The sequence below is a fragment of the Callorhinchus milii genome, unplaced genomic scaffold, assembly GCF_018977255.1.
Source record: "Callorhinchus milii isolate IMCB2004 unplaced genomic scaffold, IMCB_Cmil_1.0 Scaffold10, whole genome shotgun sequence".
Taxonomy (NCBI): Eukaryota; Metazoa; Chordata; class Chondrichthyes; order Chimaeriformes; family Callorhinchidae; genus Callorhinchus; species Callorhinchus milii.
In genome coordinates, this window is record NW_024704751.1 from 8164784 (window position 1) to 8289888 (window position 125105).

At 46.4% G+C, this 125105-nt stretch overlaps 6 protein-coding genes, 2 long non-coding RNA genes and 1 other non-coding gene across 16 annotated transcripts in view; 3 read left to right on the forward strand and 6 right to left on the reverse strand.

The window, feature by feature from the left end:
- ppm1da (protein phosphatase, Mg2+/Mn2+ dependent, 1Da) overlaps positions 1-10097 on the reverse strand; it is a 13042-nt gene extending 2945 nt beyond the window's left edge. The window contains exons 1-4 of the mRNA XM_007896545.2: positions 9529-10097; positions 1802-2024; positions 1390-1514; positions 286-476 (exon numbers count right to left, since the gene is read on the reverse strand). Coding sequence (XP_007894736.2) covers positions 286-476; positions 1390-1514; positions 1802-2024; positions 9529-9904 — 915 coding nt within the window. The 5' untranslated portion in view covers positions 9905-10097. The remainder of the gene's footprint in view (positions 1-285; positions 477-1389; positions 1515-1801; positions 2025-9528) is intronic.
- On the forward strand, positions 2952-3069 carry LOC121849820. The gene has a single exon (XR_006085379.1). It is a non-coding gene; the product is annotated as a U5 spliceosomal RNA (small nuclear RNA).
- Positions 10098-11848: 1751 nt separating the features above from the next.
- Positions 11849-16053, reverse strand: LOC103180599 (pinopsin-like). Its single transcript, XM_007896544.2, has 5 exons — positions 15516-16053; positions 14412-14594; positions 13747-13892; positions 12986-13225; positions 11849-12312 (listed from the first exon to the last, which is right to left on the reverse strand). Exons 1-5 carry the CDS (start codon positions 15859-15861, stop codon positions 12166-12168), a joined length of 1062 nt encoding a protein of 353 aa, XP_007894735.2. The 5' UTR covers positions 15862-16053; the 3' UTR covers positions 11849-12165.
- A 3890-nt stretch (positions 16054-19943) lies between these two features.
- On the reverse strand, positions 19944-22015 carry LOC103180598. Its single transcript, XR_006085328.1, has 2 exons — positions 21635-22015; positions 19944-20574 (listed from the first exon to the last, which is right to left on the reverse strand). It is a non-coding gene; the product is annotated as an uncharacterized LOC103180598 (long non-coding RNA).
- A 3946-nt stretch (positions 22016-25961) lies between these two features.
- On the reverse strand, positions 25962-52392 carry flot2a (flotillin 2a). Of its 3 annotated transcripts, none has more exons than XM_007896539.2 (10): positions 52313-52392; positions 40341-40431; positions 34018-34141; positions 32232-32350; positions 30236-30349; positions 29883-30002; positions 29281-29495; positions 27691-27874; positions 27017-27166; positions 25962-26555 (listed from the first exon to the last, which is right to left on the reverse strand). In XM_007896539.2, exons 2-10 carry the CDS (start codon positions 40413-40415, stop codon positions 26517-26519), a joined length of 1140 nt encoding a protein of 379 aa, XP_007894730.2. In that variant the 5' UTR covers positions 40416-40431; positions 52313-52392; the 3' UTR covers positions 25962-26516. The 3 variants fall into 3 exon arrangements, with proteins under 3 accessions (XP_007894730.2, XP_042194341.1, XP_042194340.1); XM_042338407.1 differs by lacking the exon at positions 40341-40431 and adding an exon at positions 41190-41280; XM_042338406.1 differs by lacking the exon at positions 52313-52392 and adding an exon at positions 39086-39198 and having other exon boundaries at positions 40341-40384.
- Positions 52393-64358: 11966 nt separating this feature from the next.
- Positions 64359-66514, forward strand: LOC103180596. The gene is made up of 2 exons (XR_488122.2): positions 64359-65536; positions 66024-66514. It is a non-coding gene; the product is annotated as an uncharacterized LOC103180596 (long non-coding RNA).
- A 2136-nt stretch (positions 66515-68650) lies between these two features.
- eral1 (Era-like 12S mitochondrial rRNA chaperone 1) lies at positions 68651-80615 on the reverse strand. 3 transcript variants are annotated; one of them, XM_007896540.2, is made up of 12 exons: positions 80484-80615; positions 75127-75200; positions 73932-74081; positions 73173-73300; positions 72551-72628; positions 72388-72434; positions 72228-72289; positions 71611-71723; positions 71036-71410; positions 70526-70675; positions 69926-70006; positions 68651-69492 (listed from the first exon to the last, which is right to left on the reverse strand). In XM_007896540.2, the coding sequence occupies exons 1-12, from the start codon at positions 80549-80551 to the stop codon at positions 69370-69372; spliced, it is 1449 nt and encodes a 482-aa protein (XP_007894731.2). In that variant the 5' UTR covers positions 80552-80615; the 3' UTR covers positions 68651-69369. The 3 variants fall into 3 exon arrangements, with proteins under 3 accessions (XP_007894731.2, XP_007894732.1, XP_007894734.1); XM_007896541.2 differs by having other exon boundaries at positions 80443-80615; XM_007896543.2 differs by lacking the exons at positions 75127-75200; positions 80484-80615 and adding an exon at positions 74676-74854.
- Positions 80616-81921: 1306 nt separating this feature from the next.
- fam222ba (family with sequence similarity 222 member Ba) lies at positions 81922-104720 on the forward strand. Of its 2 annotated transcripts, none has more exons than XM_042338410.1 (3): positions 81922-81952; positions 98797-98919; positions 103239-104720. In XM_042338410.1, exons 2-3 carry the CDS (start codon positions 98838-98840, stop codon positions 104582-104584), a joined length of 1428 nt encoding a protein of 475 aa, XP_042194344.1. In that variant the 5' UTR covers positions 81922-81952; positions 98797-98837; the 3' UTR covers positions 104585-104720. The 2 variants fall into 2 exon arrangements, with proteins under 2 accessions (XP_042194344.1, XP_042194343.1); XM_042338409.1 differs by lacking the exon at positions 81922-81952 and adding an exon at positions 82218-82396.
- Positions 104721-109229: 4509 nt separating this feature from the next.
- Positions 109230-120834, reverse strand: LOC103180594 (transient receptor potential cation channel subfamily V member 3). Of its 3 annotated transcripts, none has more exons than XM_007896537.2 (16): positions 120486-120834; positions 119412-119501; positions 119063-119190; positions 118750-118902; positions 118406-118546; positions 117941-118221; positions 117217-117393; positions 116338-116496; positions 115723-115818; positions 114769-114842; positions 113744-113909; positions 113110-113176; positions 112504-112775; positions 111625-111737; positions 111310-111395; positions 109230-110962 (listed from the first exon to the last, which is right to left on the reverse strand). In XM_007896537.2, the coding sequence occupies exons 1-16, from the start codon at positions 120515-120517 to the stop codon at positions 110817-110819; spliced, it is 2181 nt and encodes a 726-aa protein (XP_007894728.2). In that variant the 5' UTR covers positions 120518-120834; the 3' UTR covers positions 109230-110816. The 3 variants fall into 3 exon arrangements, with proteins under 3 accessions (XP_007894728.2, XP_042194342.1, XP_007894729.2); XM_042338408.1 differs by lacking the exon at positions 120486-120834 and adding an exon at positions 119935-119963; XM_007896538.2 differs by lacking the exons at positions 109230-110962; positions 114769-114842 and having other exon boundaries at positions 111327-111395.
- Positions 120835-125105: the final 4271 nt, after the last annotated feature.

Genomic DNA, 125105 nt, shown 5'->3' on the forward strand with positions numbered 1-125105 from the left:
AACACACGGGGGAAGGGATGAGAGGGCACAGGGAGAGAGAGAGGGAGCAGGGCATAGAGTAACAGCTTTATTGGAACAAACACGCAATGGGTTGAATGTCCTGTCGTGTGCTGATTTCTATGTTTCTAATGGATCAACAAGGAGGACAAGGCATTGGGGGTTTCGTGCAGGAGTGAGCACCATAGGTGGTGGGGTTGGGGGGGAGGGGGCTCAATGAGCCAAGTGAACCAGCCTTGCTGCCATTCCGCCCTCCCTCCCTCCCTCCCTCCCTCCTCAAAGCCTCACCATTAACCGTTTCCTGTCCTCGCTATCCCGGCACATGGTAACTGCGTCCTGAGCCGGGATCATGTTCCACAGGCCGTCGCTGCCTAGGATGATGTACTTCTGGTGACGGTAGTTGATGGTGTGGACGCTGGTGTCAGGGACCGGCGAGACCACAAACTCTCCGCTGTAGAAGTCGTAACTCCACAGGTCACCTGCGGAAAAGGACCAATGTGGCTTCACTGCAGCAACGGCAGAGCTCAGCAGCATGAACGCTGTGTGGCAGTCAGTCTGTGTGGCTGTTTGGAGAGTACTGTGTAACCCCAGTACTCTCCAGACAATCCATCCCAACCTGACTCAGCAGTAGGACTTGGACTGGCATACAGTCAACGGGAGAGAGCGCACATTCCATTCAAACACTCAGAAATTTCCACGTGTAGATTGGCATCAGTGGCGTACACAAATCCCAGTCTGGTTCTTAAGCACGGAGATGGATTTCCGCATTGGTCAATGTGAGAGCCACTTTGAAGTTTAGACACTCCTAAATGCAATGATTTATTATTATTAATAATAATAACGTCAACATCTTCAGGATGAGATGAAATAAAAGGCACAAAGCTCAAGTGGAGAATAAATCAGTCAATGAGGTTTATCTGGACCGAAATAACAATGATCTGAAAGCACCCTTCCTCCTGCCACCCACAAGAGGGGGATATAATGAAGGACAGTGAACAGGCAGTAAATGGCCAGCAGATGTCGGTAACTAACCAGTCTCTGACTCCCACACTGCCCAGCCCGTGGTGTAACACGTGACTAGCCCGAGAAATCCAGCCCTTCGGCTCTACATTATTCAATCCAGAGCAAAAATAAATCTGCAGCCGACGTCCGTGCAGATCGAGACACCACCAAACCAGCACCGCCCTATTTTCTTCCTGGTATTGTAAGCAGGATGTTTCCCTTACGGGGAGGGAGAGTGCATGTACTCAATTCCAGACACTGGGATATTTTTTGTGTAGGTGATATTCGCGTGTGAGTGCAAGCACGGTGATGCGTCAGACACCTACCTGACTGACCAAAACAAACCACACATCTTCAACAACACCCTCCCCCTCCCCATGTCTTACTTACCCAGAGCTCTGGCCACTGCCAGGAAAGGGATCTGGTCGATGACGGTGCTTCTGCGGACCGGGCCGTTGTGGGTGAGTCGCGGTCTCTTCCACACCACACGGTTCACTCCCGACTTGTTAATGACACTGGAGGGAAGCCAAGAAGCCGACAATCAAATACGAGGAAAAGGTCGGCCCCCACAGCCCCTCCCTGGGCAGTCGCACACCAACCCTCTTACCCACCCCGCGTCCCGGTTAAACTCACCAACAGACTGAGGAGAGTTTGTCTTCAAAGTGCCCGAGCAGCACAATGTGAATAAGTTCACACAAATCTCTCAATAGGGCTGGATGGAATAGTCTACAGAACAGGCATTGGATCTGGGGTTACAGAAGCCCCAGAGATCTTCATAACTCGGCCAGCATCGTTCACTCACCTCCCCCCGAGCCCCTCGATCCGTTCCTTTTCCTTCGGCAGCTCGGGCTTGTGATCCTGGGTCACCTCCACGGCCTGGACGCCAGCGGGGTCGTCCTGCACACCGATCACCACGCCAGAGTCCCCCACGTGGGCCACGTACATCTTGTCCCGGCAGATGATGACCACGCTGGCGGTAGTGCCCGACGTGCTGGGCAGCCCCGTCAGTGTCTTCGGCCACTCGGCTGCAAGAGGACAACACAGAAACCCGGTCACACCAACAGACAACAGCACTGACCCAGCGCTGCACATGTTTAACAAACGAATCCTTTACAGAGAGTGCAAAGGGGGTTGGTGGGGCGGTGGGGACAAGGAGATGGGTCTTGAAAGCAGAGGGTAGAATTCAGGGAGTCTCAAGAGAATGGGCGTTCCACCAAAACATCATTTCCTAATTGCTGTGCAACCGCAGGGATATCTGCGGTCAGCCATTTTTTAGAGACAGGATTAATAATAATCCTTGCATTTGATACAGCGCCTTATCACATCTTCGAGACGCCTCAAAGCCCTTCACAGAACACACTGTGAAGTGTACTGACTGTATTGTGTGGGCGGAACACGCCAGCCAATTGCGTTCAGCAGTGTCCCACAAACAGTCGCGGATTGAGTGGATTTTTTTGGGGGGAAAAAAATGCTTCGAAGGGATTATTGCCCTCGGAAAAGCCATCCGCCAATCGTCTAGTAATCGGGTTCCTACTTATTGCTCGATAAGCTGCGGCGTGTGGAGTATTCCTTACACAATATTTGCCAATATATCTTAACATTTTAGCAAAGTGAGCTCCAATCTTTGCACATCTTACAGCTGCTCTATATGACGCCCCTTGTGCCTCTCCTCGGTGTCCATTATTTACATACGCCTTCAACGTGCCTCCCCCCACCCCACAATATCTTGCAGGTTTGAATATTTAAGCAGTCCACTCTTACGTTTGCTAACGTTCCTTCTAAGGCGCTCAACGAGTGCCGTGCGGGCGACTGCGTGTCGTCGGTCGGGAATACGAGTTGCGTTTTGTGTTTTAACGGGGGGGCGGTGAAACGGTCGGGCGAGACCCGCCTCGCCGCAACAAAGAGAGGAGCTTGGAAGGCATGGCGAGGGTAACCCGCAAGCGCAGTCGGCAATGCTCCGGCTTCTCTTCAGATCGTAAAAAGCTTTCGCCTTTTTACTAAAGATTTCCGCGGAGAGGAGCGGTCAGGAGCTTTCGCCTCAATTTTTTTAGGCTCTGCTTCGGTGGAGCTCCCTTTCCAATGAAAAATAGAACGTAATGCACTTCCTTTGGTCAACCCCCCCCACCCCTGATCCCAATCCCGTACCCTTGATCCCATACACCCCTCACCCCCACCCCCAGCTTGGGTCCATTATCCCTCGCTGTCCAACAGAGGTACAGAAACCGAATCCACGTTTAACGCTGAAGCGATAATGTGATTGTAGTAAGAGGCAGAACTCACACAGGGTCAGCGCCATCCATGTTTGCTTCGTGGCAAGGCACACGGGGAGCATTTTTTTTTTACGGATCCAATTTCCTGGATCGTATAGCCCACCCCCCCACCCACCCCACGCCATCTCTCTCTCACACACACACGCACGCGCGCGCGCGCGCTCACAAACACGATACGGCAAACATGGATAAGCGTTCACATATTTTTATTTAAAAATATAGATATCTCGCTGAGGAGCGCTTGCATTTCAGATAAAGCGAGCAGGAAGCAGCGTGCACACTTTGGGGTGGGCTCAGCTGTGAAGCTCTATCAATAAGTCTCAGTTGGTGCTGGTGCCATTTGATTACGACTTGGCGAGCTCAGCACGCACACACACCTCCCACTGCATGCCTCAACACGATACACAGAGCAGGTGGAGCAAGCAGGCAAACCGCCAGCCCTGGAGCAGGTCGTTCGTTGTTCAGACTTCCCCCCTTGTACTCTATGTCACCAGAGACTATAATACCCAACTATAATACCTGGGACATTGTGAATGGCTGGTGTTAGAATCTTTCACACGCATGTCCTGCAGGTTTTATTTGTTCCCTTTTTTTAAAACCAATATCAATTGCACGGTTACACCTTTAACCATCATGTTAATGAAACCACAGTATACAGAGTACATGACTAGAGTGCTCTATCAACTGCAAGGATTGTTGATTTATTAATCATTTATATTATTATTATCAGGCATCTTTTGAACTAAGCGTCACTATAACAATCAACATTAGCTGCACCTTTCAGTGAGACTCCCTCCCAGTCGTCTGCCATTCCACAGCTGAACCTGAGACTGATCAGCAAGCAGATAGGTGTCATTAGTTGAAAGCCGGTATTAAGAGGAAGTAAACCGCCAAACACAGGTGGGGGGGTAGATAAAAGAGTTTGATGTTCAGCCATTTGTACAACTCTAAAGGGTGTTCTGCAAAATGTTCGGCAAGTTTCCTTACTCCACCGCCTCTGTTTACCTAGCAGTAAGTTGGAACCCGGTTGTTAGTCGATTGGCGGATCGCTTTTGCGAGGATAATAATCCCTCGAAAAACAATAAAAATGATAATAATTTGGTCACTCAATCCAAGACTGTTTGTGGGACGCTCCTGTGCGCAATTGGCTCCTGCGTTTCATCCACAAGATATATCAAATGCGAGGATTATTATATTATAAACTCTACACGGCTGTTTGTGAAGCACGGACTCTGCACTCGGTTGTTTATGAAACAATCGCACAGCACTGCCAGAGCCGGGTGGACTTCCCCAGAATAGTTAGCATCAGCAATCAACAATCATGCTGCCTACAACACTGAAAAGTCCCAGAGTCTCCGAGGGATTACTCTCAAGTGCAGCAACTGTCCTTTTGTAGGCAAACACAGCAGCCAAGCTACACAAAGCAATCCCACAAACAGCCATGACCAATTTAGAGAACCATAGAAATTTACGGCAGAGAAGGCAGCCATTCTGGCCCTTCGTGCCTTTGCTGTTCCCTCAAGAGCAATGCTTTCATTCCCACTTACCTGCCCTTTCCCCATACTCGTGTGTGTGATGTGCATGGATGTGGGTCTCTCCCTCTGGATATGTGTGAGTGTCTCTGCATTTTTGTTAAAGAAAGCATTAATAAATTGTTTTTTGTGCAACAATCTATGATGTGCTACTTTTACATGTTTTGTTTTTATCAATAAAGTGAAAAAAATGTAGGTTAGCAGTAAAATGCGCCTCTCAATAGCACTAATCAACTCCCTGCAATTTTCCACAAAATGTGCCAAAATTTCCCCACAACTTCTGGCAAACATTTCTGCAATTGTCTATTGGCCCTGTTTATATCCCCTCTTGGCCTGTCAAATCTTGTTTTTTGCTTCCCTTCCATATTATCTATATGCCCAATTTTCTTTTGTATTAGATCTTTGCATTAATCGCATGCCTCGCTTTTAAGTATTACTTCCATTTTAATTTCCTTACTCACCCAAAGAATCCTTTATTAATTGTGGGCATAGGGCCTATTTTGTGTGCCAGCCTAACTCAGAGGTAGCACTATCACTTGAGGAAGAAAGTTGTGGGTTAATTTGTAGGTTCAAGCTCACACTTGGACTTTGAATCACAGTCTGAGCTGACAGTTCAGTGCAGCACTGAGGGGGGGGGGGGGGCGGTGTTGCATTGTCAGAAGTGCTGTATTTCAGATGAGATGTCTTGACAACATAAGGCGCTATATCAAATGCAAAGAATCTATTTTATTATTTTTTAATCTCATACCGTTATGGTCACAGTTTCCTAACTGCTCCCCCCACCCCAACCACACACACACTCTCTTGTGACTCACTTGCCTCCCTTTATTTCCTAGAAGATTAAGAACCGCTTTCTTCCAAGCTGGACTGGAAACATAGTGCGAAGGGCTCAGCTCGGCTGACACCAGTATTTGCAATAATGTCAAGAATTCTGCATGTCCGCGCTGCTCTGTTACACGTAGGCTACCCTCCAGCTTATATGTCACATTCTCCATGAGACTGTGTTTAAGGCAATGTATTAAGCGATGTTAGTATTGAGACCAAGATAACACCATTCTGAAATGACAAGCTGGATGGAGCTCTGGCTTCATGCAAAATATTTTTCTTTTGTCTCTTTCAGCTCATGAACCAGACAAAAAAAGAATTACGAGTTGAATAAGGGCTCTGGAGCACAATGGAAGTTGTTTGTGAACGCTCTTGGACAGATGTCAATTGCTAGGCAGCAAAACCAGCAAGGAAGGAAGGTTTATTGCAGTGATAAAAATTCATGGTGCACACAGGATACACAGCCACCAGATCAAGGAGCAGAAGATTTCATTTTGTCTGTGGTGAAGCTATAGACAGTCCACTGCTGCTCACAGTTTACCCCGATCCAAAGTAAAGTCCCTGGGGGAAGGGATTCTTCCCACTCAGTTATTATACCTGCAAGCCAAAGCCCAAATGTATATGGTGTCCCTAGCCATATAAGCAGTGTTCTCAATGACAAGCTGTGCAGTTTTAGCTGCACACCAACACACTCTCTGGGTTCCCTTGCACCAAATATTCTCCAGAATTATTAAGCATGGTGCGTCTTTCCAGGGAGAGTCATTGCGTTTCAAACACAGAAAAATCTCCAGGTTAGGTGGCGTACATATGTGGAACTCTGGTTTGGATACTCTTTAAGCACGGTGATGATTTCCACGTCAGACATGTAAAAGCACCCTGAGACGCTACTCAGATGAAGGGCGCTATATCAATACAAGTTATTGTGTGTATTTGGTAGGCAAATATGGCAGCCAATTTGCACACATCAATGTCCCACAAACAGACATGACGTAAATGACAGATTCTACCCAGAGGATTGTTGGCTTGAACAACTGGAAAATCTCCCTACTCTTTTCAAATCTATGTTATGGTATTTTATCATCTACCTGAACGGACAAATGGAACAGTCCGGATTAACATCACATTCGAATAACTGCACTCTTTTGAGCTCTGCCTCCCGTACCTCACTGGTTATCAGCCAATACTGTGAGCTCTAGTCCCTGTGAACTCAAGCCTGTGTCTTGATCCCACAGACTCTGTAAAGCACTTCGACATGTTTCAGCATGATAACCCATATCAAATTTAAGGATTATTATTTATTACCCCAGCACCTTCTGTGTGTTCATCAGGTGGACATTAATATTGCTGTGATATCAATCTTTACACAATGATATTTGCACATACGGTAGGCTCGTTCATTCCAGAGCACTCTGACTTCATGTCAGATCGCTAGTTTGCAGAGACAGGTAGAGACTCCCCTTCAGGTGGGGTGTCGCCGGTTGCCAAGTCCTAAGTTACCAGTTACCTCTGGAAACAAACCAAATTGGTCATTCACCAACCACAAGGCTGCTTGTAGCATCTTGCTGCCTGCAAACTGGCCGCCACATACATCGGCCTACAAATAGTCATTTCATTTGAAGAAATTACTTGCAGAAGTGCCAAGACGTTTTTGACAGAATGGATCAGCATTCGTTTTTTGCGGAGTAACATTACAAAGCAGCTCTGGGCTACCGCTAATCAGCTCTGCTCCGCTGAGATCTTCCGTATTGTTTGTTTATTTTGACTGCAGATCCGACACCACACATTGATCTGCCCCATGAGGAGTCCTGAATGATGTAGCTCTGCAGTTGACGGTAACTGCTGAGGCTGCTGTTCCAGGCGACTTATGAAAGAAGGACCGTGAAATCCCATTCCGCGCGTGATATCCGAGATTTACAGCCTCTCTGCAATCATCGCACTGTGAGTTGGGAGCAATAGCTTGTGTTTTATTCTAATCACGTCATTGTAACAGCCTACGGTTCCGAACAGCAGATAAAATGGGAATAGACGATCGTTTTCTTGCTGTCCCAACAAAGATAAGAGAGGAACAAAGGTGCTCTATAGAAAAGGCAACACCGAGTGAACGCTGCCATCAACTGTTCTGTTCCAGTTCATTGTGTTGCTCAACATGTTGCAACTCAGAAGCTGAGCAGGATCCTGTCCAGAATTGAGTGAGTGCGTGTGTGCAAAACAAGCTCGAGATAAGGCTGCCCATTCACCCGTTCAGCCGGAGAGAAAAAAAACAGGCGGATCGAGAGGATTTTTGAAGCCACGCTCTCGCACCAGTGATAGACCAGCGCCCGTTAAAATCTAACATTCCGTCCACAAAACACGTACACCTCGCAGTGTGCCCCGCGAAGCGCCGCGAGACGGGCGCCTTGGAAGACGCGCCAGGGCGCTGTATCGAATGCCAGGCTTATTATTGTTAGCGACGTGGTGGGGTGTTCTGTGCAGCACTAAACTGTACTAAAACATAGCGACAATGGTGGAGGGTGATGCGGAGGGAGCGAGGAAAGGCCATGAATGTTTCCTCCCTTCTCAAGGGATGTACAATAAACATCGCCAGCCCGGCTACCGTACGGTAAAAGCCTGAAGCGAAGGAAGGGCCCGTCCTCTCGTACGAAAATCTCTTTTATCCCCTCTGAGCACATTGTTCGCGGCTGCAGGTCAGTCCCTGGCAACCCGTCGCCAAGCAGCGGCCCTCGCAACAGCGGGGGTCTCCCTCCCGCAATCACGTCACCGGTGTCCGCCTGTCCCACCCCCTCCTTCGCTCTCGTTAGCCAGAACGCTGACGAGGATGCTGATAGACTGCGAGCTGTCAGTCAGGCGGTCTCCCCCCCCCACCACCCCCCACCCCACGGTGCAACTCGGAACACGTACACGCGCAGCTCGAAAATCCTCCAACAGCCCCGACAGCAGACACTACACATCGCACAGCCCCGTATCCCCCCCCCCCCTGACAGCCGCCACACCACACACACACACACACCCTAAACCACAGTCAATCCTGTGTGTGTGGGGCTGTGTGTGTGGGGGGGGGGGGGAGGGGGGCTGTGTGTGTGCGCGTGTGTGTGTGTGTGTGTCTGTCTGTGTGTCTATCTGTCTGTCTCTGTGTGTGTGTGTGTGTGTGTGTCTGTCTGTCTGTGTGTGTGTGTGTCTGTCTCTGTGTGTGTGTATCTGTCTGTGTGTGTGTGTGTGTCTGTGTGTGTCTGTCTCTGTGTGTGTGTTTGTCTATCTGTCTGTGTTTATCTGTCTGTCTGTCTGTCTGTGTGTGTGTGTCTGTCTCTGTGTGTATCTGTGGGTGTGTGTGTCTGTGTGTGTGTATCTGTGGGTGTGTCTGTCTGTGTGTGTCTCTCTGTGTGTGTCTGTGTGTGTGTTCACATCGGTTTATAGCTGATTTGGGAGCCGCCGCTTTCCCGCCTTCACAATAACCGTCACTGCATTTAAAATAGGCGGCTCTGACCAGGGCCCCGGGACTGGGCCAACCGGGGGCGCGGGGACATCATTACAATATACCCTGGGCTGGGGGGGAGGGGGAGGAAGGTAAAGGTGGGGGGGGGGGGGTGAGGAAGGTGAGGGGGGGGTGAGGATGAAGAAGGTGAGGAGGGTTTGAGGATGAGGAAGATGAGGGGGGGGGTTGAGGATGAGGAAGGTGAGGTGAGGGGGGGGGTTAAGGATGAGGAAGGTGAGGGGGGTTGAGGATGAGGAAGGTGAGGTGAGGGGGGGGTTAGGATGAGGAAGGTGAGGGGGGGTTAAGGATGAGGAAGATGAGGTGAGGGGGGGGGTTGAGGATGAGGAAGGTGAGGTGAGGGGGGGGTTGAGGATGAGGAAGGTGAGGGGGGGGTTGAGGATGAGGAAGGTGAGGTGAGGGGGGGGTTACTCACGAAGCTCTTTCCACATGGCGTAGTGACAGGCGATGAAGCCTTTGCGGATGGCGCCGCTGAATTCCTGCGGGTCCTCGGACAGGAAGCCGCGCTGCTTCTTGATGCATTTCCACAGGTTGTCGCGGGCGAACACGGCCGCCTCCCGGCCCCCGTGGCCGTCAAACACGGCGAAGAAGGCCACCCCGGCCCGAGGCTCGGGCGGCCCGCGCTCCCAGGCCCCGCCGGTGCCGGTGGCGGCGGCGGCGGCGGCGGCTTCTCCTTCGCCCTCGGCCTCGGGCTCCAGCACCACTTGGGTCACGTCCTCCATGTACTTCCTGCCGCCCTGGTCCGAGTGGACGCTGACCCGCAGCGAGAACAGACTGCGCTCCGGCTCCATGGCTGCAACCCAACCCCGCGGCTCGGGGGGAGGGCCTACCGACCGCCGGCCTCCCGCTCGCTCACCACCCGGCGACTGGACTGGACCGCACCGCACCGCTCCCTTCCCTTCCCGCCCTCTTCCCGCCGTTTTCCCGCCGCCGCAGTCGGGGAGAGGAGCCGCCGCCGCCGCCGCCCCGGGTCTTGTTTACCCTTCAGTTGTTTGGGCAATGCCCCGGAACGTAGCCGTGCGTCACCGCGTCGCGTCACGTTACAACGCGCACAGCCGCGGCACGTCGGCCCCGCACGTGATCACGCCACACAACAGCAACAACAACCACCACCACCAACAACAACAACAACACCAACAACAACCACCACCAACAGCAACAGCAACCACCACCACCAACCACCAACAACAACAACAACAACAACCACCAACAACAACCACCACAACAACCACCACCACCAACAACAGCAACAACAACACCACCAACAACCACCACCACCAACAACAACCACCAACAGCAACAACAACACCAACAGCAACAACAACCACCACCAACACCACCACCACAACAACAACCACCAACAACAACCACCACAACAACCACCAACAACAACAACCACCAACAGCAACAACAACCACCACCACCAACAACAACTACCAACAACAACAACAACCACCACCACCAACAACCACCACCAACAACAACCACCACCAACAACAACCACCAACAGCAACAACAACTACCACCACCAACAGCAACAACAACTACCAACAGCAACAACAACAACCACCACCAACAACAACAACAAACACCAACAGCAACAACCACCACAACCACCTGCCTTCAGATTTGGCCATGCAATTAATATTCATATGAAATTTACCAAAACAAGTAATAATAATAATAATATGGTTACTACTCACTCACCAATCCACCACCTGTTTTGTGGGGCACCACCGTGTGCAATGGGCTGCCCGCAAAACACACAGTCACTACGCTTTACTGTCTATTCTGTGAAGCGCTTTGAGACGTCTCTATCTCTACCGCTCTCTCTCTCTCTCTCTCGAAAACGTGATAAGGCGCTATATCAAATACAAGGATTATTATTGTGATGATCTGTTCAAATGAGCGTTAACAATCAGACAGGATTCGTCTCCAGGACACGATCCAGTGCGTCCTGTTTGACAACGCACATGTGAACGTTCAGTGGGTTGGACTTGGCTGTGATTACCCTGCAGTTGGATAGTCAGCCAACACTACCTGTCCTCCCAGCCTTGCATTGCCTGGAACCAAATCCCCTGAATGAGACGCCTCTTTCAAGATAGGAGAGGAGAAAATGGGAGTCTTAACTCATGATTTCCAAGAGGCAATAAAAATGCAAATGGATTAGAGAAATCAAACACCCGTTCTCGTTGACAGCATTTTATTGCTTCAGCATTGAATACAGAGACTGAGCAATGTACAGAAAGCAAAGCTCACAAAGGCCTAGCGAGTCAGTCACAGATTACTGCAACAAAAACAGAGATCGCTGGGAACACTCAGCAGGTCAGGCAGCCTCTATGGAGAAAGCAAAATGGGTCAACGTTTCGGATCCATAACCCTCCGTTAGAACTGGGGGGTGTTGGGAGGGAGAGGTCTTAAGGACTAACGGAGAGGGGAAGTGGGGCAAGGAAGATAAAGAAGAAAATGGGGTGGAGGACAGGGGTTGGAAGATTACTGCAGTTCTGGCGAGAGATTCTCACAACACCAAAGTTCAAATCGAGCAAAAGCTGGGTTTGTTATCTGATAAAGATTAATAAACATTTGTTGGTGCAGTTCAGAGAAAATACACGCAAGAGTAGAGCAAAACCACAGGGATCAGAGTACAGTCGGGGAGGAGATGTGAAGTTTACGAGAGAAAATCATCACTGAGCCATCTGTTGCAGCGAGTGGTTATAAAAAAGGGATCTGGTGAGATTTAGGAAGAGATGGCCAGAACTGGTTGGCTGGTGAAGGAGGCATCAAAGAGAGACAGCAACAACAAATTGAAAGGAGGAGAGGGTGGGGGTGGTGAGATCGAACTAACACCCACCAGAGCACTATACAATGGAATGGACTCTTCCAGCAAATCACTACTGACAGGCTGGAGATAACGTTCCTAAATTTAGATTGTTCTAGATTGTTGCTCGGGGAGACTCAATGGCTTCAATGATTCAGAGCCAGATGCACAGAGTCTAGTCTGTCTGGGTTATGACCTTTGTCCAACAGTGTGTTGGAAGCGCGGCAGGCTAAGCTAAGCGGGCACAACCTTGTTATTGCCCCCTTCGGAGACTGTGGTGGCTTCAGTCCGGCTGCCGCTCGCGCTGCTGGACGTGGTGTCTTCATCGCCTGTAAACGGATTGCGCCCACAGCACATCAGGCTCAGGAGACAGTGCCGGAACTGGATGGGCAAACAAAAAACTGAGGTCACTTAAAGCGCAATCCTTTTTGTTTGTTATTGACCTAAGACAACCTATGCACCTCAGTCTTGAAAATGTTAATGGATCCAGCCATCCACAGCCCTTTGAGGGAGGGAAAGAGTTCCAGATTTCCACTACCTCTTTGGGCGAACAACTGCCTCCTAATTTCACGGAGCAGAGAGAGAGAGCAAGATCTCCGTCCTCAAGAGTGAGAGGCAGTTGCAGGGGAAGCAATGGACCAGCAGGTGGAGACTCACCAAGGGGCTGCTCGGCAGCCTTGTTACAAACACTTCACATCAGCACAGCGCCCCCCCCCAGTGGCACTGAACAACACTGTGGCTGGTTGAGACCAGCCTGTCTATCCATCCACTTCAACATTGTTGGTCTAAAACTCAACAGCAACACACAAATGCAAGGATTATTATTATTATTATTATTATTAACCCTGTCAGTCCAATCCCCATGTGTACTTTTGGATGGGAGCTGGAGGATGTGTTTGTGTATGGGGGAGAGGGAATATAGCTGGAATGGGCATTGGGGAGAGAGGGGATGGAGTGATGTACAAGTACAACATAGGAAACATTAACCAGGTATAAGTCATGTGGTCACTGGCGTGGGGGAAGGGAGAAGCCACGGTGAAGGACTGACCATTACCTGTTTGTTCATGAAGATGTAGATGACAGGGTTGTAGACAGTGGCTGTCTTTGAGAAGTAGGAGGGCATGGAGGCCAGAGTGGGATGGATGACAATGTCCTTGTTAATAGCCACCACCATGGCGAAGGAAGTGTAGGGCAGCCAGCAGACCAGGAACGCCCCCACCATCATCACCACCATGCGGGTCACCTCTCGCTCCGCTCGCTGCGTCGTTTCCGACTCTTTCTGTTGCTTAGCGACCTGCAGAGCAACAGAAACGAAACTCACACCTTGTGCTGAGCTCTGATGGGTCAGACGAGGGATGTGATATGGTGTATCTATAATGATCATGATCCTTTCATTTGATACTCTCTATCTTGCAGGCGAATACGGCAGCCAATTGGCACAGAGCAAAGTCCCCACAAACAACCATGGAGTGAATGACTTAACTGGGGGAAGGGGGAGAACCTGTCTTGACTGCTCGCTCTCCTTTGTACCCTGAGGTATGGACATTGGGTGATTGGATTGAGCAGTGATGCTTCCACGGTGGAGGTGAGACACCAATCATTTTGTCTAGTCTCTAGGCTCAAACCTGAAGAACGGCCATTGAGATGAGGTGCTGGAGGATGGCTGCCATGTCTGGAACCATAACCCAACTAGGAACCATATCACAACAAGGAACTAGACCCCAACACTATACCCAGCAAGGTGTCAATGTCTGTGGAGAGGAGGGGGTGACTAAGGATGGGGTGACATTGGGAACGAAGAGTCCTGTTACTCACAGCTCGCAGGACCACCAGCAGACTGGCATAGGAGAAGATGATTAAGCTGAGGGGCAATGTGAAGCAGGTGATGAAGAGAGCGACCACGTAGCTGCTGTTGTTGGCTCCCCCTGTGTACCAGTTGGGGCCACATGATGTTCTCAACCCTAACAAGAAAGGAGATTTGATTGTCAGTGAATTGATGGATTCTTGGGGAGCAGAATCAAATAATAAAATAATAATAATAATACTTCCGTTTGATACACTTCTTCGAGACATCTCAAAGGTCTTCACAGAATACACTGTAAAGTGAATTGCCTTTTTTTTTCTGGGAGAAGCTCGGCAGTCAATTAGCACAGCAGTGTCCCACAAAGAGTCGTGGATTCAGTGACCAAATTATTATTAATAATTTTTTTGAAGGGATGATTACCCCCGGAAACATGATCCGCCAATCGACTAACAACCGGGTTCCTACTTACGTCTAGGTAAACAGAGGCGTGTGGAGCAAGGAAACTTGCCTAACGTTTCACCCTGTGCGGGAATCAAACCAAGGTCCTCTTGCTTGCGAGGCGAGTGCTCTAACCACTAAGCTGTAGGACTCCACAGTGCTGTATTTTGTGAGCGAACCCTGCAGCCAATTTGCACACAGCAGCGTCAGACACACACAAAAGCAGGCTCGGACTCACCCTCGGGCACATAGCTGCACCAACCAAAGAGGGGCGGCAAGGTCCAGAACAGGGACCACAGCCAGGTGAAGAGGCAGCCCCACACGGCGTGCTTCTGCTGGAAGCGGAAATCACCCATTGGTTTGCAGATCACAATGTATCGCTCGAACGCCAGAATGGCCAGCGACCACAAGCCCACGATACCTGTCGGCAAAGAGAGCACAACGTAAGAGCCAGCGCCTGACTGCAACCCTCACAACAGAATTTCAGCTGGATTTCCAGGGGACATCTATCTGTGCGGGTGCCCGCAAGCAATGGCAATGGACAGTATCCTTCTTCAATCCATCACCATACTTAAGAGTAACTAAACCAAACTGAGAATTCCATGCATCCGACCTACACATGGAAATTCCAGAAATGTGATTCTTGGAATGGAACGCGCTCTCTCTCTCTCTCTCTCTCTCTGAAGGGACACATCCTGCTTATTTAATCAGGAAAGTAAAACGGCATAGCTTGGCATTGAGAGCAATGTCTGGCGAGCTTTCCCACCGCTTGTTCAGCTAGGAACCTACTCTACCCAATAGGGCTTTGGTTTGCAAGTTTAACGGAAGCTGAGTGGAAGGATTCCTTGGCCCCAGTAACTGGTCTGCTCTTCCAAGTCCTGCCAATGAGCCGGGCTGGGCTGTGCTGTAATCAGCAGCGCTCTAGAATACTGCAGATCTCCTTGGAACCAGACTAGAGACTGCCCCAGAGGGTGGGCTCGATTCCAACATTCTGTTGACAGTTCAGCTCCAAGGAGACCCTCCTTACTTCCCCCCCAAGGAGGATTATCACACATCCCTCTGTACTCTCTGCTCCATGATCCCATCATCCTCACCTCCTCTGCCCACCAACCGTAACCCCACTCTCTGTAACTTTCTTTACCTCACACCCATCTCTCTCTCTCTCTCTTCCAAAACCTTCCTTAAACCTACTCTCGTCACCACCCTGAACACCTCGTTGCCAGCCTTCTGGGGATGCACTCTCTGTGTAAAGCATTTTGAGATGTTGTCCTCGGAGCACACGGGTGTTCTGAGATGCTACTCTGCATGAGGGGCCGCTATATAAATGCAAGTTTTGTTGTACCTGTCAAGGAGACCATGAAGCCTTCGAACTGGCAGACGGTTTCTCCGAGCACGAAGTAGCCATTGATGTTGTTGGAGAAGCTGACGGTGCTGCCGAAGAAGGTGACCAGCAGATCAGCAATGGCCAGGTTGACCAGGATGTAGTTGAGCGGAGATCTGAGCTTCTTGTATTTGATGGACACCACGATGACCAGCCCATTAACAAAGGAGGCCAGAATCACCACGGTGCCCATCAGAGTGGCCACCGCCATGTAGGTGCTTTTGGGGGCAAAGTAAGGCCATTGGGGACCGTCAAAAGCACCGACGGTCCCGTTCTCAATCCCCACTGACGTGGTGGGAAGATCCATTGCCTTCACGGACTGTTGGGTTAATGCTCTCAGCGGAGATCGAGCAGCCTGGTCATTGTCGGCAGCATGTGGGCAGCAGCATGTGGTAAAGTCCCATTATAAAGGACCGAGGCTTTACACCTCCATCGATAGATCCTTTTTACCTGAGCCCTAATCTTTCATTACACCCACTCCAGCTAATCAAATATTTCAGAGGGATTTAGTCTAAAAGGCTTTCACTGATCAGGCCTCCAGCTCTTTCCAATAATTAGGTTTTGAGCATTAGCTCAAAGATAATACAATAATAATAATAATACTTGCATTTGATACAGCGCCTTATCACGTCTTCTCAGACGTCTCAAAGCGCTTCACAAAATATGCTGTAAAGTGAATTGACTGTATATTTTGTGGGCAATACATCCGAAAATCCAAAGAAGGAAAATTCCCCAAGTTTCCAGACTCTCAAATGCTCGGATTAATATAGTCCTCACTTCCTGTGTTTCTGGTTGCCCTATAGTACCTCTCCCAGGGAGTATTAGCCCTGTGTGCCAAAGATAGGTAGGTTTTTAAGCACTCCGGGACACTACCCCATGCGAAGGGCGCTATATAAGTGCAAATTGTTGTTGAAGTTGTTATTTTAACCAGGCGTGGGGAGGGGCTGCTGTTGTTTCCTGATCTCCACACACGTATACCTTCAGTACTGGCCACCAAACAGGGCTTGGGTGGGAATCCAGGCACTTTCACATAGAAGCCAAGATTTTCTCCAGATGAGGGCAGCTATCTCTGCCCAGACCAGGAATTGTGAGGGATGAAAGAAAGAGACCAATCCCCATGTCAGGACAGCTGCTGTGTTCATGCTCTTACAGGTGCCGAGGTAATGAGATTGAAGGGGCAGCGGTTAGACTCAAGACAGAGACTGATCGGCTCAGGTCGCTCAGGGAGCTGACTGTAAGTAGGTTAAGCTCCCACACTGGCTCCTTGGCCAGGCTATCAGCAACAGAATGTCACCAGAGGGCCCCGGAGGAAGAGTGTTCGAGTTTCGGGGACACTTTACATACTGTACTGTGAAGGGTAGTGACTGTTTTTTTTGTGGCGAACACAGTAACCTGTTTTGGGCACAGCAATGTCCCACAAACAACCATGCCACTCTCTAAAACCATGTTGGCCGTTATTCATGAGATTATTTTTCTACAAATTTCCATTCATGAGGTCAGGCTAATAAATGTGTATGGTTCTCTCATCTTTCGTGAACACATACACATACACACGCACACATACACAGCCTAACCCACATACAGAGCCTCTCTCACGCTCTGTTGTACACAGTGAGTGCCATCCTCTGACTCACTGAGGTGAACAGCTCCACTAAAACTTATATTGCTTAGTGTGCTAATAAAACACCCGCTGTAAGCCAGTGGCAGAGATCCTCACAGACTTTGACTTGCTTCAAAATCGTCAGCTTCCACATTAGAACAACAAATCTTTCTGGCGACTGTGAATTCTGATTGATTTGTGGCTCAAACGTCTTATAGTAGTTATTACACAGAAGGGGTACTATAGGGTATATATATAATATATAAATATATATATTACAATAATTTATATATATATATATAACAGGAAGACAAAGGAGAAATGGCTGTCAGTGAAATAAGGCAGTGTTGTGTAATTGCTAAATGGAAGCTTTTCTTATTTGCTGAAAGCTCCTTTGTTCCTTTAATCCACACCTCGCGGTTTAAAGGTTAATTAAGTTTATTACTGCACTAAGCTCCGTGAGCCAAAGCCCCCCATCTTCGCCCAGCTTCACTGGCTCCCCATTCCCCCAGAGAATCGAGTTTAAAATCCTTGTCCTCACCTTTAAAGCTGGTGTCAGTCACTCCTGTTACTCAGCTCGTGTGAACGGTCTCATTGGTTTCTAAGTGTAACTGAACTAGACTGGACCTGGGAACTACATCGCATCAGTCAGAGAGAATAAACCTTCTTGTCTAGCTCTGCTTGTTTAACCCAAAGCCTGGAGAAAACGAGACAGTAAGAAGGTGAGACTAAATAAAGCCCTTCAATTCTGAGCAAGAAAGGGAAAATTGAGCCCAGTGAAGAGAAGGGGAAATTCTTCCCTGTACAGGTCATGATGTCAGCATATAAAGCTCCAGCATATAAAGCAACGAAGGGAAATGCCATCCTCTGACAGAGACAATGGTACAGATATAGAGGAGCAGAAGAGCCCCATGTTAAAAACAGAAAGGCAAGCTTTCCCAGTAAGTTACAAGTTACAGGGTAAGATGATGCCTCATTAATTGCAGCGCTTCCAACCCCACAAATGCTGCTTGAACAGCGGTTAAGAGATTGTTAAGCGATATACCCAATCCCACCCATAAACATGAAAGGTCAGTCGACACAATAAGCTTTTTGACATTTGTTATTGAGTATTGTATGGCATAATCTTAAGTCACTTCTGCCATCTCAATGCCACGAATCATTGCTTGACTCGCCTTGAGCGCATATGTAAGGCTGTTGATGATTGGACACTAAATCAGAGGGAGCTCCAAAAACCTTGATTTTGATAGATCTATTTATCTTACGTGATGCATTTGATTTTTGTTCAGACTGATCTTCGAGATGCAGGCTTGCCAGCCAAGCTCGGAGCAAATATACTGCTCATTGATTGGGAGGAAATATATCACCACTTGTCCAGTTTGGGGTGCTGGAGGGACCATTTAATAGAAATGGAGCTGTCGATATTTGGCGTTGAGAACATATCCCTGAGGCGATACAGAGCAGGATTCACAACTGTCGACAAGACTGCAGGAACCCGAGAGGAAGTCACAAATTTCCCTACCTCAACAAGGAATCTTTTCACTCATCAAATTCAGGGATATCATTCCTGGGGAATGAGTCCCTTTCCCATCTCAGCTGTCTCGTGTTAGTGTCAACGGGTCAGGTACAGGGTAGGTCACGTGAAACTCCCTCCGCTCTATCCAAACATTTGCACTTTAACCTCAGAAAATCATCCTCACTGACAAGTGGGACTCAACACCAAGTGCCAAATTATTACAGGTCTATGAACGAGGGTAAAAATGACCCAACGATTAACCTCAAAGCAAGATAGAAAGAGAAGACTTTCATCCCATCAATCCCTGACATCCTATCTCGCTGCAGGATATCGGGGATTGGTTCCTATGCATAGTGGGATCTTCCGATTAAGATGCATTAATGTCTTAATTATTCCAATGCATGATTTTGCAAACTCTTTCTTCCCCCCCACCTCCCACATTACATATTGGAATATGATAAACTGTCACTCATCAATAATAAACTTTAATAATAGACCTTAAATGAGCAGATCACGATGGTTGAGCTGGAAGAGCAGGAATAACGCACCAGTGGATTTCAAAGATCAACATGTGCAAAGTACATTGACTGTTGATCTGTATCTATAATGGCAAACTACCACTATTTGCATTCTCTATACTTGGCAGCAGGGGAAATAATCCCACAAATGCTTTACCTGGCATGTTAATATTTGCACACAGTTTCAGCTGAACATAAATGATCCAAGCAAAGAATTCCATAGGTATAACTCTCTTTGGTTCTCATTAGCTCCCATTGCTAACCATGCAGGTGTTAACTGTTCTGTGTAGGAGTGGTTGGTCTGCATTGAGATGATGGATAGACAGTGCCTTAAGACTGTGCTGAAGCTGATGGGAGGATGGATTAGGCAAGCAGCACTCAGCCTCTTGTTCCGTTTCCGTTGGCCTCAGCGCTAAGTGGTTGACCTGGAATTGGTTGACCTGCAACCAATAGTAATAACAAACCTCACATTTGATACAGCGCCTTATCACATCTTCGAGACGTCTCAAAGCGCTTCACAGAATATACTGTAAAGTGAATTGACTGTGTGTTTTGTGGGCGAATCGTCTCAATGTTCAGGGCAGCTATTCGCAGTATTGTGAATATACTCAACTCATGATTCCCGAGTTTCCATCGTGCAGGAAATGGGGCTTCTCAGCAAGCAGAAACGTCTTCCCCAGGTAACATGGGCACACACTGCGGTCGTTCAGGAAACCTTCCCGTGCGTGGCGAGGAAAAAAATAAACCACGATCGGTTTGAGGAGGTGGTTTATTCATTTTATTTTAAGTGTAACACTCCAATTCAATGATTTGAGGATCAACACATGATTGGATTTCACATGACATGGGTCCCATAACAAAAGCAACATTCACATGCAGAGTAAATGAGTTAATGAGGCATTACACAGGCAGGAAAGGGCTTCTTGGGATCGGTTTTATACAAGGGGCTGGGGAACGAGATGAGTATGAGAGCCTCTGGTCTACATTCATAAAAAAGGTCAGTAAAACCTTTGTCCACATTTCCATGCACAAATGCCAAAAATACTCAAGACTTCACAAATGCGCTTGTAAATGAGTTGTGAATATAGGACAACATTCCTCAGGTTTTTTTTTAAGTTGAACGATGACCTTTCAAATACAGCCTCATTGGAAACTCAGCAAATGGCCCATAGGTGTCAACTCTCCGGTTCACGATTTCTCACCATTTCCTTTGTCTCCCCACCCAAACTGAGTTCTCAATTCCAGATGAGATGTTTGCAGGTGACGGGTGGAGGAAAAACCAGCTCACAGCTAAGCGCTCCGAGACAATGCCTGGCATGAAGGGCGCTATATAAATGCAAGTTGTTGCTGTTGTTAAAGAGCTGCAGGTGTCTCGGAGGAAGCAGCCTATGGACCGTCTCGTTCAGGAAACGGATGTGGGAAAGCGAGAGGGAGAACACAATGAATGGATCAGTATTTCATGCCCTGTTGTTATCTGCACCATTGGTTGTTTCGTGGGGTGTTTAGGCAGTTTTGCTCTCTCTGGTCTGACGTGAGCGGGTGATCAAATGGGAGTGGGAGGAGGGTCCCACCACAAGGCCCTATGAGCGTTCTCCGAGCAGGGTTCAAGTCAGGAACCAAGCAGAACAGGACAAGTTTCTGTGCTCATCTCTACTCAGTGTGCTGAGGGTGTGACAGGCCACTTCAAGGGGAAGGCGGAAACAAGGGAACTGCAACTCGGGTCAGCCGATGGGTGAAGCCATCTTCAGGTTGAAGAGTTCCCAGAGTCAACAGTAAATGCACTGTTCACAGAAACTGTTGCTATGAGGGTTTGCCAGTTGTTTGCATCTCATGACTTCCGCTCACTCAGGGTAGTGAATTGTTCAGGTTAGCCACCAATTAACTAACAAGAGTGGGAGCTCGGAAAATAACGGGCGAAGCAAGGGTAACAGCTTCTGTACATTTATCTTCTCCGAAATAATTATCACCTCTCTGGAGAAATTATAATTGAGGAACTCATTTAATGTGCCGGCACTTTGATGTCTCAGCAATTTCGCTTACACTGCCAGCTCGGGTAAACGTTGCTGCTTTAAAAGCACTTCTTTAAAGAGGTAGCATGGAGTCAAGAGTGATGGGACGCACGTTTTTTCCAACAGTTCTGCCATGTTTTAACCTGAGCTGGGCTCTATGGGGAGCCTGTGACTCGGGTCAATGGACCAGCCTCTTTGGGATCTTCCTTGAAGCAGCACTAATTGCGGTCTGTGTGCAGACCCGCCACCTGACCCTTATGAACGAAGAGCGGTGCTTGGCGTGTAAGCATACAGGGGCAGCGCGAGTTAGAGGATCAGGATAATCAGGATTGTACAGCACTTGATTGTACATGAGCAGACAGTAAAGTAAGTAACCTGCTATCCCAGACTTTACTCAACACAATCGTCACAGTGTTAGAAGCCGAACAACACCTCACCTGGAAACGAGATGAACATCCACTGTTTAGGATAAACGTCCGATACAATCAGATGGTTTTCAGTTTTTCAAAATAGTGTAAACGTTCTGCGAGCAACTAAACACAGACTTGACTCCTCTCTGGCTCTGGCTTAAAATGCAAGTTATTCCGATGGGACTGTACTTTAAAAGAAGATTTCTAATAAAAAGAAAAGAAGATTTGAAGATAAGGACTACAGTATTGGCCTTCACATAGGTTGCAGGCTGACAGTCTGAGTCAGTTAGCAAATGCATTGCGCTAGTTCCTAGCCACACACTTCAGTGTGTGTGTGTGCTGCCCCCTATATTCACACCAATGTAAAGATAAGCATGTTCAGGGTAGTTTGGGGGTGGGGAGTGTGTGTGGGGTGTGTGGGGTTGGGGGGGGGGGGGGTTGGGTGCACAGAAAGAGAATTAGGTTTCAAAACAAAATGTTCTGTGAGGAGCCTAGTGTTCAGATTCCAAGACCCAGGATTTTTCAAAGATAAATATTTACAGCAGAAGGTTAAAGTCACAATTTGTTACCAAACAAGTCACGTAAAATTAAGATTGTTCAGGGATGTCCACAGAGTTAAAACAATGGCAGGGTTGGATGCAGAGGAAGCGAGAACGGGGCGGGGGAGAAGTGACCATAGGCGGCGTCAAAGAGAGAGGTTCTCAGACTCAATGCAGTCTTAAGTCTTAGGATTAATTTAATTAGCTTTATTGATACACACACCAGCTTTACATTGACTGGATATCTTCAGTGAGTGGTCAATAATCACTCTCAAATCCTCCACTTTAGCTGAACACCCATTTTTCCATTGCGCACACATTTAGAGGTCCTTCTCTGATCCCCGGAATAACCCAGCAATCATTCTCAATCTTTAGCCCATCCAGGCTGTTGGATCACTGGCAGGCAGACCCTCTTAAACACTGTCAGCACATTGACCTATAGTTTTATTCAAAACAAAGTAAAACATGGACGCTTTTACTTGGAAAAGATAAGCGTTCCAGCTATACCCCTTCTGACCGACTGCAGCGAGTGAGCAGAGGACTGAGGTATCCCAGGTCCTCGATGAGGTTCTGATAACAAGCTCTGAAAAGGTGACTCAAAAAAAGTGAGAGCATCGACAGGTTTTGGTTATACAGCACGAGGGAAGGGGAGAATTCACCAGGGCGCTCACACCTGGCAGTTGCTGTAAAGGAGAGGCCGTCACACTCTCTGCCAGCTCTGTCAGCGTCAATTATTTTTTATTAAGAGACAAACACTGTAGCTGGAGGGAAAATTCGCGTGTGGGCAGTATATCCCCAGACACGTCAGTTCCCAGATGCTTCAAGCAGAAAGCGGAGCTGGGGCCTGAGAGTGCAGGTGCACCCCCCCCACCCCTTTAGAACGCTTCACGTCCCAACCAGTCACCTAGATACAATTATAATAATAATAATCCTTGCATTTGATACAGCGTCTTATGACGTCTTCGAGACGCCTCAAAGCGCTTCACAGAATATACTGTAAAGTGAATTTACTGTGTATTTTGTGGGCGGAACAAAATTCTACTTTAAAGGCAGGTTATACATGTGATTATAACTAATTTCCTGTATAATGATGTTACTGACGACACAAGTAACGTTACATAAGTTATTAAAAGATACAAGATCCATCTTTTTCTGCTACACCTATCTGTCACATAATTTCACACAAATTGGAATTCGACTCACCAACCAACCAGCCCTTTTCTATATATTTCAGCTCAATAATCTTTTTTTGGGTGGGGGGCAAGTCAGGCAGCCAAGGAAACCAGGTAAAACAAACAAAAATAGTGTCCAAAACACCTAACGTGTTAATCGTGTTGAATTCCATAGCCCCGTCCGAGGCCAACTTGCTTTCGTCTTGGGAGTTTTCCCAAATGGTTCAGTTTTTAATCAGAGCAGTGCCAAGATGCCAACTGTCCATACATTTGAGTCACGGCGACTGCTTTTGTGTCTATGGGTAGCAAAGATGCGTTTAGATGGACACTCACTGCACCTTTTTCTGACCTGCCGCACACAAGACAAATGCTCTCAACAGCAAATCGCATCAATTATCACTGGGACGCTGTATTCTACTATTCCCCTGTTCACAACCAGAGGCTGGTATAAAAAATACAGTTTCAGAGGCGTAGCTACACATAAACGTCAAAGAGGCTCAGTACTACAGCTCGGCCCTCTTCACTCCCATCAATACGCTCAGAAACAGAGTGACAGAATATAATGAAAATATATTCACATCGATAATCTTTACGCATCAGCTTGACAGCCAACCCGCGGACTGGCAGTGCTGTTAGTTACTTCAATAGAGTGAAAGCCAGACAAAGCCAATCCTACTCTCAACATAATGTACAGAGACAGAGAGAGAGAGAGAGAGAGCATGGAACACAATGACTGGGAAACGGTGAAGTTAGCTAATGAGAGGAGCGCGTCCTGACCAGCTTTCTTCACAGAACCTTAGAAATGACCCGCTTCGAGCTAATGTGGTTTCCATGCGGATGAGATGTGAATTAAGGCTTTAGCATTCGGAACACTTTTACAAAACTGGAATATCAAGAGTGGTAAACTGATGCCCTGGGATTCAGACCACGAGTGTTGGTGTAAAGTCAGGAGGACCAATGTTCGATTACCCAACACGTAATGGCATACAAAACAATTTAAAATCAGGTTACAGAATTTGCATATTAAGAGAATCGGTAACAAGGAAGCCACAAAGTGCATTTGCTCACCAACGTACTCGCTCACAATGGCTTTGTGGGGAGGAGGTACATTGAACAGCACGTTCTTATCCAGTTAAAACCTTCACTCATCGAAACTGCACCCCTATGTTGAGGTGTTGAGTATGGAATTTGTTGCGTGTGCGTGAGGAGACTTGGCACATCTCATTCGCACCTCAATCAGTTCCACATTCAGCTCCTGAAATCAAGGCAAACTGTTTATCTCAGTTCACTGGACCATAGTTTCGCTCCTCATGACTTGATAACTCACTCGGTGAATATGTCAGTTTATAGGAAGCTTCTAATGTCAAGGAATGATTCACTTAATGTCATTTTTCAAATTGTCTCATTTAAATCAAATCGCCTTTCGGGGGGGGTGGGGGTCGATCCCCAGCACATGGACAGGGAGCAACTTTTCACAGCCAGAAAACTAATACAATGAATCCCCCAAAACCGACCCTTCAACTGATTCAGACTCTGGGGATATGGGGATAGAGGGTAAAAGCGTGGCATCTTCAGCAGTGCAATATCCATCAGGGAAGAAACAGAAAGACATGTTCTGTGCCCTGGTGTTGCAATAGCTCTTGACACCAAGGGAGAGAAAGGAATGCAGAGGGCAACTGATTCACACCAATTTGGGTGTATGTTTTGGGCCGGAGCAGCAAAGTACGATTAAAGACTATCAAAGGTTATTTTCATTGCAGATTGGATTGTTGGGTGCCAATTCATGCTCGTGAGAATTATCATGTCATCGGGAACTGAAACTATGATTCACAGCAATGGAACTATTGGAGATATCTATCTACTTTGTGAAGCTGCAATCCTGCTGTCAATTCACGTGTGGGAAAGACTAATTGGTCACACTTGCACTCACAAAACAACAACAGGTCCTGGGTAGAGAGGACATTTTTCAAGAGACAGGGAATTAGATGCTGTGGCAGCCACGGGTTTAGCAGCATGTCTAACACTGGCACAATATTTAATTAAAAGATTTGATTGTACGTCATTCTTTTTCGGATGCCGTCACCGTTTTTTTAAAAGACAACCAAACAAAGTTTGTGGATTTTAGTTTGAAAGTAGATTCTACAATTTAAGAAACATTATAAAGGGACCCATCTCTCTTAAACTGCAAATGAAAACAAAATGAGTATAGCATAATCCTAATTATTAGCACACCCTGATAGAGAAAAGGGCTCTCTTAATCATCCCAGCAGAAGGTTGGAAAATATCCTCTATACACGCAAACCTACGGCAATCACCACAGATCGCTCCTCTCCCAACACAGGACAATACTAAGCTTGCAGTAGAGTCTGCAGAGTTAAGTGAGTGAATCCCACGGAACCATCTCACATCATCATTCTATTCTAAACAGACCATCTCCCTGGCTGTTACCTATGGCTTTTGCGTATTTTTTTAAATAACAGAAAAAAGTATTTACTCAAGACAATCATCCTCCACTAGGACATCATCGAGGCCCAACCTTCGTGTGTCCACGTTGCAAGGCTCCAGGTTAAGACAACTGAATCACCTCAACTGGGGAGAGGTTGTGGGGTGGGGGGGGGGCGGGGGGGGGGGGAGATTCTGTAGCAATTTGATTTGGGGTAAACTCCAAAAACAGAAGAGGGGGGAAATGGCACTTCTCATTCTTAACAGTGTTGTTGGTTCAGACCAACCCTACACACAATAAGAGCACATGTGATAGCGGTCACTACAGGAATAACCTTCCATAATTTGCCCACAGTGCCATCGTTTCCAGGGAGCCCCCAAACCTCACAGCAACGTGAACACTGGAACCCGTCGCAACTTAAGCGAAGGAATGACTGTCGACAGCGGGAGGACAGAAAAAGGCCGTTCGTCACTAACCGCTTGGAATTTGTGTTTCTTTTTAAACAAAAATAAAAATAAAAACAAAAAAAAACAAAAAGAATGCTCGTGACGTGCTGAATTCTGATCCAGATTAAATTAAGGCACCAGAGGTTTTTTTTTTCAAAAAAAATTCCAAAAATTAAAAAATTAAAATTAAAAATCCCACACAAGTTGTTTGTAGAAAAAGTTCCTTATACAAGTGTTCCGAGGCTGATGTCTGTGTAATAGTGCTTTCTATGGTGTAACATCCTGAAGTTGTTGTAGCTTTTGTGGCAATCAGGCCTGGGCGTTGGCTAGTTTTTGGATCAGAGGAATCTGAAAAAGAAAATCAAAGTGAATAGGGATCATTAATACATTTATTTGTTGATTCGTTAAGGGCAAGGCAGAATTCTTTTCACGGCCTCTGAATTATTTTCTATCCCTCCGCCTTGCCCCTTCCTTCCCCATCTGAAGACCTTCCTCTTCGACCATAGCGTACGGTCACCTGCCCCCTCCCCTCCGGCTCAGAGTTGTGCTCTGTCCGCCACTGTCGAGCGCTCTGGGAAGCTACCCTGCGCGAGGGGCGCTGTGTAAGTGCGAGTTGTTGTTGACTTCATGTGACAGGCCGCTCTGCTCTGGCTCTGGCTCTTGTTCCTTCCCCAAGGCAGGCAGCCAAGTATCGGCTTCATCGACAGAGGCTAAACGGGGAACGGGAAACATTGCGGGAGCTGGTGGGTTTAACCGGATGTTGGGAGTTATTGTAACTACCCCGACATGACGCGTAGAATAAAACTGACCTTTGACAGATCGACTCCGGTGAGAGCGTGGACGGAGGCAGGCATCTCCGCTAGCAAGCGAGTGACCTCCGACGTGATGCGGTTGCTGTCTCCGCCCAGGATAACGATCTCGTCCGTCTTTGCCAGCGGAGCGGCGATCTCAGCGGCAATCTGAGAGGACAACACTGGTCACTTCACAGAAACTTCTTCACACGCAGCACCCTGTCTGTGCTGCTCTACGTAACAGCTATCAATCACATTCCTCCCACTCGCCCACCTTCACCCCACGCACGCACACCCTTTGAATATTTGTAATTTAATTTTCATATCAACATCTTCTTAGTGAGTCAGTGCTTCAACAGAACACATTACGCTTCTTATTAATTGGTGGTGGAGTCAATTCAACCGAAAAAATGCTTGCAGTTTTGTTGCCATCATGAGATCGGCTTCTGCTGGAAAACAATATCTGGGGAGACAGTATATAGTTTGGGGACACATGTCAAGCGACTGCCGGGATGGTAGCAGGCGAACTAGATGGACCTCGGTCTTCCTTCACCAGAAGGTTCTTACATGTTCTTATCTCGAGCAATCGGCCCAGAGCGATGGGACGGGTCATATTTGGGTGCCCTGTTGGCATCATTCTCAGTGTGAATGCCATGATGGGCGTAAGCCCTTCCCACACCTCTTCGGGTTACCTTTGGAAGAGCGTCCAACACGAGGGCCGTCTTGGCCGCGCTGCCATACTGTTCGTACGCTGCCGCCTTCAGTCTCATTTTCTCCGCCTCAGCCTTGCCGATAGCTTCGATGGAAGAGGCTTCGGCCGCACCGATCTTGCGGATCTTTTCAGCCTCAGCCTGGGCGATCAGCACCTGCTTGACTCTGCAAGCACAGCAACGGCAACATCAGCTTCAGAGAGAGCCAGAGAGGAACAGGACCGGGTGATACCCAAACCCAGGGCTATCAGTTGTAAACAAACCCGTCCAAAATACAGGTTAAAATAGTAAAAATTAATTGTAACAATAATAATAATCCTTGCATTTGATCTTGTCCACATAATACAGTCAATTCACTTTACAGTATATTCTGTGAAGCGCTTTGAGATGTACTGAAGATGTGATAAGGCGCTGTATCAAATGGAAGGATTATTATTATTACTACTATTAGTGCCTTATCACTTTTCAGGTATATGGGTGTACGCCTAATCATTTTTTTTACATGAGAGTCAAAGAGCTTTAATAACCGGGTCAGAGAATCCTCGGTACTAGCGACTGGACCTTCCTCACTGCACCCTGACATCAATTATCACAGTGCGGTCAAGTCAAAGCCACCCAATTTAAATATTTATTCATCCTTTAAATATCTCCTTACACCCAGGCCTCTGTGATTGGTACTGTTGACGGCTAGGTGGCACTAGGCAGACACTCCAGTGACTTTTCCCCCACCCACTCTCACCCGCTACATGCGGGTCCGGCTGAGTTCTGGAACTCACTCAGTGACTCCCAGTAACATAGGAAGGAACAGGAGGTAATTCAGCCCATCAAGCCAGTTCCAGTTCATTAGATCTTTGAACCCCAACTTGCAACCTTTTTTTTTTGCCATATCCCTTAAATCACCACCTCAGGAAAGCTTTCCTCATAAAAATGATAATCCTTGCATTTTTTTTGCATTTCCATATTTGAGAGAGTGGGCACCTTATCACATCAAGATAACTGAAAGCGCTTCACAGGATATACTGTAAAGTGCAGTAACTGCGTATTTTGTGGTGGTGGTGGGGGGGGGGGGGAGCAGCATCCAGTTGGGCACAGCGGTGTCTCACAAACAGCCATGGAGCGCGTGATTAATCTTTATTTGGGGGAATTGTTGGCCATGACAGTGGGAGAGACAAACTCCCTTCTCTTTTCGAACAGCACCATGGGATCTTTAATGTCCGTCTGAACAGGCAGTCGGGACCTCGGTTTAACATCTCATCCAAAGGACGAATATCACATTGTTTTGTTGTCATTGTATGACAAGTATCGGAGATAGCAGCTGAGGGGAGATTTGATTAATAATAATAATAATCCTTGCATTTGATTTAGCACCTTATCATGTGGTTTAGACGTCTCAAAGCGCTTCACAGCATATACTGTAAAGTGGAGTGACTGTACACTTTGTACACGAAACACAGCATCCAATAACGCATAGAGACATCCCACAAAGTTGTGGGTTCATTGACCAAATTGTTATTATTATTACTGATAATATGATTTTGGGGGGGATCAGGGACATTAGGAAGCCATACAAACTTTTGTCCTTCTGCAATTTGTTGCATCCTGAAGGCTTCAGCCTCTGCTGGCCTCCTCACTGTTGCTATCAGCTCCTTGTCAGTACGAATGATCTCCTTGGCCTCAATGTCAATCTGCTTCTTACGCTGAACCACCTCGATCTCCACCTCCTCCTGACGGATTTTCTGCTGCTCCTTGGCTCCCTGTAGCTCGTAAGCCAACTGAGACTCGGCTTTCTACTCACAGCCAGGAGGAATCAGAAAAAAGCCAAAATTACAGCCTGTCAACACTGGGAAGCATAGACTGGAGAAAGACTACTTGGTCCATATTCCAACAGTTATACAAACAAATCATCGGCACAGTCACCACCCGCTATCCCCACTCTATCTCATACCTAATGCCGCATAAAACCTTTGTCACCTCCTTCCTTGATTTCTCAAATACTAAATATTAAATAAAGGCACTATTCAAACTTAAATCGTATTGTATTTAGGACCATTCAGTGCCTTTGAACATTCTCCCAAAAGGCGCTATCCAAATGCAATTTTGTATTGTATTCATAACTCATGAAGAGAGGTTGCTGCCCGGTTTATTGCGGGTGCCAGTGAGAACAGAACACCTACCTTGGTGTTTACTTCTTGGGTGAAGGAAGCTTTTTGCATCTCAAACGCTCTCTTTGAGTCAGCCATCATGGTGTCAGCCCTGTATTTAATATCCATGGCTTCCTTCTTACATTCAGATTCCTGTAAGAGCGGGGATGGGGGGGGGGCGGGAAGAGAAAAAGAATCAGAGTTTAACTTAAATAGGGTATTAAATATATTATGGCCTAGACGTATTCTCCAAAGCAATCATACTCCCGTATCTGGTCCGCTGCTGAACCTCACTCCAATCTCAGTCAGGGCAATGTGAAAGTCTCAAATCGTACTCCCAGAGAGACGCGCTCTGGAGTGATTCAGTCTAAAAAAAGAACGGTTACCCGAATTCCTGCATCCCTCTCGGCCTCTGCCACGCCGATCTCCGCATCTCTCTGCACCACTGCCGTCTGAGACTTGCCCAGCGAGCTCAGGTACTCCACCTTATCGTAAACATCCTACAACACAAAGGGCAACCGTGAGAGAAGGAACACACCAAACCACTGCTCGACGCCATTATTAACCCAGAGAGAAACCTTTAACCAGAACTGGCGTAAATGGTTCCGATGCTGGAGGTGAGTTGGAAAACCCGTAGTAAAACTAAAGTAAACCAGCGAACGTTCAAGCCACAAACATAATCTTCCCAATTCCCCTGACATTGTACTTCATAGGCACATTAGTTAATTGGGCAGAGAAATGGCAAATGAAATTTAATGCGGACAGATGTGACGCTATACATTTTGGGAGGAAGAATAAGGAGAACAATATGTTTTGATTATTTTTCCCCGTGAGAACATGAGGGGAAACGAGATATGAAGCTCAAAAACAGAGTTGAAGGATCCCTATACGGAAATATAAAAAGGCCCTTTAACAGTGCACTCTTCTCAGATTCTAGCGATGGGGATCAGGCTACAGAGACCTGCGAGATAACATGACGCTGACACCTAGTGACCCTGTTTTCGTTTTAAAAAAGATGTTGAAAGAGTATTGTTCTGGGCAGAGTGCCATGAATACACACCACACTCCGTGACTTGAAGTGGGATGAACTTTCAGGAAGAAATCCTGGGATGTGTTCCAATGTTTTTTTTAAATATATCGGAAAAGTTGCAATTAATTCTAACCAAAAAAAATCTCCGCTTCAGGTTGTGTTTTGTTTCCGTCAGTCACGAGGTGGGACACACCCCGCTTACCTAACTAATACCAGATAGTAATACGACACTGTGCGCAATTGGCTGCTGCGTTTCGCTCACAAAATACACAGTCAATTCACGTTACAGTATATTCTGAAGGGCTTTGAGACGCCTCGAAGATGTGATAAGGCGCTGTATGAAATGCAAGGATTATTATTGAGGTAAATCTACATCTCCTTACTTGTGCACTGAACTACCCCCGGCTGCTGTGCAGGGCAAGGCACATAGTTTGTGATAGATCATCCACCCAGAAACGTAGCTTAAACCACAATTTCAAGGAGTGATCCGCGGCAGAAACTACAAGCTGCGGTTTAAAAACTCAACAAAAGCACCTCCCTCATTCAGCTAAGTTTATCTTTCTCCTTCAGAGCAGCTGGGACCCTCTTCCTCGACCGCCACCTGCGGTCACCGTCCTACCCTACTCTCCCACCCCTCCCGATCCCAACACCCCCCATCTCGGGGCCAAATCCCTGACTGTCCAGCACCTTGGGACATCCTCCCGACGTGAAAGGCGCTGTGCAAATGCAATTTGTTGTTGTGTTGATGCCTAAATGCAGAGCATTTCCTGGTCAAGAGAGAGGAAACAGCAACTCTGCTATCAGATTTACACCAACCTGATTGTATGGAAGCGTGGGAATGTAATCCAGCCTCTCACTAATTGACATTTCCTGCTTGCAGCACTTCCTATTGCTTTCTCCCCGCCAAACTGTACATCACAAAGGCATTTGCAGTGCAGACATACACCACCAAGACATCTCCTCGGTCGGATCCACCATACTGTACCGCGGGGAGGAAGTGACCCAGATTCTTTGCTACGTGGTTAGTGTGAAGCATGAGATTTACGCCGACCCTGGTGACCAAGGAAACTGTTGCTGACGGGAACCGAAGCTGGGCTGACGTAATTATCCATTCTTTAGAAAAGAGCTAAGACCCGCGGATAACAGCTACTTGAAGATTATTCCTCTCTCAGGAACACTTGACTGTTGAAAATTAGAAGATCAGCCATGATTAAATGGCGGGGCAGGCTTGAAGGCCGAATGGCCTGCTCCTGCATGTTATGTTATGATTCACGTGGCACCCCTCGTGCAGAGCAGCGTCCCCGCGCGCTTGACAGTAGCAGAGCACGACGCCGTCACATACGTGGGTTTACCTTGATGGTGAAGCTGAGGATCTCGATGCCCATTCGGCCCACGTCGGGGGATGCCACCTCACGTACCAGCTGAGCAAACTGATCCCGGTCCTGATAAATGGCTTCAACGGTCAGTGTTCCTGAGAGAGGAATGAAAGCTGATGTCAATACAGACCAACCTCGGGCATCGAGTCTGAAAGTTATACGGCATCTATCCACCTCAGTGCCGGGAATTTGAATGGATCCAGCATCCACAGCCTTTTGGGAGGAAGTGGGAGAGAGTTTCAGATTTTCACTACCCTTTGGTTTTAACTTTACCTGCAAACTAAACTGCTTCCTTCTATTAGTACAAGTTCCCAGGCAGGTTGGTACTGTTCCAGTTTCAGCGGCGAGAGAAAGCCAATGCCGTGGTTACTGTGGAAGAAGGCGCATCTGTTGAGCAGTGAAATGTTATGGGATGGGGGGGGGGGGAGGTGCGGAGGATTTGATACTCCCTGCAGAGCATCTAAGCACATTGGCAGTTTCAGTGCTTCCTTCCTTTTCGTTCCACTTCGGACATTGCTTTTGGGGTTATGAATTTTTTTTAAAATTTATATTTATGTCGCCCACAGCATATAGTCAATTTACTTTGCAGTATATTCTGTGAAGCTCTTCGAGATGTCTCGACGACATGATATATCAGGCGCTATATCAATTGCAAGGATTATTCTTATTCTTATGAAGGGTTAATTGCCTTCATCGCCTTGTCGAAATTCTCTTTTCACAGGATGATCTGTGCCTCGCACTGACCCTGTGTTTTATTTGAGACAGCGAGAAGGGTGGTATAGTGATGAAATCACCTTTGTAAGTCGCAAACTTTAAGCACACACAGTGTGAGTGCACAGGGAAAGGCCTGTGTACGAGATAAGGGAGCTTCACGTCTAAACTTTTCTGTAGTGTGTGTCCAACCAGACAGCTACAATCTTCTACAACATAACCCAGCCAGTGACCGAAATCTTTCAGAACACGTGACCGCTGGCATTCCACCTACATCCGTTAGCTTAACTGACTTCAATTTGATAAACGAAGAGAATTAGAAGTTACACAGCCTACTCCAGCTGTGGCCAGCTGGGGCTTTCCTGTAACAGTGTTTTGCAACGCGGTGAACATACACAAGACTGGAAGCAGAAAATAAAATCAGCAGGGACAAGAAAAGAACACACAATTATCAAGGAAAAAAAAACCAAATGATTTTTTTCCCCCTCTATTTAGCTATGGACTACAGAGGACAAAGCAGAGGATTAGCTTGTGAAGAGACCAGAGTTCCACCACAACTCATTCAGTGAACTTGCTATCAGTGTATCTGTCAGTGTAACATGGAAAGTTGGGCAAAGGTACTCTGAGCACCATCACATTGCGTCCGGGGCACAAAGCAACATCAACACTCAGTGCTCCTCCTAAGAGGAGGGATCAAAGCCTTGTGCCGATCTGCAGTGATGCGCTGAGTTACTGATTGTCTGCCGTGTTGGAAAGTACTGAGTCCACTCAAAAGGTTTCCCCACAGAGGCAGGAGTGGGCGGTAAACAAAGCAGGAAACTCTCAACGGCACTGAATTGAAGCAAGTCACTGCTCCCAAACAACAACAACAACTTGCATGCGGTGTAGCGCCCCTCACGCAGGCGAGCCTCCCAGAGCGCTTGATGTGGTGCAAGGCACAAGAGGATTGACGATGGGATTGGAGGGGAGCAGAACATGGGTGTTAGAAAGGCACTCCAAGGCCTCGATGAGTATCGGGAGAGGACCGTGAAGAAGAGAAGACCACCTTTACCTAAGATAGCTCGGAGATGCCCTTCCAGGGTCTGCAGCACCACACTTTTGGTTTCCATGACACTTTTCCCCAGGAACTGTTCACACGCCACTGCGAGCAGCTCTTTGTCAGTCATCACTTTCACCTGCGCACGTTAAGCACAACTTGAGTCGACAGCAAAACAAAGGAATTAACAGCTCGACACCTTTATTACGAACAGGCGATATCAAGCCGCCTGGATTTAAAATAAGCAGCTAGACATTCACGGCGCTTCATTAATAGGAGTGGGTAAGAAAGCTTACTAAGCTGAGGCTAGCTATGCATTTGTGAGCTGAAGAGAAGCAGATATTAATCGCTGTACTACACATGGAAGCAGGTGATCGCAGTGAATAAAGCAAAGCACTTTTTGTTACAAGAACATAGCAGAAGCAACAAAACAGTATGTCATTCTGCAACCCCTTAACCTGGCTTAATTTTAGACTCAAAGGATCCAAACTCAATTTTTTTTTTTTTTTTTGCATCTCATCGCAATGGTGGAGACTCGCAGGTTTCCGCAGGTTAAGTTGTTGTAAGATAGAGGCAAAACAGAACACAACCTTGAACTCTTTAAAAATAATAATTGATGACAGTAGATTTGAAATTGGCAATCCGCTTGTCTGAAGAGGTCTCCTGAGATGAGGGATTCCCTCTTTGCATGCATTTATATCAAAACACCAACGCTTACACGAAAAATAGGTCAAATGGCCAAATACGGCACATGGCTTTCACCCTCGTGGTCAAGCTGATATGAATGCATTCCCCCAAACTGGGCAGTTGTGTGGACACTTAAACTAGTGAGTGAAAAACTCAGCCAGAAGGTTACTTTGCTGCTGATGGGAGTATGCAGAACATTCACTGCTGCTGATGGGTGCACAATAGCGGTGAGAGAGGATCAGAAGGCAACAGCAACTGATTAGGAGGTTTTCACTTTCTCAGTAGAGTGCATCAATAACCAATACTGGCAGAGAACGGTGGACAGGCATTACCGACAGATTTCGATTGAAACGTTAGAAAAGTTTAACCTTCCTGTCCTCATTGTTCCCTCAACTCCTCGGGCACAGTTAAAGCTCCTCACTAGCTGCCACTAATTGTTTCCTTCACCGAGTTTAATATGGGGGAGGATATGGGTTGCAGAGTTCTGCATAGTCTGGAGGGTGGGAGCTGGAAAAGTTGAGTCTGGAGGTGACAGAGACGAGGCTAAGGTTTGGGCTGGGGTTTGAGAGAGCTGGTGGTAGAGGCGACCGATATTGTACATATCTAGGTCAGTCCACCGACGTGTAAGTTTGCGTACAATTTACTTATGGCAGGAAGTAATTCCATTCAAATTGTAAAGACACTGCTCTTAGGTCAACATTAACCTCTTCCTGTTGGAAACAGAAACAGGCCATTACGGATTCAAACCGATTGTTTAAGAGATGTTTGTACGGGTGGAGAGGAGGGGAGGGGTAGAAAGAATTCTAGACGACACGCAGCACCAACCTGAGTTGATGGCAGTGGATTAAGTTAATTCTGACGCTTTAACACACCTCTGCATTGGAGACGCTGCTTTAATTCAGTCCCTTTATAATTAAATGGGAAGGTTGGAAAAGTCGAAGCTCTCCCGCAATCGATGCCAGTTAAATCAGCCAGAGATCTCTGTCCAGCACTTACCAAGATTTCAGCCTTTTCCTGTTCTACTCGTGTTCAAAAATATATACATTTATGCGGCATTTGAGTGGAGTGCGGCAACAGCGGTTGCGAAGAATGGGTATGGATTGGAAGCTCTCACAGGAGACCCTTTACCGAATCTCTCCATAGACAAGAGAATCTCTGGTTGCCATACTAACTCCTGAAATAGTTGTGCCTTGGGGGGTGGGGAAGGAGAAAACGGCGCAATGTGGGCTGTGAAAGTTTACTTTCTTCTTTGAAGCCTTCCACCTAGTTCTTAAGATAATGGACACTGGTTTGCTCCCATTGTACCACCATAAAATCTGAGACCCATCCTTTTAACTGCTGTTTGACAACAAGTGAGTCAAGAGTTCAACAATCTTTAGAAGCCAATATATTTTGGATGAATAAACCTGGGGTGGTGCCAGTCAAAAGTCACAACAAAATGTTGCTTATTCATTAACTTTTCAAACACAGTGAAATTACTGCAATGCAATTCAGGTACAGGTTAGAGAGGACAAACACCTTTGGTAACAATAACAGCTATATTCTTAATTTAAAGGGTGACATCCAGTGTAGGGAGAGGTATAAGAATTTTAGTCAATTCACTTTACAGTATTTTGTGTGAAGCGCTTTGAGACTTCTCAACGATGTGATAAGGCGCTATAAGGCAAGGATTGATATTATTATACCCTTTCCAATTTAATTCATTTAACTGACTGTTCATGGAACGTTGCTGGTGATCAGATTATATAGGCTGTGTTTGCCTATAACATTCACTTTAATTTCTAATCAGGTTTAAACTGTAAAGCTTTTTGAGGCTTTATTATACAAAAAATGTATATTATTATAAAGCTTCCACCTGGTTTAAAAGTCTCGTGTAAATTTTATGAAATGCATTCTACAAATCAAATTACATTATATCTACTGAAAAGCGCTTTATCCACTGGTGTCATTACTTCCTCAAAGAGTGCACCATCTTTGTAAATGATGCACATCCCAATCTTAATTGAAGCCTTGAATAAAAGGTGAAATCCTGACATTCCACGGATCATCCCATTAATTAGACACTAAATCTTAAACCCTTAGCTAATATTAGGCCATTAATGGTTTTAACATGAAATTGAAAATGTGAGAGAATTTTGCCTCCTCTTTTCCAAATGACTGACCAGCAGCTGTAATCTTTGAGATGGTTTTTGATTGCTCCAGATTAAATAATATACATTTGGTAACATTTATTGATTTGTTTTTTTTAAAAAAAAGTTACTCCGGGATCATTAAATGCCGACGAGTCAATTTTGCACAGGTCATGGGGTGTATTTCACTTCAAGTGAAGTATACAATTTGTCATACACACAAACTTTCATCAACGTAGTCCAATGAATAAAAAAATAAAAACATTAATGGCCTAATATTAGCTAAGGGTTTAAAATTTAGTGTCTAATTAATGGGATGATCTGTAGAATGTCAGGAATTTACCTTTTATTCATTTTTATTCATTGATAATATTTATTATAATACTGATAATAATCCCTCAAAAAAAGAACAATAATAAATTGGTCATTTCAATCCACGACTGTTTGTAGGACGCTGCTGTGCGCAATTGGCTGCTTCATTTCATCCACAAATATACAGTCAATTCACTTTACAGTCTATTCTGTGAAGCACTTTGAGACGTCGAGAAGACGTGAAAAGTGCTGTATCAAATGCAAGGATTATTATGCTTATTATTATCATTAATGAGATGAACTCTTTTCAGCGATTGTGTTTCAAGCAAACGTGTAACACAGCTCTTGCATGCGTCAGCTTCAATCTCATTACAAATCAAATGGGTTCAGATTTAAAGTCCCACTCAGGACTAAAGCCTTCTTTATGACCCAACTGTGCAGCGCCTTGGGACGTCCTCCTGACGTGAAAGGCGCTTTATAAATGGAATCTTGTTGTTGTTGTTGTTCTTAACACTCCCCACAATCAAAATTTGGAGTACCTTTTCCATACCCTCCCCCCCACTTAAGATTTTGGACATCCAGAGAAAATAAAACAGAATCACTGGGTTTTTAATGGTCATAAATGGGGACAAGAAAGCTGGCCTGCTTTACTGTGAAGCTTTTCAACATGCGGCATGAGAATGTGTATCTGAGGCTTCATTGTGCCATGAGTGCAGTTAGCAAGATAGTAAATTCAGCGTGGAGGATGGGGAAGAGGTCACAGCACAACTTTAATAGCAGTCACTGCAAATTCTTCAAAGCCAACATTTCAGTACAGACTCCTGACGGCCACAAACTTTACCAAAAACTGAGGTGGAGCGAGGAAACACAAATAGACGCTTTGACCATTATAAACCTTTTAAGAGTAAAGTATGTGTAACCAAGAACTCAATTGGAAAGCTGATACAGCATGGCACAGTGTGTTTGGACACAAGCTTGATCATCCACTCGGTCGAGTTTTTGATCTCAGTCAGGTTTCAAAGAGCAGAGCTCAAGAGTGTCCCTGCTTGTAAGGGGTAAGGGGGAAACCAAAGTCATCTCTGGGCTGCTCTCATGTGTCTCTTGGTGTCCATCACACATCTGCACAACCAGCAGGTTATGTCTGCCTTCTTGCAGGTATTATGGTCCGGGAGACCAGACGGGAGAAAAATTATTGAATAAATACCTTCTTATTAAAAAGATGCAATTATAATAGCAAAGTTAAGATCGGTCCAATACAATAAAGAATGCATATTAAGGATGTCACGATGGGAGTTTTAAATTTTACAGTAGAACCCTGTTCAGAGTTACTTACACGGACGGACGGACGGATGGGGGGGGGGAGAGGGGGAGGAGAAAGGAAATTAAATCTATTGCCCAAATTCATTTAGCAAGCTTAAACACTGTTACAGCATGGAAACAGACCTTTCCGTCCAACTAGTCCATGCTGGAAAGATTCTCACCACGGACACATGCGGAAACCCATCGGCATGCTTAAGTGTATCCAAACCAAACAGAGTTCCATGCATACTGCCTAAACATGGAAATTTCTGTATATTAGTACGGAAAGTACTTTCTCCCTCAAGGGATGATTCCTGCTTACCCAATTCTGGAGAGTAATAAACACAGATTGGCAAGAACTTGGGGACCTCAGAGTGTACTTTGGGGTAACTGCTGGAGTTTAACCATCTAATGCAGGGCACTGTCTGTTGGAGCTTTGGCTTGCAGGGTTAACAGGAGCTGAGGGGGAGGATTCCCTGCCTCAGAGATTGGTCTCAGTGCTGCTGATGAGCCAGTGCTGGCTGGTCTGTCATCAGCAGTGTCCTGGAGTACTGCAGACCTGCCTGGCTCAGGAACCTGACTAAAAGACAGCCACATAGTAAATATCTGAGCATAATTTTCCATCATTCTCTCTATCTAAAACCCAAATTCATTACCGGTTCTTTCATTGTTACATCTCAGACTGCTCCCTTCCTCCCTCCCTCAAATGTTGCTCTGCCAGGAATTTCAGATTATGTAGGTTTGCCTCAAGGCGCTGGCTGTGGTGTTCCTACGGTAAAAAAAACACAATCTAGGTTCACGCACGCACAATCTAGGTTCTCTCACGCATATTTATAATCAACTAGCTCCAGATCTAGTGAATTTACGGAGATAAAAAAAAATCATGATGGAACAGGGTTCTATTGCGTTACAATGGTCAAAATGCCATGATAGGACCTGGCCAGCAAATATATACTGTCCTCAAGTCTGAAAGCTGGTTGGATTTGCTGGGGTTTGTCTGGTGAATCATGACCTTATGCTTTACGTTCAATGTGGAAAGAGGGAGTCAAGGCACAGTTTAGATTGAGGTATTGCGTTACGCTGATATCATGACATCCCCAGTGCAGGTACATGGAAATACTTAATACAAGACAACTGTAAATTTAAATGTTGTAGCATATTCAGACCCGATGCACACATGCAGCTGCATCCTGAAGAGATTAGTATCAGTGGTGGGTCGAATGCATCCCAGACTTCGCACATTAATCTCCAGAAAATGGATTAACAGTGTTATTTAACAGATCAGTGCATGAATAGCCAGCAATGACCGTCTTGGGATGCTTGCGATTGTCCACCCTGGGGTTAAATATCCAGTGCCATTTAAACAGCTTTGTGGCGGAGATGAGAAGAAATGGCAGAATTATTCAATTGTTGCTGAAAGTTCATGAGGGTCCAAAGCAAACTCACCACTAACATTCAGGGGTGGAAAATCCCACTACTTTTTTTTTTTTGTTTGATATAAAAGGAAGTATCTGTTTGAATTCTACAGAAACCTGTGGATGAGATTGTAGTTTCAAGTGCCTGTCTGCTGCCAGTCGGGAGAGCTTGCAGCTCAAGATCCTTCAGTGGGAGAGACAGGCTACAATGATATTGAGTGGCCTTCTAACACGAATGACTGAAGACCTGAGGGCTTTGTGACCAAATCAGGTCCTGCCCTTTTTCCGACACATTTTCCACCCTTGAACATTGGTCAAGAACCATAAAAATCACACAAGTCTCTTAAAAGTAACCTCCTACTGTTTTGTTAACTTTAGCTCGATCTAGGAACAAGCAAAAGCGTTAGTAAGTTTTTAATGCCTTTTGACAGACTCAGGCTGCAAAGAGTTTTCTTTTCTTTTAAAATCAGATTTCTGGTTTGGTGGGGTTATTTACCTGAGCGACCCCTGTGACAGTTAGAGCTACCCCCTCTGCGGTCTCTACATCCTCACACTTGGGCTGAAGCGTCATAATCTCAAGGGATATCCTGTGAAAAATGTAAAACACTCGCAAATTCCAGGTCAGATGACAGGCCTCGAGCCCCACTTTCGAGTTCAATCAATTCGTTCCCTTCGCCTCTCAACCTTTTGGCCCTCACTGCACCCCCAGTCAGAGGTACTGTACAGCGCTCCAAAAAAAAGCACAGCCGACCTCGCAATGAGTATTACTTTTAGAATAAAAAGGAATCGTTGCTGGATGGTCTATCCAGCTGTCTTCAAATAGTTCGAGCTCTTGCGATGAAGTTGCTACAAGAACCAGTTAAAGACATTAAATACAGCATTTCTCTGGATCTTTTCACAATCAAGTTAGGTTCATATCACCAGATAGGGAACATCTGGAGGAACCACTGCAATTTTTTAAAGTTACATATTGCTATCGTATTAATGAGTATGTTTCTTTTGTATTTTTTTTTTAAATTTGATCACACTTGGGTTTGGGACCGTCCGTTTATCTGAATTCTTGACCCCCGGCAATTTGGGACTATTCATTAATGACATTATTGCAGCAGGTTCCTTTGATTTAAAGTTAATCAATCTCCTCTTTCTCTCCCTCTCTTAATTTAATTTTGTTCCGGCTCTGCTTCCTTTCTGTACAATACCCACAAGGGCTACAGGTTGTGCCATTGGGCAGTGAGGTTGGGAAGGTTGTGTTGCAGTGGAGGTCAACTTTCAGATGCTGCTTGGGAGGGGTACTGGGAAAGAAAGAAAGACAAAAAGACACAGAACAAGGTTAAGAGCCAGTTACCTGTGCAACCCCTGTCACATACACGGGGACACCCTCAATGGTTTCTATATCCTCACACTGACAGACGACGGTCATGATCTCCAGAGGTAGTCTATGCAGCAGGAGGAGTGGGGAAGGAGGTGGGACAGTACATATTCAGAGCAATTATCAGAACACAGCACGAGATATTCAATTCCCAGACATTAAGGCAATTAAGCAAATCAAATATTTTTCTGTAGGAAGGCCTGGCTGCTTCGAGGCGTCTTAACCCTTTGAGAACTGCAATTGTATTTTCGTTTTGCACCGCAACACGAGTGTGTTTTTCCTGTACTGGAAAAGGAAGAATTGTTCCACTTTTCTAAGCCTATATATATATATATTATATATATATAACACACACACACACAGTTTGTGAAAACTTCTACATGCAATTCTCTAATTCCAGTACAGTGTGATGAGAGATGAGGGGGGAGGAAACTGTGGTTAATACATTCCTTGTTACCATCTCGATGCCTGAGCAGAAATCTCCTGAAATTTTTGCCCTCATTATAAAAAACACACACCGGAAACAGGAAAGTTGCTCAGCACTCAAAGGGTTAACCGTCTGCCAGGCACTGACTTAGTTTGGATTGTGTCACTGACGGGAACATGACACGACTGGCTCCAGTTTCTGATGTATCTGTAGTGTCCCGATTGCACACTGGAGGAAGGGGGCTGGTTGCTTGGGATTTGAAACCGACGGGCCAATTACAGTGCCGCAGAACACACTGGCACAGTGACAGCATTCAACGTGAAGTAATGTGAAGCCTTCGCAGCTTTTAGACAAATCAACTGTGAAAAATACACTTTGTTTGCGGGCATCGCAAAAACATTCCGCTCCCACTGGAGATCTCTCGCCGCAAATCCTCTGTAATCTGGCTCCACAATCAGCTTCCACAAAACTGTGCTGCGTTCGAGCCAACGCCTGGATCTCAGCTTGGCTCGCAGGCAGACAAATAACTCTTGTTGTACAGATTAGCGAATGAGTGGCAGTTTACAGTAACCCTTTTGACTCAAGAACATACCCCCAAAAACCCTCAAAGTAATCCATAAACAAACAGAGGGTACTTTTGCATCCACTGTTTCAGCTTTTTTTGCTTTCTGCAGAACTATAAGGTGCTTTTGAAAAAGCATTTCATTGTTCAGGGTGAATTTGGTCATTATTAATTGGGGGAGAGGGGGGGGAGAAGAGAAGAGGAGAGGAAGGCAGGGGAGGAGAGGGTGGGGGGGGGGGGGTTCTGCCTCGCTGGTCAAGATCAGGAATTTCACCTCCTAAGAAAATGCAGGCCACAGCCATTTAAACTGTGGGCAGCACATTAGCGCATCAGTGCACCAACCACTGCACTTCTCATTTTCTTTATTGCATTACCGGGGGAGGAAGTGCTTCTAATGTGCCAATTGTACATTACGAGATTGCAGGGAGCGGTAGTGGGTCTTTGCTGGCAACGTAAAGCGAATTTGTCAGTCACGAGTGCTCCTGCCTCCTTCCTGGAATCAGATCTCCCGGGGGCTTGCCAGCAGTTGGAATGCACTTGCGGAAAGATTTCACAGTGATTTTGCTCTTGCACAAACCCTCAGCCTGAGAATTAATTAGCTGGTATGAGAAACCAGCGACCAATTGAAGCATTGAGCCTACAAAGACTGGTTTTGCAAGGTATTGCAGCAGTTTGTTGATCCCCTGCAGCTACAGATCAAACATCTTGATTTCCCCACCTCCAGTGCAGTAACACTCATTCCCTGAGCCCAGGCAAGGGAATGGAACAAACAAGACTCGTGTGAAAAATCCATTGCTTTTACAAACATTTCATGACAAAAAGAACTGTACGGGGACTGGAGCTCCTAATAGTTTCCAATGGCAACAGAAACTGGTACTGCAAAGATCCGTACGCTTGATCCTCTTCCCTTACAGCGGACTACTGCGGGTAAAATGACTCACATTCATTACTCAAAACATGCAGGCTTTGCACGGTGAGAAATAATGCTCTTGGCAATGGGTTGAGCAGAAGGAGTTGCAACAAAATCTAAGCACAGGAGCCTAACTTGTCTTCATCTTCGTGTTAACAGACATTGTGAAAGTGGTTGCAATGAATTGTTGAATCATACATTGAGGCAATGACATCGTAGAAGATGTTTCCGGTCAGCACTGTCAATGAGAGGGAAGAAATCCAATTTGCGTGGAAACCGTGAAACTTTCAAGTTGAGTGCATGGATTTACAGGCCACCATGGGTTTGGCAACTGGGGCTCTTGTTGGTGGAAACCCAGCAGTTAAGAACTGGAGAGGTGAGTTTGCAATCAGTCCACAGTGCTTTCATCACCTCCAGGCTCGACTATGCCCTGCTTGTTGGCCGTCCCAACTCCTCCCTCCACAGACTGTAGATAATCCAGAACTCTGCAGCCCGTGTCCTCTCCTGCACCAAACTCCGTGACTCCATCTCCCCCATTCTCGCCCGACTCCATTGGCTCCCTATCCTTCAGAGGATCCAGTTCAAGATCCTGGTCCTCACCTACAAAGCCCTCCGTGGCCTCGCCCCACCCTACCTCTGCGACTCCTAAGCCCCTACCAACCCGTCCGTTCCCTTCGCTCAGCCGGCTCCGGGCTGCTCCATGTCCCCCGACCCACCCACCCCATGTCCCCCGACCCAGTGTACATGCTGTACACTGTCCAGCGCCTTGGGACGTGCTCTCGACTTGAAAGGTGCTATACAAATGTAATCTTCTTGTTGTTGTTTTGGAGCTATTGTGCAAGAGAGAAATGGCTACGCAAGAAGCCCAAAGCGATGATGAAATGTTTAAACGTATCCACTACCTTTCTTTTCACTTTCAATCATTCCCCCCACCCATTCAGCTGTGAGTAACAGCCACAAGCACGCCAGGGTGAGAGACTGCAACAGGCGAGGAGGAGGTTGGATAAGAAATAATGTTTTTGGTACGAAAGGAAGTTTCAAGAGTACAACAGGCATCAGGCAGTATTACAATTAATCTGCTCAAGTTGGAAATGTGCACTTCAGGGAGTTCCTGTCAGAAAGCATAGCTGAAGAGTCCTCTGCATATACTTAATACAGAATAACAAGGATGTGGGAGGTTAGATACCTAAAGTAATTGATCAGTTCAGATGAGAGCAAAAAAAACAATTTAAAGATCAAAAGTTGTACAGTCACTTAAACCCTAAGGTTGTTAAAATCTTTAAACTCAATCTGTGCTTTGTGTCATTTTACAATAAGCTAATTGCACCAACGTCCAATTATTAGAAACCTTTGTGGAGCATTCCCAAGCTTTACATCTCCGCATTGGGGATGATGGGAGGCGGTAGATTACAGAGAAGTTCCATAAACGCCAAACCATATTGAGCCATGTTGCTCTAGAGCTTCACAAGACGTCACGTTGGTTTAGGTTAGCGTCCTGCATTGCGGAAAAAGTCTCTGAATACAACACATGTACGAGAGTTCTTCAAAGCCAATCTGTACTGAAGGATGGGGAAAATGGGAAGTGAGCTGAGAGACTGTTCAAACCGCTTTGATATAGGGCCCTTACAGCCTTGGGAGAGAAGAGGTTGCATTGTATTCGTTTGGAATGAATTCGAACTCGAGGCCTCTCAGCCACATCCCGGTCGATCCATCGACGCAGGATACAACAGGAAACTAGCGATCAGGACTACACCACGTTGAACCGTTTAAGTCCCTCCCCAGCATGGGGATTGTGACGCGCCCACTGTCAATGCCATTTCTCCTCTTCCTCACCTCCCAAGCCGTAACTGTCCTTTAGCAAAACAGCCATCAACAATCCCAGGAGAAAAGCAGCAGAGGAGACAGTCAGAGCTGTGAGCAAGTTGGGTAAATCTACAAACATTGTATAAAAGCGATGGGATATTGCTGATGCCGAGAGAAAGAAGCGAAGGAAAAGGTTATCTGTGAACCAGCCTGCTCTAGCGCTACAACTTTTTTTTTTTCGGATGCAAGCATCCATAGAATGACTCGTGACATCCTCTGTAGAGAGACTGTAACTCTAGCTGTCAAATGACGCAATACGCTAACACGGAGCATAAAAAGCATTAAAAAAGAATAACCTTTTCGCTGCCGACTGCTCCCGTTGTAGGGATGGGAAACCTTGATCCCGATGCGAGATTGGGTATTGCTTGTGAGGAATGCAAATGCAAACAGAGGGAAATGGGAAGGTCGGATTTGTTAGAAGTGTGAGCTGAGCCACGTCATAAAAGTGACTTTTTTTTTTAAAAGTATTAAAAAGTGCGTTCAGGGAGTTTCGCGCAAGGAAAAGGATCGACATTACCCTTCCGTTTGGCGAACATGGATTTTTTTTCACTTTGACCACGTCATCTTGGATTCACAACCACTGTGACGAGGCTGATGACTGAGCAGCTCCCACAGTCCACACAAACAGTGCTTTAGCCACCACTTTATTACCACAGATTTAAGTTATTATGGCACAATATAATCTACACAAGGCAAACGGTAAACATTGTCATAGTTATACAATTCCATTCATCAAGTACAGCGAATGACAATCCTCGCACTTCGTCACAACGTCTCAAAGTGCTTCATAGGATTTACTGTAAAGTGGAGTGACTGTGTATTTTGTAGGGAAAAATGGCAACTAATTTGAGCCCAGCAATGTCCCACCAACAGCCATGAAGTGAGTGACCAATTTTCTCTGGGGGAAGGCAAGCCAGGATCCTTCATTGTGCAGTTAGAATGGGATCTGCAATTAGAAACCTGCGTGGAAACATTTTCCACTCTTGGTAGCTTGTACGGTGAGTGCACACTTAAATGATTGTGAGACGCTTGCCATTCTGGAGATTGTTTTTTTTTAAAAAAAAGAGTATTTGCTGCAGTTTCAAAGATACGGGAACCAAATCATAAATGTTTGTAATACAGGAACGCAATGCAAATGGAGCAAAAACAAATAGAAAACCTGTTAATGCTCAAACAAAATGGCGCGCAGCAGGTGTCAGATAAAACTTCATGGCTGTAGATAAGAACATTACTGTACAGCAATAACCCTTTGAGGACTACAGAAGCATTGCATCCATCAACAAAAGACAAATTAATTGAACGTGCGGAGCTTATCCAGCGATCGTATTTTATCCCAAGAAAAATAAAAGCACGTTTTGGTGGAATGTGATTTGTGACTGCCGGAACCGTAGGAACACACGTCTCTGATTGCTTCTAACAGTCGAAACAACCATACCAGAAGAAAGCAGTCCAACCATTCTTCTTCCTCCTTGCCCCCGCACAACAAGAAGTGTCCTGGTAACAGCTCACATCTCTGATTTGAATATGATCCTTCTACGTTGGAAGGAATTGAGCAATGGAGTAATGGTGTGAGTGTGAGTAAAGATTATGGGATTGATTCATGGCCAGGTATGTTCAATGGCTAATCAACAAACCTGATGAGTCAGTAATTGGTACCACTACCCCAATTGTGCAGCTAACTGAAACTGAGAACCAGAGTATTATTGTATTCCTCAGACTCAGACAATCAGACAAGCAAAATCCTCGTGGACTGGGCAAAAAGTCAGGTTTTGTTTGCTATGTGTCTGAGTCACACAGCGTAAATGGAACCCATAGTGTGACAAACATTAGTACATATTGCACTGAGAGAAACATGTGGGATATTGGGCTCAACTCCAGTGTTCCCTCAGGTGCCCCATTTTTAAAATCACACCCGACAACCTTTTTTTCCCCCCGACCGTGCCTACGGTCCCCTCCCTTCTCCCCCTGGCTTACCATTAGGGCTCCTGCATGAAGGGCGCTATATACATTTTGTTGTTTTTGTTGCTTGCCAGTTTTTTCGAGGATTAACATTTCAGGTGATTCATTTTATAACAATAACCGTTTAAATCCAGCAGGTGCTATTTGCAGTGAATGCAACTGCGATTCTGTGTAAAACTGTAATCAATTTGCACCTTCAAACGGAGCTGTAAATCTTTGTATAACCGCTGCCACAAAATTAACAGATAAATATGACAGTCAAATGAACCTGCAAATTTTGAGGCGGACATAACCGGAAAGCCACAGGAATTTAGGTTTAAGCTGCTTTGAGGTCTTTTTTTAATTAAATGATTCTTATACAAGAGTTGCCATTGAACTTCCTAATTTTACACATTCAAGGACACATCACAGGGTGTAAGGAAAGCAACCTGCTCAAAAATAATTCTTTATCTCAACATATTCAAAATGTTCACACGCCAGAGACCATTCTGGTCTGAGGGCCTTGACTGAGTTACTTTGAACCTTAATTGGTTTGAGCGCTTGAGAATGCTAACAATTTCCAGCAGTGCTGCCAAGTCATTCACAGCGACTGAAATAAAGGCATCAAGCAATCAAAATTTCATCCGTTTTTCCCCAAACATGACCCATTGTGTTGAGGGCATTGAGCTACGAGGGTCGGACTTGACCCGACATTCTTTTGCCAATCATGTAATCTAGCAGCGAGCTCAGCTCCACAGGAGTCCCTTTTCGAGTCCCCAAAAGATAAACTGATTCGATGGTGTTAACAGAACACAAAATGCTGCAGATGCTGGAAGTCTGAAAATAAAAACAGAAGCCGCTGGGAACGCTCAGCAGGTCAGGCAGCGTCTATGGAGAAAGGAAAGTGAGTCAACATTTCGGGTTCTGACGAAGGGTGGTGGACCCGAAACATTGACTCCCTTTCCTTTCTCCATAGATGCTGCCTGACCTGCTGAGTGTTCCCAGCGACTTCTGTTTTTGTTGACGGTTTAAGACTTGCTCAACTGGCAAACGACACTCATCTCTGGGTCAGAAAGTTGTGTGTTCAAGACGTGCAATCAGCTGATCACATAGTCCAGACTGACAGACCAGTGCAGCCCCACAATGCTACTGAAAAAGATATTTCTCAGGGTGTCCACACCAACAATCTTCCAGATAAATTGGTCATTCATCTCATTGCCGTGTGTGGGATCTTGCTGTGTATAAACTCCCATGTTTGCATACAAATACAGTCACTTCACTTGAAAGGAGTTACTTGTGCAGCATTTTTCTTACATAACAGGCGCTATGTCAAACACAATTATTTGGAAAACCGAGTAAAGTAACATCTTAGTGAAAACGAGTAAAAAAAAAACGATTTGGGGGGGGGAGGAAAGAAAGGATTAAACCTTTTACAAAGATATGGGGAAGAAAAGAAGCAAATGAATATTACAAATGTTAAATAAGTTCTACATTCTTCAATTAATTGCATTATAACATCCAGAATCACAAATCTCTCTCCTCTCAGCTCACATACAGTTTCCAGCATATTTTTTACTCTTAGGACAAATGTTCGCGGCAGATGGTTTGAAATGAACAGTGCCATCAGTGCTGAGCAACTCAACATCTGCAAGGCACTCAACAAGCCCATCACAAAATCAATCGTCGAAACAGCGTGCAAAGGAAATGAAGAGCAGACCTCATTTGCCATGTGAAGAGATGTCGAATGCAACGTGATCAAAGGTAAAGTTCTGAAACAATCAAGACGGCGACACCAGAGCTTTGTCTCAGGCACCTGTCAAATTATATTCTCGCCAAATACAGCAAGTGAAAACATCCGCAATTTAGCATTCAGCGGCTAAAAAATTCTCAAGTTATCCAATTCACGCTCTCATCATCTCCTCCCACCCACCCAAACCTCCCATTGCTTTGAACGTTTAAACTGGACTGGAACAAAGTGCAGTGTTAAAGTCGCTAAAGCAACACGTTTGACTTCAGTAGTTCTGCTATATTTTATGTTTTAAAGATTCCAATTTCCACCGAGCCAATATATTTCTGCAAATCATGTCAGTCTCGGTCAATTAGACCCTGGAATTGCACCAACGTTGTCGACGACCGTTATCGTCATGCTTCACACAAACTGACCACCAGGCAAAAACGTAGGACTGAGAATTTTTGAGATGCTGACTGAACTGCGAATTATAGAAACAATTAAAGTACCGTGCCTTCTGCTGGACGCTTCCAGCTGAGACTGTTGGGATCAAGGGGGGAGGAGAGGAACGTGAAAAGACTTTTGTTTTATCTTTTGTTTTCAATGGGGCAAAATCAATATGACAAAGTATTCCCCACTGCCTCATGAGTTAAAAGAAATTTTGATAAGGGCATCAGGTTAATTCAAATCAGGGGTGGGAGAAATAATTCTACAGAACCATGGAAATTGACAGCACTGAAGAAGGCCATCTGAACCATCATGTCTATGCTGCCTCTTTTAAGAGCGATCCTTTCAGTTTTATTTACCTGCCTTTTCCCCAAACCCCAGCAGTTTATTCCTTTTTCCCCTCATGCCCAATGTAGCTGAAACCCTCGGCCATGCTTTCGTCACCTCCCGTCACAACTGTTCCAACGCCCTCTCACCAGTCTCCCCAGCTCCACTTTCCACAACATCCAATTAATTGAGAGCTCCGTCTCCCATATACTGGCCTGCTGTAAACTCCGTACACTCATCTACCAGGCTCCACTAGCTCCCCATCACAGAATGGATCAACATCAAGATTCTCACATTCATCTATAAATCACTTCACTCTCTGGCACATCCCTATCTTTCCAACCCGCCTTCTCCCCACTCCACTACCTGCCGCCTCCGCTCGGCTGGCTCAGGCCTCCTGCACATCCCTCGTCCCCTTCGCTCCACCATCAACAGCCGTACTTTCAGCTTCAATGCCCTGAAACTATGGAACTCTCTCCCTCTATCCCTCCGCCTTGCCCCCTTTCCCCTTTTTTTCAGATCATACCTGAAGACCTTCCTCTTCGACACGTCACCTCCACTCTGTACATGAAAAAGAATCCTAAAGTCTCCATTGGCTTGTTTGCTAACTATCTTAAACTGACGCTCCCCAGTCACTGACTCACCGACCAGTGGAAAACATTTCTCCTGAATGACAACCAAAATCCCTCATAATTTTGAAGACCTCTCTCAGGTTACCTCTCAATCTTCGTTGTTCCAACGGAAAAAGAATCCATCCCTGGTTTCATCCTAGTAAATCTCACTCTGCATCCCCTCTATTGCCTTAATGTCTTTCCTAAATTGGGTGGCCATAACTGGACAGAACAATCTAACTGAGGTCCAACTTACAATTTAGCATTACCTCTTTTGCTTTTATATTCCATGGAACTGAAATTGTAGTAGAATTTCATAGCAGCCTCTTCAGATTAACAAAAAGAGCTGATTTAAAATGAAACAATATGCTATTCAGCTTAATACATAAACGCTAAGTGCTGCGTGTCTATTGCCTTGTACACCAAGAAGCAGTGACCCACAGATACTTGGAAGCTCTCCATAAGGGGAGGGAAAGAGGAAAACTCAGTCAATTTCCTGGCAACAATTTAGTGGTGGTTGTGGGGGGGGGGGGGGGGGCTCATGTGGTAATAGAAGGGAAACTTTCATTTGATGGAGCTCAGCATCAGATGCTTTCAGAGAATGATTTTCAGAGAATGAGAGTGACTAAACATCTCAATGTCTCACAGCGAGAAGAATTTTCTACAAGCTAGAGATCGATCCTTTTGTAGTCTTAGCGGATAGCTGACACAACAGAAGGTTCACAACACACACCATAAACACTCATTTTGAAACGTGCACAAAGAGGAATTCAGAAAACCCTCAGACTGAGTTGAAATGTGTAAATATGCTGGGAAACTTGCACCCCAGATTCTCCCCGTCTCAAAACGTTTGGCTTCAACAATTAGAAAAATACCTTGAATTTGTGCTGACTTGATATAATGAACCAAGGTCTGATCTACTAGTTCAGTTGCAGGTTTAAGACCCCTTGAAATAATTCCCTTTTTTTTTGGTAAGCCAGGTGTCTGACACATGTGGAAAACCCATTACTGAGCTTAAGAGTATCCAAACTGGAGGGTTCCTTCCACATATGTACTCTATCTACACATGGAATATTCCCTGTGTCTAAAATGGAATAGGCACTCTCTCCGCTGGTTGGATGCACTCTGCTTACATAATTCTGGAGCGTATTGGATGCAAATTGGTGAATACCAAAGCTTTGGGAACCCCAAAGAGTGTTGGGGGTAACTGCTGGAGTTCAATCAACTTAAACCACTGTCTGGCAAGTTTCCCAAAGAGGGTTGAGCCAGGTCAGCTTCAAGGAAATTTTGTTTTCGTCCTGGCTTTGACTGGATTAAGGTTTTTTTNAAACTATAATCACAAAGAATCTTAACAAAATCAACATAGCTTCTTAATCATTACAATGCTGATGATAATGGTCAGACTATTTCACATCGACACTGCTTTCTGACCAATCGATAGAATAACTGATAAAACAGCCCATTTCTAAATCACATGGTGATGAGTTAAACATTCATTGGATTCCAGTGATCCCATTCCTTGCTAATAACCATATGAATAGTATATGTGTGCATTTTGTTTCATCTAAAGGTAACAAACTCAAATATTTAATAACACAAATCTGAGAAATGTTTAAGACCAGGCATTTTGTAGGCCTCAAAATTATTATTATATCCTACTTTCATGTGAAAGGACCACTAGACATTTCCAGCCCAACACATGTTTTTTAAACCAAGTCCAAAAACACAGAGACAATGCAGTTTATTGGCATTTGTTTAATCCAGTATTCACACAAAGTGGTGGAAATAAGTTGCAGCTGATTATAAATCAAATCCTTTCTGGAGGAACTAATCATCATGTACCGTGCTTTCAAGATTTACACTTATAGCCAAAAAAGGTCACTGGAAAGACCATCTGATTCCAAATGTATTGCTTTGCAGAATTTTACACAGCTTAAGTTTTGTCTTCCCCCTCTACCTGCTGACTCAGAGCAGTGGTGTGCACTTTGTGTGAAGGATTAGACAGGTCTGCCCACTTATGAAGCTTAAGTGTGGAAGGAAATAATTGCACTCAATTGCAATTTAAAAAAAGAAGAACTTGAATCCGATGTTCCATCAAACACTGGATCAGCACAGCGCACACACACAATCATAAACACGTGAATTTCTGTGGTTACCCGAGTTTTGCGAGTCGTTGTTTTATATCCAACGGCAATAACTGGTATTTCTTAAGACGTCAATTACACATTATTCAAAATGGCTGAAGAAGACATTTAGAAAGTGGAGTTATTTATAAGATATCTCACCTCTGTGTCTGCGAGACACACCACCAGGCCCATGCCCAACCACCAATTAGGTACTGCTTGTCATCTGAACCACAGCATCCACCTGAAGCAGAGAGAAAGTAGGTTAACCTCAAATGGCGAGTTTTATTTGAAACAATTACAGAATAAGTGCTTGACAGATCAGTGGTGGCCAACGATATACATTTTCTTGATTGAATATTTCTCGATTGATCCCTTAATTGCTGTAAAGTATAGTGACTGTACGTTTAGGCAACCACGGGAGGCCAATCTGCGCACAACACGATCGCACACTGATGAAGTGAATTCATCTGCAGGATTGCTGACTAGGACACCAAGAGAAACTCCCTTCTCTTTCCAAAGGGTGTCACGGAAACCTTCCAACATCCGCCTGAACGGACAGACAGGACCGCAAGTTAACGGCTCTCGTTTGTCGTTTTCTAAACAAGATTCACAATTTATATCCCTTCAGCGCTGGAGGACGGTTTAGGCCCAGCAGGTAAATGTACAGTCTCTCTGTACGGTAATTAGAAGCTTAATCTGCAGACCTTTTTTTTTCAGCCAGCGCAGCGATAGCGAAGCAGAACACCAAAGTCCTGCCGCACTCACTCCATCATCTGAATGCGCTCTATTGATAGTTTCACAGATTCCTGCACAAGGGAAGCTTTATGGTCCGTTTAAAAGGATTCCATTAATCTGACAGTTGGTCTCTGAGTTTTTAACATCACAATCAGCCACAAAGAAGTTGGGCAATCTGCGTTTTACAAAATATAATAATTTGGCCGCTCAATCCACCACTGTTTGTGGGGACGCTGCTGTGCGCAATTGGCTGACGTGTTTGGCCCACAAAATATGCAATCCATTCACTTTTCAGTATACTCGGTGAATCGCTTTGGGACGTCTCGAAGACGTGATAAGGCGCAAGAGTTGTCATTCTGATAAACAGTCAACAGTCCAGAAAAAATCAGAAATGTAAAAATATACACTTTAAATCGCACCACTCCTCCAAGTACGTCTCTCAGGCAAGTATGGTGTCCAGAGCGAATGTTCACCAATACCTGTGTAAAGTCCAGGGGTTTAAATAAAGCAAATTCCCTTTTTTTTTGTGTGGATCTGCTCATGCTTGTCCTTGTCTCCAGGCCCGCAGGCCCTTTAGCAACCCCCAAGCCGACTCTTATCAGTCTCCCCCACACGCCCAAGTGAGGAATGGGGCCCAGCTGACAGTTAAACTCAGCAACACCGAGTTGAAAAAGTCTGTGATATGCAGCGGCTTCAACATCCATTTAAACAGCTGTTGCTGTGTTAGCCATATCTGCAGCTTACTCACTTACGTAAACTGCTGAGGGTTAACTGGAGCCTGAAAGAGATTTGCTTTCAGACCAGCAGCAAGAGCCAGAACTTATCTGCGAGCAGTTATATTTAGCTGCCCCTCAAGCCGCGCTTCCCGCCACTACGGCCCCAAACTCTGGAATGCTCTTCCTCTATCCCTCCGCCTTGCCCTTTCCTTCCCCCTTCTTCAGATTGCGCCTGAGGTCTTCCCTCCCCGACCGTGCCTACAGTCACCTCCCCACTTCTTCCCGCCTCGGCTCCGTGCTCCGCCACCGTCGAGCACTCTGGAACGCTACCCTGAACGCGTGAGGGGGCGCTATATAAACGCAAGTTGTTGGTGCATCGCAACACGGAAAAAACCTGGGCTGTAACTTCCTCAAACACAAAATCACGTCTCGTATTATTCAATATTAGCAATAGAGTCACATCGTGTGGTTCACAGTCCTGGGACACTTGTGAAACCCACAGGGGCGGAGTTTCACAAATCCTGTGCACGCGTTTGGGGAAAACTGTATTGTTTTGAATTCCTGTTAACAGCTTCCAGCTGACTGACTCCCGAAAAAATAACGGCAGTTTCAGACAGAACTCTAAATTCAAGCCTCCTGACTGGAGAATTTCCTCTGGTGGGGGAATCCAAAACAAGGGGGCATAGTCTTAAAATTAGAACCAGGCCGTTTAAGAGCGAAATCAGGAAGCATTTTTTCGCTCAAAGGGTGTTAGAGATCTGGAATTCTCTCCCCCAAAAAGGCCGTGGATGCTGGATCCGTCCACACCTTCAAGAGTGAGGTTGATAAGATTTTTGGTAGGTCAGGGTATTAAGGGATATGGGGAGAAAGGTGGGAAATTGGAACTGAAAGGATTAGTTGAGGTACACATCAGCCGTGATCTAATTAAATGGCGGAACAGGCTCGAACGTTTTACAGGCAAACAGCTGATCTGCACCAGTAAAATCCAACAAACAATGAGATAAGCAGTCGGTTAATTTGTTTTGGGTGGAGTTGAATGAGGAGGGAATACAAGCTGGATAAGTGGGAGGAAACCGTGAAATAATGGTGTCGGGGGCCTCATGTCAACAGAAATTACCTTCATTATAATGAGTAACAGCTGCTCCACTCTGTTGGCAAGGAGACAGAAATAGCTTGTTTTCTGGAGGGGAAATAACTCTTGAGTGGACCTGGCTTAGTTAGTGGCACTCTCGCCTCGTCACAGGCTGTGGGTTTAACTCCTACATCAGGGACTTGGTACTTACTCGTTGTCCACCCTGATGCTCCAGCGCAGTGCTGGAGGACAGCGGCATTGTCAGAGGTGAAACGATGAGAAGTTAAACTGAGGTCCCGTCTGCCTGTTCAGGTTGGAGGGTAAAGATCCACGGCACTATTCGAGGAGGGAATTTCTCTCTCTCCCGGTGTCCTGACCAACAAACAAACCCCCAAGTAAATTTTGACACTCACTGTTTGTGGGACACTGTTGTGCTGCTATGTTTCGCCCACGCTATATCAAATGCAGAGATTATTATGAATAGTAATCCTTGCATTTGAAATGGCACCTCATCGCGTCTTCGAGCGCTTCACAGGATACACTGTAAAATGAATTGACTGTATATTTTGTGGGCAAAACGCAGCAGCCGATTGCACACAATAGCATCCCACAAACAGTCGTGGATTTAGTGACCAAATAATTTTTTTTTTTAAAAAAATTTTTTTGAAGGGTTTATTACCGCCTGAAAAGTGATCCGGCAATCGACTAACAGCCAGGTTCCTACTTGCTGCTAGGTAAGCAGAGGCGTGTGGAGTAAGGAAATTTCCCAACGTTTCGCCCTGCCCGGGAATCAAACCCGGGTCCTCTCGCTTTTCTGAAATCGGAGCAGAAATATGGCAGCTACAGTATGTAATGCTGCAACAGCCTCCTCGCAAAATAGGCATCCTTCCGCTGCCTTAGAAAATCTGTACCGAAAGAAAATGCAGCACTTCCTCATGTGCATTTGTGCTGTGGTCTTTAGGAGAGAGTTTATTGAAGTCCACACACCCTCCTCTGATGCAGATCACCCATCGTGACACTGCAGCATTTCGCAACAGGTTCAAGGAACCAATAGAGCCTCGTTGCCCCTCGTTGTAGGAGTGCGGCAATTATCCGGAATTGAGATTGGGAAATAACCCTTACCTATTTTTCAGCACATTTAACATTAAAGCGACACCAGCACTTCACAGGCCATTGCTGTCAAGTGTAGTGACTGTTTATTTGTTCCAAACACACAGGTAATTGGTATTATCCTGTGAAGCACTTTGAGACGTCTCGACGACACTATATCAAATGCAAGGATTAATATTATTATCATTGTGTAATATTATCATTCTGTCTATTTTCGAATCGTGCCACGGGACGTTTAATATCTATCTGAAGAGGCAGATAAGACCTTGGTTTTACGTCTTATTCAAATGACAGCACCTCTGATAATGCAACACCCCAACGTCCCCAAACCCCAGCAATGCATTAGAGTGTCAGCCCAGAATGTGAGCTGGACACATCGATTGACTGTTTTTTTTTAAATAAGGCGCAATAAAAAAATCCTTGCATTTGATATAGCGCTCTTCACGTCCGGAGGACGTCCCAAAGCGCTTCACAGAACACACTGTAATGATCTGTATATTTATTGCGCACAGCAATGTCCACAGCAGTCTAGGTTGAAAATTACCAATTTATTATTGTTTTGGGTTTTGGAGGGATTATTATTAGGCCCTGTGTGGAGTAAGGAAACTGCCCTGTGCAATAGCAAATGCAGAACACTGAGCAAGGAGTCAAGAAAACAATTGTGGAAAGGTAATTATTCTGATGATTTAAAACCGCAACAAGGCTTCACATTCCCTCTCTATTCATTAGAAGGTTCTACAGGTAGCGATTGAAGAAAATATGATAAATCCTACAGGGCAACCTGTCTGTTGTTAACTAGTTTGAAATCTATTGCATTACAGTGAAGCAGAAACGAGAAACCTTCTCACTGAAACGTAGACACAGACACAATTGCTAAGCAAAATGCACCAGGGATGGTGGCTGGAAGCTCCGAGGCTTCTTGGCTGCATTGCTGCTAACACCACAGTGAGATCAGGATTCCCAAAACAAGAGTCCATTAAGATTTAAAGAGTCAGTCTGGCTCAGGAGATAGCGCTCTTGTTTCTGAGTCAGAATGTTGTGGGTTCAAGGCCAACATCAGGATCTGAGCTCATATTATAATAACAATAATTCTTGCATTTGATATCGCTCCTTATCACGTCGTTGAGACCTCTCAAAGCGCAAGTCCTCTCAGCACAAATCCACATTAGGAAAGTGCTGCATTTTCTTTCACAGAATGACCTCCTTCTGTGGTGCAACATATTCCCCAAATAGAATCGGTCACTCACTTCATGACTGCTTGGGGGATATTGCCGGGCTGTCTGTTTCGCCCACAAAATATGCAGTCAATTCACTTTACAGTATATAGTGTGAAGCGCTTTGAGATCGTCTCAAAGACGTGATAAGGCGCTGTATCAAAATGCAAGGATTTAAATATTTTCTTGTTTCTCTCTGTCACTTAAAGAAAAACAGGAGTTTCTCACAGTGTGAGGAGTAGTTGGGGTGGAGGGGGGAAGAGAATTAAACCTCCTGACAGACAATCATCCTGAGGCAGATTTTTTTTTAATGCTTTCAGCTGACATATTGTGACAATGAATTAAACCTTTTGTATTTCAGTAGTTTAGCTCCACATATGACAGAGTAGCTTTATCTGCAATGTTAACCTCAGGCAACACTTTTTAGTACATTCAGTGACAAAACAGATTGGGGAAAACTGACTTCCTTTTCTATTCTTTTATCTTCTCTTTTTTATTAAAAAAAATAAATCTAATCTACTGCAATATGTAGTCTTTTGGCTTTCAGTATCAAGTGCCTGAAAAGGGCTTTTCATAACAGGGCGTAATTGGCTGGGGGGGGTTTTGGGGGGAGGGCGGAGAAGGGGTGTCCTGATAACTTCTTTCCTCCTCCCTCTTTTACTGAGATATGAACCCACATACACAAGAGGCCACGGTTCAGACTTTGGTTTTGAGATCAGAAATATATTGTTGCCTCGCATTCTGTTTTAGTTCAGTCAGAAATGCTCAGGTGGGGGTTAGCTAGCTTCAATCTTGGATTATAATTGGTAGTTCGATCAGGTGAAGGTTTCTTCTGCTTGTATTGAAATAACTGGTAGATACTATAAGCCTGATGAGAATCAGCTGAATTGTAGTATTTATATCCAAGCATGACATGTGTATTAGTAATATTAATAATAATCCTTGCATTTGTTATAGCACCTTATTTGATATAGTCGTCTTCTAGATGTCTCAAAGCAAATTGTACAGGGCCGTTGGTATAATAACTCTGGATAAAATGTTATTGGAAAATGTCAGCATATTGTGGCTTGAAGAGTTAAATTGGTTCAGAAGAAATGTGTTTATTACTGCTGCAGCTCTTTTAGTAGTTGTTGCTGTGACTGCACTCACTGTTTTAATCAGAATCAGCTCCTGGGTACCGTCCTGCCCGGCCTCGGCCTGTAAGCAACTCTCGGGCTGGTGAGAACGCGCAGATTTAATAACGTGATAAGGAGCTTTCAAATGCAAGGATTCTTATTATTTGCACAGACCAACCAGGGATTAACAACAAATAGAATAGTGGCCTTTACGCACCACAGCATCGGCCGCCTTGTGATTTATGATTCAGTCGCAACACGTAAGAGCGACTTAACACAACAACAACAACGCGCTTATATCGCACCCTCCACGCAGGGTAGCGTCTCGGAGCCCTGAACGGTGGCGATGCCTGACAGCACAGAAGAGTAAAAGAGGTGGTTGGCAAAGAGGTGATCAGAATGCCCAACCGTCAAAGGTGAATGTTCAGAGAACAGCATTCGGTCACGGCATTAGTCCCTATCCCCGGAGAGGCTTCGCATCTACAATTCTTACAACACCGCCGATCAGTATCGCTTAACCGTTCCCCTCAACTCCGCGCATCACTCCCCGAAGCGCAGGCGGTTATTTTCAAGCGATATTTGGGAGTCAGCGCTGCCACTAATTTCCCATTGGAGACGGGTTGGACTCTGAAGCCCCGCTGGAGATTTTTTTAGCCGCGACGCAAGAGTACGGCGCCTCTCAGTAGCACGGCGCCATTCGTGCAGCGCCGTTCCGTGTCGGGAGGGCGTCCCAAGGCGTTGGGGCGGTGAGGGATTTGCACCCGAGCCGGCGGTTGGGATCAGGAGGGGTGGAAGGAGAGAGGGAGGGAGGGAGGGAGGGAGGGGAGGGGAGGACACACACCCCACACACACCCCCCACACCCCCCTCCTCCCCACCCAACACCCCCACACACCCCCACACACACCCACACCCCCTCCCCCCCAACACCCCCCACACACCCCCACACCACCCCTCCCCCACCCCCCACACACACACACCCCCCACACACACACACACCCCCACACACACACACAAACACACCCCCACACCCCCTCCCACCCCTCCCCACCACACACACACCCCCACACCCCCTCCCCACACCCTAACACCCACACACACACCCCCCCCTCCCCACCCCCCCCCAACACACACCCCTCCACCCCCCCACACACACACACCCCCCCACACACACCCCCCCCCTCCCCCACCCCCCCCCAACACACACCCCTCCACCCCCAACACACACCCCCTCCACCCCCCACACCACACACCCCCCCACACACACCCCACCCCTCCCCCACCCCCCCCCAACACACACCCCTCCACCCCCCCCAACACACACCCCTCCACCCCCCACACACACACACCCCCCCACACCCCCCCCCTCCCCCACCCCCCCAACACACACCCCTCCACCCCCCCCACACACACACCCCCCCTCCCCCACCCCACCCCCCCCCCCCCCCCCGCACACCCTAAACCCCCCAACCCCCACCCCACACACACACACCCCCCCCACATCCTAACCGGCCCCCCCCCCGCACCCCCACCCCACAATCTAACACCCCCCCCCACCCCACACCCTAACCGCCCCTCCGCTCTCCCCCCCCCCACCCCCCACCCTCCCCCCCGCGCAGCTGCTCCCGGATCAGCCACTGAGACGGTTTAGAGCCGGGACGCAATCCACACGAGCCGGCGGTGGGCTTGGACGGTGGGGGAGAGAGGGGTGGGGGGTGTGTGTGTGTGCGTGTGTGGGGGGGGGGGGGGGTGTAGCCAGGAATGTCTCCGACCCCCGACCATCAGTAAACAGACGGAGGGCTGAAGCTGTACTCCGTCGCTTCAGGATGTCGCTCTGTGCGAAAAGTGCTACGCAGATAAATGCAAATGTCCTGGACGAGAGTTAGCTTTCTCCAGTTGAACGTCGACGAGACGAGACGAGAGGCTCTCCTGCTCGGCTCCAGTCAACATACGGTCAATTCACTTCACGGGGTATCCTGTGAAGCGCCTTCAGACGTCTCGAAGACGTGATGAGACGCTCCATCAAATGCCGGGACTATCATTGTTATCATTGTCATTATCATGACAATATTTTATTGTCTCGCCCACAAATGTACGGTCAATTCGCTTTACGCTCTGTTCTGTGAAGCGCTTTGAGACGTCGAGAAGGCGTGAAAAAGCGCTACGCCAAACGCGAGGATTATTATTAATTATTATTATTATTATCTTAGCGTTCAAATGAATTCATTTTCTGCTGTAATCGAGTCCAGTGGAGCAATGGAGCCGAGCGCGGGGAGGACGGTCAGGGTGAAGATAAGCAGGGGCCACCCCACCCCTGCTGGCTCCTGACACCCGCTCTATCTCTGTGTTTAAGGCCAGTGTCCTGGGCGCTGAGGGTGTTGTGTAACAGGGTGTGGTCTCTGCTCACAGCTGATACCCAATGTCACAGCCTTTCACTCGTTCACTCACCCAAACTTGTTTTTTTCGGGCCAACAGCCGGGCGTCTGTCACGTGCGGAAACCCACCGCCGTTGCTTAAGAGTCTCCGAACCAAGCTGGGAATTCCATGCCTCCCGGAGATAGATTGTTGGAATGGGATGCACCCCAGAGCGTTCGTGCCACGAAACCCAGCGTGGTGTCACCCTCCTCCCGTCCGGTGGCCAGGCTGGTCAAGCCTGGTTCCTTCCCAGTGCGTGTCCTGATGTTTGTTGGTCCTGGTCTGTATCAGCTGAACTCAGCCGACGAGAGAGCCTCTCTGCTCAGTATGTCACCCTGAGTCAGGAACAGGAATTAGGGAAGAGGTGGATGGTTTGCGTCGCTGAGCTGAGCTGAGCAAGGCTTCCCCCAAATAGCAGCAAAGCATTCATTATCTGCCATGAAAATAATAATCATAAACCTTGCATTTGACCCAGCGCCTCATCACGGCGTTAAGCAGTCTCAAAGCGCTTCACAGGATATACTGTAAAGTGAATTGACTGTATATTGTGTGGGCGAACATGGGCACAGCAGTGTCCCGCAAACAATCGTGGATTGAGAGACCAATTTTTTTTGCAGCAATTATTACCCCAGGTATGGGAGAATGGGACGAGTTGGTGGCACGATGGGCCGAATGGTTTTCATCTGTGCTGTAAGGTCCTACGATTCTATGACAGTGCTCACTCACTCACACCGTATCCTCGAGACATCTAAATACTTGTATCGAATACAATTAAGTACAGTACGACTAAATACAATTATCATCATTCTTCCACATGTTTCAGTTGTTGATCAGTACACAGTGGTGGGGGGGAGAAATACCATGGGGGTAATATGAATTTGTGGACACCCTGTAGGTCAAACACACCCGTGTTAGCGACAACAATCCAAACTCTCTTTTCCATCGGGATTTCCACCAAAGGAAATGTTGTCCTTTACAACAGTTTACATTACATAGCACCTGTCCTGTTGGGGTGTCTCAACGCCTTGGGACGTCCTCCCGACGTGAAAGGTGCTCTATAAATGGAATCTTGTTATTGTTGTTGTTGTGTGTGTGTAGGTGTGGTGGGATGGGGGGGGGGGGAGGGGGGGGGAAGGTGACTGAAAGCGCAATCAAAGAGGTAAGTCTTGAGACGGGTTTTAAAAGTGAAGAGGGAAGGAGGTGAGGTGAAGGGGTTGCAGAGGTGGGAAGGCTGAAAGCTCGCCTGCCGATGGTGGGGCGGAGGGTGGGGGATGTGAAGTGAATCAGGCCGATGCCTGCTGAGCGGAGGGAGAGGACGGGGCGGTGGGGGTTACAACTTGCATCTATACAGCGCCCTTCACGCAGGGTAGCATCCCGGAGGCTTCAAGAGGTTACAGGGGGTCGTGGAGGGATCTGAACATAAGGACGAGGATCTTTCAATCCGCTCAGGGGATGGGGAGCCGGCGAAGCCGGGCGAGGGTGGAGGTGATAGACTGGCTGAGCCTGATGCGGATGAGGGTACGGGCGGCAGAGTTCTGGATAGTCCACAACCTGGGTAGGGCTGGGGCTCAGTCTCTTATCCAGTCACCAATAAACCAAGTCATTACTGATCCACCCAAATACCAGAGCCTGGAGACCGGAGATTAAAAGCAAAGATCGTTACTATAATTGCATATTAATATACATAATACAATAATAATTCTTGCATTTAATATAGCGCCTCATCACATCTTCAAGACGTCTCAAAGAGCTTCACAGAACACACTGTAAAGGGATTTGACCGTATATTTTGTGGGCGAAACACGGCAGCCAATTGCGCACAGCAATTGAGGATAATTCCTCTATCACTCCGACTTCCCCCTTCTACCTCTTCGGCCATACCTACGGTTCCCCCCTCCTCCCTTCCTCCGGTTCAGCGTTGGCCACTGTCAAGCCCTCTGGGACGCTACCCTGCTTGAGGGGGCGCTATATAAATGCGAGTTATGGTTGAGGTCCCGTCTGCCCATTCAGGTGATATTAAAGATCCAGTTGCACTATTCGAAAAGAGAATACAATATAAAATAACATTTGTATAGCACCTTTCATGTCAGGAGGACATCCCAAGGCGCTGGTTTAGAGAAGGGGTTTCTCTCTCCCAGTGTCTGATGTGGGGTTTGAACCTCAAACCCTCTGACTCAAGAGTCAAGAGCACTACCAACTGAATGCTGGACAGACAGCATAGAAGGAGCTCTGTTCTGTCTCTAACCCTGACGTGGGAGTGTGGACGGACAGTGCAGAGGGAGCTTTACCGTGCCTCTAACCTGTGCTGGCGCTGACCTGGGAGTACTTGATGCTGAAACTGGTGTTTAAATTGAACGAGTCTTTCACTCCCGACACTGACATCCATCCTTGCCTTTGAGGAGCACAAACCACCTTGTTTAGTGAAACCTGTAACGGGAAACCCGGTAAACAAATGAGATTCTCAGAAGCCGTGTTTTTCCTGGAAACTCTCTGCTCACCGTCTGTGCGGCTGATAGAGGACACAGGGGCGGCCACGCACTGATAGGCGACACGTGCAGCTCTTTATCGTTCAGCTCATCCCCGGCACATTGACAGAAACACAGCCCCCACCCTGTCCTCCGCCCAAACCACAAGCAAAGGCCCCCCTCCCACCCCGCCCGCCCCAGCTCGCTGTAAGCCTGGGAGTGGGCACCAGCCGTGCAATGGTTAAAGAGATGAGCTGAGATGGGGTGGCACGTGTATGCAAATGAAGGCAGCCCAAGATAACTGCAGCCGAGGGGAAGCCACTCAGTTACTGAGAAGGATTCAGAGCGAGAGAGAGTGTGCGTGTGATTGTGTGGGTGTGAGAGAGAGATTTGCGCGAGTGACATAAGCGCAAATAATAATAATCCTCGCGTTTAATTACGTCTTCGAGACGTCTCAACGCGCTTCACAGAAGTATACTGCAAGGTGAACTGTATATTTTGTGGCTAAACAGCGGTGAGTGGACTTGAAACAAGCGGTGTGTGCGCGCGCGAGTGATGTGTGTGAGGGGCGAGTGTGTGTGGTTTGGGTCGGTCTCGCTCTGGGCAGGGCTAACTCGTGTTCTTGCCCAATCTTTCCGTGCTTTGCTTTCACTCCCATGACGGATGTTATGTAACCCCTTTTTTTTGATGTTTTTTTTAGAAAAAAGCAACAGAAGTTTTATTGCCAGCTGGTATCCCACTCCAGGGCCTGAACGTGGCTCACAGTAACCCTCGCTGGGGAATCGGCAAACTCACCACCGCCGGGAACATGGGGACATCCATCCCCAACGAGAGAGACAGAGAGAAACAGAGAGAGAGTGTGAAAGAGTGAGAGTGGAGGTGACTTGTGTGTGTCACATGTGGCCACAGTCTGCCGGTGGCTCTGGGCTTGGGTGACGTGTTCTAGAAAGAATGTCCCGACTGTGAGAGTCACAGCAGAGATCGATTGGGTTGAGATCATGGATGCGAGTTAAGAGATGTGTGTTAGAATGGGGTTACAGTAGAGAGCTCCAGTGGGGGAGCGAGCACTATCACAGACATGATGGGGAGGGAGCAGGGAATGGGACAAGAGTAAAGAGCTTCAGTGGCGGAGCAAGCCCCCAAAACAGGTCAGCCCGGGGGCTCAGAGCAAGGGCTTCGGTCATGGCGAGCAGCTTTTCATTTCGGTTATTTAGGGACTGAACTGATCCACTTTCACTTCTCTTTTCCAGCTCGATGCTCGAGACGTCTGTTTAAACTTCACAGACCCACCACCCACCCAGAGCAGAGCGGAGAGACAGACAGGCAGGACAGCACAGAGCAGGTCAGGAGCTGGGGGGTGGGGGGGGGGGGGTGGAAGAGACTGTTTCCCCTTCCTCCGGTTCACACATAGCAAGAGTGGGCAGGGTGGGGGTAGTTTCAGCCTCAGAGCAACACTTCACATGAGGGGGGCGGCAGTGGAATGGGAGAAGGCCGAAGAGTATAACGTAATGGGTCTCCAACACCTGTGGAACATTACGCCAAGCAGAGTGTGGAGGAGCGGAGAGCGTGAGTGAGGAGGAAAGACTGGTCTGTGACTGACTGAGTGTGTGTTTCACTGTGTGTCTGACTGACTGACTGACTGACTGACTGACTGACCGGGGTCCTGGGTTGTGGCCGTGCCTTGTGCTCTGGGCTGGATATCATCATATATTGTAAGTTCACAATTCAGACACTACAGTATAGATGATGTACTACACAGGGCTACACATCTCCAGCCGCACACAACGCAGCCCTGGGCTCCAGCGCTCAACCGTTATCTGTGATCGACATTTATCCAGGCTCTTGGTAGATAAGCAGACAGTGTGGTTAAACGGACATCACTCAGAATGCACATTGGCATCAACTAAAACATTGTTCCATTGGGGATACTTGTTGCTATATTGCCACACTTGACAGCTCCTGCTCTCTCCCTATTTCTCTCTCGTTTTCTACTTCTAGAATGTCTCTCACCCGCAGTGTAAAATATAAAACCCTTTTTGCTGAGCTGACAGTGTGCTGGCGAGGTGTGCTTAGTGTGCATCGGAGCCTTTGCCGATATATGGTCATGTGGACAAATTGCAATTAGAAGACTGAGACTGGGGTGTAATCAGGAACTGCTGCCTTCTGTTTAAAACCATAAACTTCTGCAGATATTCTACAGAAATCTTCCTTCACCAGGACCGACCTCTGCTCAAAAGAGAAGCTCACGAAGGGAAGTGGCGCACACACACACACACACACAAACAGCAACTGCTCTTTGTGCAGAACATTCTGAGGAGGTTCTGAAAGCTTGACCGGGTTGTGTTAACCGTCCCATCTCTCCGTCTGCTCTCTCTCTGCGTCTCCGCACTTGGAATACCAGACCCAGCCGCCTCTGGGGGTGTCGATCAAACCGTTACCATTACTTGTATAAGTACTGGTAAGGGTTACATTGCTGCCTCCGATCTCATCACCACAAGCCGGGGAGCAAGAGAGAGAGGGAAGCGCTTTGGGTGGAAATCCAGGTAAGGCTTGGGAGAGATCCCAGAGTGAGCAGGAGGTCCCTGAGCCCAGACCCTGCCATAACAACTACAACAACAACCTGCATTTATATTAGCGCATTGCTGTGGCCGGATCTTGAGGGAAGTTTTTCAGGGGGTACGGAACGGGGATGAGGTGGGATTGAACGATCGGTGAATGTTTGGGAGGATTCTCAGAGGTCAGGGAGTGGGGGTCTCTGCAGGACATGAACTGAGTTGGCTTTGTCTGTCTCTCTCCCGCCCCCCCCCCCCCCCCTCGCAGGCTACGAGGGGTTTGTGGAAGGAGAAGGCGCTGCGTGGGCTGAACGCCCCTTTATCTCATTCTCTCGCTTTACGTTCCAACCACTGCCTCGGGTACGAGATAAAGAGAAGTTGCTTTTTATCAGCAGGTTTTTGGTCAGTGGTTTCTGAGTTTGTGTTCATGCTTAATCCCATCTCTCTCTCTTTCGCTCTGTCTCTCCACTCGAAACAGACCGTCAAGACTCTGGGGGGTGTCAATCAAACCGTTACCATTACTTGTATTAAGTACTGGTAAGGGTTATATTGCTGCCTCCGATCTCGTCACCACAAACCGGGAAGCGAGCGAGGAGACGCAAACGAGCAAGGGAGACCGGGAGGGCTTCAAGATGATTGTGGTTTGTACACACAGTCACGTAGACGGTCTCATACACGGCCAATCCCACCTCAGAGACTTCCTTATCCTTATTCACCTGACTGCGAGGTGAAATTTCAATGCTCTGCTCACCTCCTAAAGAACCCCACACACTGCGCATTCCTGTGGCACACAAGAGCGTACACTCCCTACTCCTACCCACACACACACACACGTACTGTGACACATCAACACACATAACCCTGGACGCATGTGTACTCACAACACAGCAATGATGAAACCTCTTCACTGACTGCGAGATTGTGTCATTCTTATTATTAATAAAAGTGGCCTCAGTCACACCGAGTATATTTCTCTATGTGTTATTCATTGTTTATCAACCACTGATGTGTGGGGAAAAGAGCAGCTGATGTGAGAACTTAAGTGGTTAAAGTAAAATGTTTTAAACTTCTGCTTGCTTAACTTTGCCCATGAACAACACTCACTCTCATTTCTGCTCAACCATATTCTGTGAAGCGGCTTCGAGATTTATTCGATAAGAAAGGCGGGGTATAAGTCCAAGTTATTGTCAAATTAGAATGATTCGGTCAAATTCAATTGAGCAATTCGACACCAGAGCACAGCAGGTTTCTTTTTTTTTTGCTAGAGTTTTCCTGCCGGTCAGCTGGGTCGCTCCGTCAAGTGTTTCACTTCCACATTCTCCTTCTCCTTTTTTCTCTGACTGCAGAATTGTTTCGTTGGTGCGAATTCTGTGTCGGCCACTGGGGGTGAGGTAGGGGGAAGGGGGGGGGGGGGAGGGGAGGTGGTGGTGTTTGCGGAAGGAATAATCAGTTGCTTTCAGGAGAAGGCACAGGGAAGAAAGTTAGTGCAACTACAACAAATAATAGTTGTATAGCGGTGTTCATGTTGGAAAGATGTCCCAGGGCGTTGGACAATCAGGGGTTTCGGACCCGAGCTGGCAGTTAGGGGTCACGAAGGCAAGTTGAAGGGGAAGAGGAAGAGACTTGAAGGAGTGAAAATAAACAAGTGTAATTCAGGTTATAATTTCCCGTTATTCATAACGTAAAATGAATGGCATTGCAGCTATTCATTTACAAGTACAGAAGAATAAATGTGCAACACTGCACTTTATCGATCTAACAGAACGAGCTGCAGTGTTGGTGATCAGGCCAGCTCGCTGTCAGGGATGTGGGTTGTGCGCCAAAGGAGGGAGTTGGCCGCTGGGAGTTAATTATGCAATGTGATTTTATTTACTTTCCCCGTTTCAATGTTAACAGACACTTAAATAGAACTGGCCATCTGTGAGCCTGGCAGGAACAAGAGGCGTCTTGTTTTAGACCCGACTGAATATGGGTGGAGAAAAAGACAACTTTGTCTGTGGGGTGTGGGGAGAACGGCTTTCTGAATGTTTCATGCGCTCGGGCCCTTTAAATGATCCGCCTCTCTCGGCAGCTGGGGTTGGGAGAGTGTCTGCTGCCTCAGCATCCAGACAAAGAACATCAGTGTCACAGCACTGCGCTGCCTGAAGACTCAACTGCCTCCAACCGACTCTTTAAAGAGTTAGTCAGGAGATCTTACAGAGCAGACGACACTCAAATAAGGAGCTGGGCTTTGTGAGGTGTGGCCGCAGATTTCCCATACTGTTCCATTCCATCTCTCACTCATATGTATATTTCGCTTCCTCTTAAATGCATCTGTACCATCTGATCCAACCACTGCTTTGGGCAGAGAGTTCCGCAATCACACGAGCCTCGGCATGAAGTAGTTCCTCCTAACTTGTCTTTTAGATCTGCAGTTGCTATGCTATATCTGTGCCCTGTTTACGGATTCCACAATCAGTGGCAACTGCGTATTAATGTAAACCTTATCAAACCCTCGTCAAATTTTAAACAACTCGATTAGGTCCCCTTTTAATTGTCTGCTCCAGCATAAAAAGGCCCAACCTATCCAGTCTATCCTGGTAACAGTAACCTGCCAGCCCTTGGAGACTGCAGCAGCTCAAGCTAATTATCAGCTAACGGAGCAGAGTGGGCGCCTGCTGAGAAGTTCAGCGCCGCACTGAGCCAGGGGGCTCTTCCCTGCTGGGTGAGGAGTCAGAACATTTGATCCTTCTCTGGTTCCCAGCCATGGAAGATCAAAGACTCTGAGCCTTTGGAGACTAGATGTGCTGGTTGATAAGCGCACAGTGAAAATTACTGCAGTAGCGATTCTCTACAGCACACTTTATACATCTAGTGCACTGGTTAGAGGGTTCCAGTGTGACACCTACTGGTGGAATCTATCTACCCTGTCGTTTCGGATTAAGTGGTGGACACTGCTGCTGTGTGTGTAATAATGATAAAATAATAATCCTTGCATTTGATATAGCGCCTTATCACGTCTTCGAGACGCCTCGAAGCGCTTCACAGAATATTCTGTGGAGTGAACGGACTATATATTTTGTGGGCGAAATGTGTAACAGGAATGAATGTCCGGTAGATGTATAGTACACTCACTCACAGTCACATCTGGGTGCAGACAGTGTGTGGTTTAATCAGAGCTCCGAGTAATTCACACAATTACCTGAACAAAGAGGCTCCACCTCCAGGTCAAAGCATTTCTGGTCCGAGCTTCGAGCTGAACCAGCCACAAACCTCACCCTTTAAAGAGTTCCTGATCCAGGGCCAAGAGGGACGAGTTGGTTAGTCACTTGCCCAGTTCAGACCGAGTGTATTAAGTAAACGCTCTTATTCGACAGCAAACATCAGCTGGAGAAGGAAAGTCCTTTATAAGTTCAATAAACGAGGTAAAGTCTCTCTCTCTTTCTCTTGTCAGTGGCTTCAGTTAGTACCGATTGTCCCATTTGATATAGCCCCTGATCACATCTTCGAGACGTCTTAAAGCGCTTCACAGAATATACTGTAAAGTGAACTGACTGTATATTTTGTGGACAAAACCATTAGATCCATTGAGCAACCTTCTAGGCTCATTTCACTGAAGCCTTGCTGCCTGCATTACATTTCCTGGTTGACGCAGACTTTTTTTTAAAAATCAGTTCGGGGACTGCTCGCTGAACACACACTTATTGCTCGTGTGAAGTTCTGATGTGAAACACGTTCGTTGTTCATTTAAGCCAGAGCTGGACTTTTATCTCCAGCACAGTGGAAGGCTTATGTGACTGTGGTTCTCGTTCAGCTGACCAACGAGGCGGGAGGTGTGTTATCACTCACTTCTTCACCTTCACACACAGCTTTAAGTGAACGTCACAGAGGAAAATGTTCATCAGATCCTGGCCAGCTTCACGGGCCACTTTACCGATCACCTGGCCGCCCGTACCGATCAGCATCTTCTGCAAGAGTTTGTAAACAGTCGTCAGCACCACCAATAATCGACAGAAACATTCCAATACACACACACACACACTCGCAGCCCTCTGTACACACCCAATCCCAGTCACAGAATATAACACACACACAAACACACAGCCATTATCACAGTAAATGCCCAGAACCATTTCAGAGTATTGCTCAACCCAACACGGTTCAAGGGCTAGTGGGTTACCATTGCACCTGTTTCAGACCTGGAGTGACATTTCCTCATTAGAAAATATGCTGGTTAACATGTTGCAAATATCCTCCTTTTTTTAAACAGCGATTGAGCAATCGGGGAGATAGAGGAGTGAGTATACGAGAGGCTGCTGCTGCTGCTGCAATGTGAAGTGGATACAGTTCACCACTTCATCTCTGATGTAAAGGGCTCACTCAGTCTGTCTGTATACTAACCGCATGATTCTTCTTGACCACTGTGAGGTTCTGTAAAATCCGCAGCTCTCCGCTCGGGCCCTCTTCCCACATTTCAGTGCTCTGAGGAGATTAAAAACAAAACACTCATTTTTTTTAACACTTTGGGATGGATAACTGTCCTCTCCTCTCCTGTCCCCTGGTGGCCACTCCGGGCTGCTCTGATCTGTTGCCCTGAGTTGCCCTTGTACCCCTCATTAGAGCTTTAGAGATCATACACCTGCCTTGGGAGTGTGTCCAGCAATAATACTTGTTTGAGATAAGGGGCTGAGATATGATGAGAGGCTGGGTAACCTTAGGAATTACTCCAAGGTATTAGGTGACGTGGATAAAGGGTGGGGAGATGATCTAATAAAATGGCAAAACAGGTTCACAGGCTGATCGGCTAACAACTGGGTTCATACCTACTGCCTGGTAAACGGAGGCTTCTGGAGTAAAGAAACTTGCCTAAGGTTTCGCACTTTCCAGGGATCGAACCCGGGGCCTCTGGCTTGCGAGGCAAGCATGCTAACCACGACGCTACAGGACTTACATTTTTGTAACCGGCGTCTGGTAACCGAGGTGACAAAGTGGGGACTTTACCTGGGTGATGCTGTACGGCACTTCCTGTGGCAGGATTTCCAGGAGTTTCTCCCTGATCAGGTTGATGCAGAGCTGCTGGGGAGACTGGTCGGTGAGCACGGTGCTGTGGTAATCCCAAGGCCCGGGCTGTGCCTGGGATAGCAGGTAGTGCTGTGTAAGGAGAGCAGAGTTTTTATTCACTCAAGACACAGGGCTGCGGCACATTCTTGGACGGATGGGAAAAACGTACTGATTGGATCTTAAAACTCTCAACATCAATACCTTCCCATTTTATTAAGTGTGCAAAATAATGCTGGGAACCAATCGGTTAGACATTCGCAGATCTCTCCCAACATCTGTCCAACACTGCATTGTTGTGTCAGCCTAGTTCAAAGTGCTGCCGCATTTCAGACTCTGAACGAGAGTGCTACCACCTGAACCAAGCATTAAACAGCACCGTTAGGAACAGACGGTCGCTGCAGACCGACCGGAGCAGGGTTTTGTGCAGCCCTCTTTGGCGACTGAACTCACCTTCAGTGTCTCCACCTCATCCCCGTCAACAGCCGAAAGCATGAAGACTTCCCTGAAGTGTGGCCACCCCTGTTTGTGTTTCAGGTGCTGGTTGCCCCTGTGCTGTTTGGGGGCTGGCTCAGCACCGGATTCAGCCACGGTTTCCTGAGCACCGATCTGGCCGTCCGCCTGACAAACAGGAGCGGCGTGCACGTCCCGGGATCCAGGCTCCTTTTCCGGCAAGTGTCCTGCTTCCATGGCCCCGCAGTCGCCTTGCGTGGACTGTGCGAGTGATTTAACCTTAGACTTGATCTTCAGTTTCTTCCCGTTCACCATCCCCTCCGTGAGCTCAATTGTTAGATCCAGGAGGAGGCCTTTGCTCTTGAGAAGATCCACCTGCATCCACAGGGTGACAAAGGGAGGCAAAAGGGAAGCTCGATCACTCTTAGACTGGTAAACAATGCTGGTAAATATACATTTAAAATCACATGGACAGCACTGGAGGGAAGGAAAAGAGGGAAGAGTGGTGGGGTGGGAAAGAGCAGGCCTGATGTATTGGATTTGGAACAGATGCAGATGGGAATGGCTTTGCCTACCTTATTCAGCACCAAAACCGCTGGGACGTGGGAATTTTGCGAGAGGCATTTCAACACTTCGAGGCTGAGATTATAGCGGTTCCAGTGATCAGAAACATCAACCAACACAAGGACTAGGAGACAAAATAAATCTATTTAGACACTACGGCCTTTGAGATGGTCAGTTAGCAATGGGTCTGGCCTGCCTGACTGATAGAAAACCCTCATCCACACATGAAAAGCTTGGCTTCTTCCTGTAATATTACTATTAATCAACGACTATTAATCTGATTACATTTAACACACTCAGGTTTGCCGTTCATCTTAAATCCAATACATTCTAACTTGCTTGCATTTGATATGGTGCCTTATCACGTCGGTGAGACTTCTCAAAGTGTCTTACAGGATACACTGTAACGTGGAGTGACTGTGTATTTTGTGGGTGAAACGTGCCAGCCAGTTGGGCACGGCAGTGTCCCACAAACTGCCATGGAGTGAGTGATCAATTTTTTTTTTATTTTGGGGGGATTGTTGGCCAGGATAGGAGGAGAGAGAAACTCTTTTTTTTTTTTTTGAACAGCGCCGTGGTAACATATTGCGCTTGATCCCCACTCGCCCGCCTGAACCAGCTCACTCACCCAGATTGGCTTCCTTCACCGAGTCCCAGGGATCCACCAGCAATGACTTCTCAAGGTTGTGTCTAATGGAAAAGGAATTGCAAACAGGTTAAAAATGAACACTGACAAGACACCTGGCCACAGACAGCTGGGTAAGCCAGAAAAAGAGAAACTACTGAACCTTTTTCCCTTGGCAGCAGTGGTGAGCCCAGGGGTGTCCAGGAGAACCTGCAAAGCGAGAGTGGAACGTTAGCCAGGGAGAGACACAGCGACACGCGTTACATACAAGTTGCAGCTACTGTTCTTTAAACGCAGGAAAGGAGGTTATGTTTGAGAATACCCACAATCTGTATCTCTCCCTCAGTGATAACTCCTTGAGCCTGGCAACGTGTTGTGTGCACTTTGCTTGAAACAGGGAAGATCTGGAAAGGAATAAAGAGAGACGACCTTTATTTAACTTGACGGTCTGAAACTCAGGGGTTTCAATATTCACCAGTTTAGCAGCCGGTGGAAAGAGGAACAGGCTTTTCTTACCAATATTAAACTTTGGGCAGTTCAAAATACAAATGTTGGCAGCTCACTCAACGATTGAATGGGCTCCGACGGCACCGCTTGTGAAGATAGCACTCAGAGTGGGCCTGAGGCCCACAGACCAGAAGGATCCAGGTCCAAACCTGGTCTGTGCCGAGTTAACTGACCCCTCGGATTGGGGTATGGGCCTTTATAATCTATTCTCGAGTGCGGGCAGACTGTCCTTTCCCCAGCTCAGTCTGCCATGGTTCCCAAACTTGCTAACTGACTAATGATGGAAGACTGCTGCTTCTCCTCAACAAACTTGAGGGAAAAAATGCAAGCATTATTATACCCAATTCCTTGAATCCTACGTTTGATTGAAAAGCACCAACAAGGTCAGGAATCTGACTGGGCGCTGTAACAGTTTAAAGACAAGCTGTGTGCTGAGCTCACCTTTCGGCCGAGTAGCTGGTTGGAAAGTGTTGATTTGCCAGCGTTGGGGGACCCGATGATGGCGACTCGCAGCACTCTCGGCTTCTCTGGTTGGTCTGGCTGATGAACGAGCAGAAGCTCCTGCTCCACTGAGACACAAACAAGCTTATAAGTAACACAGGAAGCAGAACTGTGGGCTCAAAACTTTGAGACTCTCACTTTCTGGGCGACTGCAGTGGGCTACCACACTGGCTTCTCATCTCTGGAAGGGTCATAGGTCTGCAGAACAAACCGGTAAAAGGGCCATTTGATCCACTGAGATTGCTGAACATCTAAATATTCAGGTTGAGTGTTGGTTTTTTTAACCAGTTAAGCAGCGGAAAAGCTTGCCAGACAGTGCTCTCAATGGCAAGCTGTGCGGTTTTAGCTGGTTAGATTCCAGCACACACTAACACTTTCAACTCTGGGGTATTGCTCTTAGCTTATCATGATCTGCTTGTAAAAGTCTTCACTGTTCTTCTCAGTTCACCATGCTTCCAAGATGCACTGAATACTCTCCAGATTAAGTAATCAGGATGCCTCCCTCCAGATTTGCATTGCGTTCCTTGCACAGGGAAATCGCCATCAAATCGTGAAGGTGGAACGGATGCGCGAAACTCAGTCCGGGTTGGATAATCTTAAGTAGGGTGATAGGTGTCTACGTGTATCAGACACCCGGCTGAGGCTGACCAAAAAACATTGTATAAACAGTCAACGGATGGACAAATGACCAGTACCTACCTTTATTCACCGAGACTAGAGGAGCGTATTGCCTGATACTCTCCTCTTGTTTAGGAACACTCAGGATGTTTTCCAGAGCAGACTTGCTTGCACAGCAACGCACGGGTAAGCGGGCGATTCTGCGGACCTCGATTTGTAGGAAGTCCAGACCTGCAACGACAATTTGCATTTATTTAGTGCCTTACATTCAGGACAACGTCTCGGAGCACCCGACAGTGATAAGAGCTCGGACACCAAGCGAAGGGAGAGGTTGCCCATAGGGGTGATCAAAGAGGCAGGGGTTGAACATCTCATTAAATGTGTACAGTGGCTTTCACGTCGGGAGGAGGGGGAGGAGGAGGACGTGTCAGGCTGCTGAACAGTCAGGAACTTTAAGGCGGGTTTCAAAGACTGCCGAAGAGAGGCGAGAACGGCGGGAGGGAGCGCGAGGTTACCGCAAGTGTCTCGTGGGGGAAACGCGGCAGCCAATTGTGCACCGTAGTGTCCCGCGCACCCACCGGGGATCGAGTGACCAAATTATTATTATTATTATTATTTTATTATCTATCTATCTATCTATCTATCTATCTATCTATCTATCTATCTCTCTCTCTCTCTCTCTCTCTATCTCTCTCTCTCTCTCTCTGTCTCTGTGTCTGTCTCTGTGTCTGTCTGTCTCTTTGTCTGAGAGATAAATGGCGTCTCCTTGGAGCTGAAGTGGTCCGCGCCGTCAAGGCCTGAGCCGCGGGGCCCCCGGTTACTAACCTGCCGCCGGGCGGCTCCTCCCCGCCAGCCTGAGGGCACCGCACACCAGGCCCCTGCCCAGGGCGGCCGCCATGGCCACGGCGGGTGAAGCCGGAGGAGGAAGGTCTGGGCCTTCACACGGGGCGCTGGCGGTGGTCCCGCTCTGCCCTCCTGGGCGCCGCCATTACTGCCTCCTCCGCGTGCATTGTGGGGGCTCGGGGAGGGAGGGGGTTACTGCGCAGGCGCTGGAGGAACAACGGCCAACCGCGGCCACAGCGCCCCCCGCAGGCGGGAGGCCGCTCCACCCACCCGCACCCGCACCCACACAGGGAGGAGGCACAACTGTGGGCGGGTTGGGCGGCTTCACGCTCAATTGGGCGGTTTTATTTGCGGGTGCGCTGTGTGTGGAAACAAAGCCTCGTCTGGTGGGGGTTGAGCCTCATTTTTGGGTTCTACATTTTTATTCACCCACCAACACCGAGTCCGCCACACGTCACAGCGTCTCCGGTGCGGTGCTTTGATGCGTCCTCCCGACCCGAAAAGGCGCTGCATTGAATGTAAGGATAATTATTACAAGTGATAATCCTCACATTTGACAGTAGCGCTTTTTACGTCTTCGAGACGTCTCAAAGCGCTTCGCAGAATAGACTGTAAAGCGAATTGACTGTATATACATATATTTGTGGGCGAAACGCGGCGGCCAATTGAACCCAGGTCTCTCGCTTGCGAGGCAAGTGCTCTAACCACTGAGCTACAGGACTCCACACTTTATCACTTATATGCCACTTTATCAAATGCCTTTTGAAAATCCATATAAACTACATCAACTGCACTGCCTTCATCCACCTTCTCCGTTACTTCATTAAAAAATGAAGTGTTTACATAGAATTACAAAGAGTGGTAGTAATAATAATAATAATGGCAATTAAACACACCATTCAACCCAACTAGTCCATGTTTATACTCAACAATAAAAATTTGCATCTATATAGCGCCCTTCACACGGGGCAGCATCTCGGAGTGCTTACTCCACACGAGACCCCATCCGATTCCTCTCTCCTATACCCCTCTATTCCGTTCTCACTCATGTATTCATCAACTTTCCTCTTAAAATGCATTTTTAAGTTGTTGGACTGTTTTGTTTCATTTACAAACTCTCCAGCTTGCATGTCTCCTCACAACTTTAATTACAGAATGTTAGGGACCAAATTGCCTTAAATGTCCTTGCAAAGTGCTGATATTGATTTGACACTGTGAGGACAAGAGTTGTGTCTGTGACCTTGTCTGTGTCATTAGTCGCTAACAGTAATATAATGTTACTTTTCCATTTACTGAAAATCCATTGGCAGTTACACCAAGACAGAAAATCAATTGATCCATCATGCCCGGATATAAAATCTAGAGTCGAACAAAGTTACAGCTCCTTTAGAAGACAGCATTAAAATAACTGTTATGGTCATTCACTACCATTTAGAAAAATTCTCACTATTTTTCTCCTGTTCCCTTCCCTCTTGAAGGCATTTGACTCCCTTCTCCTCCCGCAAGAGCCACAAGTGAACTGACCTGATCTTTAGATCTGAGAAGATCATAGTTTTAGCAGGAAATTGAAAAAAACTTTTGTTTATGATTTTAGATCCGGAGATTGACTTTATCCCCACCGGTGCTGGTGAAGAGCAGAATTGCGGCCTCACAGTTTCCCACTGCGGTAATAGTTACTGAAATTTTGAAGTTTCCACTTGAACAACACACACTAGCAGTAATGCCTAAGGTAATTGCAATTACCATCTAATTGAAATCCAAACCGGGGAATAAACATGTAAAACGCATGACTAGTTTTCAATTGACACTTTTCGGTGCTAAAAGTGAAAGCATATTTTGCAAATCTCTCTGGAGTTTTGGTGAGATTGTTGGATGAGATGGACCTCTGCACTCAGCAACAGGAGGAGGCCATTCAGCCCCTCGAGCATGTTCCGCCATTCTATAAGACCATAGCCGACCTGTACCTCATACCTTCATGTGAGAAGTGAAGATATGACAGAGCTGTCAATAGGCGCGCGGCAATCTACAGCAGGTGTAAGACGGACACCAATGAAGGGAAAGCTGAGACAGGAGTTACAAGCAAAGGTAAACAACAGATCGATGTTAATGCTGCAAACGAGATGTGAGAATCCACCCAGGATTTCAGATAAATAGGAACTATATCAATAACGATGCTAATTGTAGCCTTGGAGATAAGGAACCGTGTTACCGTGGCAACAGTATAACTGTATAAATTACAGTGGATAAGGTGTCAAATGCAGCAGCATTCAAGCTGAACTGAGGTTAATGCAAAGCACAGACCTGTACTCTACCGATGTTTGAAATGAGCGCTTATTGGAAAACAATCCCAGACCCACCTGCACTACATCACTAACAGAGAGCCTGATTCTGATGGCAGAACAGCCTCAAATTAACAGCAGACGCTCGATTGATTTGATCAGCTACCACGGATTGCTACAGTGCAAGTGCAGATGCCTCCCCAGCCTCCCCACTCCAGTATATTCTGTGAAAGCGCTTTGAGACCTCTTGAAGACGGGATAAGGAGTTATATCAAATGCAAGGATTATTATTACTACTCAGTACTTTAGATGGACTATATACAGAAGGCACTCTGTGCACAAGTGATACGAGATGGAAAAGACATGTAGTGCTTTTCACATAACATAAACATCTTGAAGACGTTAGCAGATATGGTAGTGAATACCGAGCCCTACAACTCCGTGACGGAGCTTGAAAACTGTATAGCTCTGCACCACCCCTCTGGCCTGAGGACATCCCTTTATATCATCAACCACACTATCAACTATTTTAAGAAAGAAGCTTACTGTCTCTTTGAAGTCAGTAATGGATTTTATAGTCGTACTTGTCGGAGACACATAATCAATACTGTTGGGCCCGAGAGAAGATAAAAATGGGTATTTTCCTTTTAATTCATCAATCATTTGAAGTTGGAGCTCACAGTGACTTAATTAATCATTGTTTTTTCAAACATATTAAATTGATCCCCAGCCTGAAATCCAGGAAGACGTGATCCTGCGGCATTAACGGCCTGCAATGGAAACGTCACTGATCACCCCAGCTGCAGCTTTTGAAAATAATGTTAGTACAATAATATTAATATCCTTGCATTTGATATAACGCTTTATAAAGATGTCTCAAAGTGCTTCACAGGATTTTACACAAAGAATCATGAGGGGAATGACCGATTCTTATCTGCGGATTGTTGCCAGAACCCTGGGAGAAACACTCTTCTCTTCGATTAGTGCCAAAGTATCTATAACGTCCACTTGAACAGGCTGATGGCTTAACGTCTCATCTGAAAGCCCCATGAGCCTGGCTGTTATTTTTCAGGAACAAACTGCACAAAAATTTGGCAAAGCAGCTCTATTACAGAGATTGGGTTTCACCCACAAAATACAGTCACTCCACTTTATATTCTGTGCTTTGAGGCGTTTCAACAATACGATAAGCCCAAATGCAAGGATTATGATTATTCTTATACCGGTGGGGGAAACTTGTAGTATGTGATGTGACATTTCCCCCACAGTTTTAAATGTCACATGTCTATGTGTTGCCAGAAATGATGCAAATAACAGCTTTCATTATGATTTGCATTATTTATGTAGCACAGTTTGACAAAGACAGAAAACACATTTGCAAAAGGCTCACCATTGCTAGTGTCTGTTTAAAGAGTTCATTTGGTCTTCTGATGGCTCAGTTGGATAAGATGCTGTGTGGTCCTGAAAAATAGAGGCCTCAAAAGCCTCAATTGTGCTGTGAGTTTATCCCATCAGGGATAGCGATAACTGCTATTACTTATCTCTATCCCTGGGCTATGAAGCAAAACAGACAGCACCAGATTTCTGCTCATAATGATATCCAGTGACCCTGCTGGAATGGGCAGAATATCAGCAGGATTAGGGTTAGTTGCATTGCCTTACCACGTTCAAATATGCTGCCCAGCTCAATGTCTAGGTTTGACGTGAAGAATGTGCACAGACAAGATAACGGAGGACTGCTGATAATCCATGTAGGATGGGATTTTTGCAGCTTACTAGGAACACAGGGAAGTTCAGAGAATTAATGAACATATGTTATTAATAGAGAAAGACCAGAATGGTTGCAATGTAGAGAGAAAAAGCAACTTGTATTTATATAGTACCCTTCACTTGGGATCACATCTCGAGTACTTCACAGTGGTGGATACTGAGGAAGGGGAAGGGAAGGAGGGGCACCTGACCATAGGTATTAGGTGACCTTTAGGGTATCAGAGAGAAAAAAAAACTTGCATTTATATAATACCCCTCACACGGATTAATGTCTGGAGCACGGCACAATGGCAGGGCTGGACGCCAAGTAAGGGAGAAAAGGGAGAGGTGACCATAGGCGCGGTTGAAGAGGTAGGTTTTAAGGTGGACAAAAATATATAAAGAGGTGATCAGAAAAGAACCTCCTCCAGAAAAATGACCGTAAAGTATTTGCATTAGGCGCTGTTGAACACTTTGGTTCAACCTTCAAAATGGGTGAAGGCTTGAACAGAACTACAGACATTCATCTGACCTTAATGTAATGCTTCACACAAGCATGGAGAGAAAAGATAGCATCTGGCTGCTGCTGTGTGTAAAGTTATCCTAAACAGTCTTCATTTAACTCAAAAAAGACTGTCCCCTTGGGCAGAAAGGAGGAGAGGATCTGTGCCAGATTACAATGTAGATGAAGCACAGCCACGGGCTAGTTCGTAGACGCAAATATTGGGGAGTAGCCAGCTCCAATTATCAAAGGGCCATGTAGATGCCAAATTAGTATCAGCATGCCACAATGGCAGGTTAATTCTCTGGCGAAAACATAGGATTACACTTAACAATAGGTTGGAGTATCTTACATTGCTGCAGCATAATCGGGCGATTCAGACACTGTCAACGACTAGGAGAGAGTAGCTGAAGCAGTTTGTGGATGTAATTCAAATCGCAAGATTGTGTTCCAGCCCTAGAGAGGCTCACACTTGATAGTTCTAGGGTGTGTTATTTCCTGATAACTTGCAATAAAATAAAACTGGCAGAAAAGTGATTCAATGGCAGGGCATTCCCCATCCCAACATTTCGCATTTCTACTACTTTCATTTCACTCTTCTTGTGACTATCATATAATGATGGCCCCTAGTCACTGACTCCCCTACCAGTGACAGTAGCTTCTCCAGATTTACCTTGTCAAAACTCATGTGTTCACCTTGATCAGATCCCCTCTCAATCTCTGCTCCAACAAAAACCCAACATCTCCAATCTCTATACCTATAACCCCTTATCCATGGTATCATGCTCGTAAACCTCCTCTGAACCTCCTCCAAGGCCTCAACATTTTTTCCTTAACTAAGTTGCACAAAACTCAGCAATCCAGCTAATGATTTGTACAATCCAATAACATGTACAGATTAATGCTATTACTCTGTGAAACTCCAGTTTAATTGTTCTTTGGATGAGATTTAAACAGAGGTGTGTCTGCTCAGGCTCATGTCAACAATCTCATTACACTATTCCAAAGAGAAGGGAGTTGATCATTCACTTCATGGCTATTTGTAGAACCTTGTTGGATGTAAACTGACTGCCACGTTTACCTAGAAACAAACGAGTCCCACAGTACTTGACAGTTAACTGCATGTGAAGCTCTGAGACATTTGATGTTCTAAACACTATCAAATTCAGGGATTAGTTTAAATCATGTGGTACAATATAGTGAGGGTGTTGTTACTGACCTGGCAAAGAAACAAGATCTTGAGACAAAATGGAACCATACCATTTAGATTGACTCCAGAGAGGTGGAAGAAGCCACTTGAAGTGGATGGCTCTGTTGGGAGGTAGCATTACCTCATTTACCCGATAGGATCGCCAACGAAGTGGGGCTAAATGTGACCTCAACAAATGCAGCATGGTCAAGCCGTCGTGCTTTGTGCTAGCCTGTGGGTCTTTCCCCACAAACAAAGTGACTCCACTCTACAGTAATAAAAATAATAATAGCATTTGATATAGCGCTTTTCACGTCTTCAACAATCTCAAAGCGCTTTACAGAATATATTGTAAAGTGAATTGACTGTACATTTTGTGGCTGAAATATGTCAATTACTGCACACCCCAGTCATGGACTGAGTGACCAAATTATTTTTTTTTGATGGGATTATTGCCCCCAGAAAAACAATCCACCAATCGACTTAACGACCGGGTACCTAAGTTATCAGGGTTAATAAGAGATGCCCTGATCTGAAAAGTGCAATACAATCTGTAAGCATTATTAGATTGCCACTGTCGGCACTGTCTGGCAAGCTTCCCGCTGCTTGTGCTGCAACGATCACCCTACCCGTAAGGACTTTGGCTCGCAAGGTTAACCGGAGCTGAGTGGGAGGATTCCCTGCCACCAGCGACCGACCGGTCGGTCTGCACTTCCAAGTCCTGCCGATGAGTCAGGCCGACTGTGCCGTCATCAGCAGTGCCCTGGAGTACTGCGGACCAGTCTGGCTCAGGAACCGGCCGAGAGACGGAAGAGGGTAGACTCCATCCTGACAGCCCACTGCCCTGCATGTCGTCTTGGGAGCCGGTTCAGCTTCCAGGAGACTCAGCTTCTTCTCCCCCCCACCCCCCCAAACCCCATTCAAAGACCGACCCCTAACTGTGGGATAAACACAGAAATCTCTGGGTACACAGTACAACAGGTCAGAGAGAGAGGAAAGTGAGTTCAACGTTTCAGGTCAATGACCTTTCGTCAGAACTCCACGTGGGACGTGGTGGTGGGGAGAGATCCTGTGGTCCTCCGACCGCTTGGGGTGGTGGTGGAGGGGGGAAGCACCGACTTCTCTCAGACCGTGAACGACCACTCTTGAGAAAAGCAAAGGGTATCGTTGGTTGCGGTTGGGGGCTGCGCTCCGGGGCGAGAGTTCCCATCTCCAAACAACCGGGAGAGCCGAGTTCCCGTCTCCAAAAAAAAAAAAACCGGGAGAAGCCGAGGCTGCGGCTGGAGATGGGGGAGTGCTGAGGGAGGGCGGCGGCGCTGAGCGGGGCCCGGAGAGTGAGGGGGGGGGAGAAAAAGAAAGGCCTGGGCCTAGGCGAGCGGAACGCGCATGCGCCACGGGTCGCTGCGTCTGGCGTTTGCCGCAGGAGCTGCGCAGCGGCGGGATCGGCGCGGCCCGAGCGTCCGCTTCAGCAGCAGCAGCAGCTCCTCCCCAGCCCGTCCCGCCCCGGAATTACTATGTAGTCCTGGCCGCTCCGCCGACAGTAAGTGACGCCGTTGCTGCGCTCCGGGGGGGGGGGGGGGGAACGGTTTCGGTCGCTTATACCGGCGGCGGCGGCGCCCGACAAACAAAGAGGGCGGAGGGAGGGTCGGCGGAACTCCCGCCCACCCGCCGGCTGCCGCCGACGCCGATTGGCTGTCCATCGGGCGCGCGGGGGCGGGACCCGCTCGGGTTCCGGTCTGGCCATTGGTCGGCGGCGCTTGTCCGTCAGGCGGGCGCGAGGCCCCGCCCCGCTTCCGGCAGGGCCGGGGCTGTCCGCTGAGAGAGCCGCTCTCAGTGCGTCTCAGTCAAGTCAGTCAGTCAGTCAGTCACAGGGCGGGCGATTCCTCCCCGCGGCCGAGCCCACCACCTCCACCTGCATGCGGTGGGGGGGCCCCCACGGCGCTTGTGGAGGGAGACTGCGGTCTTTGACAGACGACCAACCTGAGTGAGACTCTTCTTTGTGTCTGTCTGTGTGTGTGGGTGTCTGTCTGTGTCTGTGTGTCTCTCTCTGTGCCGTTAACTTTGTGGAGGTTCATGACAAAAAAAAACTGTCCGTTGGGGCAGAGGGTTTGAACCACGAAAACCGTTGGGATTGAACCGCGGCCTCAGTCAGTCAGTGAGTGAGTGAAGGAAGGAGCGACTCTCTTGTGTTTCGTTGGGGCCATTGTATTGTATGGTGTTATTTTTTGGGGGAAGAAAAGGGAGGAATGAGCCAAGCTCAGTGTTAAAGTGAACTTTTATAGCAGGTCAGGCTGACTGGACTGGACTGTCTGTGGCTTTGGTTTTTGTCAAGTCAACACCGACCCCCCCCCCCCCCCGACCCCCCCGATCCCCCCCACACACACCGACCCCCGACCACCACCTCCGCAAGTTTTTTAGGTGTTGACTTAAAAGATAGCGAATTCGTTGGGAAGGTAAGATAAAGAGTGTCAACTCTCCCCACACACCCCCCCCCCCGTCCAGTCCTGTCCCAGCTCCCCTCAGCTCAGCTCTGCTCTCCTGGCTTTTGTGTGGGAGAATCATCCCTGTTGCCTCGGGTGTCAAGTCAAGTCATTTAAAAAAAAAGGGGCTTTTAAAGGACGAAAAAAGAAAAGCGCTTTTTGGAGCACAATGTTCCTTTAAACGTCACACATCAGAGCAGATTGTGTGCGTCTGTCTGTCTGTGTGTGTGTGTGTGTGTGACTGTGTATGACTTGCTGCCTGCACCCCCCCCCCCCCCCCCCACCCCACCATCACCTCTCCTCCTGAAAGCCAACCCAAAGTCTGTCGCATCACATGAAGATTAATGTGGAAAGGGGGTGGGGGGGAAATATCACAGCTCTAATTGAATCAAGCCAGCCCTTTCCCCCAACCACCACCCCCCCTTTCCTCCTTCCTCCTCCATGGCAAGATCCATGAGAAATTGTGGTGCAGGCGGTGGCATAACCTTGTGGCTGATGCACGGTTTTAATCGGTCGAGGCAATCTGCAATCTTTACAGTACGCCATTGTTACAGGCATTTCCTCTTTACTATTTTAAAACCAGTTTATCTTGAATTGATTAGCAGGGAATCCAGCGTGACTAATCATTTGCGCAGAACGGCAGAGGGTGGTGGGGGGGGGGGGGGGGGAGAAGGGAGGCTGTCATTTGTGTATCTCCCTCCCACCCTCCCTCCCTCCCACCCTCTGCCTCTCTGGAGAATAACAATTAATTTGGTTTGCACGTCGCTGATGTGCTTGGATGACTTTCCGCGAGTGTCTGCAGATTGAAAAATCGAATAATGTGTCGAATGGCACCAGCCTTTGCAGGGTTTTATCTATCCACCTATCTGTATAATCAGTCCTGGCTTTGATCGGTCTTTATAAATATGAATCCGAAGTTCAAAAAGAAGCTTGCCCACCCCCCCCCCCCTTCCACACCCCCATTCCCCTTTGCAGGGGAGGGCTGAGGAGTGGATGGAGACTGTTATCTTTTACTATGGAGATAAGAAAATGGATTGCTGGCCTGTTTCTGAACTCCGCTGTAATGAGTCCGTTGCCAGGCAAATTTCATCTCGATCAGCTTAATCCTTGGGCTGTCATTTACAGGTCTGCACTTTTGTGACGCTGGCGGTGCGTGCAACGGCACCGACTTGGACTTAGCTGATGAACCGATTAGTTGAGAGGGTTGGTTGGAATTGTGGGCTTGCCCTTCCACGCAGAGAGCCAAGCTACGGATTTGAAACATTTAAAAAAAGCAGTAGTTTCCCTTCAATGGGCATTTGTTGACCTCTCCCACAGCTCATTATGTTGACCTAAAACAATTCTTACCCCAAGTTTAATCCTCAGTTTCCAGAAGCACACCAAGTTAACTAGGTCAGTTTTTTTTTAAGTAGCATCTTTAGCTAGAACCAATTTTTTGTTGTTAATATAAAAATGCTCTCACCTCTTCCACCTCCTCTCCCGAAGGTGTCTATTGTCTGGGAGTTTGGTTCTGATCAGCATTTGGCAGTGGCCATTAGTTGTCTGGGAGTCTTGAATAATTAGTGTTGGCAGATCATTAGAATCCAGGGTTACTACAATCAAGCTCAGTCCTGACCTTGTCCAGAATCCAACAGGGGTTTCTGGACAGTGCTCAAGAACAAGACCTTTGACTGGCTTTCCCTCCTGTAACCCCTGGGATGAAATCAGTTGTCATGCCCTTACTCTTGCCCCAGCTGAGATCAGCGAACTCAGCGCAGCTCAGGATTTGAATGAACCTGTGTGGCTCAGCTACATCTTGCTGAATAAATTCACTGAGTGATCAAAGGGGGCCAGAATTATTTTTTAAATATAAACGGATTCTGATTATCAGGTTTTATTGAATTGCAGTTTTTGAAAATCATCTAAGCCTGCAACAACTTTTAGAGATGTTGTCTCTTTTATTGAAGTATTCAGGGTCAAGCTTTTAAACTGACCTGAATAAACATGCCCCTGTCTTTAAAACTGACCTTAAGGCATGAAGTTGGTTTGACTTTTAACAGGTGTGCGAGTTAGAAAATGGATGCACTAGCTTTAGGCTGTGGTGCATATATTGTTCAGCCATTCAAAATGGAAAATATGTGCTAATAAACTATTCCGAGAAGGAGTCAGTTCACTAATTAAAGTTTGATAGTGCTGCAATAGCATTTCCATTTTCCAGAGGGGGGATTCAGACCAGCATGCTGTAAATTTTGGATGTGAACCAGCGTTCTGTCATTCTCAGAATTTCAATCCAAAAAGCTAATGGCTGTTGAGAATTTATCTTTCCCCAGCAGTTATTCTCTGTGGTGCAACTAGGAGAGGGATAACATGCTATTGGCAAGAGCCACTTGTTTTGCTGACTTGTGTCTTATCTAGATTTGATTACTCTCCAGTCAAATGTTATTAGTACTTGTGAATTGAATGGCTGCTGCTGACAAGCTGCCAGAATGCAGAGGTTTCCTGGTGCTCTTACCATATTATAATGAACACACTGCTGCCGCCGTGAGTCATTGGATATTAAGTTAACGTTGGAGTTTGGAGATGAAGAGCATGGGCAGCATATTTCTGTAGCTGCTCCCCATGTTATTTGTACTCTCTCTGAAAGGGATGCCTGGAAGTAAGGCTCAAATGTCCTTGCATCTTCTCAATTCCACTGCAAAGGCACCGGAGGTGGAAGAGTCTATCATCTAGCACCCCAATATCAGAAAGAGTTGGGATCAATCACTTTGTGACTTGAGAGCCCTGTGCTCTGTTGTCAACGTAGCCTCCCACAAATGCCAGCCACTCCCAAGAGATGCTGTGTTGGGTTGTGAATTAAAGGTGGTTTAGGATTTGTAAAGACTACAAACAAAAGACCAAGTTGAATTTGTGCCAGACACCAGTCTTTGGAGGCTTGTTTACTCGTTCCTGAATATTTTTTGTCTTGATTGATTCTCCTCTCTCCTCCCATTCTTCATCTTAAGGCAACAGTTCATGTTGGGGGTGCAGTTACATATAAGTTGTAGCCCTCTGCTACTTTTCTAACTAATCATTCTTCATGTGTGTGTGAGAGGAGGCTGTTCAGCTGTGAGCACATCACAGCGACTGTCCACACAATGCACTTGCTGAATAGCAATTTAGCACTTAACCATTATCGTCCTGACAAATGGCTCCTTCTACCATTACTGTGACATTGCAATCTCTGCTGCTCCCAGACCTACTTTATTTTAATTATGGTGCAAGGATTGCGAACTGCCCCAAATGACTTATTTTGCATTGAGCGCACTGATGTTATTTTTAAACAGCAAATTTATTACTTAATGCAAGTGTGTTATAAGTTAGTAAATTGACCAGTTTGCACTTCTGTAATTCTCAAACCTCTTTAGTCTCCTGAAATCCATTAAAACATTGTTTATTACTTCAAATAAATTGGTTTGATATTGGCAAGATATTCTTTTAGGGTCGTTTTTTTTGACCTGGAAGTGAATCAGCATTAACTGGAAATTCTATGTGTGTATCACGTACTTGTTTAATAATTAACTAGCAAATTCAAATTCAGTAATCATAACTGCAATCTCAAGTCCTCTGTCTGATTTGACACCCACTGGACCTAATTCCTGATTGCTCCAGGGTATTTATCAAGCACCTGTACTCATTTTAAGTTGTAGGTACATGGAAGGGAGGTGATTAAGAAGTCTTCTAACCTCATACAGTTGCTTGAATGAAAAGGAGGGGAAGTGTGCATGATCAAACTTGTGAATCATGTTGGTGCTAAACCGTAAATGTCTCTAATCCTGTAATGGAATCATAAACTGGAAAAAGAACAAGTGCTTTCTGCCAATCTGGGATTCGGTGTACTGGGACTGCTACAATAATGTTAGGCTGAGTGTACGTTGTTGAATAGTAAACTGGTAGCTAGTTTCTATTCATAACAGGAAGTGCTAGAATAGGTAACGTATTCCCATGATGAGGGTCATTCTTTTCATTTATAAAACTGGGATTTTTTTTTTAAAAATCAGTTTGTGCAGTGCTGCGTCATCTGTGTAATCAGGTAATGTCTCGGTTTGCCAATGGCTTTGTAATGCGAGGGAGAAATCAGACTAATGTTTGAAAACCGATGACACGTCAATTGGCTTCAGTGTTCCTGGGTCAGCAGGTGGAACATCAGCCAGGATTCCTGTTTGTTGTGCATTGACAGCTGGTGATAAATAATCTAGTGAGGTCAGAATTTGTACTGCATTTGAGCTTCCGTCCCTGTCTCTGTCCCTTCCAGTGTCCAGTGCCCTGATGCCACTTGACTGTTTGGGGTTACACTTGCAAAATAGCTCAATGGATAATGTACTGGATATGCCTGCAATCTTGAGTCACCGGTGTGAGAGCAGGGGAGAATTTTTATTTTTTGATGATGGTGGGTGAGAAAAACATACTGTAGGAGACATTGTTTAGGTGAGGTAGGGCATGGAATAGGATCCTCCTCAATGGAAGTGCAACACATTCATTGCTTGCATTGCTTTTGCTGGCCTGTTGAAGTAATTCCCAACTGTGTTCACAAGTAATTACTGTCAAATATAGTGACTGCATTTTCCTCCAAATACATAAACAATCATTGCACTTGACACAAATTACATGTGAAACACTAAGACATTTGGACCCAAGAGGAGCTATATCAAATGAGTGTGTCAGCCTGGCTTAGTGGTAGCACTCTCACCTCTGAGTCAGAACGTTGTGGGTTCAAGCTCCACATTGGGACTTTGAATCACATAGTCTAAGATGACACACCAATAGCCAACACATCCACGAAGTAAAATTGGTCACTAACTCCATGGCTGTCTGTGGGGCATTGGCGTGCACAAATTGGCTGCCACGTTTCACGCACAAAATACAGTCATTCCACTTTACATTATATCCTTGAAGTGCTTTGAGACTTCTAGACAAACGAATAAGATGCTATATCAAACACAAGGATTATTATTAAGAATAATAATTAATGATTACTTTTAATAATTATGATTACTTGTGTTACATTTTTGCCAACAAAATGTGCTTTCAATTTTGTCTAAGGCTGGGACACTGCAAAAGGCTACCATTTAGGCCAGGGTACCTTGTGTGCAGAACTTTGTAGTAAATGGTTAAGAATGTCTAACATAACTCTGATGCTGCAATTGTCAGTGGGACATGGTAAGTATTGGTTGTTATAGTCTCTGTCTTCACATAGCTGGACTCTTGATTGACTTTGTCATATGTGTTGTATTATTAAGAGTTTCTGGTACATTTTACAAGCAGGGATAGGTTGGTTGCTACTGACAACTAGTGTGAATCCAGGCTAATGTTTAATTACATATAATTAACTGTTAGTGCAAACTGTAGATGTAATTATGCAAAACAAATGGCAAAGTAAGAGAAAAATGTATTACACTTCGCGGTCTGAAATCCCATGGGTTCAAGGCAAATTCTGTAAATGGATGGGCAAGTGATTTCCTTTAGAAAACCAAATGTCATTTTTTGTTACTGGGTTCCATCATTCCTGAATGTAGATGGTGGAGGTTGGTGCCGAGTGATGATCTGTCTTGTGGCTGAAAAAGCAAAAATATAATCCTTTTTCTTGGTTGATGAGCATTCCAATCCATGATCCTTAGGGAAAAGAGAAGACATGGTGAGAGTGGGTTAGTGGTAGTTTTGTTTGTACTGGGTTCAGTCCATCGTGTGCTTGGGAATTAACAAATCCTCTCTGGAATAAATAAACTCAAGATTTCTGATTGAAGTCTGAGCCCACAAAAGAACCCGGGTGCTGAGTTCAATGGCATACTTCCAGTTTGGTTACAAAGCTATGTTAAATGGTGTGGAAAGATGCCATATCTTCCTACTTATTTGCTGGTGATGTTGAGGTTATTTTTGCATTTTTGTTGCTTTGGCCTTTCATTTTACTTGTATTGAATAATGATTTATGTAAGCTGGTAATTCTGCCCGTGGAGATTTTTCTTACCATTATTAAAGCACTGTACATGCATTAGGCATTTTTATGGGAGAGAGTAAGATGTGCAATTTATTTTATTGATGGTATCTGAGACGTTAGCCTCTGCATTCAAATCCCACATCACTTGTGGTGACCTTTTTAAGGCTGGAGTTCTCCATAGGAACCAGGTTAAATCTGTGCTTTGTAGTTTTAATCTTTCAGTAACGGAGTCTTCACAATGCAATGGATTATGATGTTCCTTTCAGTAATCCGCTGGAACCCGAGGCCTGCCCAGGCTGATGCAATTGATGATACTTTAGTCACTCTTCTGAAATATTTGGGCCAATTTCCATCCAGTGAGTGTAAGTCCACAGCACAGATATCATAAATTGATACTAAATTGGAAAATGGAGGCATTCATTTGAAGGCACAATTCAGCCTGAAACCAGACCTGAAACCATTGTAAAGAAATGTGTTTTAAATTAGCACTTAAATCAAGTCAGCTCCAGGTTTATCCTGGCTCACATTCGAATCGCCTACCTCAGGCTGGTGGTGATTCAAACACAGGCTAAAAAAAATCAGTTGCTGATTTGAGAGCAAATCTTCCAGTTTTTAATCTCTTGGTGGCACTTCTGTCTTCTTTTGCTCAGCCTGGTGTCTGGGCCACGTGGAAACCCATCACCATGTATAAAGAGTATCCAAACCAGACTGAGAGTTCCACATTTATATGCCACCTACACATGGAAATTTACCTGAAATAGAATGCGCACTCTCTCCCTGGAGGAACTCTTAATTCCAGAGAGTGTTTGGTGCAGGTTGGTAACAGCCAAGACTTTGGGACCCCAGAGTACGCTTTGGGGTAACTACTGGTATTTAGCCATTGTAATCAACATAGCACGCTGATGAGTGGACAGCGTGCAAGCTTTGTGATGCTTTGGGCCTTGGAAAGGGTGAGGTAACTGAGGGAGTTCGTGGCATGGCAATGCCAGTATTCGGAGGGGCGACTGCTAACCTCAGACACACATGCTCAGTCCAGGAAGGCCGAGCAGCCCACATCAATGAAGCTCATCAAATCGAGTGACTAGTAAATCTCCCCATTGGCCACCAATTTGGTGTTATTCATGGCAGGAATTAGTGGAAGTGATTTTTAAAAAAAAACTTAACATTTCAGGGAGTGCAACACTTAATGGATGCATCTGAAACGGTGAATATTCTTTATCAACCTAACCATGGGTTGTCTCGCTGATTAAATGTATTCATCATGCTGAGCAACATGAGCTTCCCGTTCAATGAACCAATACATACGTCTGTTCCCCAGGTACTGAACTGGTTTTAAAAATACATTTCTGAATGTTAGTGGAATGTCATCAGTCCTCTGTACAAGAAAATGCAAATAATAAAATGATATATATGCAGTGCTGTACCGTGGCCACAGCACCTGACTTGATGACAAGACTATTAGTCTGATGGATAGCTCAGGATAAATTAGATGTACGTGAAGTTCACTTAGTTTTGCCCCCACTCCCACCCCCTTCCAATTTCTTACTGACAAATGCTGAACTAACTGGGTGTCTTTGACATCTTGTCATTCTATAAAAATGCGTAGACACTTTATTTCTTTAGTGGGAGGAAGGAGAAAGGGGTAATTATCTCACCTCTTGTTTGAATGAATGGGCTCATTGTGTTGAACACTTGGTATGTGATGGCATGAGTGTGGTGCAGAATCATTGGAATAGCTGTGATGTAAGGACGTAGTGACGACAAGATCAGCCGCTACAGCAAACACAAAGATAATTAATAGATAAAGATGTGAGAAGTCCAAGTACTGTATTGATAAGAAACATAGGGTCATAGGACACTGGAAGTATGAGAAGGCCATTCAGACCTCAAACCTGTTGTGTTCCATCAGTTTATTTGGTCTTGTCCTGGCCAACAATCCACCAGATAAAATTGAACGTTCACTTCATATCTGTTAATGGGACATTGCTGTGTGTAATTTGACTGCCTCATTCACCTGCAAAGTGCAGTCACTACGCTTCACAGTAATTCCTGTGAAGTGCTTTTAAGATGTCTCGGTGATGTCAAAGGCCTGCTATATTAAATGCAAGGATTATTATTATATTATATCAGATCTTTCAATTACTAAAGCAACGCCTGTTCCCCAAACCCCTTAATAATGTTATTACCCAAGTCTTCTGGGATGGGCCTGTTGCAGGAAAATCTTATTAGATCTTAAACCATGTTAAATTCTCCAACCGGGGAAGCTGCAGGACTGATAACCACAACAACTTGCATTTATGTAGCAACCTTCACGCCGGATGGCGTCTCAGAGCGTTTAAAGCTGTGTTATCACAAATTTACAACATTCCGAGGTGCTATCCCCGCGAAGGGTGCTAACAAATGTAAGTTATTAAGGATCAATATTTAACTCCTATCTCTTACGGTAGGTGGTTCAGCATCCTTCTCTGCCCACTCCCGCAGCTGCTGTTTGATCGACCAGGTGGTATTTAAAAGAGAAGGAAAGAGATGTAAGGGATATTTTATTACCTTGTTCGCTGTGGAGTGTTTTAACCCCCACAGTGTTCCTTCAGCTGTCAAAAACGGAAGCTAATTGATGTTTATGTGGGAACAAAAATCTGTAACTTATTGTTTTCGGCGCTTAATTTTGAAGCTGCGTTCTTAGTTTTGGTTGTGATTAAGTTTTGTTTCTGCATTGATTATTTGAAGCCCTATGATCTCTGGAAGTTTGGGCTGCTTGACTCACCTCTGATTGTCAGTAACTTGTTATTCTGGAAGCTGTATACAAAGCCAGCTGGTCTCACAGATGCAAGTGAGAAGATAGATTATCTACCTGTATGTATGCCCTTCATTGAATCAAAAGTCACTCACCTCACAGAAGATTAGGTTAGTGAGAGATCCAGACGTTGGGGATTTCCTTTCAGAAATTCCTGTGGCACCATGTGATGTCCCAAATGACTTCCTGCGCAGTCTGTGTGTGACGTTGTCTCCCTGACACTCCTCGGGTTTTATTTTCGCCTAAATTAATAGGCAAATCCTGTGTCCTGCCACAACGGGAAGGCAGGCAGGCAGCTTATTGTGTGGAGGATGCCTTTGACTGGAAGAAGAAAGACTATTTATAGCTCAATTTTAATTTCAACATCCTCTACACATCGCAGGATATCGTCAGAGTGGTCTCGAAGAGGAGCTGAAACTCCAGCTGTGGAGACTGAGCAAGCCACTTGGACGCATTAGCTGCAGGAAGAGCGGCACTATAATGAATGGTGATCGCTCCAGATTGTAGGCTGACAAATTGTATCTATAGCCTCCTGTTTTTTTTAAGGTCTACCTCAGACACATCTGTGGAGCATGTGGAATGACCCCTGACTGATCCAAGAGGGTTTCTATCTATGGGTGTGGCAAAGAAGGATATCTTAAACATCGCCTCTGATTAGATGTAGCATTACTCGATGTCCTATCATATGAAGCATATAAATGTCCAGACAGCTGTAATGATTTTCTTCTGCCTCTGAAGCGCTTTTGGCATCAACATAATCAAATTTTCTTTCCAGCTCTTATTCATGAGGAGAATGGGGGGAACGAAGTGACTGCTTAACACAGATGAAAATATGAAATAAGTTGAATTAGTGAGATAGGAGCACTTTGGTTTGCACTGAGCAAACCAAGTTAGACAATCTGATTGGAATTATATTGCTTGTTATTCCATAAGGGCTAGAACCAAAGTGCTGCTTCCCAAGACAGAAGCTTACAAGAAAAAATATTGACTTGTATGAACATGAAGGCTTTCAAGTGCGGTCGACACTCTAGGAACGGTGATGTTTCTAAGCTGGACTGAGCAGTGGGGCAATCTTGGTTGAGTAAATAGTCTATAATAATATTTGCATTTTATACAGTGCCCAAAGTTTCTGTGTAGTGACTGTGCATTAGCACATGAATGAGGCAGAATAGCATTACTCCACAAACCGCCAAGAAGTTTCGTCTACCAAGGAATCTGTGACATCCACCTAAACAGACATGATGGCCCCTCGGCAGAGTCATCTGCGTTATCCCAATGTCATTATCTGAAGCGCTCCGGGACGCTACCCTGCGTGAAGGTTGCTATATAAATGCAAGTTGTTGACGTCATCGTAATGTGAGGCCTAAACCCACAACCTCCTGATCTAGAGGGTAGAGTGCTACCAACTGAGCCAGGCTGACACCTATAATCGTCTGCACAGGTACTGGGAGGAATGAATTTTAGTTGGAGGCATGTCATTGTCGTCCGTTTTCCTCCCCCCCGCCCTCAGCAAATTTGAGTTTGCTGGTTTGGATTGGAGATGGCTTTGAGTTTGTATGTCCTAAAGGAAGCATTCACATGGATTTAAAAATAGTGGATTTCAAATATTAAAATGTCCTTTACAAAATATTACGTCTGCAGAGATATTCCAGGTGAACTTCCTTTCCATTAGTCAACTCCACTCAGCCCCCTGCTGAAAATGACCTGACACACGCTGGGAGTTAATGATAAGGCTCATCCAAAGCGAAATTAATTTGGAACTCTTTGCCTTAAAGGTAGCTAATTTGGGTGAAATTTGCCTGCTAAATGATCCAAACTGCTTTGAGTTTGAAGATATTTCTTTCCCCCCTTGGTTACTTTAAGTTATTTTTATGTATCGTCGAGAGAATTAGTCAAGTGGAAATTTTTATTGATGTTTCTGCACATGCCAGTGACTGAGCTAGCAGTTTAATGATTCTAAACTGTCTGGAAAATAACTTGTTTATCTGGTAAATGACACTTCTGCCTTCCAGCTCACAGGCCTGAGCGAGGATCCTTGTGACCCTATTTCTGAGCTTCGGTTCTGCTGAGGGCACAGTTCCATTGTCTGGTGTGTTTTTTTATTGATTATTGCTCCAGGCCCATTGTTAGCTACTTCTGAGTGGCTTAACAAATGTATGCTAATGAAGCGTTTTAAATTCACCCTACCAAATCACTCAAGTTTTCTTTCTGTAATCTTACATTAGGTGTACTGCTTCAGACTCCTTTTATGCTTCAGTTTTCAGGTGGTTGTCTTGCAATCAATGAACAGCAAGTGCAGCATTGTTGATTCTCAGTGTTTTATATTAAAATATGAATCACTTGGTTTTTAAATAGTTTGAGCTTGGGTAAAGAATTGTTCATCAAACTCCTTATTTTCTCCAGAGCTGGCTTTCCCTTTTTCTTTTGACCCCATTTGATTGTATTCCATGTGGCAGGCAGTCTATTAACACCCGGGAAATTGAGCCGTTACACAGAGGGTTTCTATGTTTCTGAATTAGGTGCTATTCTTTGGCAATTTAATTTGCAATTAAATTAAACTCAACAAAACATTTGATGAAACTCAACAAAACATCATTAAAAAAAACATGGTTTTTAAAAAAAATGTCAGCCTCCACGACTCCTTTCAACATCTTCTCACCTTCAGCTCTAACCTTCTCAACATCCCCAGCCTATCTATCAAACTCACCGAACCAGTGCACAACCTCAATATCTGATTAGACTCTCAGTTATCCTTCCTTCCCAATGTTCGGTCCCTGACAAGATTGCCTTCCTCCACCTCCGCCATATCTCCCACCCTATCTCACACCAAATGTTGCCAAAACCCTCATTCACGCCTTTGTCACCTCCCTCCTTGATTTCTCAAATGGTCTCCTCGCTGCTCCGTCAGCCACAAAGTCCAAGATAATCCCTCCAAAAACCCAAAACAATAATAAATTGGTCATTTTCAATCTACGACTGTTTGTGGGACATTGCTGTGCGCAATTGGCTGCCGCGTTCGCCCACAAATATACAGTCAATTCACTTTACAGTGTGTTCTGTGAAGCGCTTTGGGGCGTCCTCCCGACGTGAAAAGCGCTATATCAAATGCAAGGATTATTATTAAGATACAAAACTCTGTGTTTCATACAACTCATCCCACTAACACAGGCCTGCTGTGTGCCCCTTGACCTGTCCACCACCATTAGTGGCCGAGCCTTCAGCCATTGCACCTCTGGAGCCCTCCGCGTCGCCCCTTCTTTATTATGAATCCACGTTCCTCAGCGGGTCTTGAACTTGAAGGTTGCCAGCTTTAGTCAAACAGTTCCCAGTAGTCTGAAGATCCAATGGGTATGGTAACGTACCTCAAATCTTAGTTTGTAAAGCTTTCTGTCGACACTCCTGTGTTAATAGTATCCCTGTAATATTCAAACGTTCAAACTCCACATGTTTTCAGATCTCCTGCTAAGATGGAAAATAATGCCGCACACTGTTTAATGACTGAAAAACATCAAAAGCACTCATAAAATACAACAAACTAACTATAACTTGGAAATGCTAAAGCCAACTGTTTGTACTGGCCTGTAGTAAACAGCATGTTATTGGGGGTAGTTGCTACATTTAAATGCTCGTTATTTGCAGTAGTTTCTTGTTTTTTCCCCCCTCTGATATTGCTGTAATCGGGACCCAGTTCTGGAATCTCCGCTGCCTATTTATATTGCTGGCTCTCAGCGGGAGCAGTTCAATGGCATTTATTTATGTGGGGGTGGCAGGGCGGCTGTTGTTTGGTTATTGCAGTGCCAGTGAATTGTTCCCAGCATGGAGCTTACCCCAAGGTGAGGGTACTTGAAACCAGGACTCCGTGAGACTGCTGAATTAATTGAGTTTATAGTGAACTGAGATCATATTTCAAGTTTAATTGGCTATATAAGCTGTATATAGTCTAAGGCCTGGCATAAGGCATAGCTTTCGCTTGCACTGTGCCTCTGCATTTCTACTAATGGACACTATCTTGTGAAGCAGAGTCGCTTTGGTTTATGTGTGCACAGGTGCTAGTTGCCTGTAGGCTCTGACCTAAGGATAATTTAATTGTGTGTAAATCAGGATTTCACAAATTTCAAGTCTCCAAATTAACCCAATCTAAATTTCCTACGATTTTAATCAGATGCCTCCCAGCGCTGGAAAATGCTAAGGGTGATCATTCCAATTATTCCTTCCCTGAAGTGCCCTGAGCAGGACTCTGTTTATCGAGTTTGGTCTCTCTCTCCCTATTTCTCTCTGTGAGAAAGTGTAAGTATGAAGCTAAGGAAATTGCAGGTTCTATTCTCTGTACAGAGCTGTACATGATCTCAGTGAGGGCAGCAATTGGACTAGATGTGGGTGGAAATAGGGCAAGGCTTCCAGTCCCTTGTATTAAGGAGTATTTCAGCTCTCTGGTGCTAGGTCATCTTATCCTAAAATCATCCTAACAGTGGGCTTAGCAAGACAGGTACACTGGGAAACTTGCCAGGCAGCCGTCTCCACTGGCTCCCTATCACCGAACAGATCAACTTCAAGATCCTCACACTCGTGTTCAAATCCCTTCACTCCCTGGCACCTCTCTACCTCTCCGACCTCCTCACTCCCCAATCCACCACCCGGCGCCTCCACTTGATCGGCACCAGCCTCCTGCTTCTGCCTCACACCCTCCTCCCCCACCATCAGAGGTCGTGCTTTCAGCCACTATGCCCCAAACCTCTGGAACACTCCCTCAATCACTCCCCCTTGCCTCCTCTTTCAAGTCCTGCCTGAAAACTTTCCTCTTCAACCGTGCTTACGGCCACCTCCCCTGGCTCAGTGACTGGCTCCGCCACTGTTAAGGGCTCTGAGATGCTACCTTGCATGGAGGGCGATATATAAGTGCAAGTAGTTGTTGTTGATGCCTCAATGGCTAGCTATGACGTTTTAGCTGGTTAAACTCTAGCAGTGTCCAATGCACACTCTGGAGACTTGGCTCTTGCCAAACTGCACCTAATATTTTCTGGAATTAGGTAAGTGGGTTCTCAGTTTTGCACAGTATTTTATGACGGTTCATAAATGTGTTTCTAATATTAAGGGCAATAGTTAGTGCCTTGGATTACTTAGAACTCTGGTTGAAGTGTCAGTGTAAAATTGACACTCAGCAAATATTTTATGTCTCACACATTTATCTTGCTTTAAAAACCAAGCCAATGGTTTGGTATAAATCAGCCACTGGGGTGATCACTCGGATGGGAGTTGACAATATTCCTATCCATAAATTAACACACAGCTTCTCCTTTGCCTCTTAAAGATTTGAACTAATTAGGATTGATTTTTCTTAAAAACAACTCATCGCAATATAATAATTTGATATGCGGCTTGAGCTCAATACTATTGAAGAAAGCTACTAACGTGTCTTTGTTCTGATCCACCATTGACTTCATTTATTGATCTAAACTGATTCAGTTCACTTCTGACCCAGGCCTTTGATGTGTGTGCTAAAGTTTAGCCAGTGAAGAGGCTGTGTCTGCTATCAACCTGATTGCTTGAGATCTGATAGTTTTTAGGAGCCATTAACAATTTGGAATCAAATAATAGCCCATGCATTTGATAGTACCTTATCACACCATTGAGCCATCTCAAAGCACTGTAGGCTATCCTGTAAAATGTAGTGACTGTTATTGTAGGCAGATGCAACAATCAATTTCTACACAGCAATATCCCTCAAACAGCCATGCTGCAAATGAGCAATTTTATTTTGGGGGATTGTTGGCCAGAACACCAGGAGAAACACCCTTCTTGTTTCGAATAGTGCTGCGGAAACTTTAACATCCACCTGAACAGGCAGATGGGATCTTGGTTTAATATCCCATCAAAAGGACGCCATCTCTGGTAATGCAGCCACCCCCCCAGCACTGCATTGTAAGTGTCAGCCTAGATTGTGAGCCCCTTAATACTGCACTAACAGAATGTTTGGCTGGGACCATAGTGGTATACTGAAGGGAGGAATCCCTACCCATTAGGTCAAATACCTCAGAGCTGTGGATGTATTCATTTAGTTGGCTTTGCAACTACGAGTGGAATTGTCCAAATTCCGCTTAATGAACTAAGTTAAATTATCCATTGGCTCTAGGAATAGCGCTGACTCTTTACTGGTGATAATGAGAATCGTTCTTTGAACTTCATCAGAAAAGTGAATTAATTTATTGGATGAAAACGGGTTTGTTCCCACTGAATACTGATGAGAAACCTTGAACGGATTGATTCTAGTGGGCCCCTTCAAATTCTGAGTCTGGTGGTACAACTGTGGTATTTCTCACCATCTTGAAAATTGCCTCACCATGGTTTTGCGAATGTCAATAAGTCTGCTGTGCTATTTTACTGTTAACCAGGTTGCAGCCTTAATTGCTTCTGTTTTCATTTTAAATCCAGTTCAAATCGATTTCTGAATCGCTGTTTAGAGGATTTGTAGGCTGGAGGCAATTGGAGACTGTCTGAATGTTGATGGCTCGGTGCAGATTGTCTGTGCAAGCTCATTGTTGTAGGTCTGGAGAGCTGGCTTATGGCAATGGGGCTAGTTTATATTTACAGGAATTTTGAATGCTTGAGTGTGTTAATACTTTACATTCTAACCTCGCTATTCTGCCAAAGTACTCTTGAACCCTTTTATGACCAACAGTTTAGAAAACACTATTTTAAAAGCACTGAAGATGGCATTTCTCTTTTATTAAACTAAGGCCTAAACAAAGCCCTATTATTCTGAGAGCATTTCAGCCACAAGCAGTTCAGTGTCCTTAAACTACCGAGGTCCCGTCTGCCTGTTCAGGTGGACGTTAAAGATCCCGGTGCCTGTCAGGATTGGTTTAGGAAATGTAGTGAATTCTGTAAGAACATTTAGTTTTGTGCTCATTTGGGAGGCAGTGAGCAGAGGCCAAAATCCTTGTGACCAATGACACAGGAACCATTGGAAAGAAAGCCACTCGAGAGGCTTTAGACTTAAGAATAGAATGTAACTGAACTCTTTCGACGTCTTCTATAAATTTGTTGTCGTCGTCGTCTTTCCCCTCCTTTTCCTCATCTCCCGCTACGTTTCCTCTTTCTCTGCTTCCCCCCCCCCCACATCCGAAAGTATTTGTGTCAAACATTTGTCCTCTTCCTTACAGTGTGTTGGAGTGAACGTGCCGTGTGTTGATGCTGTTGTGCAATGCTGGCCTGTCTTCGAAGACCAGGTGATCTCTCCCTGCAGCTCCTTTCTCACACGCAGATGAACACTGGACTTCAGAAATGTAAGTATCAGGAGGATGACATGATGAATTCCATTTCATTTTTTAATCCAATATCACAGCTTGATCTTTCTGAAGATCTCATTTCTTTTTGCATCACATGTCTTGGCCTCCCATCACCTGTCAACATTACCTTGCTGTTGCACAAGGCTCATCAATCACTTGTGTGAAAATCTTGAGTGCGTTTAATTGATGCGGCTTAGCTTTTTTTTAAGCAAATACTTGGGTGTCTGCAGCCCTGCCTGCAGAGAGGTAATGCTGTGGCTGATACCACAATGGAAGAAATTAGTAGATATTTCTGTAAGTGTTATCTTGTTTCCTAGTATTTAACTTTTGAATGTGTCCATGCGATGAGGTAAAAGGAGCATTACAGCGGGCTAAGGTTAGAACAGTAGACATTGGCGGGGTGTGACAACACTACATCAACATGTCCTCGGCGACATGGAAACAAAATGGCTGCAGTTTGCTTTGTGGAACTGATTTCTTGCAGGAGCAGCCCCGACACCCTACACAGATCCATTATTTAAGCAATTGGCCAGCCAGGCAGTTTAATTAACCTCATTAGCATTGTGCTGAAATGGCAGACTGGAGTGGCCTTTCTTCGCCATTAAAATGTAACGGATTTCCATGTTTATCAACCGGCTTCCTAATTCACTTCAGAAAATCAAAACTGGAACAGCTTTTTAAACGGTTGGAGTGTCCAAGCCACCTGCAAATGTGGGAGGGGGGAGAATGGATATTGGCAGAAGGAACTAGACAGAATCTTCATCAAAATGAAATGATGTGGTATACAGAGATTTGGTGCCAACATGAACCTGTTCATAAAAAAAGGCACCTTACACCTTTTTTTTGTCAGATTTTGATCTGAAAAAAAAAGTGTAAGGTGCTTTTTTTTTAAGAGCATTTGTTTGTAACCACTGATCCATCGGCCTGAGGAGTAAAAGGGAACATTATGAGTAAAGAAGTGGTTGGAGACACTTATTTTAAAGACCTGTGTATTACGGGAGGAGGGGGAAAGACTGAGGGAGTTTCTGCATTAAGGTCCTGGGAAAAAATGAAGTGTAATTTAAGAAATGATCCAAGCTTTCATGACTTTAAAAACTGTCAATATCCTGCATGTCAGTGCTATATAAATGCAAGTACTTGTTGTTGATATATGGATGTTGGGGCAGGAGTTTGAAGGGCAACATGGATCACTATTAGGATGAACATCAGGCACAGTTCCACAGGAGAGAGAGGCTGAAAACAAGGCAGGGACTATTTTGGAGATCTTTCTTGTGAACAGTGAGAGAGACTCCATTGGGGTTTGTCAGAATCTAGGGAGCGAAGGATCTGACTGAGGATGAACTTTGTTTGTAATAGTGGAACAAACTTTTTTGCCAATAACAACAAATTACAATACATAATTACACTTGTATAGCACCCTTCACGTCGGAAAGACGTCCCAGGAAGCTGGACAGTTGGGCTTTTGGACCTGAGCTGGGAGTTGGAGTGGAGAGCAGGGGGGGATGGAGGTGGGAGGGTGGCCGAAGGCATCGTCAAAGAGGAAGGTTTTTAGACGGGACTTGAACGAGGCGAGAAAAGGGGTGAGGCAAAGGGATTGTGGGATAGAGTCAGAGATCAGCCTTTTTAGCACTAGCATCGGGATCAACAAAGGAGTAGGTAGACATTCACGTGAGATTGGAAAAGTTAAGACAGGTACCAGCAGCAAGACCACACTCTTTTCAACAAAACTGCAGCTCTTGATCCCTCAACCTGACGAGATGCCTGGTGGGATTTTTATGAGGGAGAGCGTAATGGGAAGGTGTGATTAAAGCAAGCTGTAACATCTGATGGCTGCAGAACGCGAAGGATTAAAATCTTCTTTGCCATTCAAATTCAGGCCAGAGAAATCGTTCTAAAGATGTAGTATTTTCTTCATGAATGGAACAGTAAGCTGGACATTTTTAGCTGTTAAACTCCAGCAGTATAGAGTGCATACTCCGGGGTCCCCAAGTCATGGCTTTTGCCAACCTGAGCGTAAACTCTTTAGGATTAGATAAGTAGAGTGTATCCCTCTGGGTTGAGAGTGTGCACTCCAAGCTAGAATCTGAAACAGGCATATGTGGAACGCTCAGTAGCTTGGTTTGGAGATTTTTAACTGTGGTGATAGGTTATCTCATATGTCAGACACCTGGCTGGCCGAAAGAAAGACAAAGTTCATCTATTAGTGGAGTAGGAAATATTACTTGTTAAGAATGACAGCACTTTGAGCTGTGAAGTTTGCAGATATTCTATGCAAATTGATGGATTAGTTTTACAGAGGTGTAAAACGGCTAAGCGGATTTTTAGTTACTGATGGATGATGAGTACAGTCTCTTGGCTCCTACTGCTTAGCAACTGAATGGAATCGACAGAGCCCACTGCTAGCACTCATTGTAAATGCCTGGATACTGTACTTCCTTCACTGTCAGTAAAATATAGTCTCATCTGATGGGAAATGCTGTTCACCTTCCCCCTGGAGACATCACAATAAAATCAGTGTCTAGAATCTGCAGCTGCACTTACATTTTATTTTATTTGTTGACTAAAGCAAATAATCTGGTGAGCAGCAATTATTTCTGGCATAAACCCTACCCCCAGAGATGTTTACAGTGTGCTAAGACCATTTCAGAGCACAGAACACACCATCCACACAGCATTTAGAAGGTTGTATTTAGGTAGGTGTGAATAGGGGCATATCCGATTGCCGCTACAGGGAATTACATAGCATAACAAGTAAGATTATCCAACAAAAGCTTGCAAACGAGCCCCTTTTACAGGAATCTTTCCTGTTGATTGTTCCATTTCAATCCAGAAACTGGTGAATGAGTGTAAATTGTTTAATGCTCTTGTTTATAGTGTGGGAAAGGGATGTTGGATTTGTATGTTAATTCCCCCAACGCCCAACATCTGTTGAAGATGAAATACCAAACTGGCAATTTTCAATCACCTGAGAGAAAGAACAGTCCAGCTCCTCGCCATTAACTGGGTTATAAAGGCCTCCTTGGTTGCGCTCATCACCTCAGACACAGGAAGAGAGAGAGAGAGAGATTTGGCTGGTATTCCACCCACTTGTATTACCGATGTTATAGCTCAGTCTATAATGTGAGACTCTTCTCCACTCTGGTAGTTGGTGTGCAAGAAAATAAAATCTTAAATCCACTGTATCAGAGGGTGTCCGACACTAGTTTCTTACTGTGACTAAAATTTCTTACAATAAAGAGACAAATTGGTGGTGGAGGTGGGAGGTGTCTGAAACTGTTTGCTTAGCAGGTACCTGAAAGCATTCTGATAAGAACATATTTCAAATCCTTGTTTGTCGCAACTTTTTCTGTGTTTCAAGAAGACATTGGTGGTTTGTTTTTTTAAATGTAAATCTATTGTCGATAGTTTGGGACCAGTTTTTCAGTATAATTGTTGGATTGGTGTTTGAAACAAATAGTCTCCGTGCTATTTTTTTCACAGAATCATCATTGTGCTGGTGCTTGCTCCCCTTTTGGAACTCTCTAATCCAAGCCGTGCCTTGTGACATCCTCCCCACGTAAAAAGGCGCAATATAAATGCAATTTGTTTTTGTGCTAGTGCTAACTACACCATGGAATTCTGTACTTTAACTCCATTCCCCTACTCTTTCCCCATGTTCTTCAATTTTTTTTCCAACAATTTATCCAAAGTATTTATTGCTCAAAGTACACAGCGCAAGGATTATTACACGGCTTTAAATCTCGTCATGGGTGAGGTTTGCAGCGAACTTATTTTTGGAACCCTCACAAATTAGACCCTGTTAGAAAGTAGTTGAGGAATTAGTGTCGAGGGACATTGTCTCAGGATTGCTGGTAGATTCTCTTCACTTGGAGGGTTGTCAAGATTTGGAATTCAATTCCCACGAGTAGCTATTGAGGCCAGATCAATACAAGTGTTCAAAAGAGAACTGGATAAGGACCTGAAGAGTAAAAACATTAAGGAGTGTGGGAAGAGAGTTGGGAAGTGGGATTAATAAGAAGCAAAAGTGATTTAGAAAAAAACCCAGCAACATTGATGCAGACATGATGGGTGGAGTGACTCCTCTGAGCAGGAAATGTCCGTGGGGTAAAATCTGCAGTAAACAGAACATTCCTTCAATAAATTAAGGAAACTCCATAGCAAGCGAGGTGTTGTCTGGCTGAGTAAATTGGATCGGGTCTAGATTAACGAGCCACAATGCAGGAGCCTGAGGCACAATGGGGTGGGTGGGGGGAGTCGTAGCTGTCACTTACCATGTTTTCTCTCTCTCTCTCTCTCTCTCTCTCTTCCTGCGTTAGGGGAAAATACACAGAAGATGAGATCAGCACAGCACCCAACCCCAGCAGAATTGGACGCGTATGCTAAGAAAGTTGCCAATAATCCACTGACTATTAAAATCTTCCCAAACAGCGTCAAGGTGCCACAGAGGAAGCATCTCCGTCGCACGGTGAACGGATTGGACACTTCAGGCCAGCGTTTCAGCCCATACCCTACTCAGGCCAGCTCGAATCGCGGTTTACTTGCAATAGTCAAACTCCCCACGAAAAGAATCGTGAAAGATTTTGACGGAAGTCGGGCGCGATTATTGCCGGAGGTCGCCATGAATCCCCCTTCTTCTGCTCTCTACGCTGCACCCAGCACTTTAAGCCACCCCCAGTCAAACCCGCTGCTGCAACCAGGTTTACATGGATATAGGAAGATGCGTCCTGACGCGGACGCTCCACCCAACGTGACTGTGTCTACCTCAACCATTCCACTCTCCATGGCTGCTAACCCGCAGCAGAGCAGGCCGTCTGACTTGAACAGCATCGTGCACCAGATATACCAGATGTGCCAGGCCAGCGCCAGCCTTACCACTACCTCAGTCTGTGAGGGACAGATTGCAAACCCCAGCCCCATCAGCCGCAACGTGTTGATCCACGCCAGCAGTAGGGTCTCTGGCCATAGCGTCCAAGTCCCGCTCCCCACCTGCATTGTAAACCCAGGAGACCCAACTGCAGCCATGGCTGCCATTGCTTCGGGTGGCCTCGCCATGGGGAATATAAACAGGATGCCGGTGGGTTACCATAACGATGTGGATCCCGCGACGTGGCATCAGCATCAGTTAGCACAATTACAGCACCTGACCAGAGATGCTGCCATTGCAGGACTCCCCAATAAACTCCCCCGAGAGGTTCCCGGGTCCGGATTTACCAGCAAGACATTGAATTACCCCGCAGAGCTGTGCTTGGGCCAGCCTTTCACCCTGAAGCCTCCAGGGGATAAGTTGTCTCCCTCGCCCCCAATCAACGGAATGCAAGGCGGCCTCGCTTACTCAAACGGGCAGTACTTTCAACCGGTCTGGAACAACATCCTGCCAACCCCCAACAGCGACAGCTCTGGTTCTCAGGACCTGGGCATGGTGTTTCACGGAGGTCCATCAGTCCAGGTGGATTGCATAGCAGGGACTCACTTCCGAGCTGGTTCCTCCGGCCAGACAAACATGCTGCAGACCATGGATTACCTGGGTGGGGACTACCAAAACTCCTGCTTTAGGGATCAAACTATGGGGATGATGGGGAAGGTCCACCGGCCCCCCATCAGCCGAGGCCCAGAACCAAATGTTAATCAAAATAGTCATATCCACCATCCCGTGTATAGATGAGCCATGTCGACCCAACGGTGCTCTCGTTCGTCTTAATAGCAACTGGGTAATGTTCCTGTGCGAGTGCTTTTGAACGCTAAACTTGTCTGTCAGTGTCTGACATTTTCTTTTAAGGAAGGAAGGCAGGCAGGCTGCGTGCTGGAGGCGAATAATAGGCGTGGTGGTGGTGGGGTGGATGCCGTAGCTCGTGCTCTCCTCACCTGGGAATTAGAAGCTAGCATATTCCCGAGGGCAGAGGGAGGGGGGGGGGGGGGCAGAGAATGCAAAACAAATGTAATCTTGTAAGTCAATCGGGGCCCAGAATCTTCGACTTGCAACGAGGCGTGAAAAGCTTAGCAATGTGCCATGGTGATATTCTGTACCCATTCCCCTATCGGTTTATTGCACAATGGTCCTATTGGAACCGGGACAAAAGAGGAGGAGCTCGATTACAGTACTTGCGGAATGCAAAGCTTTTGTTGCAGTACTGCAACAGGGGGGAGGGGGTGAGCGAAGCTTTTCCATCCTACCAATGGGTTAATTTCCCACCAATCTTTTTTTACCCCATTTGTACTTTAATTCTTAATCTCTGAGCAGCAGAGGGTCCCCTCAAACCTGATGGACTACGATCAAAAAGGCACAGATTAGGAACTCTCAGGCGTGGGCGGAGAGGCTGCGTGCATTTTGACGGGTCCCAGCAATGAAAATCGGATTTCAAATCAAAATGCAGGATTGCCACTCCAGATGAGTGAGGTGTGGGGAGCGGGAGAAATCAGTGTTTATTATAACGTTCAATCTAAATTTTATTACACCAGTTTCTTGCAAGTGCTTTGGTTTTTGTAATAGTTCCAAAAAGAAACCAAGCTTTTCCCTTTTTGATTTTTTTTTTTGCCTCCCCCCACCCCTTCCCTGTGTGAGAATTTCACCCTCTTCACCCTGTGTTTTTACAAGGTGCTGTCTATCCATGCCTCAGTGGGAAAGTGCCCATGCGTAGCTATGCAGGCACGGACCTGTTCTGTCACATTGTGCTGAAGGTCTCCTGTCAACAATGTGCCGTCTATGCTTATAGTGGAAGGAAAAGGACAAGTGGTAGTCCATGGGTGGGTCGGGGAGTACAATTGAAAACTATTGCTAGCTAGTTTGTGAACCTCTGCTTCTCACTGCCCACTTTCCTTGTTTTCCCATATATGCCGGTGTGCCATAGTTTAATCCGTTGGGTGCACCCACGCACTGGCTTGGAGAGGGGGGAGATTGAACGTGCCAAATATTTCTTTATTTAACTGTGATCGAGTGCTACTAGTCATTTGTCGGTGACAGTAACCTGTCACTATTCTCCCAGTGGACGATACTGTACTGTCTTAAACTCCCAGAAGTAGACGCACAGATTTACATTTAACCCCAGAAAACCATGGCACTGTGCTTTTTTTTAAACAAAATTTGCTTAAAGTGAAATGAGTCACTGTTTAAGGAGTCTTATTTCGAAATCTGTTTTGAAGACCTGTTGCTGGGGATGAATGGAATGAATCCTCAGCTGATGTAATTCTTTACTCTTTAATTGAGGTCTCGACTTGCAAGTTTAATACTGTAATTTAATGATTTTTTTATTTAACTGCAGACAAGTTTTCCGGCAAAAGTATTCGATGCATTTTTTTTCTTTTTCATACACTGGCTGAACATGCTAATACTACTGTAACTTTTAAAATTATTGTACTAATTCTGTATGAATGTTGCCCGTTAGTGAGGGTTTGAGTAGTATTGTGTATGAGTGGTCCTTACTGGCACCCGCAAGTCATTAGTCTCCCTCACATCCCATTGAAAAGCCTTAATCTTTGCTGCCCCTTGAACCTCCCTTTGATTGTTTATCTTGAGAGCATGGTTGAAAATGGTAAAGCTGATGTTTTTCAGTGTAAAGTTGAGGTCGGACAAAGATGGTTCTCGATAGATTTTCTTTAAAACCAATGGACATTGCTATTTTATTCCGAATGTTTCTACATCTGTAGTTCAGGGCTGTATGTAACCATTTTTTTCTCTCAAGGCTTCGAAGCTTCACCCATATTGAACTCGTTATCACTGATGTTGAATTAGATGTTGTGCTAAACAATTGCAATTGAAGTTACTGCTTGATCAGGTTATACAGCACCTTCTGGGGGGTTGGGGGCTACTGGAGAATTAATGCTTGCTGAAAATGGTGCCTTTTTACACTCAGATTAAAGAGCTGGTAATGCCCGAAGCTGACTGTTCATCCGTTCTACAGTAAATGTAAAGCTATGTTTCTACGAAACAGTCCAGCTGTGTTATCAAGGGCTGGTGAGTGGGATTCTATGTGAAACAAAATATAGAACGTCCCTTTTCCTTTAACACTTTCTCTCTTTTCCCCATCACCTTTCCTCTCGCCCCCACCACCCGCATACACACACACTGCCCATTAGTTCACTGATTGCTTTCTGTCACTGAGCAAGTGATCTCTAACAGACTCAGACAGAGACTGCATTTGTGAATGTTTGTAAATCTCCTGCCTGTAACCGAAGGTGAGTGAGCCATCTTCACAAAAAAATCTATTTGAGTTTCAAGTACAATCCGAAAGATTATCCACGAATTTACCATGTACTTCATCTCATGCGAAATTATTTGCTGAATAGAAATTGATGGTTTGCTTTAGGTTTCAAAGGCTTAGTATTCTCATTTTCAGTAGACGGTGGTTGGCAAGGAGATGTGATTGCTGGTAACAGTGGGTAACCTATTTTTAACACTAAAACACCTTACTGCCAGTTGAAAAAGATTCCGATGAATGCGAAACCTTCAAGGTTTAAGTGTGGCAGTGTTACTAAGTTACTATGTGATTTATCTTCAATGGGACAAGCTAAGAGCACAATCCCTTTAAGTCTTCATATGAGATAAAATGGCAGTGTTGTTGAAAAGTGTAGATGTTTTGTAGGAAATAAGTTGAGATTTACAAACTGAAGCAGTATTGAAGACTAAAGACCTTGGGTCTTGCAATGGGACCAGGAAAAAAGGTGCCGATTTGAACCTCGATGTATCACTGTCTCGGATCTGGGGCATCTTCCTTTGCTTACTCCTGGAGTGAGATTTTCCTGCTACGGTTTTCTCTGTTCTCCTTTATATGTGATAACGCACTCAATGTTCTCCGGTGTAGAGAATGACTACTATGAATACTGTAAATGTGTTGCTCTGCTGTAGAAATCATTTTTATCCCACACAAAATGGTCTTTTATTGACCTACTAAAGCAGCTTTACTGCCTACAAGTGTTTTAATTTTCCACTTGATAAAAGCCTTTGTAATGGATTTTAAAATGAGTTGGTGCCAAGTCTTTACCATTTGGTATAAAACGGGCTGCCGTGTGGGGCACGTGAACCGGCAGGATGCCAGAATTACTGGATCGGTTTCTGGAGGGCTTGGCTCCTGCAGTAAGATTGTTATTCCCTTATTCCCATTGTGTCCCTCCATAAGGGCAGGTTTGCAAACTGGCCTTATCCAGACCTGATTTGAGTACCTTTAGTTACCGTGGAGCCTGTTGAAAGAAGAGAGCCTTGAAGTGTTTAGGTTTGTTTACAGCCTTGTGCTAAATCTAAATGACCAGTTCTTTTTCTGCTTACGATGTGAAGTTACCTCCACAGGGCCGAGTTTAATAAAGTATTTGCTGTAGCGGCCACTGTGGAGGAGACTAGCTGCTGCTGTATACGTTATAAAGAATTAACAATAAGTGCAAGCTGCTTTTATATGTGCTACGGGTAAATTAGATATCTGCAGGCGGCCTCAAAGTGATGCAGGGTTACCGCGAGCAGAGGTGAACTCCTGGTAAATGCTCAAGAGAACTTGTGCTGCGTAAGGTCACACAGACGCACAGATTAGTGATGCTTTTTACCTGGATCTGAAAAAAACTGACTTGAGGCTGGGGCTGCAACCTATACAAACGTGCCAGGGTCTGACAGTGCAGCCACCGTTTCCAGAATGTAAGGGGAAGAAAGGAAGTCGCTGTTTTCATTCAAGAAATCATATTTACTTGCGGTTTTATTATCATGTTTACTAAAATCGTAACTAAATGTGAATAGAATCATAACTAGGCAACTTTTCAATAAAACCAATTGTACTTCTGTGACTGAGTCCTTTTTTAAAAAAAAACAAGAAGACTCATTTGCAGTATCTTTGTGCAAGACACTTAATTTGCCTGTGTGTTTTTTTTCATCATCGGTGTAAATGGTGCAATCCAGGTTTGGGGGCATATGGGAAACTGTTGTGTCTGTCTCAGGGCTGTGGTGATGTGCACCTGTGCTGTCGTATGCCCTTGACTTCAGTGACCTCCTTCCTCATGTGGTAGCTGATCCTGATGTGCCATCGGATAGATTTTACCAATTAAAAACATGAACCTGGTGTGGAATACCTTTTTATATCACGGAATATAAAATGGTGGCCAGATGAATAGTAGAATGTGTGCGTGTATGAAATGCTGTCCGTGTGCGAATGACTTGCTCAGGATTGTTTGTGTGTCCTGATTCACCTGTGACCATCTGTTCTGGCACTCTTTAATTGTACAGCTATATCTTTTGTGGAGCTTGTCCCTCTCCCCGCGCCCCCACCCCATGACTTCTACCATTGTATAATCATGGCAATAGAGGTTTTAATAAGCTGTTGTTTTTTTTCTCTCTCTCTCTCTCTCTCTGTTCTCATTTCTCTCGCTCCCTGGAGGTTTGTGTACACGTTCTCAGTATCTCTGCCTTCACACTGTCAGGAATGAGGATGATCTGTATCAGCTGCTCTGTACCAGCTGAGAGCAGCAGTTTTTCTCTTCTTCCTTTCCCTTTCCCCCCCCCACCCTCACTCACCCTCCCCCCCCAAAAAAAAATAAAATCCTAGTACTTCATCTAGTGCCAGGACATTAAACTTGCCAATACATTATTACTGAGTAACAAAATCCCCATCGGAACTGTGGGGTTTGAACTCGATGCTCAATGGGAGTCCAGCAAGCCGCTTTGTAAGAAAAGGAGGTGATTGTAGGCTTCCCGCATCTTGCTTTAGTGCTTGGAAGGAGTGAACCGTCAGATAATTCTATGGGTGTCTGTGAGGAGGCGGAACAAAGCAGCATCTCAACACTGGAGAAACGCCCCTACAGGCAGCAATATTGTACATTATGTTGTCTTGGGCTGTGGGGTCACTTGTTTGGGAGTTTATTGTGTGAAAACTGCTAATTTATGACCATGTGATTTGGCCTCTCGATGGTGACTCGAGAGGTTAAAATCGTGACTAAATTTTCCTTCCATGCAGGAAAAAGCTCAACACTAAGTGTGGTTGGTTTGTATCTGACATTTGTTATAGGGGATGCAAATCTGGGGAAGGTGAGCAGTTCTGATTCAAGGATGTATCAAAATTCAGTACGAAAACGATGTATATTATTGTAGAACTACATTTTGATGAAGAATAAAAATATTTGCACATCTGAACAGTTTGGTTTTTGATGTCGACATTTTCTCTTGCGAACTGAGAGCAGCGGTGGGTGGCCTGCTACACACAGGGAGGGCGGGGGTTGTAGGGCAGACCTTAAATGGGGAGAGAACATGAGCTGCGGAGTCCTGAATAACCTGCTGCTTGTGGAGGGGATGTCGGGAAGACCGACAATCATTGTCGAGTCTGGTTGTGACGAACGAGGGTCTCGGCGGCCTGAGGGGAGAATCAATGGTGGAGCGGGCGATGTTGTGGAAATGGGGCAAGGCACGGATGCAGGTGGTTTAGGCGGGTCCCTGACTGGCCAGCGCCTTGGGACAACTTCCTGGCGAGAAAAGGCGCTATACAAATGTAATTTGTTGTCGTTGGTACTCCGTGCAGAGGCCTGAGACGAAACAGTGACTCAGGCAGACACAGGTGGCAGGTATCCCAACTCCGGAATTTCCTCCTCGACTGGTGACGACACTTTGGACCCAGATTGAGTCCGTTGAGTGGCACTTTACAGGAGAAGCACCTAACAAAGTGTTACCCGGAACCCAGACCTCCCCCCCACCCCTCCCCGGCAGCTTACAGAGTGCGTTTCAATGTTACCATGTCGCGGGAGGGTGCGTGTGTATATTTTAAAACACATTTTTGCCTTGTTCCTTAATTAAGGAATGTAACAAGTTTCGGAATACCACCAGCTCTTCCTCTTTGACAAAAGCACGAGTAAAACACTGGCTTACTGTGTTGTGTTGGAGGGCTCTTGGAGTGGGTACGTTTCCTGTTCCAAAACTGCCTCTGAATGGAGCGTGTTCATGTTTTGGCTTTGATTCTGAGCTTTCCGATTCTCTTGCATCGCGGCTCTTCCTTCTCCGAGTCACTTGGACCAGATGTAGTTTGCACTGACTGCAGTGTTGTTCCTGGACATATCTTATGTTCTACTTCATCTGATGATTTGTCTGGAAAGGTGCAAAAGCATCACTAATTATTTGTATCTCGGTTAAAACTTTTCATGGGGTGATTTGTGATGAACGGAGGAAAATGCGACCGGTATCTGATACCATCATTTGTAAAGCGCTCTGAGATGTTATCCTACGTGAAAGTGGCTGTATAAATGCAAGTTCTTGTTTAATGATAATCTGTCGTGTTCATAACTAGGTCTGGTATACAACAATACTCATCTTTGGATTTGATACAGCAGCTTAGCACGTCATCAATGTCTGAGAAAGTGCTTCACAGGATTTGCTGTAAAGTATAGTGGCTGTGTATTTTGTAGGTGGCAAGGCAGCCATGCCTAGATACACACCTTCTTGTTCTTCCTCCTCATTTCCTGGATCTTCGTGGATTCGAGCTACGCTGGTCTTCCACTTTGTCCAGTTGACTTCATTTATCCTGAGTTGGGAGAGAAAGTAATATTAAACTCCGTGGGGCGTTAAACTCTTGCTTACAAATGTCATCCTTACACATACGATAGAGTAGTAGGAATAATAATCATCCTAGCATTTGATATAGCGCCTTATCGCATCTTTGAGGTGTCTCAAAGCACTTGACAGATATGCTGTAAAGTGAACTGACTGTATATTTTGTCTCCCCCCCCCCCCCCCCACCTCCAGCCACCAACCTGATGTATCTCCTGGAGTGTCCTTGGCTGTTCTTCAGTATCGTTCCCAGCTGAAACCTCCTCCTCAGACATTTGGGCAAACTTCTCTCCAGGTTTAATATCATCCGTGCTCTCTGAAATTGGAGTGGGGTGGGTTAGTTGAAGAGAGCAGAGAAATCAAACCAGATGAATTTCATGGTCACATTTCTTCTGTTCGTCTGAAATTCGCCCAAGATAATCATGGTGCTGCATTGGCTCAGGAAGATGGGATGTGGATGATGTGTTGCACAGTGGCTACTGTCTGCACCATCCATTACAATCATCGAAATTCATCCCACTGTGTCTGTGCTGCTCATTAAAGAGCAATCAATCCTCTCAGCCCAGTTTACCTGACCTCCCCCACCCCCGTGAGTTTAAGCCTTTTTAGATATTTATCTTATTCCCCTTTTGAAAGTCAATACAGACTCTGCCTCAACCACTGCTCCAGCTGGACATTCCATATCCTAGCTGCTCGGGGAAAAATCTTCCTATCCTCCCCATTTAATAATAATCTTTGATATAGTGCCTTATCACATCTTCGAGACGTCTCAAAGCGCTTCCAAGGATATACTGTAAAGTGAAGTGACTGTATATTTTGTGGGTAAAACGTGGCAGCCAATTGCGCACAGCAGCGTCCCCACAAACAGTCGTGGATTAAGTGACCTTTTTTTTTTAAAAAGCAGGGATTATTACCACTGGAAAGCGATCCACCAATCGACTAACAAGCGGGTTTCTACTTACTGTAAACAGTGGCGTGTGTGTGTGCGTGTGTGGAGTAAGGAAACTTGCCTAAGGTTCTGCCTGCGTGTTTGTGGGTGGGACCAGTCATTGTGACCATCTCTGGCGGAGTGGCACTTGTACCTGGAGTTTCCAGATGTTCTTGCTCTCTTTGGCAGTGTCCTCCACGGTCTCGCTCATCAGGGCGATCAGCATGTTGAGGAGGAGGACGAAAGTCAGCACCACGTACACGCCCAGGAGCAGGAGGAAGAGTTGTGGGTATTTGGCATGCTGCTGGATCTGCAGGTCTCCCAGCCCCAGGGTCAGCTTGAAGAGCTCCAAGATGACGGTGTTGAAGGTGAGGTAGGGGCTGCATTCCAGGCTTTTGGGGCAGCTGTCGATCAAGGAGGCCAGGGCTGCGTGTGTAGACCACGGGACACAGGGTAAGTGCAGAGTTTACAGGCGAGACTCGGGGTCAGCGGCGCACGGTGTCTCCCCGTTAATTCCCATCGTTATTAATATTATTATTAATTCATAAACTGTGGGGCGGGTCAGCGCTAGTGATGGCTGGATAGCTGCAGCTTCAGGTCAGATGATGTATGTGTGTCGGGGTGGGGGGAGACGTCAATACCACACACACAGTGAAAGGGTCGTGTGTGTGTGTGTGTGTGTCCCACCCCAGCATGAAGGGGAGGAGGGGGAGCGATGGACAACACTACCAAAGCTTTTTAGTAATGGAAATATCTTTACCGACACTGAATCCGATCAGGAACAGCAAATAGACGAATAAGAAACGCAGGACATCTGTCAAAAGGACCTGAGCAACAACAACAACAAAATTACATTTATAGATAGAGCGCCTTTCGCGGCGGGAGGACGTCCCAAAGCGCTGAACGATCGGAGGGAAGAGATGGCCAAGTGGGACAGTGAGTTTCTGTCACTCTCTCTCTAACCCCAACCACCAATCTGCCCCACCTCCAAATCAGTCACTACACGTTACACTAAATTCCTATGAAATATTATTCCGTGTTAAACGTAACGATTATTATTATTATTGTTGCTACAATCATTAATCCTACTGTTCAGGTGGATGTTAAAGATGCCGCGGCGCTATTCGAAAAGAGAAAGGCGTCTCTCTCTCTCTACCCCAGTGTCCTGGTCCACAAATTCGGTCACTCAACGCACGACTGTTTGTGGGGCCGCTGCTGTGAGCAATCGGCTGCCGGGTTTCGTCCACAAGACATACGGTCAATTGACTTTACAGGATATCCCGTGAAACGCTTAGAGACGTCTCAGCGACGTGATCAGGCGCCGTGTCAAATGCGAGGATTGTTATATTATTACTTTGCATTCTGTGCACTCATTCGCTCAGAGCATCACCCACCTTCTGCAGTATGACACTGTATATTCCCATGGACTTGAAGCCTCTGGTGAAGTAGAGGATGTTGATCCAGCCGAGGGCCAAGGCTGGGACCAGCAGCAGTAGATGTGCTTCTACCCTCGCCCAGCACAGAACGGCGGAGCTCGCAGTCATCAACGCCTGCAGGAAGCTGATCAACACAGCAGGAAAAAAACATTTCAATTAAAACCATTTTACTGCATTTTTTCTGGGGTGAGGGGGGGGTGTGGTCAGCAAGTTACCAGAGATAACTGGTACCCAGTTCCCAAAGGAATAATTTTAGTTTTTTTTTGACCTTTGGTTTTGAGAACCCCTGGTGTCTCAATCACCCTCTCTGACACAGTCCCCACCTCCGCACCTGCCCTCTGTGGCAACCCCCACACTTCTTCTTTTGCCATCAACCGGGTGTCTGACACGTGCAGAAACCCACCAACACGCTTAAGTGGCTCCAAACCAAACTTGAGATTTCCATGCCCCATATCTACACCACCACAACAACTTGCACTTATATAGCGCCCTCCACCCAGGGTAGAGTCTCAGAGCGCTTAACAGTGGCAGAGCCTTACTCTGAGCCGGGGGGGGGATGGGGGAAAATCCCAGAGATGGATTGTTGGAATGCGCGCTCTCTCCCTGGAGAGATGCATTCTGCTTACCTAATTCCGGAGAGTATCAGGCACAGGTTGGCAAGCGCCAAGGCTTGGGAGTGTGCGCTGGGATAACTGCTAGAGTCTAACCAGCTGAAGCTGCATTTTAGTGCATCTAGACTATCTTGTCAGTCTACTTTACAATATAGCTTGTAGCTATATTGTATTGCTATACTGCAAAATACACAGTCACTACACTTTACAATAAATCACGTGAAGTGCTGTGAGGCAATTTTGTGATGAGACTCTATATCAAATGGAAGGATTATTATTATGATGATGATGATATTGCCCTCCATCTCCTCTGGCTATTGGTGGCTTCCCCATCCCCACCACTTGGCCAACAGGTTATTGAGATAAACTCACAATAGAATGTGGAACCAGGCATCAGTCACTATTGATCGAAGGTCAGAAGGTCTCAGTCTGACTAATACCAGGCCCTGCAGAAAGCAGAGAAGGGGGGGTGGGGAAAAAATCTAATTAGAATATCTGGTACCTATTCTTCTCCAGAAGGGCTTTGGCCGGTTTTCTTTGACCTCACGGAGTTCCTTATTTGAGAAATATTACATAATAATTACATTAAGACAGGAGGGCAGAGGGCAGACTCTCACCGCTCGCACAGATTGTGAAAACACTTCACTGGATGTTCTGCGAGGATGATTACAGCTGAAGAAATTAAGAGTGAAATCATATCGCATACACTGCACCAAAACAGGCCATTTGGCTCAGCTAATTCCCCCCTACCCCCTCGCACACCCCTCTACGCCCTTCTCTTACATGTACACAAGTTCCCTCTTAAAAACGTTGATGCTTTCTGCTTCAACCAGGCTTCCAGCAGTGAAACAAAGTTCCTTTTCCTCTGACCTCCTTTTATATCTGTTGGCAGCTGTCTTATTTTTCTGTCCCCTTGTTATGAAGCCACCAACGAGTGGAGTCGGATCTATGTGTGTTCACCTTATCAAACCCCCTCAGTGAGGCGATTGAGGGGGAACCTGATAGAGCAATTATAATGAAGAAGTGGCTCATTATTAACAGCTCCATATTATATAACATCATATGGAAATTGTGAATCCATTTTTCCCAAAAGCCTTACAGATGCCACGGCCCAGGGGTGGTAGTCCAGGATTTCAGTAGCACTGTTATTATCCGGGATCCTGGGAATCGAGTATGGGAAGAGTGCTTCCCAAATCCCGGGCTGGGTCAACAGAAAGATTTAAGAGGTAGAGATGTTACCCCACAATATAATAATAGTACAACGCTGCTCTAATATCACATTGTGTGTCTGAACAGCCAGACACCGACAGACATTCTCATACTCACCTCCTTGATTATTACAACCCAGGCGGCAGTGAAACTGGAAATCTCTCCAAAGAGTTGCAGTGAAGTCGTGCTTGTCAGATTCTCGCTGATTAAAGACTGATAAGGAAATATTTATTGTAACATAACCAAGAAACACTGAATGAAGAATGACCACGCAAAACCCACGCTGGCCTTCACCCGACAGTTCAGGTGGAACCCTGTCCCGCTGTGTCTCCCAACTCTGTGTCTAAAGAGAATCAGCTCCTTTTGAAAAAGTAAAGCATCAACTTGCTTTGGGGCGAGAGATGTTAGTAGGTATTCCCTCTCCCTATCCTTCCTCCCAAAATGCATAACTTCACAACTACATTAAATTTCACCTGTCACTTCTCTGCCTAAGCTACCAGGCTGTCGATGTCTTCCTCCTGGAGCTTGTGAACACAGAGGGTTACTCTTAGCAAGACTCCCTATGTTTGTGTCATCGTCAAACTCAGAAATAGCCTTTCCATTTGATATTACGCCTTTCACCTCTCAACGTCTCAAAGCGCTTCACAGGATTTACTGTTCCCAGTACTTGTCACTGGTTACGGGAGAGGACGAAACTGGGGGTGAGAAAAATTAAACTAGTTAGTTCGTTACCTGGTATCGTTCGGCTTGGTTATAATAAACAGTGGTAAAACCAATGATGTACAACACGTAGACAATACAGGTGATGGTGAACATGTGCGCACCAAATGTCAACCACTTCTCCTCCAGTAATGTGTTCAATGGTTCCACAGACAGCAACTCATGGCGGTTCTACACAGAATCAAATGTAATAATAAGTCATCCTTGCATTTGATACAGCGCCTCTTCACGTCATTGAGACGTCTCAAAGCGCTTCACAGGATACACCTGTGTAAAGTGTAGTAACTGTATTTTGTGAGCGAAACGCAGCAGCTAGTTGCGCACAGCAATATCCCACAACCAGCCATGGAGTGAGTGACTGATTTTATTTGGGGGATTGTTGGCCAGGATACCAGGAGACAGAGAGAGAGGGAGAAATCCCCTTCTCTTTTCAAATAGCCCCGCGGGGCCTTTAACCTCCCACCCGAACAGGCAGACGATTTAAAGTCTCAACAGCCACAACAAGATTACATTTATAGAGCGCCTTTCACGTCAGGAGGGCGTCCCAAGGCGCAGGACAGTTGGGTCGGGACCTGCAGGACGGCACCTCCAAGAACGCAGGGCTCCCCAGGCACTGGCAATGTGTCTGCCTGGACTAACAGTACCGTTTAAAGTCCGTCAGCCTGGCTCCCTGGCTCTGAGTCAGAAGGTTGTGGGTTCAAGCCCCACGTCCGGACTGGGAATCACACAGTCTAAGCCGACGCTTCAATCAAGGACCCAACGTGGAGGCTTGAGCCCACAACCTGCTGACTGAGAGACAAGAGCGCTGCCACTGAGCCAGGCTGACAGTGTAAATGAGCAAGCGAAGGAGGGATGGAGAGCGAGAGAGAGAGAGAGAGAGAGAAAGATTGCCTGGATTTTGGTGTTGTGCACCACGATCTCCAGGACAGAGTTCTGGTGGTTGGTGTCCACCTCTGTGATGTCGTACAGCGAGGAGGACACGGGGCCGTATGCCCAGTCCGTGATCTTCCGAGAGAGGTTCAGGTGTTTCTTGTCTTTGAACTCTCTGCAGAGGATGTGACTGAATATCTGCCAGGTACAATGGAGTTTGGAATTAAACCGCTTGCCATCCGCAATCACCCAACTTTTTACATTAATAACAATAACAACAGCAACAACAAGAGCCCGAGCGGGTGAACGCCGAGGCTGCACAGGGCAAGTTAGCAATGGATTGTAGAACCTTTCTCAGCGAGCGGGGCAGCAGACACTGGGATAATGATAATAATCGCCGTAGTTTTGATATAGCGCCTCTTCACGTCTTCTGTAGGGACCAGAGTGTGTGTAAGATGAGTGTGATGTGTAGCCATCTCTTGCCACTTGAGGGCGCGGTTGCGTTTTCCAAGTCCAATCGTTGACTTGGTGCAAACTCCGTTGGCGAGATCACAGGATTGGTCTGGATGACTTGCCCAACCAACGCAAGTTTCGCCCTGTCCCGCCCGGGGAATCGAACCCGGGTCCCTGCGGCTCGGCTTGAGCAGCCGGGCGCTGTAATCACTGAGCTACAGGACTCCACAGGATGTGTCTGAGTGAGGTGGGGAGTGGGGGTGGGTGAGAGGGAGAGATATTACACCTTTACCTTAAACTTGCCTAGCTTGGCCGCTAGCTGTAAGGGGTTGAGGCCCCTCAGGTTACAGATACCCTCCAGGTTGTGGTCCTGGCTGCTCATCAGGATCATGTCGTACATCTCGGTGACGAAGGTTGTGTTGTCCTCGCTGTCGTCGGCCACAGTGACCAGGGCGTGGAGGATGCAGTTGCCCCACGCGTCCTGAGCCCGCACATCCGTCCTCCCACTGGCCATCAGCAAGGTCACGATGTCTGGCTGGTTGGTGCAGGCGGCCAGAGACAGCGGCAGCTCACCTGCACACACACACAGGGCCAGAGGGTCAGGGGCCTCAGAGGAGGGAGAAAAGGGGGGGTTTCTGACTCCCCTGAACTTCTGACTCAGAGGCGAGAGCGTTGCTGACTGAGCCAGGCTGACAGTGAGCGAGCGGGTTAGGGGTTACACTGAGCCAGGCTGAGAGCAGGTTGTGGTGTTACTCACCAAAGTAAAAGCCGTGCTTGAGTTTCTTGGGCTTGAAGAACCTGCCCTGAGCCTTGGCATTGATGTCGGCGCCTTTCTCCACCAGTAGCTGCACGATGGTCTTGCACCGTCTCTCTATGGCGATGTGCAGTGCGGTCTGGCCTGCGGGTAGTCATATGGTTAGCCGTGGGCAGAACCTTCTCAACCTCCTGACTGCGAGGTGAGAGAAAGAGAGAGAGAGAGAGAGAGAGCTCCAGTCCGAGCCAGGCTGACGGGTGCTGAGTCGGGCGGCTGTGCTGAATGCCCGTGTCGTGAAGGGCGCTGTATAAGTGTAACGTCGTTGTTGTTGTTGTTGCGACTCTCACCTTTATATTCCCTGTCGGTGTACTCAGCGTTAATGAGCTGCTCCAGTGAGTCGCTGGCCTCTGCGAAGCTGATCAGCTTCTCCACCATCTCCTGCGTGTTGTCGTTCAGGTTCAGTAACGCTTTCATCAGGCAGGTCTTCCCTGTTCGAGGGTCTGTAAGACACCGTAGGAAGTGGGGGTGGGGGGGGGGGGGTGGGAGGGGGTTAGAGTTGGCTGGTCGAGCCCTCACAGCCGCACTGAGAAGGGACGAAGCCGCGGCTAAAGTGTAGTGACTTGTGCGTTTTGTGGAGAGGGTGTAATGTCGCGTAGGTACCTCTCAGCCACTCGGCCGTCAACTTGGTTTTGCTTTCTTGAAACAATTGCAGGAATTTGTCAAATTCTCCCAGGTCGCCCTCGGCGATGGAGCGGTAGAAATCCACCCAGACACGATTCTGCAGCTTCCTGTTAGGCGCAACCGCAACGACAACCTTGCATTTATATATCTTTGAGACGTCCCGACGACGTGATAAGGCGCTGTTGTGTTTGTGTGTGTGTGTGTGTGTGTGTGTGTGTATGCATGTGACTTGTGTGCATTGTCTACGTGTGTGTTTTTCAGTGTGTGTGCGTGTCCTGTGCGTGTATATCTGTCCGAGGGAAGCCTGCGATCGGTCGCTGTCACTGACCTTTGTTTGATTTTCATCTCATTGCAGGGGTCCGGGGTGCAGCTGTCAACCTCTGTCGCCAATAATACCCTGAGATTTTTATCCATCATCCTGCGTACAGAGCAGCGAGGTACACGGGTTGCATTACACACTCACAGTCTGTCCGCCCGCTACACTTAAAATAACAATGGTAATAAAAATAATCCATAATTTGACACAGCGCCTTATCACCTCGTCGATTCGTTGCAAAGCGCCTCGCAGGGTTTTACTGGATCATGTTGACCACAACAAGAGGTTCATCTTGTCCAGAACAGAAGAACCAGAGGACACAAAGGGGTCTGAATTCAAAACTAATCTGCAGACACATTATTTCAGCGAGCGAATGGTAAAAGTACAGAGATAAGAGGCTCCCTAGGGAGACGAAAGCTTCCCACTGTGCTGTAGACCGATCAACACAATCCATACAGATCAGCCAGCCCGACAGCCTTGTCCCAACAGAGCCGACAACCTCACCCCCGGTACCTGCCCTCAGCCTCGGACTCACCACACTCAGCTCACCGGCAGCCGGCAGCCAGCACTGAGTTGGAAAATGAGGAATTGGTAAAGGAAGAGGCGTCATGGCTTGGACTTTCTTGCACAACAGATCTTTGACAAAGTCATTGGGGGGGGGGGGGGTGCCTGCAATCGGCTGACGGGGCTTAATTTGTCGGTCTGTCAGGAGAGAGCGAGAGCGAAAGAGAAAGAACCTCCCTTCTCTTTTTGAATTGCGCCGCGGGATCTTTAACGTCCACCGGGACAGCCGCGGACTGGAGCTCGGTTTAACGTCTCATCTGAAGGACGGCACCTCGGACAACGCAGCGCGTCCCCAGCACCGTACTGGAGCATCAGCTTAGACTACGTGACGATAAGGCGGTGGATCAAATGCCCTGCCCGAATTGGGCGCTCTTCACGGCCGCTTTGAGACGCCCACTCCTGTGTGGTGCCACATACATTCCAAGTTGTTGTTGCTGTTGCTAATATTCCCTTCCCGTCAGAGAAACCATCGCACCCCGAGTGTGCGATGGCTTGAAGCCGATCCACCACATCCGCACTTACCTGAGTTCACGTCGAGCTCGGAATTTTATCATCTCTCTGTTGATGAAATCTTCTTCCCAATCACCTCCAATTGGGTTCCAAAAGTTTCACAAGTGCGTGTTCCACAATGGATCCTCGTTTGACTTACTCCGAAACCAACCCAGTGCACTTACTGCGCATTCAGTCTTGTTGTATGGTCTCCAGGTGTATTGCTGGTACAACCACACCTGTCTCTGTGTGCTTGTGTATCCAACGTGCGAACACAGACACCAGCCAAGTGTGTTGGACTCCAACCAACTGACCAAACACTGGCAGGTTTATGGGTTATTTGGCGATAAAGCTGACATCAGTCAGGAAGCTCTCCCACAGGTTGCCAAAAATTACCAACTCAATTAGAGACCTTGTGATTGACGTTCACTCTCCAGGGACTGTCCCCAAATGCAGCCCTTCGCATTGCAAATTAGAGGGAAAACGCTTGTTCCTTTTTAGCACCTTTCTGAAGTTCTGCCTGGCGTGAGCGCGGGGGGCTGCCGAATCCACTAACAACCGGGTTCCCACGTACCGCTCGGTAAACAGAGGCGCGTGGAGTAAGGAAACTTGCCCAACGTTTCGCCCTCTGCCCGGGTATCGAACCCAGGACCTCTCGCTTGCAAGTCGAGGGCTCAAGCCACTAAGCTACAAGTTGTACAGCGAAGGCTTGGAATTTTAGAGCCACTCCCTCACCCGGGCTGGGTAAGCTTTGAGGTGGGAACTGTCCTGTTGAGACAAGCTGATTTCCTTTAAACTCACAAAATATTCAGAGAGTCTGGAAGTGGTGCGTAATTGCCGGGACCCAATCCATTTATGCAATACTCTGAACCCTCGCCAGTTACTTCAAGAGGGGTTAGACCTGTTCAGTGAGATTTCTGAGGCTTGTCTGTTTTTGCAAAACATCTCTAACCAACTGTGCTTCAGCTTATTGAACGAACATTAGTTTTGAAACGAGAGAACTCTGTGACGCCTGATAACAATTGTGGTGTCTACATTTGATCCTCATTGAGATCAGATGATGGGGCACAGACTGGGGGAAGGTAGCCAGTGTGTGACCACGGTCAGATACAGGAGAGCAAAAGGACGGAGGCTTTGAGTTGTAAAGGGTCATTTCGGAAGGGACACCAGGAGGTCGTTAGGCAACTTGTGTCTGTGACGTGGGGAGGGGGAACGTGTTCTGAAAGAATTAAATCAGAACAGTCTTCTTCTAATAATCCTTGCGTTCGATATAGCGCCTTATCACGTCTTCGAGACATCTCAAAGCACTTCACAGGATACACTGTAAAGTGAACTGACTGTGCGTTTTGTGGGCGAAACTCAGCAACCGACCTGTCTGCCTGAAATTGTGCAATCTAGGCGGATGCTAGATCGTGGAGTCCTGTAGCTCAGTGGTTAGAGCACTCGATTTGCAAGCGAGAGACCTGAGTTCAATTCCAGGCAGGTCAGGGCGAAACCTTGGGCAAGTTTCCTTACTCCACACAGAGCCTAATAATAATCCCTCCAAAACCAAAAACAATAATTAAATTGGTCATTTTCAATCTATGACTGTTTGTGGGACATTGCTGTGCGCAATTGGCTGCCGCGTTCGCCCACAAATATACAGTCAACTCACTTTACAGTATATTCTGTGAAGCGCTTTGGGACGTCCTCCCGACGTGAAAAGCGCTATATCAAATGCAAGGATTATTATTATTATTATTATGCTCCAATATATTGCTGGGGGGCTTGGGGGGGAGTGTTATATTGTAGGAGTTACTGTCCCTTAGATGAGGTCCCGCCTGCCTGTTCAGATGGACATTAAAGATCCCAATTGCACTATCGGAAAAATGGGAAAAATCTTCCAGTGTCCTGGCCAACAATTCCCCAGATACGCACTGACACCACAGACAGACACCTCACCACTGACACAACACATAGCTCACACCCCGACACCACAGACACCTCACCCACTGACACAACACATAGCTCACACCCCAACACCATGGTGGGGAAAGGCATGGCCAGGCCTCTAGGTTACATTATGATGCAGGAGAATGCAGTGTTACCTGTACAACCAGTCTTTGTGTCTGGTTGCGAGCGCCGGATAGTCATTAACTGTCTTCTCTTTCACCTCTGGGTTAGAGATTATGGGTTTGAGCTAGTCTTAAAGATTCCACTGAGCTTTTCCATCTAGACCCGGGGTGATGGGTGGAAGGAGGTAACCAAAGTCTCCTTGGAGCTAAACTGGGGCAAGGGTGACATGCTTGGCAGCAGAATGTCAGAATCAAACCTACCTTCTGCGACGGTCTCTCGTCCAGTTTCTGAGCCAGGTGGAGTTTAAGATTATGAAAGGTTTCTGCAAGGGCAGGTATTAATAGGTTGTCTATCAGTGAGAGCAAAACGAAGGGAAGAGGATATAAGGTAACCAGGACCACTTCCTACAGAGAGAGTAGGAGGAACCTGATCACACAGAGGCCGGTGAGAATGTGGAACCCACTGCCGGAAACTGTGGCTGAAGCAGAGGCTTGAAGAGGGAACAGTGCATTCACGAGGGAGAGGGCAACAGAGGGGGTTAGGAGCAGGAGGCAAATGTGGAGTATAAACACCGTCACAGACTGGTTGGGATGAACAGAAGGGCCTGTTTATGGTCTGTAGCGTTCTACGCAATTCTTTCGTAACGTCCCACTGAAGCGTGAAGCATCCGTCAATATTGTCCATTCCTTCGCCAGTGAGTGAGCTGCTGAACACAACAAGTTAGGGACTTTGTGCAGCTCAGCGCATCGATCTGTACACAGCGCAATCTTGACACATGGTATCCGTGCGTGTGCGTGTGTGTGCATGTGTGCGTGCTTGCGTGTGTGTTGGGGGGGCGGGTGTTATATAATAACAATAATGCTTGCATTTGATACAGCGCCTCATCACGTCTTCGAGACGTCTCAAAGCGCTTCGCAGGCAATGCCGTGAAGGGAATTAACTGCGTATTCTGTGGAACGAAACGCGGCAGCCAATTCCGCCGCAGCAGGGGACGGCTACAGATCAGTCTCACTGCGGTTAGTTTACAATTTCCTCCCGTCCTCTCCTGAGAATTCCGACTGATGGTCCCCACAAGTGGGCGTTTAACGCTCCAATGAGCTACCAACGGATCGGACCCTCCCTCACTCCCACATCAGAGAGGCTTCCCTCTTCCCCCAGATGATTGGCCGCCCGTCCAATTGTTGACTCACTGTCTGACGTCACACGTGGTAACGGGTCAGTCCCCATTATCACTCGCCCTGGGGAACCAGGGGGCCCCCAAAGGGACCAGAGATGGTGCAGAACACAGCCGTCGAATCCCCTCGCAATCCATCCCCGGGATAGTGTCCTCAGCCATGCAGTGTCTCTCGCCGCCTTCGCTCGTGCTCCTAACCCGGCCGTCTCCGCCGGTCCATCGCAACGGCCGCTTTGCTGCGGGAGATTTAGCCGAGATGTGACGGCTGCGTCACAGGGAATACTCGGGACAACAGCAGCTCGCGTTAACATAGTGCCCCTCGCGCAGGGATAGCGCCCCAGAGCGCTCGAACCTGGTTCCGGTGAAGACTCGGGCACTGCTGACTGTGCTGCCAGCGATGCCGGTGGTTGTGCTGGAGAAAGGGCTGTGGCTGCTGTACGTCGTCCTGCAGTACGTGGTGTGGTTCCTATGCCTGGTTTTCGTCTATTCCATGTGGATCTCAAACTCCTGCCTCAACTGCTTGGCCTGGATCCTCTTCCTGCTTTTCCACAACTTTGTGTGTCTGTGGATCATACACAGGCTGTGGTGCTGCGCGATGGAAGCGCTCTACACCATCATAGAACACGCCATGCCGTTGCTGTACGGCGCCCTGGAGCAGACCATATGGTTTCTGTACAGCCTGTACGATCGCGTCCACTGGCTCACGCACGTTCTCTGTAACTACAGCCTGTGGTCCTCCTACACCGAGTCACGCTGTCACCTGTGGCTGTCGTATGTGTGGATGAACTTTATCCACTGGAATGTGTACATGGTTCGGGACTTCACCCTGACACTCGTACACTTGGCGCTCAGCTCCAGCCTCTACCTGTCCTACCTTGCGCTGGACTTCTCCATCTGGGTCTCGCAGGAGCTGTTGGGAAACGTCAAGTGGTTGTCCTACCTGCTGGCCATTGAGCACTCCTGGCTGTCCTGCGTCAACTTGCACTACCTCACGTGGCTGACTTACCTCCTGCTAGACATCACCGTGTGCCTGTGGTGTCTTATACAGCAGTTCGGGCTGTGGCTGTCCTACATTGTGCTGGAGTGGGGCAGGTGGCTGCTCTACCTGCTCCAGGACTACGCCCTGTGTCTGTCATTCCAGTTGGCGGAGTTCATCGCCTGGCTCTCTTACATCCTCCGCGAAGCCACCCTCTTGTTCTCCGCTGTCCTGATCGACTACGTGATGTGGCTCATTTACCACACCATTGACCTCTTAATGTGGCTGTGGTACAACCTCTTCGAGTTGACCATCGGCCGTTCCTACCTCCTGTTCGAGGGCATCACCTACTGTTCCTTCGTTCTCCTGGAGTACATCACCTCCCAAGCCAGTCTCTTCTCAGACTATTTAGTGTGGATGTCAGAGATCATACTGACCTACATCGTGT

Bases quoted from the DNA above. Each gene is read 5' to 3' on its own strand.
- LOC103180599 (XM_007896544.2), bottom strand. From the start codon at position 15,861: ATGGATCTTCCCACCACGTCAGTGGGGATTGAGAACGGGACCGTCGGT. The intron at 13,893-14,411 runs GTGAGTCCGAGC...CTTTCTTGTTAG, and splicing joins GTGCAGCTATGTGCCCGAGG to GGTTGAGAACATCATGTGGC. The intron at 13,226-13,746 runs GTGAGTAACAGG...GTTGCTCTGCAG, and splicing joins TGCTGGTGGTCCTGCGAGCT to GTCGCTAAGCAACAGAAAGA.
- flot2a (XM_007896539.2), bottom strand. From the start codon at position 40,415: ATGACGCTTCAGCCCAAGTGTGAGGATGTAGAGACCGCAGAGGGGGTA. The intron at 32,351-34,017 runs GTAAAGGTGGTC...TTCCTCTCTCAG, and splicing joins GCATCTCCGAGCTATCTTAG to GAACACTGACCGTTGAAGCC. The intron at 26,556-27,016 runs GTCAGTTTTATT...TTTCTTTTTCAG, and splicing joins CCGGAGTCGATCTGTCAAAG to ATTCCTCTGATCCAAAAACT.
- eral1 (XM_007896540.2), bottom strand. From the start codon at position 80,551: ATGCTACCTCCCAACAGAGCCATCCACTTCAAGTGGCTTCTTCCACCT. The intron at 75,201-80,483 runs GTATGGTTCCAT...CATTCAATGCAG, and splicing joins CTCTGGAGTCAATCTAAATG to CGCCTTTTCGGGTCGGGAGG. The intron at 73,301-73,931 runs GTAGGTACTGGT...TTTGTGTCTCAG, and splicing joins TCTAGTCTCGGTGAATAAAG to TGGAGCAGGAGCTTCTGCTC.
- fam222ba (XM_042338410.1), top strand. From the start codon at position 98,838: ATGCTGGCCTGTCTTCGAAGACCAGGTGATCTCTCCCTGCAGCTCCTT. The intron at 98,920-103,238 runs GTAAGTATCAGG...TTCCTGCGTTAG, and splicing joins GAACACTGGACTTCAGAAAT to GGGAAAATACACAGAAGATG.
- LOC103180594 (XM_007896537.2), bottom strand. From the start codon at position 120,517: ATGATAAAATTCCGAGCTCGACGTGAACTCAG. The intron at 119,502-120,485 runs GTAAGTGCGGAT...CTCTGTACGCAG, and splicing joins CGAGCTCGACGTGAACTCAG to GATGATGGATAAAAATCTCA. The intron at 113,910-114,768 runs GTGAGTTTATCT...TGTGTTGATCAG, and splicing joins GCCTGGTTCCACATTCTATT to CTTCCTGCAGGCGTTGATGA.